This window comes from Cetorhinus maximus, chromosome 4 (assembly GCF_964194155.1).
Source record: "Cetorhinus maximus chromosome 4, sCetMax3.hap1.1, whole genome shotgun sequence".
In the NCBI taxonomy this organism is placed as follows: Eukaryota; Metazoa; Chordata; class Chondrichthyes; order Lamniformes; family Cetorhinidae; genus Cetorhinus; species Cetorhinus maximus.
In genome coordinates, this window is record NC_135882.1 from 135337211 (window position 1) to 135481389 (window position 144179).

The 144179-nt window shown below is 43.5% G+C and overlaps 1 protein-coding gene across 3 annotated transcripts; it reads right to left on the bottom strand.

Moving 5' to 3' along the window:
* Positions 1-14646: 14646 nt before the first annotated feature.
* Positions 14647-107353, bottom strand: wnt3a (wingless-type MMTV integration site family, member 3A). Of its 3 annotated transcripts, none has more exons than XM_078539732.1 (4): positions 107283-107353; positions 27993-28234; positions 17886-18151; positions 14647-16031 (listed from the first exon to the last, which is right to left on the bottom strand). In XM_078539732.1, exons 1-4 carry the CDS (start codon positions 107351-107353, stop codon positions 15552-15554), a joined length of 1059 nt encoding a protein of 352 aa, XP_078395858.1. In that variant the 3' UTR covers positions 14647-15551. The 3 variants fall into 3 exon arrangements, with proteins under 3 accessions (XP_078395858.1, XP_078395859.1, XP_078395860.1); XM_078539733.1 differs by lacking the exon at positions 107283-107353 and adding an exon at positions 106503-106744; XM_078539734.1 differs by lacking the exon at positions 107283-107353 and adding an exon at positions 60578-60736.
* Between the last annotated feature and the right edge of the window lie 36826 nt (positions 107354-144179).

Sequence of the window (144179 nt, forward strand, 5' to 3'; positions counted from 1 at the left end):
AGTTAACTGCCAAGCATTGTTTGAAATTTAAACCAGGCAGCTTGACCTTGATTAGTTGAGGCATGAGGAATGAATCAGCAAATAAGTGACAGCCATTCACTGACTCATTCCTTAGGCCTCGACCAATCAGGGTCAAACTGCCTGGATTAAATTTCAAACAATGCTTGGCAGTTAACAGTCAATCACCATCAATTGATGCATTCTCCATGGTAATACCTCTTCCAATCAGAATCTGCTTGCCAACCAATCAGCACTGTCTTCTCATTCAGTATAAATTGTTGTTTTCTCCTTGTATTAGTATTCTTGTGTCCTGTGTCCTGTGTCTAGTGTCTGTGTCTAGTGTCCTGATGAGTGCAAAATGAAAAGCTTTGACATGTCCCTTTTTTCAGCAATTCGCAAGATAAGACTACGACATAAATGGCAATGGGATGAATCTCCAGAACTAAATGTTGACAAAATTCCTATACAGGGCTGTTCAGCTGTGGACAACTCTCTCTGGTTTGCCAGTGACATACAAAGTTTCTCATTGGTGGGTTCAGTGGGACAAAAATATGAATTCTGCTTTTCGACAGCAAACACAGCTGACTCCTCAAAAAAACCCAGAGACTTTGCGTGCTTCAGCAGTAGATTCAAATAGCATACCAATCTCTAGGACCTCATCTCCGAATGGATGACTTGGTGCTACAATGACTTCCTTCTCATAACCTTCTTCAGGAAAGAACCAAACTAAGTTCAGAAGGTCCTCCTACGAGATGGTCACCATCTGCTGTAGTGCCCTCTGTTTCGGTATCTTCCAGCCTATTTTCAAAAGAGCTGAGAGATCTACAATCTCAATCTCCTCCCAGAGTCTCATGGATGGTGCCTCTGTGATGGAGAATGAACCACTGATCAATGAATAAACCTCACCAGCTGCTGTTGAATGAAAAGTTGTCTGTTCTACACCCGACTTTGGAACTTTTTCCATGAAAGGCATCTAGTCATCCTGCTGTAGTTTTTCACCTACTTTCTCCAGAATGCCTAGTTGTACACATATATTGCCACTCATTCAAGATATGCTTTGATTTTAGATGACATAGAGGATCTCAACAACCTGTCACACCTTATGGCGAAGGGTGGTGGCTATCTGACCTTTTACTAGAAGATTCGTACCACCTGGACCTTGCAATTTAATGTTTGATGGCAGGATGTGTGCAGTTTTGAGCCATTCCAGATGATCAGCTAGTATTATAATTCCAGCTCTGGTGTTAATTTTGAACTGCGTGTTAAAGCCTTTTAAAGCCACAGTGATTGACCAAAAGTCTTGTTCGGGACCTTTAACTTCTCTTTGGAACTTTATTTTAGTTCCTTTGTTATTTCCTGTTTTTTGGATTGTCTGCATTTCATAGGTGTTCTTTTGCCTTCTTCCTTTAATGAAATTGTTAGATTTACAGGACTACTTGAAGTGTCCTGTCTTTCTGCATTGGAAACGCTCTGCACCTCTGCGCTCTGCTAGGCAATCTTGCCTTCTGTGATGCTTCTTCACACTGTGCTAGGTCATCTTTTGTGTGTAAAAAATCTCACAACTTTGCATCGCTGACTCTGAGGACAATGCGGACGTGAATATGTTCATCTTTCAATGCACCATTCACACAATAACTGGCTAGCCTATACAGGTCAGTAAGAAACAATTCAGCAGATTCCCTTGCTCTTTGGGATCTCTGGTTGAATTGCACTTACTCAATTACTCACATTTCAGACTGAAATGTGCATTGAACACTTTTAGGATAGTTTCGAAGTCTGTGAAGGTCTTGTCTACCCCTGTCTCAAGAGAACATTGTCAGCGATAGGCCCTACCGCATAGAGGAGTGAACTAGCCTGTGCTTCTTCTCTTTTGGTGCAAACACAATGCTACTCGATACTTTAGGAAGTGTCGTTCCCACAACTGCCAATGTTGGCCTCTGTGTGGACCCTCGAGGTTTTCGAACGGCCGCGGAAGGAGCAGTGACTGCTCGACTGAAGTTGACATTGCTACTGATTCTCAGTGTGTCTCTCACCTGAGTCAAGCTGCGTCTTCAGATTCTTGCTACAAACAAGCCTACTTCCTCTTTCTCGCCGTGGGTGTTCGGCTGATGGTACCTAATCATTGTTAGATTGGTGTCACCACCACAGCTACCATGTTTTGTGGTTTGTATCTTGGCCAAATCTATGCTGGGAAGGTTTCTCTCTACTCATAAGTATCTCTGGTGTGATGCAGGTAGGTTGCTTTGAAACTTCTTTATTAATACTATATACAGGATAGTCTCAAAGTAAGTACATCTTTCTTGTGTGCAGACTGTCCCATCTTTCTTACAGAGTTTCTAGCACATGACTGCTGATGTTACTGTTACATTATTTTATACATCACAAACTCATTACCATAACTATTAGCCCATTACACTGTAATCATGGCTGATCTGATCCTGGCTGCAACTGCACTTTCCTTTTAAGTAAAGGAGTATTATACAAGTTATCTGTGAGAGCAGTTTCTGATTGGCCTCTCCTTGATTTATATTCTTTCAGCTGTAGCGATTTCCATATATGATGGTTTCTCATGTCTTGTATTGGTCGAAGTCTCATGCTGGCTTTTTGCAGTTCTTGTCTAACCCCCATAGATCATGTTTGACTCCCGGCCCCCCTTTTCTGTGATGCTGATCTCAGTTGGGATGAAGAGCCACTAAAGTTTACAGCAGCAAATGGAAGGCAGTTCCTGCTCCTGATCACTGATCCTTGCTGTGATTGTCAGGTGAGGACAAGATCAGCCTCTGATGTGATGCCTCTTTTTATCAGAAGGGATATTGTATATTGTATGCATGCCAATGCAGACAATGACATGTACCTTTAAGAAGCTGCATAGTGACATCATTATGACATCACCATGAGTAAGGCTGGAGGATTAAAGGCATAGCCTCTATGTTAGATGTTCACTATTGCCTATGATCTCTACTGCAGATGGTTACTGCTGTTTGTGACTGTATCAGCAAGACTTTATGTATAACCAATGAGTCAGGCATGTAGTCAACTGATCAGCTTACTCATCTGTTAGGACACAGACTGGATCAAGGCCTGTGCGGAACTGTAAATAGTTGTTGCTAGTAATAAAATTCATGTAATTGTGTTCAATCAGAACCCTCGTCAGTCTCAATATCTTGCTTAGCATAGATAGCATGGAGACAGATCCCTTGAGATCTGCATTGAGACTCTCAACATATATGGTGGCAGCAGAAAGTAAGAGACCATGACATTAGCTACTGAAGAATTTTAGATAGATTTTTTAAAATTGAAGAACATGAACGATGGGTAGAGATTGATATTGCAGAGGAGGGCTGAGGTATATGGTGCAGAGAAGGAACAAGATCTCTAAAACAAAAACAGAATTACCTGGAAAAACTCAGCAGCTCTGGCAGCATCGGCGGAGAAGAAAAGAGTTGATGTTTTGAGTCCTCATGATCCTTCAGCAGAACTGAGTAAAGTTAGGAGAGGGGTGAAATATAAGCTGGTTTCAGGTGTGGGGGGGGAGAGAAGTTGTGGGGGGGTGGGGTGGTTGTAGGGACAAGCAAGCAGTGATAGGAGCAGATAATCAAAAGATGTCACAGACAAAGGAACAAAGACGTGTAAAAGGTGGTGATAGTATCTAGGAGAATGTGCTAATTAAGAATGGATGGCAGAACACTCAAGGTACAGCTCTAGTGGGGGTGGGGTGGAAAGACTGACAGGGCATTACAGTTATAGATTTAAAAATAATGGAAATAGGTGGGAAAAGAAAAATCTATATAAATTATTGGAAAAAACAAAAGGGAGGGGGAAGAAACGGAAAGGGGGTGGGGATGGGGGAGGGAGTCCAAGATCTAAAGTTGTTGAATTCAATATTCAGTCCGGAAGGCTGTAAAGTGCCTAGTCAGAAGATGAGGTGCTGTTCCTCCAGTTTGCGTTGGGCTTCACTGGAACAATGCAGCAAGCCAAGGACAGACATGTGGGCAAGAGAGCAGGGTGGAGTGTTAAAATGGCAAGCGACAGGGAGGCTTGGGTCTTTCTTGCGGACAGACCGCAGGTGTTCTGCAAAGCGGTCGCCCAGTTTGCGTTTGGTCTCTCCAATGTCGAGGAGACCGCATTGGGAGCAATGAATGCAGTAGACTAAGTTAGGGGAAATGCAAGTGAAATGCTGCTTCAAGATCTCTAGTTCAGGCAAGGGACAAGATCTGCAGTGCAGAGAAAAGTTAGGGCCCATAGTGCAAGTTAGTGGTTAAGCCTCTAGTTCAAGCAAAGACTAAAGTTTAGAGTGTAGGAAGGACCAAGGCTTAAAGTTCAAGGAAGAATTAAGTGTTATAGTGAAGGGAATGGTCATATGGCATATATGAGCTAAGGCCCATAGTGTAGGGAAGGGCCAAGACCTACACTGCAGGAAAGGTCTATATGGAGGTAATAAATGCAGGAAAGGGGGCAAATGCCATAATGCAATGCAGCACTAATCCATTTTTAATGGACAAGGAACTGTGGTTTATAATGCAAAAGCAGGGCACCAACCAAAAGAGATTGGAAGAGAAGACAGGAAAGAATATTCTGGTTTTGCTTCAGAAAGTTTCTGATGATCTAGTTACTTCAGTGATTTGATTCTCAATGCTTTCAACACCATCATGACAAAATAGTCATTTGGACTAATTGTAGCTCAATCCTCCACTTACGAACATTTCAAAGTATCACAACTTTAAGTGCGCCTCTGGAAACAGGGCAGGAAAAGGCCCTAAAAATTAAATTACAGCTTAATTGAAGAGGGTACTATGCAGAGTAATGAGGCTGTAAAATGGATAAAGGACAGCTCAGATGGTCACTGTGGCAGCCTCCTGGGGCTGAAAGGAACTGGAATCTCAACATGCAAGCATTGTGTGGGAAAGGAATGTAAAGCCTCCTGTTGTGTAATAATTACTGTGTCTACCAAAGTAGCTCTATGTTCTGCTAATGATACCTGTTAGGAGCTGGCTGGGTGATAACCCTTCATTTATTTTCCTCAATTAACCCATTCCACTGTCCTGTTTCAAATTCCCATTCACAGGGACTTGTTAACCCCTTTTACTCCTCCTCCTAATCTCCCCTGCTTTACACCGTAGTCAATAATATGTCTGGAAGGGGAGAGCGATTTTAACTTCATGAACAGCATGACAGTTTGACCTAGCAAGCCTGCAATAATCCAAGATAAAAGACCTTAAGATGCAATTTATTTTTGCTTCTTTTTAAATATAGTTTCTCTTCTGAGGGCACTAACCTAGAATCCAAAACAATGAAAATTCAAACTGGTTGACAAAAAACTTTAAAAAGACAAATGAAATAACAACCAACAATTCAAAAACAGCAGGTCTGACAGCATCTGTGGGGAGAGGAAAGAGTCATAGTCATCTTGAAATGTTAACTCCATTTCACAGATGCTGCCACACCTGCTATTTCCGGCACTTTTTGTTTTTATTTCAGATTTCCAGCATCTGCAGTATTTTGCTTTTGTTTGAACTCAGAAATAGCCTTGAATGTAGCCCTATGGCTAGACTATTAGTGGTTACAGAATAAATTAAATTTGGTTTTATGTGATTCACAATTTGGACTCCTCTTCTGCTAAAAACAAAATTTCAAGATGTCAGTCTTGGCTCAGTGGTTGCACTTTTGCCCCATTTGCCTTCTCAGGTGGATGTAAGAGACCTCACGGCTCTACGTGAAGAGGGGCAGGGGAGTTCTCCTGGTGACCTGACCAAGATTAATCTCTCAGAAACATCTAGAACAGATGATTTAGCTTCTATCTCATTGCCATTTGTGAGACTTCACTGTGTGTAAATTGGCTGCCACATCTCCGATGTTACAGCAGTGACTTAGACTTCAAAATATCTGAATTGGCTGCAAAGCATTTTTGGGATCTCCTGAGGCTGTGAAACAACAACTTATTTTTATATAGCAATTTAATGTAGGAAAATATCCAAAGCGTATCACAGGAGGTGATTTCAGAGCAGATGGTTGAAGACACAACTGCTATTCATAGGGCAATAGAAGTAGAGGATGCATGAGAGGCCAGGATTAGAGGAATGCAGAGTTTTTGGAATGCTGTAGAACTGGAGCATTCTCCAAAGATAGGGAGAAGCAGACCATGGATGGATTTAAACACAAAGGTGAGAATTTCAAATTTGGAGTGTTGGTTGACTGGGAAACAAGAAAGGTCAGCAAGATGGGTGGACAGGACTTGGAAGCAGAGTTTAGAATGAATTCAGAATTCTGATGGTAGAGGATGGGAGATTGGCCAGGAGAAGGAAGAAAGCAACAATTCAATAATTTAATTGTGTCAGTACACTTGTGCTTGCACTTAATGTATGGGAGGAAATGCCTTTTCGTGAACTGTTATAACATTCAGATCACCGCGTTAAACACGTCAGTCCATCACACTGGCCTGAAGCTTATCTTGCCTATTTAGATGTGAATTCCCAAATGGTCCTTTATATTTTATCTTGGACTTTCGAAATGAGGCAAGATGAAAAGACCTCAAGTTTACTTCAAAGAATGAAGGTGGCCTGTCCAGCTGTGACTGATTACTAGGCTGCTCCATGTAATCACTGGCTAAGACCAGTGACAAATAGATGCATTTAGTTAAAAGTCAATACATAAGAGAGAGAAACAAAGAATGGGAGGTCAGACCTTTGACAACTAAAGTAAATTTTAGCCTTCTTCGAAGTTATTAGGCATGCTACAAGGTTTGGCAAGTTGTGTGAGAGTAAGAGGTGCTCTGTAATTGTGACTAAGTGTCTCAAAATTGGAGAGAAGAATGCTTTTGATGAGAGTCACAGATAAATTATATTGCAGTTGCTGGGGATATTTTGCTCAGGATTCCTTCACCTGCTGATAACCAGGTGTCGGAAATAATTTGAGTTTGCTGAATTAATTTAATTGCTTTCCCAAAGATGATGCCACTGGTTCATTGACCCTTTTATTTTTATTCAACATGCATTGTTACTTAAAAAAAACTTCATCTGGATACGAGATAATGGCCAGCAAACATACCACAGTGCATCAACACAGTCAACAACAACATCTTAAATTTATTTAGCACCTATAAATGTGGAGAAATGTCTCAAGGCACTTCACAAGAGCATTCTCAGACAAAATTTTATACCAAGCCTGCTATCAATGATAAATACTATTGTTTGGTTAGTTTTACCAGTCAAAAATATTATCAGTGGTTTGTATATCAGCCATGAATATACTATTGATAGCAAAAAACTAACAGTCAAATACTGTCAATGACTACTAGCAATGGTTAGTACTAATCAGTAATGAATAGTATCAATGGTGTGTGTTAACACTAATAAGTGTTGTCCAATACATTAGTCAGTAGCCACATGTGGTTACTTAGGAATCCAGATGTGGTCAGTTTCAGCACTGCTTAGAGATAAAAATGAGCAATGGAAGATGTGACCTTACAATGTATGAATGTGAACTTTAAACTTTTTGTTCTTTTGTTGGTAAAATAGTAAGATGAAAAGCAGAATATGTGAGTGTTTTCTGATCTTGTGAGCTCCCCTAGTTATTATTTACATACTTATTATATATATATATATATATATATATATATGTGAAATACATTAGTTCAATTACGGAAGATATTTTCTACCAAAATGGATGCATGTGTTGCTGTAGCCACACCAGTGACTTTTCTTAGACAACACTGGCCTAAGCTCAGTGGTACAACTCTCACTTCTGAGCTAGAAAGTCTTGAGTTGAAGCCCCACTCTAGAGACTGGAGTGCATAATCTTCTAGGCTGACACTTTAGTGCATTACTGAGGGAGTGCTGCACTGTGAGGGGGTCATTGGCTATTTGCCGACCTTCTGCAATGATTGCTGAGGAATATTATATGGTCTGCAGTGGTTGAAGAAGGTGACTCACCACAACTTTCTCAAGGGCAACTAGGGATGGGAAATTGTTGGAACTCATAATTCATTCACACGATAAAGAAACGAAAGCCTATTTTACCAGGCTTCAAACAGGAGTCACACCAAACATTTAGGAAGTATTTAGATGAGCACTTGAAATGCCATAGCATACAAGGCTACGGGCCAAGTGCTGGAAAATGGGATTAGAATAGGTAGGTGCTTGATAGCTGGCACGGACACGATGGGCCTAATGGCCTCTTTCTGTGCTGTATAATTCTGTGACTCTATGATGAATGAGGCTTTGCCATTTCCAGCCACCAGCATTACCTTCCTTTGATGTCTGAATGACTTGTCAAAATCTTTATCCTTTGAGAAATGTATTATTTTATGAGATACCCAAGTTCAGCCTACTAATTAGGTTGGAGTCTTGTTCAAACACTGCCTTGTCAATGACCAAAACAACACGGAGAGAAAAAAAATGGATCAGAGACAGCATCGAAGCAGTCACCCTTTCAGTCCAAAAGACCTATTTTGAAACACAAAAGGAACAGACAGGTTGGGAAGCTTTTCAAGAATTATAATGTCACAAGGATCAGTATTTGCTCAATCTGTGGCAATGAAAATGAAGGTCTTTTGACCATTTTTGCTGCATACGTTGCTTGTTTAAGGGTAACAGCACTGAGTGTAGGTATACAGTTTGACTATGGAACAATCACAGGAAAACTCAATGTTGTCTCCCTAGCAAGGCTGGATATTCTCCTCATGGATTGTGAATGATACTGGGGCTAAAAAGGTTGTTACGATGACAAATTACATTGACTGTAGGCATGTGCCATCTTGCGTTTAGAAGAATAAGGGGTGATCTAATGGAGGTGTTTAATACAATTCAAAAGGAATTGATAAGGTAGAAAGAGAAAAACTATTTCCTCTTGTAGGAGTGTTGAGAACAAGGGGACACAACCTTAAAATTAGAGCTAGGCTGTTCAGGAGCATTATCAGGATGCACAGTGGAAATCTGTAACTCTCCTCTAAAAATCTATTGAAGCTATGCAGTTGAAAATGTCACAACTGTTGGGCAAGGGTATTCAGGTATCTAGGACAAAGGTGGATAGATGAAGATTATATACAGATCAACCATGATTTATTTGAAAAGCTGAACAAGCTCAAAGGGCTGAATGGTCCTAAGTTCCTTCCTCTGAATGGATGAGAAATGCACCTCCTGCCCCAGAACGTTCACAGAGTTCAGGATCCAGGTTGATTATTTTCTCCAGCTCAAGAGTAATAAGACCACTGTGGAAGCTTTCCATCAGCTTGATGAGATCAGGTAACACAGCAAAAATAGGAACCAAATCTGTCTGACACATAGTGCCACACTGGCCAATCCAGTTACCCTTTGAGGGGAAAAGAAATCTCCCAAAGGAACCTGTTTGTGTTTAATTAAAGAATTTGAAAATAAAAAGAAACACTTGAAGGTAAGTTGCTCATTGGCTTAACTCAGAGGCAGTACTCTCGCCACTGAAGTTATGGATTGAAATCCCACCCTAGTCACTCGATCACATAATCTAGTGCTGTTCAGATGGTTTGTGTGAGGCCCTGTCTGTTTGTTCAGATTGATATAAAATATCTCATGGCACTAGAAAAAATGTTCTGCATAACATTTATCTCTCCTTATATATCACAAAAAAGATTATTTGGTCATTTATTTCATTACGATTTTTGGGACAAAGTGTCAGCTTATTTGTTAGCTTATTTCCAGGTAGCACTCTTACCTCTGAGTTAGAAGGCTGTGGGTTCCCACCCACTGCGGAGACCCAATCTATCTGGATCATGACCCAACAGATATTTCTCCTATTCCTTTTTGAGGACTCACCAATTAACTCCCTTCAAGGGTTAAAAATCCTTCCAGGTATCATGGAGCTTGCTGAAAGGACATCTCACATTCACTGACTTACAGGGGACACTGCAGGGCTGGGTGCAAGTTATTTGGGTACAGAGTAGTTGGAGTTATATCCCACATCTAACCATGTTAGAAAGATAGAAAGAACTGTTTTTATAACACCTTTCTGAAAATCAGCATGACCCAAAGCACGTCAAAGCCAAAAAAAGTTTTTAACTGCAGTCGCTGTTGAAATGTAGGAATCGCAGCAGCCAAGTTGCACACAGAAAAGCCCCAGAAACATTAATGAATTAAATGACTAGATCATCCATTTTGATTCCAAGACAAAAATTGGGAGGGACATTGATATTTTTTAAAATTACGGGATCATTTAGTATTACATAAGAAAGCAGATGTGGCTTCAGTTTGCCATCTCATGCAAAAGGCGACATATCCAACAGTGCAACACTCCTTCAGTACTGCAAGTGCCAGCTTTGACTGTGTGCTCAAGTCTCTCAAGTGGGGCCTACAACCTTCTGACTCAGAGGAAAGAGTTACTCATACCAATACACAGTGAGACATATAGGGCAGGATATTCATCAGAGGTGGGTAGTGGGAGTCAGGAAAATTCCTAGCTTGGCTAGTGCACCATGGGAGAAAGTGCCCACAAGGATGGGATTTTCATTGTGTGGGGGTGGGGGCTGCAGTCAGGCCAGCCTGGGAAAAACTCGGAGGTATCCACAGGGGCTGCCAGGTGCAGACGCAGCTGTTTAAAAGGACCATCTTTGTGTTGTGGGACCTTGACCCAGTTATAATAAATACAGGAAGGCCCTTGAACCCTCAACTCCCACACACTCCCAATGCTCCATCCATGCCAGCTCATGCCCCCCAGTGTCAAGGTGTGCCCCCATCTCCTATGGCCCCTTAATGCCCTCATGCCAAAGTGTGTGCCCAAACAACTCCTGTAGCCCCTCATGCCAAGTTATGGCACTTCTATGCCTTTTCACCCACTGAACACTATATAGAAACAATGAATGCTGTAGTGACATTAAGATTTGGTTAAAAAAAGCAATAACTTGCCACTTAAAAAAAATTCCATTTTACTACAGCCCAATAACAATGTCAGTCAAGTTGAGAGTCCAGAAATCCATTAGCATGTTGAAACACCCCAGTACCTAGCAAAACATTGGTTGATCGACAGCTCCAGCTGTTAATTTCACAATGTTTATTTACACAAGATAAAGAGTTTAAGTGCAACAAGTGTTAAAGTTTAAATGCATGCAGTTTCTGCTACTGCTACTTTAAAGTGTCTGGATGATTGACACTTTTCTTTGCCTTTGGTAAAAAGGAGTTTTGTTTAAATAAAGTGGAAATAAGTTCTGAATAGCTTTTAAAAAACACATCCTATTGTCACTATAGAGTTCATTGCTTCTACGTCGTGTATAGCATGTGAATGGGCATGGAAGTACCATTGCTTGGCATGGGCATCATAAGGAGCCAGAGGAGGTGGGCAGAGGGCTTATCTTGGCACAGGGGTCATGAAGGTCATGAGGAGGATCTTTTGAACTTACCTATTAACAGCTTCCCTCATGCAGACTATAGTTCACGACACCTTGGAGGTGCTGTGAACCACGACTCTTTGAGAAGCTGGCCTGACTCCAAGAAAATTGCATAGGACTAGGACATGTCTATTCCCACAATGGAGCTGGCCAGGTCAGGAGTGTAGGCTCACAACCTGAACCAGCCTACACCTTTAAAAGGCACTCTTGAAAATTGGAAACTCCAGGAATAGGGTCAGGAATCCTGGAATTGGTACCCAATCGCCAATTTTAAAGGGCTCCCGAGTCATCCCAACTCTGCGAAAATCCAGCCCTTACAGACAGATCCGCAAGTTAAAGCTCAGGAGTTAGACAAGAATGAACCAGCACTATTGGTTGAGAAATAAATGTTTTTATTTATTAATTGTGTTAACATTGAGCACTGTAACACTGCCTGTCACTGAGGGCACATCTAGAAGATGTCAGTGAAAAGTATTAACAGTCACGTCACGTCTACAGTCACAAGGCAAAAAACAATGTCCCAACAAAATATATATCCATAATTACTAATATATACATTTTCTGAAATAAATTATTTAAAAAAGATCTTTAAATGCAAAATTCAAAAAGTACTTTGTACAAAAATTGGGAATTAAAAGTCTGAAGCGCAGGCTGCTCCAATAAGATTCCCATTTTCTCCCCATGCTTTGCTGAAGATGCTGACTCTTTTGGTCTATGATTATATAGTGCTGGCTGCACTCCAACATCTCATCCAATAGCCATTCAACAATAATTTGCATTTATATAGCACAATAACACACTAATGTAGGAAAACATCCCAAGGCACTTCACAGGGGTGTTATCAAACAAAAATTGACACCAAACCAAAGACATTCGAAAAGGTAACTAAAAGCTTGATCAAAGATGTAGGTTTGAAGGAGGATCTTGAAGGAGGAAAGAGGGGTGGCGCTGTTCAGGAAGGGAATTTTAAAGCTTGGGGTCTAGCTGGCTGAAGGAAGTGGGAGTTGAACAAGAGATCAGTTATGGAGGAATACGGAGTTCTTGGAAGATTGTAACGCCCAAGGAGAGTACAGAGATAGGGAGGGGCAATGCAATTGGTTGTATTGGGCAAGTGTCATTTAGCTGGTTAATTCTAAAGAACGTCCCACTTATCAAAGTGAGAAGACCCTGGAGAAGCTGGAGGCTCATTTCAGTAGAATAAAGAGGGCAGTGGTTCAAAATAGTGAGAAGATTTTTAATGCAGTAAATTTGGAGAAAACATTTAACCGGACAGTGTGATTGTAACCAGAGAGGATAAATATGCAAATCATCAAAAGAATGATGAGAGGGATTTGGAGTTTTTTTTATTATTTACACACGGTTTTAAGGTGTGGAATCTCCAACCTGAAACAGTGGAGAAAGCAAGATCATAAGAACTTTGTTGCATGATAGAACAATAATGGAATTTGTACAATTTATAGCAATCAGTCCACAACAGACCCAAAAATGATACCAGGAAACCCCCCCAGTAGTGGGGAGATTTCAGATCATAGTTCAAAGTCACCTGTTCCTTTGAAGCATGCTACACTTAGCATATGTCTCAAATTATTTATATGCTTTATCACAAAACATTATTTTCTGAAAGAAATGTATCTGCTTTGCATCTAAACGAATAAACACTAACGGCTTCTAACATTCCCCTAGATTGATCACTGAAAAATTGAAAAGAGTTTTAACTGACCCGATCCGCAGGACTGGGTTGGTCAGGAAGTTGTGGGGAACCCCCACACACTGTAGAACTTTAGCTCCACAGTGCATCACTATTATGGCACCCCCAGCTTGCATTTGCTGAGCTTGCAGTCAGATGGGAAGCCAGCTAGTGAAGGTCGCAGCAGCAGATACAGATTGATTGCTATGATTAGCCAAGAACTTCCATATTATTTTATCATACGACTACCAAGATGGTAGAAGAACAACACTTAAGAAGCTCAACACCATCCCGGATAAAGCAGTTCTGCTTGATCAGCGGCCAATCCACTACTTAAAACATCTACTACCTCCACCAGAGGCACTATGGCTATAGTGTGTACTATTTACGGGAGCACTACAGCAGCTCAGCAAGGCTTCTTTGAAAACTTCAAATACATCCAAATTAAGGTTCACTTTTGTCCTTTTTTTCCCTAATCCTCTGGTTGTAGCTTGATATCAGCAATTAAAAATGCTGGCCTAGCCAGCAACGCCCATTTCCCATGAAAAAATATTTTTAAAAAATCCGAGGGGAAAAGAAGGTGGTCCATGGATCTCGGAGGGATTAATGCTGTGGGTACTTAAAATGGGGAGAGAAGGTCAGTCTTATTTCTGCACTCAAGCAGTCAGACCTAGGCTTATGATATAAGGAGTCCACCATGAATATTTCAATCTAATATTAGGCTGATGCTTAAGGATTTTACTGGCCCCTGGCAGGTGGGCACTGGTAAAGTCCCAGGGAGCTGACCGGACATGATCCCACCATCAGGGCATTTTACCAGCAGTGGGTTGGATTTGGAGAGGCTGCTCACTCCAAGGTGGGGGGGCAGCCAATTAGCATAATTGAAGGCCCTTACAGGGGTTATTTTACAGGGTTGACAGCGTTTTGCCAATGGAAGGTTGACCCTTGCTGTTTGGCGAGGCCACCAGCTAAATAGAAGTGGCCTCCCTGAGGCAGCTCGGGGACCACTGGTGCCAGAGGCTTGATGACCTAAAGAGGGGACCATGGAGAGGGAAGACAGCCATCATGGTCCCAATGATTTCCTCGGATGAGATTCCACCCCTCTGATTCTCCGCTTCTTGAATTTTTCTTACTTACCTCGCCCAGTTCCTAAAGTCTCCTGCATTCCTAAATAATGACCACCTCTCCCATTGATGCTGCTGATCGCTTCAGAGTTACTGGCCCTCTGATTGGACCGACAGCATTAGGAGGCTGCTTCCCCTCCTTAATTACCTGCAGGCAGCCAATTGGGAGGCCGCCTGTGGTAAAATTGCCGAAGCAATCCTGTTGCTGGCAACTGCAGGCTTGGAGCTTGCTTTTTACCTGACGTCACTGTCCCAAAGCCTGTGGTAAAAATCAGGCCATAGAGTCATAGAAGTGAATAAGACTTGCTGGTGTCCACCGTTCCTTGTAGACATTTTACATGTGATGTATTTAAATTTACATCTATTGATAAAAATATAAAGGACTGATGGTCTATCATACTGACAAGCTGCTCACTCAGTCCGCCTGGCTGCTTTCGAAATGATGTCGAGCATCTAAACCCCAACTTGTTCTCCATTTTGGGCATTTGTTTTATTATGGTAACTTTTCACCATTTTCCAAGACCTGAAAAACTTGCTGCTATGGACAATGGATGGTTAGAATGTCATAAAAATGGGAGACTTTTATTCGCAAATTTAAAATAAATGCCCTTGTATTACCAGGTAGTTGGACATCACACCGACTGTACAAAATCTTCATGGATGTTCTCACCGTAAATCGTCAGACTTAATAAATGAGGACCACCTATTGCCAAGCAACTTATTTGACTGAATAAATACTTTAGATAATGGGCAACATATGTAAATATTTTCATTTGGTTTGATGATGCTCTTGAAAAAGAACAAAGTGAACAATCACATCAGGAAACATGAGTAAATAGACACTGGTAGCAGCAGAAATTCCTAGATAACCTATTATGTTAGAATTTATTCAAAAGACTTTAATAGTTCCACAATAGTTACAACTACCACATCTGCCCATTGGGTCTTGTCATTCTGATCTACCTTTTCATTTTATAGAATGTGCATTGGAAAGCCTGTCTCCCTCTTCTAGAATTCCCTTTCAGATTTCAAGCAAAGGTTTGCTGTATTGCTTTGATTTAAATGTTAAATAGCAGAACTTAATATCCAACTTGTTCTTTCAGACACAGCTTATTTGTGTTAGATGCCCATCTCTTGAAGGTTTTCCAATGTTATATGGATTACGATCCTGTTTCTGTGCTTCTTGGCAATTGGTCTGAAGGTTAAACTGTGTGAAGGTTTGGTCAACACTGGTTCTTTTCTATATGAGTATTTAAAAGGCACTGTCTCCAGGTAAGATTAATCCATGGGCACAAAGATGAGCCTTGACTTAAGATCTTGATCTTCTACATGTAGCAAGATATTTCAGTTCAGGACCATCACCAATTTCCCAGAAATACTCTATCTCCCTCTATTTACAAGTATGAACACTGTAGATGCGTGTGCACTCTTGGCAGCTCACATGACAACACCAATGGAAGATACAGTGACACTTCTCCCTACGTTTTTCAGTCCTTGTATCATGTCCACGGCCACAGCATAGTAACTCACATCCATCAATTCCATGCGATGTGATGTTGCACTTTCGGTGTCGCGTGCCAAATGAGCCAGTTGCAGGGTTGGGGTTGCAGAAATTCGGCGAAGAATCATAGTAGACCAAATCTCTCTCTGTTGGAGCTTTGAATAAGGTGTACTTGGGAGTAAGGGTCTCCACCCAACCCCTGGACTCTCGATGTTTCTCCACAATCATCTCAGAGGCACTATCATACTTATCTTTTAAGTAATCTCCGATCACACGGAAATCAGGCTGTGACCACCAGCATGTCTTCACCTCACAGCTCCCTGATAGTCCATGGCACTTGCACTTCAGGTGCATGTGGTCCAAAATGGCCTGAGAAGGAAATGGAACAGTTCGATTAGGTCATCACACGCAACCTATCTTGGATCTAGGACTACAGCCCGCACTACATGATTGGCTCTTAATACACTGAGGGCAACTAGAAATGGACAACAAACAACAAAAACAACAACTTGACTTTAAGTAATGCTTCTAGTGTAATAAAACACCCCAAGGCACTTCACTGGAGCATTATAAAGCAAAATGTGACTTGACGCTATATTAGAGCAATGGCCAAAAGCATGGTCGAAGAAATAGATTTTAAGGAGTATCTTCAAGGAGGAAAGAGAGGTACAGAGGTTACAAGACGGAAGTCCGGAACCTTAGGGCTTAGACAGCTGAAGACAAATCCACTCGTGAAGCAATTTTCCCCTCCAAGTCACTCAGCATCCTGCCTTGGAACTATATCGCCGTTCCTTCACTGTCACTGGGTCAAAATCCTGGAGCTCCCTTCCTAACTGCACTGTGGGTCTACCTACACCACAGGGACCGCAGTGGTTCAAGATGACAGCTCACCATCACCTTCTCAAGGGCAATTAGGGATGGGCAATAAATGCTGGCCTAGCCAGCCCCAATATTAAATAGGGAATACTGAAGAGGCCAGAATTAGAGGAGAGCAGATGGCTCTGAGGGGTTGCAGGGTTTGAGGTATTGTTTACCCATGAGCCAATGTAAGTCAGTGAGCACAGGGTTAATTGTCAATGGGAGTTGGCATGAGATTTTGATGGCACCAAGTTAATGGGGAATAGAATGAGGGAGACAATGCACGAGTGCGCTCAAATAATCATCCCAAAGTAATAAAAGCATGGATGTGGGCTTCAGAAGCAGGGGAAGAGTTGAATGATGTAATGGAGAAGGAAATAGGTGGCCTTAGCGAAGGTACAGCCATGTGGTTGGAAGCTTATCTTCAGATCAAAATGATACCAAGGTTGCAAACATTCTCAGAGTTGTCAGGAAGTGAGATGGAGGGTTGGTAGCTAGGGGATGGAGTTTGTGGCAGGAACCGAGGGCAATGACTTTAGTCTTCCCAATGTTTAATAGGAGGAAATTTCTCCTCACCCAGTACTGTATGTCAGGCAAGCAATCAAATAATTTAGTACCAGTGGAGGAGTGGAGTGATGTGCTGGTGAGACAAAGCTGGGTACATATGAAAATTTGCACTGCTTTTTGAGGATGTCACCGAGGGGCAGCCTGTAAATGTGAAATAGGAAGATGCCAAGGATAAGTCCTTGGAGGACACAGAGCCAATGCTCTGGGAGTAGGAAGAGAAACCTTTGTAAGTAATAGTCTGGCTATGACTGGATAGATAAGAATGGAACCAAGTGAGAGTGGTCCCACCCAGCAGGATTACAGTGATGAAGCACTGGAGGAGGATCATGTGGTCAACCCAAGTAAAGCCTGCATAAAGGTCGAGAAGGGAAACTTTGCTTTTGTCACAGTCACATAGGTTGTCTTTTGTGACTTTGTTATGAGCAGTTTCAGTACTGTGGCAGGGGCAGAGACTTGATTGAAGGGATTCAACATGGGATCAGGTCTCATGCACAGGACGATCTTGGAGAGGGAATGGCGGGTGGGGGGAGATAGGAGAGAATCTAGAGAAAGATGCAACCTATCAAGTGTAACTCGGAAGGCCCCATACACTGCCCCTTTTGCCGGTTTTCATAGCTTAGTACCATACCTCAGGGTGGATTTGCTATATAAATGCAAGTTAATTCTTTCTTTGAAGGAGTGTGATTGTTTGGTATTCTTGATTTTATACACCCTTGTCTTTCCAATCACATCATGGGTTGTGCTCACTTATACTGAGCTTGCTGTTTTTCCCCATTCCCGAGCTTATCAAATACTGACCATGCGGCCGGCCTCATTGTTATGTCGATTCATGGCGGAGCGTGCGTCTGGTCTGTTCTCTCGGGCATCTGCAAACTCTCGGGACACCATGCTCCCAAACTCGACATCTTCACTGCAGCCTCCCCACTTCCAGCCTTCCCCCGGCTTGCCCTTGTGTCGGGTGTCACAGCCGCAGATGTTTGCTGTACCCTCAGCACATGACCGGGTAATGGCAAAGGCGACACCTGCCGAAGCGATGGCATGAACAAAAGCCGATTCCCTTGTGGCTGCAATGAGACACACAATTTTTTTAAAAAATCTGTAAACCAAGGCCTATAATTTATGGCCGCACCAAGAGTGGATAAAAAAGGGACAGGAAAACCATTTATTCTAAATTAAATTTAATATGTGGTGCATAGGTATCACTGAACACTCATTATAGGTGCCTGTAGTATTTATTGCTCCTATAGGTGGCACTATGATGAGGATTTTCAACATTAAAGGTGTCACACCATGTGACATTATCTCACTATAAATTGGCAGTTGTTATGTCATCTTGTAATTCTCTTCCTCATTCAAATCAAGTACTGTAAGGAACCTCAAAGGAATCCTAAGAAAGTGACTGCGAAGCTGTCAGATTAAACTGTAAAATCCATAAGACCATAAGACGTAGGAGCAGAAGTAGGCCATTCGGCCCATCAAGTCTGCACTGCCATTCAATGAGATCAAGACTGATCTGTTAATCCTCAACTCCACTTTCCTGCCTTTTCCCCATAACCCTTGATTCCCTTACTGATTGAAAATCTGTCTATCTCAGCCTTGAATATACTTAACAACCCAGCCTCTACAGCCCTCTGCAGTAAAGAATTCCTCAGATTCACTAACCTCAGAAGAAACTCCTCCTCATTTCAATCTTAAATGGGTGCCCCCTTACTCTGAGATTATGCCCTCTGGTTCCAGACTCTCCCACGAGGAGAAACAATCTCTCAGCGTTTATCCTGTCAAGCCTCCTAAGAATCTTATATGTTTCAATAAGGTCACCTCTCATTCTTCTAAACTCCAATGAGTACAGGACCAACCTACTCAACCTCTCCTCATAAGAAAATCCTTCCATACCCGGTATCAACCTAGTGAACCTTCTCAGGACTGCCTCCAATGCCAGTATATCTTTCCTTTGATCAGTAGATCAAAACTGTTCACAGTATTCTAGGTGTGGTCTAACTAGTGTCTTGCATAGTTTTAGCAAGACTTCCCTATTTTTATACTTCATTCCCTTTGAAATAAAGGCCAACATTCCACCTTCCTTCCCTATCACCTGTTGAACTTGTATGTTAGCTTTTTGTGATTCATGCACAAAGACTCCCAAGTCCCTCTGTGCTGCAACTTTCTGCAGTCTTTCTCTATGTAAATAATATTTAACTCCTCTATTCCACCATAAAATGATAGAATTGTTCATTAAAATGGAGAGTGAAGAAGCTGAATCTGAAACTAGGGTCCTGAATCTAAATGAAGGGAACTACGAGGGTATGAGGCGCGAGTTGGCAATGATGGATTGGGGAAACCTACTAAAAGGGTTGACGGTGGATAGGTAATGACTCATATTTAAGGAACGTATGCATGAATTACAATGATTATTCACTCCTGTCTAGTGCAAAAATAAAACAGGAAAGGTGGCTCAAACATGGATTGCAAAAGAAATTAGGGATAGTATTAGATCCAAGGAGGAGACATATAAAATTGCCAGAAAAAGCAGCAAGCCTGAGGATTGGACGCAGTTTAGAATTCAGCAAAAGTGGACAAAAAGCTTGATCAAGAAGGGGAAAATGGAGTAGGAGAGTAAACTTGCAGGGAACATTAAAACTGACTGCAAAAGCTTCTATAAATGTGTGAAGAGAAAAAAATTAGCAAAGACAAATGTAGGTCCTTTACATTCAGAAACGGGGGAAATTATAATGGGGAACAAAGAAATGGCAGAAGAATTGAACACATATTTCTTTGCAAAAGAGGGTACAAATAATTTCCCAGAATTGTTAGGGAACCAAGGGTCTAGTGAGAGGGAGGAATTGAAGAAAATCAGTATTAGTAACAAAATGGTGCTAGAGAAATTAATGGGGTATCCCAGAGTACTAAAGGAAGTGGCCCTGGAAATATTGGATGCATTGGTGGTCATCTTCCAAAATTCTATAGACTCTGGTGTTGTTCCTACAGATTGGTGGTTGGCAAATGTAACCCCACTATTTAAAAAAGGAGAGAGAGAAAAAACAAGAGAATTACAGACCAGTTAGCCTAACATCAATAGTGGGGAAAATACTAGAGTCTATTGTAAAAGACGCTGTGACAGAACACTCGGAAAGCATTAACGGGGTTAAACAAAGTCAGCAAGGGCTTATGAAAGGGAAATCATGCTTAACTAATCTGCTGGAGTTTTTTGAGGATGTAACTAGTAGAATAGATAAAGAAGAACCAGTGGATGTGTGGTGTAATTGGATTTCAAGAAGGCTTTTGATAAGGTACACATAAGAGGCTAGTGGGCAAAATTAAAGCATATGGGATCGGGGGTAATATACTGACATGGATTAACATACCAGAAACAGAAAGTGGGAATAAATGGGTCTTTTTCCAGATGGGACGCAGTGACTAGTGGTGTACCATAGGGATCAGTGCTTGGGCCCCAGCTATTCATGATATATATATATATATATATATATATATAAATGACTTGGATGAGGAAACCAAATGCAACATTTCCAAGTTTGCTGATGACACAAAACTGGGCGGGGTTGAGAGTTGTGGGCAGGATGCAAGGGGGCTTCAGGGTGATTTAGACAAGTTGTGTGTTTGGGCAAACACATGGCAGATGCAGTATAACGTGGATAAATCTGAATATATACGCTTAGGTGTGAAAAACAGAAAGGAAGAGTATTATTTAAATGATGATATGTTGGGAAATGTGGATGTACAAAGGGATCTGGGTGCCCTTGTACACCAGTTAATGAAAGTAAACAGGCAGATTCAGCAAGGAATTAGGAAGGCAAATGGTATGTTAGCCTTCATTGCAAGAGGATTTGAGTTCAGAAGTAGGTATGTCTTATTGCAGTTATACAGGGCCTTGGTAACACCACATCTGGAGTATTGTGTGCAGTTTTGGTCTCCCTACCTAAGAAAGGATATACTTGCCATAGAGGGAGTGCAGCAAAGATTCACTAGGCTGATACCGGGGATGACAGGATTGTTGTATGAGGGGAGATTGAGTCGACTGGGCCTCTATTCACTAGAGTTTAGAAGAATGAGAGGGGATCTGATTGAAATGTATAAAAATCTAACAGGGCTAGACAGACTGGATGCAGGGAGGATGTTTCCCCTGGTTGAGGAATCTAGAACCAGGGGCCACAGTCTCAGGATAGGGGGCAAGTCATTTAGGACTGAGATGAGGAAACACTTCTTCACTCAGAAGGTGGTCAACCTGTGGAATTCTCTACCACAGAAGGCTGTGGAGGCCTGGTCACTGAGTTTTTCAAGAAAGAAATTGATAATTTTTTGGATATTAGGGGCATCAAGGGATGTGGAGAGAAAGAGGGAATATGGCATTGAGATAGAGGATCAGCCATGATCATATTGAATGCCGGAGCAGGTTTGAAGGGCCAAATGACCTGCTCCTCGTTTCTATGTTTCTTCCTGCCAAAGTGCATAACCTCACATTTTCCCACATTATATTCCATCTGCCAAGTTTTTTCCCCACTCAGTTAACCTGTTAATATCCCTCTGTAGACTCTTTGTGTCCTCCTCACCACTTGCCTTCCCACCTATTTTTGTGTCATCCGCAAACTTGGTGATAGTACATTCACTTCCCTTATCCAAGTCATGAATATATATTGTATAAAACTCAATGTGTTTGCCAATGCTTTTTAATTGATTGTCATTACCCAATTTGGCTGAGGTCTAACTCCAGTCCCACATCAGCTGTGGCTCAGTTCATAGCACCCTCGCCTTTGAATCAGAGGGTTGTGGGTTCATGTCCCACTCCCGGAAACCAAGAACTGTGATTGTACTCAAAAGAGTTGCAATCTGTGACTGTTGATAACTCGAAAGAGTATCAATGTGGTTGACGCTTAACTGCCTTCTGAAGTGAAGTGGTCTAGTAAGGCACTGTTCCCAGCTATTCAAGAAGACAAACCACCACTTTCTCAGGATAACTAGGGATGGGCACTTGCTAACGACGCCAACATCATGGGAATAAATAATAATTACTTTAAATTCCCACACTGAATTATTTGCTACAAGTAAAATAACAGCTAACAGGAAGAATATTAATAGTCATTTGATAGCACAGAACTTGAGTATTGCTGAAAAAAAAGATTTCTTGTTGAAGCTTTTCGGCACCCAAGACAATTTGCAAGAAAATGTCGATGTCGGGGGAAACGACATATTTATACTGTAGAGTTAACGTTTCAGGTCTATAACCTTAAAAAAAACACTATTAAGAAGTTGGCACTTAAGGGCCTGACTGTCAGATTTCTAATGTCCCATTTTATAAGCATGAGCAATGCTGATAAAAAATTGCAAAATTATTTATGTGGCGTCAATTACCCTGTATTTACACAGAATTATGAGATACAATAAAGTTCTCTTAATGAGGCCTCTCAAAAGACACTTCTTGACTTTTGTGCAGTGAATTAGATGAGTTGGTGCCAGTACGGCTCCTTATTCTCACCCTGCATCGAATGCACTCCTTGATCCAACCAAAATTAACCCTTATATTCCTTTGGTCCTAGTTTATATCATCTGTACTCATCAAGGCAGCATTTGACAGAGTGTGGCATCAAAGAACGCTGGCAAAACTGGAGTCAATGGGATGGGGGGGGGGGGGGGGGGGGAACTCTCCATTGGTTGGAGAGTTTCCCCATACCTAAACAAAGGAAGATGGCTGTAGTTGTTGGAGGTCAATTATCTCAGCTCCAGGACATCACTGCAGGAGTTCCTCAGGGTAGTGTCCTCTGCCCAACTATCTTCAGCTGCTTCATCAATGACCTTCCTTCCATCATAAGGTCAGAAGTGGGGATGTTCGCTGATAACTGCACAATGTTCAGCATCATTCGCCACTCCTCAGATACTGAAGTAGTCCATATCCAAATGCAGCAAGACCTGGACAATATCCAGGCTTGGGCTGACAAGTGGCAAGTAACATTCACACCGCACAAGTGCCAGGCAATGGCCATCTCCAACAAGTGAGAATATAACCATCACCCCATGACATTCGATAGCATTACCATTGCTGAAACCCCAATTATCAACATCCTGGGGGTTACCATTGACCAGAAACTGAACTGGACTAGCCATATAAATACTGTGGCTACAAAGAGTAGGTCAGAGGCTAGAAATCCTGCAGCTAGTAACTCACCTCCTGACTCCCCAAAGCCTGTGTACTATCTACAAGGCACAAGTCAAGAGTGTGATGGAATACTCCCCACTTGCCTGGATGAGTGCAGTTCCCACAACACTCAAGAAGCTTGACACTATCCAGGAGAAAGCAGCCCACTTGATTGGCACTCCTTCCACAAACATTCACTCCCTCCACTACCAACAGACAGTAGCAGCAGTGTGTACCACCTACAAGATGCACTGCAGGAAATCACCAAGGCTCCTTAGGCAGCAGCTCCCAAACCTACGACTACTACCACCTAGAAGAACAAGGGCAGCAGGAACATGGGAACACCACCACCTGGAAAATCCCCTCCAAGCCACTTACCATCCTGACTTGGAAATATATTGCCGTTCCTTCACTGTCGCTGAGTATATATCCAGGAACTCCCTCCCTGACAGCACTGTGGGTGTACCTACACCATAGGGACTACAGCGGTTCAAGGCAGCAGCTCACCACTACCATCTTCTCAGGGGTAGTTAGGGATGGGCAATAAATGCTGGCCTAGCCAGCGATGCCCACATCCCGTCAAAGAATAAAAAATAAATAAAACAGTTCAAATGCCACTTAATACTCTCAGCAGACTTAACAAGCATGGTTGGGAAAAAAAGATGGCCATTCAGCTCATTCTATCCCTTCTCCCCATATTACCATAAGGAGCACATTGTCAGTACAAAATCATGCTCATAACTGACCCAGGACACCTGCCTCAACTACCTTTCTTGCCAATCCATTCCGACGATGGATCACACTGTGGTTAGGAAATATTTGCTAATGTCTGTTTTAAAACGCGCCTTTCGAACCCTGACTCTGCTCCCCTGTTCTATCTGGAAACCATTCCAGAGTTACTTTCTCTATTCCTTTCAAGGTCCTCATTGACGTATCTTTTTTTTTTAAGGACTGCAGAGTCCGAAAGGGGTTGGTGTCATTGTTGTCCTTGTGTGCTACAAAGCCCCCTTCTGCCATGCACTGTACCCTGTACTCCATGTACACGTTGAATAGAGCATCATCCAACTTTCAGGATGAGCTCATTGGTGTTTGAACTTAATTGATCTGGAAATATAACCCAGAATCCTTTTTACTTTGTTCATTACTGCTGGTTGAACATGGTGTGTACAAACCTACTCACTCCTGTTGCCCTTATAACTTACCCAGTGAAGAGGAGAATGCAGGCGCCTCTTCTTTCTGCTTCCAATCTGCTGCCATTTAAGGCTTGGCCTTAGTGGTGAAATTTTTGTGCTCTTGGGTCTCTTTTCATTTGGTCTCCAGCCAAGAGAACGTTTATACAACCGGTCCCCAATTTAACTTCCCAAGCCCCAGTATCATTCTGGAAATCTATGCTGCCCTACCCCACCCTTTTCAAGGTCACTATATCCTTCCTGAGGTATGGTGTCCAAAACAGAATACAGTATTCCAGTTAGGATCTGACCAAAGCCATGGAACTTCCGCCCTTTTGTATTCCAGCCCCTTTGAGATAAAGGCCAATATGCAGTAGCGTTTTTGATTGCTTTTCTATCTTTCTACAAGCTTTAAATGATTTCTGTACTTGAACTCACAAATCTCTTCTACAGTTCACAGTTTCTTACAATTTAGAAAATGCTCCAATTTATCTTTCTTGGGTCCAACGTAGATAGCCTCAAACTTGCCCATATTGAACAACACTTTCCATTGCTTTTCGAACTCACTTAATGGGCATAATTTTACACTTGGCCTTGCTCGCAGTAGGGGAGGGGGGGCAGCAGATTAGGAAGCCAAATGTCGTTGAAGCAGACTTTGTCATAGCTTTTTAAATTCATGATGCCTTAGATTTTTGCACTAAGGTGCACCTCCATGGAAAGAATGTCCACCTACATGAAGTATCAGAAATGGCAGGCAACCGACAGCATGCTTGCCCTCACCAACAACCTGCACATTCAATCTGCTGGTTTAAATAGGATGGAAGAAAGCCTTGCCTTGGCCATTCAGCAGCACACTCAAGTGCAAAGTGCTCTACAGCTCTTGGGTAGCAGGGGAGTATATTGGGTCATGAGGGGGAAGATGGAGAAATGACACATGGAAGTGGGGACTCTGCTCAAGGTGTTGCCACCCTTTACCCCCGTGCCCTCCAGACCTCAGTCAGAGCACTAAATGTTGCATAGTGCCCAATGGCTGAGTTTACCCCCAAACAGATACAGATGGGAAGTTCTCAGGGGCCTTAAAATCCAGCAGCAATCCTCCAAAGGCAGACCTGCTGTCAGAGCAGGGGAATGACTGCAGAAAACATAGTAGTAGCACAATGTAGAAGTAATATGAAAAAGAAAGAGAAAGATCAAGCAGTTTCAAAAGGGGAACCACTTGGGTGTTTACAAGTACGTCACTGCCAATTTTATTGTAAATGTTAATTTAAGTCTCCACTGTCCAGTCATCTCTGTTATTGCCCCTCGTCTGACAAATGACCATCAGCTTTAAGGAAAATGCTAAGTCTAGAGTAGAAGATGAGCAGAGGGTACAAATGAAATGGAAGGATTATTGGCCTTGGGGATGATTTGTGTTGCTGTGGTGATGGAAAGGTGGAGGCGGGGGGGGTGGCATTGGGGAAGGGCAAGGGCAGTGGGTTCAGCATTGATGTGCCATATGCCTTTACACACTAGCTGAACCAAATTTTTAGGAGTCTCTTTTGGGCTAGCTAGGTGAGTGACTGCAAAGAGCCTGGTGACATTAGGCTTCTCTTGATCCTGCTGCTCCTCCTCAGAGGGTGCACATTGGTCATCACCTTCCTACTGAAGCTCCACTCCCCTCTATAGCACAATGTTGTACACAGCACAGCAGACCGCTACCATACTGACACCCTCTTACTGGTGCATGCTGAGGGGCGCACCCAGGCCTATCCAGGCACCTGAATCACATTAAGCAAGCCATTAGGTTGTGGACAATGACCACCCTTGTCCTCCTTTGGCTGCAGGTATACCTTTCCTGTTCATCAGTTGTAGCATTTTTCATAAGTGTCATCAGCCATGTTCTTATACGGTCGCCCTTGTCTTTGAGGATCCAGCCATTGTTTCTGTTTGGAGGTGTAAAGATCTGCAGGAGATGTGATTAAACATCATGGTGACTTCCAGGACATCTTGTACAGACATGCATGAGAATCTCCCAATGGTCACATACCAGCTGAGCACTGGAGTGGAATTCCTTTCAATTGACAAAGACTGCTGGTTGAGCTCAGGGCAACCTGCTTGCCATGTGTGCAGTCAGTGACACCCTGTACTGGTGAGAATCTATCCACTGCAGCAAATCAGAGAACTTTCTCATTCTGACTGCGTTCATCAGTAGCAATGTGGATGTAATTGGCAGCCCTCTTAAACATAGTGTTGGTCAACTGGAGGGTACACATGTGCAGAAAATTGTGAAATCCTGCAAATATCACCATCAGATCCCTGGAAGGAGCTGCAGGTGAAGAAAGTCAGGGCAATGGTGACCTTGATAGCCACTGGAAATGCACAGTCACTGGACTTCTTGTTCCAAGAGGATGCAGATGCCAGCAATGACTTGCCAAGAAAGCCTGGGACTCCTCAGGCACTGTCACTTAATCATGACTACAAAGCTGATCCTCTGTCTGTACACCCTGGGTTAGGGGAATTGCCTCCTGTGAGCTGGATCTCTATATCCAACCCTTCTGTCCTGTGGAGCAGCATGTAGCTGCGTGGAAGGCAGCTGCTGCATAAGCTGCCCCCATTCTGCTGAGGAGGCTGACAGCTGCAAAGTGCAGAACAAAGTCAGAAAAAGTCCAAGATAACAGAAATGTATTGGAAAAAACACCCAAAGCAATGATCGCTCACCTTCAGATCAAATTCTAAGCAAAAGGCCTACACCTAAGTAACTGTCCTGTGTCAATATTTAAAGGCTTTCCAACCTGTCAATTTTACAGTCCCATCAATCCCCACTGTCCTTTTGCCTTGTTGACCCTGGTGAGTTTCAGCCAGCTCGGAAAACCTATGTGCTTGTCATTAAAGCTAGAATGTTGAGTTAAAGCTCATTTCAACTGCCACTTTACAGATTTTAATTGTAGAGTTGCCAGCCCCATGTTGGGTGTCTTACACACCTCCAAATGTGCACCAGACAATTGCAGAAGTTAGTAAGATCGTGCTCAGTTTCCAACACACTGGCATTTTTTGCTGTTCGAGTCCCCCTTACTCACCAGAACCCACCCCTTTCTTAGATCAAAATTCCACCCAATCTATTTATGCACCTCTTTTTGTAACACTGACTGTTCCTTCTAATGGTATGTCATCTGCAAACTTGGATATCCAGCTCTCTATTGCTTCATCCAAATCATTAATAAGTATCACGAAAGGTTGAGGCCCTAGAACAGATCCCAGAGGAAAACCTCTCGTCACTGCCCTAATAATCTGCTGTAGCATGAGGAGGAATCACTGTTAAGGAGGATCAGCCAAAATACACAGTCTGGCATTACAGAGATAACTTTCCAATTTTGTACTCCTGAAGAGGAATCTCCCCTTTCAGGAGCCTTATTGTGGAAAATCATTTGCAGAGTAGCCTTAAATTTCTGATCTTCTCTCCTGGGAGGTGATATTCTTGAACAGGAGTGCAGGGTCAGAGAGTGACTTCTTATAGTTTTCAACAATAAGATAGATCAGTAACACTGGTTTCTACTGTCCTGCTGTAATAGAGAGGAGATAACCTTTCCTGGGGTGTTGACATAATTTAATTACCTTTATCCAACACAGGTCCAAAGATTGCCAAGTTATCCTCAACAGTCGTGCAGTTCCATCTCCTTCCTCGAAACTGATGCTGGCATTCCTGAATCCCAATTTTCACACCCTCTGCCACACTTGGCATAATCTCCATGTAATTCCGGCAAAACCGAAGCTGCTTTGGTACAAGGCCAGGGATACTCCCACACAGTATGGGCTGAGTCGCCAATATGGAGTACTGATGACCAACCGCCAAAGACCTGCAATAAAAGGCAAGAAGAGCCTTATTAAATCAGAGATTGTCGGATGGGAGTAGATAACTTTTTCAAAATTTCTTTGGGTTAGATTGTTTTTAGCTTAAAAAAAAATCGATGATGAGAACATGTGAGCACTTGTCGACATCTGCCCAGAAAATCAGCGTTACCAACTTTGGTACCAATATTCTAAAGTAAAAGAAAGAACCCACATTTATATAGTGCCTTCCAGAGCCTCAGGATATATAATGTAGGAAACAGCAGCTAATTTGCACATAGCAAGTTCCCACAAACAGTAATGTGATAATAGCCTGATCATAATCTTTTTAAAGCAAAGTGATGATAATTGAGGGATCAATGCTGACCAGGATAGTACGTTGCTCATCCAGAAGGTGGTAACTACATGACATAGTGTGGAGACTATGGGAACATTGGTGTGATAGGTGACTGTTTCGTCCCAGCTCTGACCTCCTCCCCGTACAGAGTAAAAAGATCCCAACACACACACGGTTTATTGTCCATGCACTTTACTTCTTATTATCCCAGTTACTGCTCTCACATTTCTGTTAACTTTTGCCATTGGTAATATTGATGTGTCAACATTTCCCATTCAGTATTGCTATGCCAATTGTCACAATGTAGCTGTGGGATCTGGCCACTAGGTTCCACTTTAAAACAAAGTCTCTCTCAAACTTGTCAGCCACTCATCATCTGGTACATAAAATAAATACAAATGATCATGAAAAATGTACTAGTGCTGCCATTTTTAAAAAATGACTTAAGTTACAGATCCAATCCCCTCCCATCAATGTATTGCCCATACTATCCCACGACTAAAATGTTTGCACACAGTTGCGGCGGAGGAGGAGAGAGAGAGAGAGAAAGAAAAAGAGAGACAGAGAGGAAAAAAGAGAGTTGGGGATGAGGGCAGTATTTTATGCCCTCCCCAAGAGACGTTTGGAGGCAGTAAGGGTATTTAATCAGGTGGGAGGGTGGTGAGTAGGGACCTCACCACCTTCCTGCCTCCACCCAGATTAAGACCGTGGTGGGAACACCCATGCACAGCTTTGCATCCCATTGCCTACTGAGGCTTAAGTGAGCAATTAATAGCCACTGATGGGCCTCATTCTACTGCCACTGATATTCAACCAGCAGCAGGCAGGCTTGTTACCGTGTGAGGATCATGACAAGCAAACCTGTCCAGGTTGCCTGTAGTTTCTGGGGGTGGGGGAGGGCTTGTTCAAAGGCACTCAGTGTCTGATTGAGGAGCTCAGCATCGTGAAGGGGGAAGGGGGAAAGGGGGAAGGCGCATCAACTGCCATCTCCTACCCTTGCTGCAAAGCCTCCTCCATAGCCTCTCTTGTGATCCCCACCCCGCGAAACCCCTCCCGCCATCACTTACCTCCAGCCTGGGTCACTCTGTAATCCTGGGCCTCAGGTGGATGTTGTTCCGATAGCAGCCACTGCCTCCTCAGCGGCGCTACTGAGAAAAATAGCTGGCAGCCTCTGATGGGCTCATAGCTTTCGGTGGGCGGGACTTGCCATCCCCGATGGCAGTCGATGCGGGGCCCCCCTCCCATCCCCCTCTCCCCCTACTTCATGATGCTGAGCTCCTCAATCAGATACTGAGAGCCTGATCCTGTAAAAGGCCCACGGATGGCCTGTTAATTGCCTGATTGGCTTGGCAGACCTTCCTTAAGGGGGACAAAAAGAGTGTCTCTCGCTGGTTCTCCAACTGGTGGCTGAACCCCCATCGCCTCCATAGAACTCCCTGTGCTCCCACTAGGTGTGTAAAATGGAATGAGCATCATTTTGTACTCCCCCATCAATACCTTTCTCCAGCTCTCCAAATTACATTGCACTTGACATCTTGCCTTACACACCCATACTCTTTGATGCTTAAGTAGGATTCTTTAGCATTGCTTTACATACCTCTATTCTTTACCTGTGACACTGACAGCTGTATCATCTTTGCCTAGTCACCTGAAGTGAATACTGTCCATTGTTACCATGTGAGTATCTCATTCTTTTCTCCGATCCTTTGTTCAGATTTAATTCAATGTATTTGGGACTGACTCCAAGAGCTTAAAAACTCAACAAAAATGATCTACAATGAACAATCATTTTACTCTTTTTTTCTGCCCTCCTTCAACCTTCTCCAGTTAATTCCTCATCCCCTAAAGTTGGTGTATGGTCTGCCTGTTGGTGGCATTTAGACAAACAGGCCAGGACAGTTCTATGTCCTACAATTTGCCTCAGCACCTCTGGTAGCTAGAGTAAGAAAAAGAGGGAAACAATGATCACTAGCCAATGTTCCAATGCCTTCAATTTGTATGTGCACAGATAGAGAGGCTATAGAAGTATGGTGGTGTGATACCTCTCTTCAGTTGAACAGACTGCCAACAGTCAAGACTAGGTTATTTTCAGGGTGTGGGCCACCCTGGCAAGGCAACATTTATTGACTAAGAATTTCAAAAGTCCATCACGCACTGTGGGATCAGGTGGAGGCATTGCTGATGGAATTTCTCTAATGCTCTTGCATCACTGAGACACATTACAGGTCTCACTGCAGTACAACAGAACAGCACCAGGAAATCTTCATTGTATTCATCGACCTGACTAAAGCTTTTGACTCAGTACATCACAAGGCTCTGTGGATTGTGCTCCAAAAATTTGGATGTCCAAGAGACCTCATCACAATCTTGTAATTGTTTCATGATGATATGACTGTAATTGTCTTGAGTGGGAGATCTGAAACAGATGCCTTCAAAATCTGGACCGAGGTCAAGTAAAGCTGTGTGATAGACCCCATGTTATTTATAATCTACCTGACAGCAGCTATTTGCTTCATCAAGGATCTGGTGTCAGTATTAAAACTCTTTAACCTCAGTCACCTCTATGCAAAACTCTATTGAACTCTGTACACTAGGACTTATGTCAACATGTTCAGGTCTTTGTTGTCAAACACTCACTGCCGTAGTCTGTAGAAGGCTGAGCTGGTGCACCTGATCCTATGTTGAATCTCCTTGTCAATAGTAGCCTTTTGAGAGAGGTGGCTGCCAAATTATGGGAACTGCTTAACATATTCCAGAGTCTCTCCTTCAATATTTATGAGATGGAATATTTTGCTGACATTCATGGGTTGATATGTGACATTTTTTTGGGCAATATTCAAGGACAGGCCTAGTTTCTGAAGAACCATAGAAAAGTTACAGCACAGAAGGAGGCCATTCGGCCCATCTTGTCCATGCCAACCGGAGGACACCCAGGTGCCCTTTCTAATCCCACCTTCCTGCACACGGCCCATAGTCCTGCAGCTTACAGCACTTTAGGTGCAGATCCAGGTACTTTTTAAAAAGAGTTTAAAGTTTCTGCCTCTACCACCAACTTGGGCAGCGAATTCCAGACACCCATCATCCTCGAGAGTGGCTTGCAAATCTGGTGCAGAGTGGGCAATGACACTGTAGTCAACCTCAAACTGTAGATCATTTATATCTATGGTGGTCAGTTTAGTTTTGCATGGAGGTGACTGAGGTTAAAGAGTTTTAACACTGACACCAGATCCTTGATGAAGCAAATAGCTGCTGTCAGGTAGATTATAAATAATATGGGGGCTATCATGCAGCTTTACTTGACCTCGGTCCAGATTTTGAAGGCATCTGTTTCAGATCTCCCACTCAAGACAGTTAAAGTCATATCATCATGAAACAATTACAAGATTGTGATGAGGTCTCTTGGACATCCAAATTTTTGGAGCACAATCCACAGAGCCTTGTGATGTACTGAGTCAAAAGCTTTAGTCAGGTCGATGAATACAATGAAGATTTCCTGGTGCTATTGCCAACATTTTTCTTGGATTTGTCTGGCAAAAAAGATCATGTCGGAAGTTCCTCTGGAAGTTCTTAAGTCACACTGTGCTTCTGGAAGGATTTCCTCAGATACAGGAAGTAGACTATTCAGGAGGAGGTGTGTCAGAATTCTTCCTACTATGAACAAGAGGGAAATACCTCTGTGAGACACTAAACAGGAAAAACATAACTGGGTGCAGGGAGAAGTTCATAATCATGGGTACGGCCCAGATCAATACAGTTGCCCCACCTAAAAAATAATCCTAAAAACTTACCTTTCTTGTGCCGTTTCAGCTCCATCACTCACGGAACTGGTTGAGTGTCCCCAGTTCACGTTTCGTTCAGTTCTGATCAACAATGGCAATCAGGGTTCTAGGACCCTAAATTTCTTATTAAAAAGGGGCCTACATCTGAGGTAGGCGGAGCTGTAGGCAGCCAGTGATAAAATCCTTTCAAAATGTCAGCAACCTTTTTGTCTGTGTTACGGCTGTGAGGGTACTGAGCTCACTAATGGTAGATGCCAGAAATAATTTAATGATACTTCATCTCTTCTGCCTTTCCCATTCCCCCTTCCCACTGCTTTCCACTCTCCATCACGCCCTCCCACTGCCCTCCATTGTTATGATGTGGCAGGTGATATGTACCAGGTAGACCAAATCTGCCAAAGAAACTTGGCCATGCTATCACAACAGTTTTGCAATTTGTACTTATTATGAAAAGATTTGTGCACTGAATTCAGAAGTAATGAGTCCACTAACACCTTTAGAGATTTAAAAAATTAAACTAAAACATTTATTAACAAAAGAAAATAATTCAAACACATATATAAGATTACAGCTACTTGATTTTATAGCAAATGCCAAAATTCATAATTAACCTGACCCCCAAATACACACCCCCTTTAAGGCAACAGTCCAAAATAGATTTTAAATTTAAATAAGAAATCCAGCAAGGTTACAACAGCACCCACTCGACAGTGGGATTACAAAGGCTTTTAACACAACTTTAGTTATTGGAGCAGAACTTCTTCAGAGTGGCTCGGGCTTCCTCCAGTCCATGTCACATGGTTTACCTTTCAAGATTTTATATGCCCCCCCCCCGCCCCCCCCAACATTCACCCCCCCTTCCATCCTTCTTTATATATGTTTTTCTCTCTTTAATGTATAAAATCCCATTGTGCTACATTTCTTTGGAAATTTACTTTTCCCACAATATAAAAATTTTTCATGTTGTCAATATGGCCCTTTTTCCTTTTGAGAAAAATAAACATAATAACCTTGCCCTATTTATCTTGTTAGTTGTAAACATCTTACCATCCCTTTCAAAATTAAACAACTCCAGACTTATCTTAAAATGCAGATTTAATTCACACCTTATCTGCTGACCCTTATACTCTAGCTCACTCATTAGCATTTCAAATTCCCTTTTTACATCTAACCCTTTTGATAATTTGCACCTTGCAGTCTACCTGACTTTAATCCAATTAAACCAGTCATACAGACAGAACCATCCACACTCACACTCATAAACCTACACTAATATTGAGAAATTAAAATTTTGTGCCACCATTCTCCTCCTCTATTTTTTTCACTGCCAATAGTACTAGCTGAAGGGCCAGTGTTCTGGCCATGATTCTTCCTCAGCATCCACCACCAAAAACAACCAGATTAATTGGGCATTTATTAGTTTTTTTTGAAGTCATACTCTGTAAAAAGATGGCTGTCATGTTGCTTGCAACAGAGTCAGAGTCAATGCGCTTCAAAATAATTCATTGTAGAAAACGCTTTTTCTAAGAGATGTGGATGGTGGTAAATGCAGCTCATCCTTGTTTTGAACAACAGCTGTTCCATTTTGTACAAATGGTAAGAAATTAATCTTTATGTACATATTATTGGAAGTAAACTGTTGAACTATAGGCTGCTTGCTGACCAGCCCTGTAACATACTCCACATTTTGCAACACGCAATGCACAGGAAGCTCTCAGTTATCCTCGATTTAGCATTCCAGTGACCTGTTATTCAATACCTTTACACGCCAACCTAGAAAACTAGCAAAAGCTGACTGAGAGCTTCAAACAAGCTGGCAACTCAAGAATGGCCAGGACAATTATGCACAACATTAATGGAGTTTAATTAAAGGAAAACAACATACAAATACGAGAGGCTGAAAGTGAAAACCTAAATGTTGAAGGGGCAAATTTGGCGATACAGCTGGCCATGTTTCTCTGGACAATTTAGACATTTTAGAAGCAAAGGAGAAGAAAGAACTTGCACTTGAAAAACAGCTTTCATGAACTCAAGATATTCCAAACTGCTTACAGCCAATAAAGTACTTTTGAACTGTGTAGTTACAATGATAATATAAGAAACACAACAGCCAATTTGCCCACATGGCCCCAAAACACCATTGTGATAATGACCTGATCAATTATTTATCCATTAACTAACAGCACTAAAATATTGGCCAGTGTACCAGGTAGAATTCCCCTAGCTGCTCCTCTTTGAACAGGTCTGAAAGATTTTTACACCCACATGAGAGGGCAGATGAATTATGGGCTCATGTCTTGAGTGGAACTCAAACCAATAAGTCTTCTAACTCGGAGGACAGAGTGCTACCACTGCGCAGAGGCTGACACATGGTGGATGCCCTTCTGATGCATTTTAAGCCATTTTATACTTCATAATTAATAAATGTTTGACATGAAAAAAGGAAAAAAAGTGGCATTGGAACTTTCAAAAGACCAACCAGACTACGAGTTATCTAATACATCAGTCAAATGTCACTCTCCAATCTTCAATCACTCTAGGCCAGAGACAATAAGTCTTGATTTTTAACTCCATGCAAATGGATGGGTTTTGAATAAGTTAAAATCTTGCCTGGTGAATTCCATCCAGCTCTCTAGCCTTGACTCAATAGTAACTTCATGGACCTTGCTGTGTGTAAATTGCCTGTCATGGTTCTTATACAGTTGCACTTCAAAAGTTAATTCATTAGCCATGAAGCACTTTAGGACATCCTGAGGATTTAAAAGACAATATATAAACATAAAAACACTTATAAAACAAAGTTCTTTCCTTCTTGCACAGATGTGATAGGTACAATGACCCCATAATTATGGATTAGCAACCCAGATGTCACCATCACGAGTTGTGAAATTTAATTTCATAAAAACCAAGTAACTTCTAGACTGGCACCAGATGAAGTGCAAAACCAGCTGATGCTTAAGGTAGAAGCTTAACAACCAAAAAAATGGATAGGTCAATATCCAGAGGTTAAAATTCAAATATCTGAAACAGGATTCCAAATCTACCTTGAATTCCCTACTTCTGGCTTTAACAGAGGCAGGACAAGAAGTGGACGAACCAATTCATTTTCAGGGGGTGAGCTGGTCATTTAAATATTATAATGAGGTTCCCTGCTTTAACATGCATTCTATTTTAAACTCAGCTAGGCTTCCTTGCCTAACAGACCCCCAACCTGTTAATTAGGTTGGTTGTGGGCAAGCGTGTAACACAAATATTAAAGGGAAGTCCTGATATTTGGAAAGTCCATTCCTCTACGTTTCCTGAGCTCAAAACATTACCCAACCTCCTGCATGGATGAAAATCCAAGCCTTAATGCTCAAATTGGCCATTACCAAGAAACTTTTGCAGGGCAACAGGAGGATGGACAATGCATATGGATTTACCAATGTTGCCCTCATTTTGAGAATACTGGCAGCCCTCCCTCATCAATTCACCCAAGCCTTCTCTTCCTGCCCATGCCCCCTCTTTCTGATCCTCCCTCTCATAGTACTATCCATGTTCCCTCTGCCCTAACTCTTCCCTGCGCTATATCCATTCCACGAGGATTAGGAGGCAAGATATCCTGGATATCTGGAGGTGGTGGCATAGTCATTGGACTAGTAATCCAGAGACCCGAGCAATACTGTGGGGACCTGGGTTCGAGAAGATGGTGGGATTTGAATTGAACCAATAAAAATTTGCAATTGAAAGTCTAATAGAGTCAAAGTTATACAGCACAGAAACAGGCCCTTCAGCCTATCGTGTCCGTACCGGCCATCAAGCACCTATATATTCCAATTTCCAGCGCTTGGCCCGTAGCCCTGTATGTTATGGCGTTTCAAGCACTCATCTGAATACTTCTTAAATGTTGAGGGTTCCTGCTTCTACCACCCCTCAGGGCAGTGTGTTCCAGATTCCAACCACCCTCAGGGTGAAAAATGTTTTCCTCAAATCCCCTCTAAACCTCCAGCCCCTTACCTTAAATCTATGCCCCCTGGTTATTGACACCTCCGCTAAGGGGAAAAGTTTCTTCCTATCTACCCTATCTATGCCCCATATAATTTGTATGCCTCTATCAGGTCCCCCCTCAGCCTTCTCTATTCTAAGGAAAACAACTCTAGCCTATCCAGTCTCTCTTCATAGCTGAAATGCTCCAGCCCAGGAAACATCCTGGCGAATATCCTCTGCACCCTCTCCAGAGCAATCACATCCTTCCTATAGTGTGGCGACCAGAACTGCACACAGTACTCCAGCTGTGGCCTAACCATGGTTTAATACAGCTCCAACATAACCTCCCTGATGACCATGAAATGATTGTTGACTGACGTAAAAACCCATCTGGTTCATTAATGCCCATTAGGGAAGGAAATCTGCCGTCCTTACCTGACCTGACCTGGCCTACTTGTGACTCCAGATCCACAGTAATGTGCTTAATTCTTAAATGCCCCCTGAAATAGCCTAGCAAACCACTCAGTTGTATCAAACCACTACAAAGTCAATAAGGAATGAAACTGGACAGACCACCCAGCATCGACCTAGGCACCGGAAAGGACAATGGCAAACTCAGCCCTGTCAACCCTGCAAAGTCCTCCTTACTAACATCTGGGGGCTTGTGCCAAAATTGGGAGAGCTGTCTCACAGACTAGTAAAGCATCAGCCTGATATGATCATCCTCAAGGAACCATCCTTACAGAAAATGTCCCAGACATCACCATCACCATCCCTGCTTATGTCCTGTCCCACCAACAAATCAGATCCACCAGAGATGGTGGCACAGTGCTTTACAGTCAGGAGAGAGTTGCCATAGGAGTCCTCAACATCGACTCAGGAACCCTAAGAAGTCTCATGGTATCAGGTCAAACATGGGCAAAGAAACCTCCTGCAGATTACCACGTATCACCCCTCATCTGCTGATGAATCAGTACCCCGTGTTGAATACCACTTGGAGGAAGCACTGAGGGTGGCAAGGGCACAGAATGTACTCTGGGTGGGGGACTTCTATGTCCATCGACAAGAGTGGCTTGGTAGCACCACGACAGACCAGTTGGGTCTGCGGCAGGTGGTGAGGGAACCAACAAGAGGGAAAAATATTTTTGACCTCATCCTCACCAATGTGCCTGCCACAAGTGCATCTGTCCATGACAGTATCGGTAGGAGTGACGACCGCATAGTCCTTGTGGAGATGAAGGCCTGTCTTTACATTGAGGTTACCCTCAATCGTGTTGTGTGGCACTACCACCATGCTAAATGGGATAGATTTCAAACAGATCTAGCAACTCAAGACTACGCATCTATGAGGCGCTGTGGACCGTTAGCAGCAGCAGAATTGAACTCTCCCCAATCTGTAACCTCATAGCCTGGCATATTCCCCCACTCTTCCATTAGCACCAAGCCAGGGGATCAATCTGGTTCAATGAAGAGTGCAGGAGGGCATGCCAGAAGCAGCACCAAGCATACCTAAAAATGGGAGGTGTCAGCCTTGAGAAGCTACAATACAGGACTACTTGCATGTCAAACAGCATAAGCAACAAACGATAGACAGAGCTAAGCAATGCCAGAATCAATGGATCAGATCTAATTCTGCAGTCCTATCACATCCAGTCACGAATGGTGGTGGACAGTTAAACAACTCACTGGAGGAGGCGGCTCCACACATATCCCCATCTTCAATGATGGGGGAGCCCCACACATCAGTGCAAAAGATAATGCTGAAGCATTTGCTACAATCTTCAGCCAGATGTGTCGAGTGGATGTCCATCTCTGCCTCCTTCAGAGGTCCCCAGCATCACAAATGCCAGTCTTCGGCCAATTCGATTCACTCCACGTGATATCAAGAAACAGTTGAAGGCACTGGATACTGCAAAGACTCTGGGCCCTGACAATATTCCGGTAATAGTACTGAAGATTTGTGCTCCAGAACTTGCCATGCACCGAGCCAAGCTGTTCCAGTACAGCTACAACACTGGCATCTACCTGGCTATGTGGAAAATTTCCCAGGTATGTCCTGTATACAAAAAGCAGAACAAATCCAATCCGGCCAATTGCCGCTGCATCAGTCTACTTTCATCAGAAAAGAGATGGAAGGGGTCATTAACAGTGCTATCAAGTAGCACTTGCTGAGCAATAACCTGCTCACTGACGCCCAGTTTGGGTTCTGCCAGGGCCACTCAGCTTCTGACCTCATTACAGCTTTGGTTCAAACATGGACAAAAAAGCTGAACTTGAGATCAAGGCAGCATTTGACCAAGTGTGGCATCAAGGAGCCCAATCAAAACTGGGGTCAATGGGAATCAGGGGGAAAGCTCGCTGCTGGTTGGAGTCATACCTAGCACAAAGGAAAATGGTTCTGGTTGTTGGAGGTCAATCATTTCAGTTCCAGGACATCACAGCAGGAGTTCCTCAGGGTAGTGACCGAGGCCCAACCATCTCCAGCTGCTTCATCAATGACCTTCCTTCCATCATAAGGTTAGAAATGGGGATGTTGGTGATGATTGCACAATGTTCAGCACCATTCGCCATTCCTCAGATAGTGAAGCAGTCCATGATCAAATGCAGCAAGACCTGGACAATATCCAGGTTTGAGCTGACAAGTGGCAAGTAACATTCATGCCACACAAGTGCCGGGCAATTACCATCTCCAACAAGAGATAATCCAACCATCGCCCCTTGATGTTCAATGGTATTACCATCACTGAATCCCCTACTATCAACATCCTGGGGGTTATTATTGACCAGAAACTGAAATGGACTAGCCATATAAATACTGTGGTTATAAGAGCAGATTAGAGGCTAGGAATTTTGCTATGAGTAACTCACCTCCTGACCACCAAAGCCTGTCCACCATCTACAAGGCACAAGTCAAGATTGTGATGGAATACTCTCCACTTGCCTGGATGAATGCAGCTCCAACAACACTCAAGCAGCATGACACCATCGAGGACAAAGCAGCCTACTTGATTGGCAGCCTTCCACAAACATTCAATTCATCCACCACTGACACACAGTAGCAGCAGTGTGTACCATCTTCAAGATGCACTGCAGGAACTCACCAAGACTCCTTAGGCAGCACCTTCCAAACCCACGACTGCTACCATTTAGAAGGATAAGAGCAGCAGACACATGGGCACAACACAAACTGGAAGTTCCCGTCCAAGCCAATCACCATCCTGACTTGGAAAAATATCGCCATTCCTTCACTGTCGCTGGGTCAAAATCCTGGAACTCCCTCCCCAACAGCACTGTGGGTGTACCTACACCACATGGACTGCAGCGGTTCAACAGAGCAGATCACCACCACCTTCTCAAGGGCAATTAGGACTGGCAATAAATGCTGGCCTAGCCAGTGACGCCCACATCCAATGAATGAATAAAAAGAAAATCTCAAACACAGTCCATTGAGTAGGTTTGGCACTCACTGCATTCCTGCTGTGAGTCAAAGTTGTGCCAGGGTGGAGAGATGTTTACTTTGTATCTAACCAGTGCTGTACTTGATCAGGTGGTGTTCGATAGGCCAATGCATGTTTCACTCTTTATTTATCCTGGCCTGTAATTGTCTTGCAAGCCTTCAATGTCAAACATGGTGAAATGTCCATGACATTTCACTCAAAATGTTTAAAAAAAAATTAGAAATCAGAAATCCATGAGACTTCACACATCAGCACCGACAGACAGTCTCACTCTTTTTCCTGCTGCATATTATATTGCTGATTTCTTTGATCTAAGTTCCTGTGTAGGTGAAGGTTCCCACAAATGGGTCGGGTTACACACTTCCAGCCCACATTACACACGCTCACCTGCTACACCGGGTTCTCAGTACTCATTTGTGGTTAGGATAATGGTACACCATCATTTAATGATCTGTGGATTGGCCAATACTTAGGCTGAGAAAAATGTCACTAGTGGTTTCGGAGTTAGAAGAGAAGAATCAGCAATCAGGGAGTGTCCGTGCTTTTCCTAGTTAGGAGATATTCAGTTTCTGCATCTCTCTTCCCCCTCACTCTGTCTCTGTAATTTTCATTTATCATTTGTTGTCACTGCATTTAAGGATCACTCTCATTCTCACAGACTTAAATCAGTCTCCTTATCACTTATACTCAAATTTTCCCTCACCAAATCTTCTATTCACTCTTTATCACCTCCTTGTTCTTTGTTTCAATCTGCATCCCAAACTCTCAGTCCCTGCACACCTGCACAATTTGTCTTTCCTCTTGCTCGCTATCCACCTACCCAATTGGCCTCCTTCCCCACACCCACCACCACCCCCAGCCCAGCAAGTCATTCTCTCCAGTTTGGCCCAACATGATATGTATAACTAGTCTGCCACAATAGCATATATTGCTCCCTGTGTATAGTTTAATCAGTGGTGAATTTAATCAACTGACACATCATTATTGTTATGGTGCTTTCCCCAACATATTGGAACTGTCTGGCCTGCATTAACTAGCTTTTCTGATCAACAAGCTAATGTTTTTTCCCTTGAAAAATGCCATACTTGACCTGACATTTTAGCTCCTCACATTTAGGTTATAAATTTTAAAACTTTGGACAATTGTGTAAAATGTGCAATAACAAATGGCCACCCATTGTACACCACCCAATTTTCCTTTCTAAAAAGTCAATGGAAGGTAAAATTGGACAGAATATATAATGGGCGCCCAGTTTGATATCAGTTTTACACCATCACCTTAAGTTAAGAAGCCACTACCCCATGCCTCAGTTTCTCGTAATATCAAAGTTAAAAATTCACCACATACTCAATTTTCTTTGTGCAATAAACAGTATCTCAGTATTAAATAACATGGACATTTTAATATGAAAGTAGTCCAGCGAAAGAGCAATAATAATGTTTACCATTGCATAATAAAATATTGGAACACATGAATATTGAATATAAAAAAAAGCTAAAAGCTACTACTGTTTTGAATATTGAATATACCAGTAAAGCCAGTATTAAAATATACTAGCAACAGACTGATATTAAAATATACAAACCAGATACCAACAATAAAGTACAGCAGAAATATATCAACACTTAAAACACAACAGCAACAGACCAATAATAAAATGCATGAACAAAATACCAAAAATTAAATACACCAGCGTATCAGTGCTAATACTCACTAGTATCACGTCAATATTAAAACATTCTAGCCACAATCAACAAATTACCATGGTTCCAAATTTTGGGTCTGCTCTAGATCTGTGTTGCCCAACACATTAGGCCACATGTGAATAATTAGGATGCAGATGTGGCTAACCAGCATTGCTTTTTTCATGTGATTTCAATATTCATATTCACACGGTGCATGCATGAGATATTTCACCTATTTGTTGGTAAAAAGCTAACACTAAATACAGAGTATGCAAGTGTTTTTCTGATCATTGTGATTGCTTTACTTCCTTGATTACTGAATGGTGGTTGATGTTTGTTAAGTAATTGTCACTCAATGGTAGCACTTTCACTTCGAAGTCAGAAGGTTTTGATGAACACAAAAATTTAGGTTGACACTTCACTGCATGGCTGAGGGAATGCTGCACAAGGTCAGAGTTGCTGTCTTCCAGATGAGAAGTTGAACCAAGACCTGGTTTAACCTCTCAAGGTGCTGTTAAAGGTCCCATAGGACTATTTTGAAGGGCAGAGGAGATATACCCAATGTCCTCACTAATATTTATCTCTCAAGCATCATCACTAAAAATCAGATCATCTCATTAGCTCATTGCTACTTGTGCGACTAACCTATTTGCAAAATTGATTGGCTGCCACATTTCCTACATTACAATGGTGACTATATTTCAAAAGTACTCTAAAGTTTGTAAATTGTGTGGGATGCTCTGAGATCCTGAAAGACATTATATAAATGCAAGCCCTTCCTTTTTAAAAAAAAATATACTGGCCTGTATTTTGAGAGTGCATGCAAAATGTTTTAAATAAAATTAGTGTACATGGCTAAAAGGGTGACACTGTAGCCACATCTGTGGCTTGCCAGTGGTTTTGTTTAGACAGCATTGCTCTAGATATTTTAGGGTTCACTATCACTGGCTTCACTCATAAGTGGATTCACCAGCCCTTAAAATCAGGAGTTTATTGTGTAAGATCTAATCATATGATAGCATAACCCAAAATCACAATGAAAATCCTTTATTTTATGAACAAATAGTGTTAATTTGACAAACAACTCCACATTAGATATAGAAACCTTCTAAAATATGCACTGATTAAAGAGATAACATGGAAATAAATAAACCACAATTTCTCTGTGCAGTCCCTCCAAGTTGGGGTCCTAGAAATTACCCCTTGAAAACAGACAAGATCATCCTGACATAGTGGGATTCATTTTCAATTTCATTGCAATGAAAATCGGCTAGATTCTATAAAGTGCAGGTGATCTGTTTGCCAGATTGTTGCCAGGTGGGAAGTTATAGAACTTCCCTGAGCTTGGATGGCTCACAAAAAGATTTATGGAGGAATTTTGGAAAGTTATCTCAGGTGGGAGATTAAAAAGCCAAATTGCTAACAAAGATCAGCGTTAATCTCAACTATTCACGGTATTTATTAAATGATTTAGATGATGCGATCGGATGCCACATATCCAAGTTTGCCAATGACACAGAATAGTATCTTAAACTGTGTAGATGGAAACATAAAATTTCAAAGAGGTATAAATAGATCAAGTGAATGTGCAAATTGATTTCAATGTAGGCAAATGCGAAGTCACCTACTTTGAACCTAAAAAGTATCGAACAGGATATTTTATAAATGATGAAAAGCTAGAACCAATTCGAGACTTGAGGGCCCAAGTACATAGATCATTAAAAGGTCATGAATAGGTGCAGAAAATAATCAAAATAGCTACCGAAATGCTGGCCTTATATCTAGAGGATTACAGTACAACGGCTTAGAATTCATGTTTCATCTATACAAAGCCTGGTTGGACCACACCTGGAGTTATGAGATCACTTCTGGATGCTATACCTTCAGGAGGAGGGAGTGCACTAAAATTTACCAGAATGATACCTGGACACCAAAAGTGAATTACAAGGAGTGATTACACAAACTAGAGTTGTATTCTCTGGAATTTTAGAAGGTTAAGGAGTGATTTGTTCAAAACTTTCAAGATATTAAGGGGTTGGGGAGTCTAGGACTAGGGGGCATAGTCTAAAAATTAGAGCCAGAAATTTCAGGAGTGAAATTAAGAAACATGCAAAAGATGGTCAAAGTTTGGAACTTTCTTCCACCGATGGCAATTAATGCTAGATCAATTGTTAATCTTAAATCTGGTGTTGACAGATTTTTGTTAACCAAAGATATTAAAGAATATGGGGATAAAGGTGGGTTTATGGAAGTGGGTTGGCTTTCATTATCTCACGCTGGAGACAGAAACACCGTACACAATCTGGTTTGTCTAGATTTAATGACATCATCCCCTAACTGCTTCCTTTAGTAGCTGTGGAGATTTGAACATCATGGCAACTAAAGTTGACTTGATATTAGTAATTGTATGTCAATTGTGTTTAATTATATGCAGGTGGAGGGCAGTTGTTGGGTTTCTTGGGGCTAAATTTTACAGCGCGCCATATTCCTCGTGCCACCGCCTCCAGCAACCAATAGGAAGTCAGGAGGGAGCCCGCCAACCAGAAGCCGGCTGCCCTGCAAACATTTCACACTGGGAGCAGTGTTAATTGTCTCAGGGTGAGACTGGGGAGGAAGTCTGATTGGCTGGTAGCTCTGTAGTCCCAGCAGCACCAGGTTCAGGGGTAGGCTACTGCTGGATTACAGGCAGACCCGAACAAGGAGGTAATGGAGCCAGAGTTCAAGTTAAGTCCGGGGTATCGGCTGGGAGGGGGTTAAAGGTATGACCTTGGGCGGAATAACTCCAATGGACTCAGGGGCCCCCTCAAAAGAAGGTTCCCAGTATCCCCCTCACCTTGTCCAATACCAACCCACAAAGTAAAACCTGCCAGGCTACCCCTGCCATGGGTAAAATAGCAACGGAGGAGGAATGAGGCACTTAAATGGCCAACTAGGATTGGCAGGCTTTCCCTGCCCACCGTAAAATAGTTGATAGGTCGGGGGTGGGCAGGAAGGCCGTGAGAAGGCCACACACTGCAAACACAGTATCTTTCATCAATTGTCTTTCTTGAACATAACATATCACATAACATATCACCATTTTATTATAAAGTACAGTAAACTTCATAATCAAAGATCCCTATAGCATGGCAATAAGCCACACACCAACATCAAAGCACATGAGCAAAAATATAAACATATGGTCAAGAACATACTAATCATAAAATATATTTGCAATTAAATATATTGGGCAGCTAAAAATATTATAGCATACTGGTATATTTCAGTATTGACACATTGCAAGGAATACACCATATTAATATATATTAGAAACAATTGTGTGGCTGGGGGAAGACTCCCTGATTAACCAGAGGCCATGTGTTTTCTGGCCTGCTTTTCAACACTGAGAGGGGGATCTAGTATCTTGGTGAGGGGTCATTTTGATGCGGTGGGTACTTAACTTTGGGAGATTTAATGCAGTGGTGACAGCTTTTTGGAGGGATTTATTGCTGTGGTGAGGGGTTTATTTGGTAGGATTTAATACTGTGGTGTGGTGGGGGCCTTTTGGGAGGTTTTAGCATTGTGACAGGGGCTTACTGAGGTGGTTTAGTATTAAGATGTGAGTTTTACTGAGGAGTTTAGATTGGTGAGGTGGTGGTCCAGTGAAAGGGTTTAATTTAATTTAATTTGCCAGGGTGGGGACCCTATTGCGTATTGAGGGGGATTAGTGGCTAGGCTGTGTTTCACTGGTGGGCATCAGAGGTAGGGGGCTGACTACCGTGAGCAGGGCCAGGGAATGGCCTGCCTGGAGGACAATATTGTACCTAGGTCTGTGGTGATCTGGGTGCTGCCAGTTGGTACCTTTCAACATTAACAACAAGAGCATCAAGAGTTAATTGCTAAAACTCATGTCCAGGCTATGCAGCAAACAGTAATCTTTCCCTTTTTTGTTTTATTCGTTGATGGGAAGTGGGCATCACTGGCAAGGCCTTGCTGCCCATCCCTAATTGCCTAAAGGACATTAAAAAATGGCAATGATAGTTTCATGGGAGTTTAATTTAATCCCATCATTGACTAGCTGTCAATTCCAGATTTTATTAATTGAATTTAAATTCCACCAGCTGCGATGGTGTGATTTGAACCCATGTCCCCAGAGCATTAGCCTGGGTCTTTGCATTACTAGACCAGTGACATTACAATTATGCCACCGTCACCCCTGCTTGGAAGCTGGAATGTGAGGACTGTGCGCCCTGGCATGAACAACAACCCACATTCCACAGTATGCGTAAGCCAGATGGTCCTGATTGACTGTGATCTATACAAGCTTGGTGTTGACATTGCCGGTCTGCAAGAAACCAGGTTAGAAAACACAGGTTCTGTTTGTGAGGCTAAATACATCTTCTACTGGTGTGGAAAGAATGAAGATCACCATGAGCATGTTGTAGGTTTTGCAGCCAGCTGACACAGTCAATTGAGTTGCCAGTAGCAATCTTGGAGCGCCTCATCTCCCTGAGGCTGTGATCTGCTGGAGACAGTCATAATATTGTATGTGTCTGCACACCAATTCTGTGTAGCAGCATCTCAGGCACAGAGCCTTCTACAACTCTGAGGTGACACCTTGATGAGCATTCCAAACAGCAAGAGGCTGGTGATTTCAATGCACATGTTGAGGCAGAGTGAGATTCATGGCCAACGTGCCTCGGTCGTCATGGGGTGGGGGCAAGATCAATGATAACAGACAATGCCTTCTTGAGCTTGTGCCCTGAATGAACTCTCCATCACCAACACCTTCCAGAACATTTAAGAAATAAAGAATACACAAAAAAAAGAAAGGAGCTGGAGAAGACTATTTGGCCCTTTGAGCTTGCTCCGTCATTCAATATGATTATGGCTGATCTTCTACAATTCCATGAGACTGTGACCCCATGTTCTGGATTGCTCAACCAGGGGAAATTTTGATCAGCATCTACCCGGCAAAGCCCCTTAAGCATTTTTATGTTATGATTAGGTTACCTCTCATTAGCTAATAAGAGTATAGGTATAATGGTAATAATAGAACAATAAGGTATTAAGGTATCACCCAAGTTCTGGATATTGGCACCATCTAGACCTGGTCATCACAAGATCTGTCCGGTGTTCTCCATACCTGCAACTACCACAGCGTAGATTGAGACACTGACCACTCTCTCGTCAGCAACAGAGTGAAGGTGCATCCCCGAAGCTATCACAGTTCCTAACATGACGGCCCGCAATGCATCGACATTCCTTGCACAAGTAATGATGCCAAATAACAGCACTACGCACTGTCACTAGAAAGACTGCTCCCTGAAGGTTCACTAGGAAGTGCCGATGCTGGTATTGATGAAGCTCAATCGTTTATGACAAAGGCACACTCCGCAACAAGGACTGGTTTGAGACTTACTCAGCTGAAGTGACAGCTGTCACTGATGCAAAAAACAAAGCCTACAAGGTGCACAACACAAACCCAGCAACCAAAATAACTGCGCAACCTGAAAATAGCCAAGACAGCCATGGAAGAGAGGGGGAGATACTGTGCAAACGGATCAACTTACGTCAAGAAATCCAAACTGCCTGTGACAATGTTATGTATGAAGGGATAAAGAGGGCGCTTGGTCCTACCATCATGAAAGTTGCCCCCCTGAAGTCAGCAGATGATGAAGTACTCACCAACAGAAGTAAACAGATGTCCTGCTGGACTGAACACTACTGTGAGCTGTGTTCCTATGAGACAGACATCTCCCAGTCCGCGCTTTGTGCTCTCCCACAACTCCTTGTCATTGACGAGTTAAATGAAGAGCCCTCATCATGTAAGTTTGAGAAGGCCATCCTAGCTGAAATGCTCTGGCATGGGAAGCCTCACCTATTGCCACACCTTTATAACCTTCTGCTTCTCTGCTGGAAAGCAGGCTTTGTTCCACAGGAGATGCATGATGCAAAAATCATGATACAATGCAAAAACAGAGGTGACAGAGGGGCCTAGAACAACTACAGGAGCGTCTCACTGCTTAGCGTAACAGGGAAGGCCTTTGCTAGGGTCATACTTAAAAAAGACTCCATCTACTTGCAGACCAAGTGTACCTGGAAGCACGGTGCAGTTTTCGTGCTGACAGATCTACAGTGGAAATGATCTTCTCCATATGCCAGCTGTAAGAGTAAGTGTCGGGAACAGGGTATACCTTTAGCTTACTTTTGTAGACCTTACCAAGTTGTGCATCAAGGGACAGATTGTCTGTCACGGTGGACCTGCTGTAGCAGAATTTACTAACCATTTCCCAAGGCCTTCAAAAGCCTCAGCAGAGCAGGACTCTGCAAGAGATTTTGGGGAAGATTGGCTGTCTGCCAAAGTTCCTCAGTTTTATCCGCTCCTTTGCGGATGTACAGTCCATGTTGTCAACATGCACTGTACATCCACAGATGGGTCCACATCCAACAGTTCCAGAGTGAAGAATGTGTGAAACAGGGCTGTGTCCTTGGCTCCACTCTGGCATCTTCTTCTCCACGTTCCTGACTTTTGCCTTTCTTGCAGATATGGAAGGAGTCTACTTGCACATTGGTGAGACAGCAAGCTCTACAATCTGATAAGACTGAAAGTGAATTCAAAAACACATTTTGTCCTGATCAGAGAGTTCCTTTTACTCTGATGCTGCTGCACTATCGCCCGCATGGAAACTGAGCTACAAAGACCCATGGGCTGTCTCTCCTATGCCTGTAACTTGTTCATTGACTATAAGCATCAAGAAAACTGGGGTCATGGGACAGGGATGTTGCATCTCCACCCCTGATCACGTTAAACAACACCCACGGGAAATGGTTAGTAAATTCTGCTACAGCAGGTCCACCGTGACAGACAATCTGTCCCTTGATGCACAACTTGATCTACGCATAGGGAAAGCAGCTACTGGCTCACAAAACACACATCAAATAACATTAGGCTGACCCTTAAGACCAAGCTGATGGTATAAAATGCCAATGTTCTCAACACCATGCCGCATGGCTGTGAAACACGATGCACAATTTACAGAAAAAGCAGCTAAATAGTTACAATCTTCCCTGTCTGCAGTGCAATATAGGTATATCCTGGTAGGCCAAATCATGAATGTGGCAGAGCCCCTCAGTTTTTTCAGCTGCTCAAACAAACAGAGGCGGCTTCATAGATTCAGGCACGTCAACAGGATGGGAGATGGTTGCATACCCAAGGACTTTCTGTACGGTGAAGTAGCTGTAGCCAGATAACCAGTAGATGTCCAAAACTCCGCTTCAAGGGTGCTGCAAGCATGACATGAAGGCTCTCGACATTGATTATTGAACCTGGGAGTCATTAGCTGACAGAGGAAAAAGGCGACACTTCCTGTAGGCTGGCATGCACCACTATGACCACCAGTGGCTAGGCAACAGATGCCAACGTTAAAAACAACAACCCACAATAACACTTGGTAGCTTCATGTATGGCAGTTGTGGTAAAACCTGCCACTCAAGGATTGGTCTCTCCAACCATCAGCACATGAAGACACCCCATTTGAAATGGATGTGTTTGCTGTGTGCCCACCATCTCTCATAACCATCCACATGCTGCACCCATTCCTGGATAGCCAGTTTCAAACATTGACTTCTCTGACTGAACATTACCTGTGGGCTGCTGATCGAAATCTGCAAGAGCACGTCTCGAACCACAAGATGTCAGCTGCACAAGGCTCCGGCCAAACAAGGACTCTAGTCCTCCTCTCAAAAGTCTTCTAAACATCTGCCAATTCAAATCCACTACCCCAGGCAGGGATCTAACCATTGAATTGTGATCAGAAACCGTTCATTGTCTGACTGGCTACTGTCACAAGAAGTGAGTTAAAGATGTTCCAATGAGCAACATGGGTCATGCTTGTCAATCAAATAGGATGTTTGGGATTGCAAGTACCAGGAACAAACCAACACTAAAATTTATCTGCAGGACAAACATTAACAGACACCAACAATTCATGATTAATATACATGGTAAAACATTAAACTGGAAAACATGTTGTAACACAGCAATATCAACATCCGCTGTTGTTATTATGCAGTTTGATATACCAGCTGCACACAGCTGCTAATATATTAAACTATACTAGCAATATTCCAGTTTAAAATATACCAGCAGCATCAACAGCCAAATAAAGCAGTTACTCTATTAAGATAGATCAATAAAGACAGTAAAATATAGTACATTTAATTTTTTGTATGTTTCCAAGAAAATGTGAACATTATATATACCAGTCACACATCAACATGACATATATTGCAATATCATTATTAACTTTATGAACAAAATGGTTGCATGTAGATTTGCATTTACACAGCACCTTTCATGCCTCAGGATATCCCAAAGCACTACATTTTTATGAAGTGCAATTACTGTTGTTTTGTAGGTACATGTAGCTACAAAGACACACACAACAACATCCAACAAACAATAAAGAGACAAATGACCAGTTAATCTGATTTTTGTGGCTGAGAGATGATCATTGGCCCAGAACCACAGAGAAACTTGGTCTCCTCTTCTTTCAATAGTGCCATCTACTATTTCTACCTGAGAAGTGTGAGTAGCAACAAGAGAAGAACATCATCATCTCCACGTTCCTCTCCAATTTTGAATAATGTAACTGTTGGGCCAAAAATAGAAAGATATGGCTGAATTGTCCCGGCCCATTGGTGATGGGTTGGGAGGCAGGAGCATACAGAATCTCAGAATCACACAGTGCAGAAGAGGCCCTTCGGCCCATCGAGTCTGCACGGACACGTGTGAAACACCTGACCTACGTACCTAATCCCATTTACCAGCACTTGGCCCATAGCCTTGATTGTTATGACGTGCCAAGTGCTCATCCAGGTACTTTTTAAAGGATGTGAGGCCACCCGCCTCCACCACCCTCCCAGACAGCGCATTCCAGACTGTCACCACCCTCTGGATAAAGAAGTTTTCCCTCACATCCCCCCTAAACCTCTGGCCCCTGACCTTGAACTTGTGTCCCCTCGTGACTGACCCATCAATTAAGGGGAACAGCTAGTCCCTATCCATCCTGTCCATGCCTCTCATAACCTTGTACACCTTGATCAGGTCACCCCTCAGTCTCCTCTGCTCCAACGAAAACAACCCAAGTCTATCCAACCTCTCTTCATAAATTAAATGTTTCATCACAGGCAACATCTTGGTGAATCTCCTCTGCACCCCCTCCAGTGCAATCACATCCTTCCTACAATGTGGCAACCAGAACTGCACACAGTACTCCAGCTGTGGCCTCACCAAGGTTCTATACAACTCCAACGTGACCTCCCTACTTTTCTAATCTATGCCTCGATTGATAAAGGCATGTGTCCCATATGCCTTTTTCACTACCCCACTAACATGCCCTTCCGCCTTCAGAGATCTATGGACACACATGCCAAGGTCCCTTTATTCCTCAGAACTTCCTAGTGTCATGCCGTTCATTGAATACTTTCTTGTCAAATTACTCCTTCCAAAGTGTATCACCTCACATTTTTCAGGGTTAAATTTCATCTGCCACTTATCTGCCCATTTGACCATCCTGTCTATATCTTCCTGTAGCCCGAGTCACTCAACCTCACTGTTAACCACCCGGCCAATCTTTGTGTCATCCACAAACTTACTAATCCTACCCCCAACATGGTCATCTATGTTGTTTATATAAATGACAAATAATAGGGGACCCAGCACAGATCCCTGTGGTACGCCACTGGACACTGGCTTCCAGTCACTAAAGCAGCCTTCTGTCATCGCCCTCTGTCTCCTACAACTAAGCCAATTTTGAATCCACCTTATCAAATTACCCTGTATCCCATGTGCATTTGCCTTCTTTATAAGTCTCCCATGTGGGACCTTGTCAAAGGCTTTGCTGAAATCCATATAAACCACATCAACTACACTACCCTCATCTACACACCTGGTCACCTCCTCAAAAAATTCAATCAAATTTGTTAGGCATGACCTCCCTCTGACAAAGCCATACTGACTATCCCTGATCAAACCTTGCCTCTCCAAGTGGAGATAGATTCTCTCCTTCAGAAATTTCTCCAACAGTTTCCCTCCCACTGACGTGAGACTCACTGGCCTGTAGTTCCCTGGCTTATCTCTACAACCCTTCTTAAATAGCGGAAGCACATTAGCTGTTCTCCAGCCCTCTGGCACCTCCCCCATGGCCAGAGAGGAATTAAAAATTTGGGTCAGAGCCCCTGCGATCTCCTCCCTTACCTCCCTCAGCAGTCTGGGAGGCAAATTATCTGGACCTGGAGATTTGTCCACTTTTAAGCCTGCCAACACCTCCAATACCTTGTCACTCCATATATCAATTTGCTCAAGAACCTCGCACTCTCTCTCCCCGAGTTCCATACCTTCATCCTCATTCTCTTGGGTGAAGATGGATGTGAAGTATTCATTTAACACTCTAGTGATGTCCTCTGGCTCCACCCATAGATTGCCCCCTTGGTCCCTTATGGGCCCTACTCTTCGCCTGGTTATCCTCTTCACTGATATACTTATAGAATATAAGCCTAAAAGCCTCTCTTTTCCTTCTCATCGTATCCTGAATATCTCTGGCCATCCATGGTTCTCTGGGCTTGTTACTCCTTTCTATCACCCTGGCGGGAACATGTTGAGCCCATTTCCTTTTTGAATGCCCTGCTCTTTTGTAGATTTCCCCACAAGTAGCTGTTCCCAGCCTACCTTGGCCAGATCCTGCCTTATTTTACTAAAATCCATTCTCCCCTAATCCAAAACATTTTTTTGCAACTTTCTCCCCACCGCCTGGTAAACCCCAGTAGCCACCCAGCAGGTTCCAGGGTGGGGGGCTTCCTTTATTGGCACTCGATTGCTCACGGAATGGCAATGACCACTCTCGGTGCTCCACGACCCTCCCGACTGCCAGAACCTGCTTGCCTGCCCCAGCTTCCCTCAACCATGTTTGCCTCTCCACAAAACACCCTGCCATTGAGGCGCCCTCTCCCTGGTGTTGTACCCTCAGCGATGGCCGCTGCTAGCGGTGGCATCGCTGAGGCAGCTGAGCTGCCGGGGCTCTGATTGGGACAACAGCTCATGGAGATGGGCCGCCATCCTTAATTAGATGGTGGCCCTGGCAAAAGCCTCTGAATTTGCCAATGCCGCGACATGTTGTCCCTGGTCCCACTGTTGGCCAAAGATGCATTTAGTGCTATTGGCCCTGGCAACGGGACTTCACTGTTAATGACAAATTCAGCCCATAGGGACAGGAATAGTTCTGCCACTCAAATAGATCATGGTTTGATCGATACCTCAGCTCAGTTTACCCACCTTTGATTATTATCACTTTACATCATCCCCTGACAAGAATTTACCAACCCCAAGTCTCGAAGATATCAATCGAGTCACCATCCTTTTGAGGAAGTGAGTGCCAGACTTTCACACATACTCATTTCTTTCTCTCTCTCACTTCATGTAACACATTAAGTTGTCCAAGAACTGCTAATCACGGCTCAACATCTCTAGCAGTCTTTCCATGATGCCACGGGGCAGGTAGAAAAGGCGTTATTAAGCACATTCTAACCAACTCAGCTACCGGCCCTTCCAGATTTCTACTATCCTTATAAAAAATACTTCCTGATTTCAGTCTTAAAGGCCTTGCTCTAATTTTAACATTATGCCATTTTGCTCCAGATTCCCATCCTGGAAGATAAAGGGCTGAATTTCCCAAACCCCAAATAGTCAGCTGTGAGGCAGGGGGCAAGCAAAATGCAATCGACTCATGTTGGGCCGGCTCTTCACCATGTTCCCATCTCCCAACATCAATGGCTAACCCCCTTGTAGCAGCGGTAGCCAATTATGGCACTTACTGTGCAATTCGCTCTTACCATGGGAATATATTACAATTTTCCTGATGGCGCACAGAGCTGTCACTAGGTCAGGAGCCTGGAAATTAAGGGTTGGTGACTTCACAGCGAGGCTTTAGCTACAAACCAAATGAGGCACTTCATTAAGTTGCTGGCATTAAATAATAGTGTTCAGGCCTCCCCAATTAGAAGGCATGTCATTGCAGCCACTTCATGGAGACTGATGTCTCTGCTATAATGTAGCTCTTGCTACAATGGCAGTCGCTGTCCTCCTACTGGAGGCATCTCGATGGCACCACTGACCCCTCAGCAGCACCCACACTGTGAAGTGGTGCTCACCCTATCTTGGGACGCGCTGAACAAACATTGCAACGCTGGAATCTGACCGCAATCCCTAATTGGACAGGGTTCCTGGAAGCAGCTTCTTTCTTGGTTGCCTCCTGGAAGATCATAACCCAGAATTGAGGCTGACATCAGGATCACGACCAACCTCAGAAAACTCAGCCCATAGCTCCTGTGTGCCTATTTTAATTAAACTTCTTCTAACTAAGAAATAGGAGCTGGAGTCTGCGAAATAGGTTCCCCTTAAATAGATCTATGATAGTCCTCTCAGCTACTTCATGTGATAGCAAGCTTACTTTTTAAACTGCTCCCTGAAGTAGTTTCTCCTGAATTCCTTAATTAGATTTATTAGTGACCATCTTATATAAATAATCCCTTTTTTTGGACTCCTCTAGAAGTGGAAATATATTCTCTATGTTTACCCTATAAAACCCCTTCATTACCTTTATAAAGTGACACTTCAGCCTTCCCTTTTCTAGACCAGTGGGTCTCAAACTGGGGGTTTGAGAACCATTGGCGATCCATGATGCAGGATCAGCTCAAGTTTGGGCAATTTGGATGACAGTCTAGGGTGCCTTGCTCAGATCGCAGAGCTCTGAGATGCAGAGGGTTCTTTGTGTCCTGGTGCATGAATCGCAAAAGGTTAGTATGCAAGTACAGCATTTAATTAGGGAAGCTAATTTATTATTGTTTATTGTGAGGGGAATTGAATACAAAAGTAGGGAGGTTATGCTTAGTTATACAGGGCATTGGTGAGACCACATCTGGAGTACTGTGTACAATATTGGTCTCCTTATTTAAGGAAGGATGTAAATGTGTTGGAAGCAGTTCAGGAAAGGTTTACTAGACTAGTACCTGGAATGGGAGGGTTGTCTTAAGAGGAAAGGTTGGACAAGCTAGGCTTGTACCCACTAGAGTTTAAAAGAGTAAATGGCGATTTGATTGAAAATATAAGCTCCTGAGGGGTCTTGACAGGGTGGATGTGGAGAGGATGTTTCCTCTTGTGGGAGAATCTAGAACCAGCACTCACTGTTTAAAAATAAGGGGTCACTCATGAGGTGAGGAGGCAGAGGTGAGGAGAAATTTTTTCTCTCAAGAGGGTTGTGAGCCTTTGGAACTCTCTTCCTCAAAAGAGGGTGAAAGCAGGTTCTTTGAATATTTTTAAGGCAGAGGTAAATAGATTCTTGATAAGCAAGGAGGTGAAAGGTTATCGGGGGTAGGTGGGAATGTGGAGTTGAGGTTAAAATCAGATCAGCCATGATCTTACTGAATGGTGGAGCAGGCTCGAGGGGCCGAGTGGCCTACTCCTGCTCCTAATTCATATGTTCGTAAGAGTAAGCGAATCAGCAGTGACGTTCTGTTGCTCCTGTGCTCCTACACTCCTCCCTGCTCCTCTGCCTTCATGCTCCTGGTTCTCAGGGCTCCTACTCTCAAAATGGTGTGCTTCCCCATTGCTCCTGATCTCCCCCTTCTCCCTTTGTGCTTATTCTTCATGTTCCTGCCAAGGATAGACAGACTACAATGAGAAGCAGGCAGACTTATCTCTCTGATATGTGTAAGTAAATCTCTTTTCATATTTTTAATGCAGCACTTTCATATTATGGAGCATTATAATTTAGATGGGAGGGCACGTGATTATTAATCCATTTGAAAAAGAGTCCTTCAACTAAAAAGTTCTAGACAACATCCCCAGCATGTTCAGTCTTTCTAGATGGTTAGAATAACTTACGTCTGATACAATATCCAACTACAAGTCAAGCTTATCCAACCCTTTAAACCCAAGAATCACTCTAGTGAATCTACACTGAACCCTTTCCAAGTTCAAAGCAACCACTAAGTTTCAGTGCCCCAGATGGAACGTAATTCTCCATAAAACTGAAAAATCGCTTCCTCCCCTTTGCATTCTGATTCCCTTGAAATCAAGGCCAATATTCCATTAACACTTTTGGTTACTGGTTTCCCCACCCAACACCATCGCTGAAATAACCGTGGTTCAAGGACAAGGGCTGTTATCACCTCCTCAGGGTAGTTAGGGATGGGCAACAAACATGATCTTTCTGATTTTGCCGATATTCTGAGAGCAAATAAAAAACAGGCAAATATTGGTTTAACACCCAACAAAAAAACAGCATCTCTGACAGCACAATGTTTTGCCAGTATTGCATTGTAATGTTAGCATATGCGCTCAATCTGAGCTATAACCATTGCTTCAGAGGTGAGTGTACAACGACTTATAACCAACCTCACAATAACTTACTCAAAATACATCAGTATTAAAATATACCAGAATACCAAAATATACCAACAACATACCAATATGTCATCTATGCACCATCTTCATTGGCCTTGCCGTCCTTTCTAAAATAACAAGCCCAAACCAGATACAGCGTTAACTGCAGTCTAAATCATTACCCAATATAGATTTAGCATGTCCTCTTTTCTTTTGTACTCAATATCCTATTTATAAAGTGTAGAATTATGTTCTACGGTGGGGGTCACTTTGCTTGCGAACCAGTTGCACGCTTATCTGTTGGCGGGCGAGTTGATAATATACTGCAGATGCAGAGACCAATATGTGGTGAAGCACATGCTATTTATTTACACAGACAATGGAGCACTAACATGATGTGTGCTTCTCCAATCAGACCCTACTCCAGACTAACATTAACATGGTAGCCCGCGCTACACAGTAATTGGGTCGTACAGCAAGTGGTCAATCTGCTCACATTCTCTTAAAGGTATATTGCATCTCAGATTACCACAAAAATCCATAGCTTTATTTACAACTTTGTCCACATGTCCTCTCACTTCTAAAGAGTTTCTGAACACCTAAGCCTCTTATTCTCTCTCAAACTTTACTATTTTGCATTTTTCTGAATAATTTCCATAAAGGCGATTTATCTGCCCAATCGACTAACTTGTGTTGCCTTGAAACTGTTTCGAGTCCACTTCATGATTTTCATTCTTCATAATTTTGTGGTGTTTTCAAATGTTTATATCATCGTGTACATTCTAGTTTCAATTCTTTATTTGTATCAAGATGAATAACACTGTAGTCCCAACAATTGTTCCTGGGGCTTACAATCCTCCAGCAAATCACAGAGTGAGACAGCCCAGGAGGAGGCCATTTGGTCCATTATACCTTTGCTGGTTCTTTGAAACAGTTATTCAATTAGTACTATTTAGCCTGCAATTTTATCCCTTTCAAATATTTATTCAATTTTCTTTGGACATTACTGAATCTATTTCCATTATCCTTTCAGGCAATGCATTCCAGATCACAACAACTCACTAGGCAGAATTTAATGCCCTCCCCCATAGTGAGTTTAGTGGTGTTGGGGCTTTTAATCGGGCGGTGGTGTGGCACATGGGAACTCCGCTGCCTTCCCACCACTGCCCCAATTAAGTCCGTATTAGGAAGGCTCATGGGTTTCCTTCCCACTCTGCTGCCAAATGAGGCCCTTAAGGGAGCAATTAATGCCCACTTAAGCTCTCAACGTATAACCACTGGTATTGACCCAGAGTGGGCAGGGGACTCGCCATGCGGGGAGCCCTAAAAGCAAACCCCATTAGGGTTGCTTGCAGGCTTCTGGCAAGGTTCTCTTGTTCAAAGGTACTCAGTGCCTGATCGAGGGACCTGTCATCAGCTGAGAGCCACCCCAGGCCTTTCTGCTGATCCTCTTCCCCAGTGACCCCCACTCTGTGATCGCCTCCTGCCATCACCTGCCTGTGGCTGTGTCCATGGCAATCTTAGGCTTCAGGTGGGCATAGTACCTGCTGCAGCCACTGCCTCCCTGGTGGCACAGTCGAGCAGAAGAGCTGCCGGCCTCTGATAGACCAGCAACTCCCAGCAGGCAGGATGTCTGCCCCCGGGGTCCTTGATCCTGAGGAAGGTCCGCCGCTGCCCAGATAGTGTCTGATTGGCACTTAATTCAGCAGGCCATCCTGAAAAGAGGTAACATGGGGCTCTGGCCAGCTCTCCAGCCAGTGGGCGAGACCCGTCGCCTGCATTAAATACCACCCACTGTGTAAATAGTCGAGGAGGATCAATTAGCCACTACTCTGCTTTGTTTCTTATTCAACTCTCTTTTTTTATTATATGCCTTAACTTGATCAAGAAGTCTCCCAAATGGCATCAAAGGCCTTTTGAAAATTTAAGTAGCCAACGTGTTATTTCAAAGAACCCTATTAAAATTGCCAGGTATAACTTGCCTTTTAAAAGTCAATGCTCACTGCCCTAATAGACTCATATCTTCCTAAGTGCACATTAATTTTGTTCTATATTATGGATACTAAACATTGACCCACAATTTACGTTAAGCTGATTGATCTATAGTATCTATTACTGTTGATTTTTAGAAGGGCAGTAATTGCCCAAGTTATCCAGTTTTTGTGAACAGGATATAACCTGAGCACTTTCCACATTGTCATCAGGTACATTCCTGTGCCATGGTTACAATGGAAGAACCTGGCTGAATGCATGATTAGTTCTAATGTGCAGATCTTCAACACTATAGCCTAGACATTGTCAGGATCCATAACCTTGTCTAGTGTAATCAGCTGTTTCCTATCATGAAGAGTGAACCAATTTGACTAACCACTGTCATCCATAATTGAGGGGACCTCAAGAGGAGGTCAAGTAGGATAATTAGCTTGGTATTTATAAAAGATGCTTGCAAGTACATTAGTCTTATCTCTTACCACAGCATAACACCAATGCATGAGTATAAATGCAAAAGACAAGGTTAAATATTTGCAAGTGTCAACTAAAATTATCAATTAGATAGCGACTGAGAATAGAGGTGTTTATGGAGCCTCCTCCTCCTTCCTATTGGTTGCCAGATTATCCATCACCATTGTGGACTGGATGGGGTAAGGGTACAGAGCTTTACTATGATCTGTTGGTTGGAAGAAATTCCTCCTCAACTCCATCTTAAATGGGAGACCCTTTATTTTGAAACTGTGTCCCCTAGTTCTAGATTGGGATTGTGGGATAACTTAGCTGTCTATTGCATAGTCTTTTTGGTATTTATCATGTATGCAGTCCTCTGTTGGACCTTCACTAGATTGCTACCTCAGTGAAAGGTTCCTGCTCTTCTTGGTATATCATTGTATGATCCAGTTGAACCAGGACTTGTCTCCAGCCTTGTTGGCAATGAAGGAATAGGGAAGGACAGGCTGCTGATTGCCCACGGTGTCTCATGATGTCTATCGCTGCACTGCCAGGTTTGTTCTTAGCTTGTCACATTCAATGATGGAGGACACCCTTATCAATGAGATAAAACTTTGCACGGATTATGTGGCAGTTATAATTATCAATGTTATTTCAGGCAGGTGTGATGGTGGAATGCACATTAGAGAGGATAATTCAAGTGAGTTACTCTCCTATGTTGGTTCTCACAGGGCACAACATAGGCCTGGTCTGGTTGCTATGTCTTCAAGACTCAGTAGCTTGGTCAGTGGTCATACCATCAAGTCAATAAAACTATACCTAAGAGAATGAGGAGACGAATTAGGAGAATTGTCATTATACAGAAGGTTGTTGGTGAATGGAGTTTGCGACAGGAAGTATTTGGGGCAGAGACCATTATACCTTGTATGGGAAAATCATTTTTGTAGGAGCAAAAAATGATGAGCAGGATAGTGGGATTAATTTTGGATTACTTCAACAAAGAACCACTGATCCAATGGCCCGATTGGCCAACTCCTGTGCTATAATCTTCTCTACCAGCTACATACAAGATATAAGAACATAAGATATAGCAGAAGTAAGCCATTCAGCCCCTCAAGTCTTTTCCATAATTCCTAAGATCGTGGCTGATCTGATTGTGGCCTTAACTCCACTTTCCTACCTACCCCACAGTAACCTTTAACACTTTTGTCAGTCAAAAATCTGCCTAATTCTGCCTTGAATATATTCAATGACCCAGCCTCCACTGCTCTCTGTGGAAGAGAATTCCAAAATCTAATGATGTTCTGAGAGAAGAAATTCCTCCTCATCCCCATCTTAAATGGGAGATCCTTATTTTGAAACTGTGCCCCCTCGTTCTAGATTCCCCCACAAGGGGAAACACCTGATCAGCATCTACCCCGTCAAGCACCCGCCTCAAACTTATCCCTCATCTAAACTCTAATGAGTAGCGGCCCAACCTGCTCAACCTTTCCTCATTAGACAAACCCCTTATCCCATGAATCAGCCTAGTGAACCTTTTCTAAACTACATTCAGTGCAAGTATGTCCCTCCTTAAGTTGGGTGACCAAAACTGTACACGGTAGTCTATATTTAAAAAACTATCAACATTAAAATATACCAATGATAAAGTGTACAGAGAACAAAGCAATGTAAAAATATACCAATATTCAAATATACCAGTTGTACATGAACACTGAACTATAGCAACACACCAAAACCTAATTATACCAGCAAAGCACCAATAGTAAAGTGTACCAGCAACATACTAGTTTCAAAATATGCCATCAATGCTCCAATTTAATCTCATCTTTAAATGGACACCAACATTGAAAGCTACTGAGACACAAGCTTAGATTAAAATGTACTAGCAACATGCTCATTTTAAAATACACCAGCAGCTCACCAACATTGAAATACACTTGAAACGCATGTTCAGAATGTGTGAATTAGGCATACAACATTAACCTGGATTGGTACACTAAAACAAAGATTCAAGGGGCACAATAATATGGAAAACTTTACCATAATGATTCTTTGATGTAAAGATCCCATACCAAGCCAACACATAAAAAACCAGTTAAGCATTAGAAATCACTTTATTCAATTTGTCTTGTCAGGATGCTCCTATTGCTACTTAGGATTGCTGACTCAGCTGAATATTGTTGTATAAATTAACATTTGCAACATAATGATTACTTCAAAATAAGATTGAATAATTCACACTAAAATAATTAAACTTACCAATAAAATTAATCACTTAATGTTAGAAATCCCTGTTAGATGGTTCCTCCACAGAGGCCTGCCCCTTTTTCTGTGGCTTAGGGCTGGAGTTCTGCTTCAGTGCCAGAGTTGGAAATTTCACCTGAGGCTTGGCTGCTGGGGAATTCAAGCTTCTGTGGATAAATTCGGTATGTGAGAGAGAGATGCATCATGGGAGTTGTTTTTTACCCTGCTCATGTGGAACTACAATACCCAGAGTACACCAGAGAAATGGTGTAACATGAGAGAAATTCACAAATAATGGAAGAATGTGAAAGGGTGGGTGGCGGTTTTTAACTTTTATAGAGTTTAAATAGCAGTCCTTAACTGAAGTGTTGCTTATCGTGAGGTTTTTTTTGTGCTGTTGAGAGAGATTGATGACTGAATAGGATCATGAGGAACAGAAGTAAGCCATTCAGCCTATTGAGCCTGCTCCGCTATTCAATAAGATCACTGGTGATATTGTTGTGGCCTTAACTCCATTTTCCTGCCTGTCCCCCATAACCCTTGACTCTCTTGTCAATCAAAAATTTGTCCAGCGCATCCTTGAATATATTCAATGACCCAGCCTCCAGTTCCAGTGTGGAAGATAATTCCAAAGACTAACTGCCCTTAGAGAGAAGAAATTCCTCCCAATTTTTGTGTTAAATAGGAGACCCTTTATTTTTAAACTGTGCCCCCTAGTGCTAGATTCCCCCACAAGAGGAAACATCCTTTCAGAATTTACACTGTCAAGTCCCCTCAGAATCTTAGATGTTTCAATAAGACCACCTCTCATTCTTCTAAACTCCAATGAGTACAGGTTCAACCTGCTCAACCTTTCCTCATAAGACAACCGGTTCATCTCAGGGATCAGCCGAATGAACCTTCTCTGAACCTTCTCTGAACTGCTTCCATTGCAAGTGTATTTCTCCTTAAGTATAAGGAGACCAAAACTACACAGTACTCTAGGTGCGATCTCACCAATGCCCTGGAGAATCTGAAGAGCATGTTTATGAGGTACTTTGATTTTGTATTTGACACTGGCTGATCTGAATCAATCGTCCAAGTCTTCAGCACAAGTTCAAGAACCTGATCATTGCAGAGATAAATATCTTCCCTGTTTAATGGTACACCAAGAACAGTTTTAGCAAGAACTGCCAAATACAATATGGGAAGTAAAGGACAGCAAAATATACTCTTTATCACCGTGTACATAACTGGGAAGAAAATATTCTAGTGAAGGAGAAAGGATGAATAAAATAAATAAAACAGTTTCATCTTTAGCCAGTCCTATAAACCAATAGGTAAAGCAAAAATATAAGTGCAATAAACATTATTGAGACAGAGGTTTTGGAGTGGGATTTGTAAATTATGTGATAAATGTTACTTATTGAGGCTTGTATCTTTTAGCTATTGTAACATGTTTAATATAGTGACATTTCACTGGAATAAATTTAGTTTATTTATGGCATGGACAGATTATGATTAACCTGTCATGCAACAATGCTAAACATAAGAAAGAACAATCCAGGTTCTGGATTGCTGCAAGCAATACTTTGAGAGATCCACCAGTTAAATACTACAATATATTATCAAAACACCAGTATAACAATATGCCAGCAACATGTCAAGAGATATAAAAGCAAAACACACTGACATAAAAATATCCCAATGTCTCCAATATAAAAATATATCAGCAGTATTGAAATGTACTAATGTGACAAGGGAAAGTCTGCATTTAAGTTTTGCATTCCTTGGTTATTTTGTAACCTGTTCTGCAAGGTTGGGGACAATTGAATTTTGGTTCTGAATGAGATTGTAAAAACAACAATAGCGTAGAATACATTATGTTAAAAGAGAGAAATCATGGAAGGACTGAACCATCATTCCTATAAGGAGGGGAGGTGTGGACTTAAGCATGAAATATAAGGAGGAACTCTATGGCAATAATAAAGAAATAAATAACTTGCATTTAGATAGTACCTTTCCTGATCACAGGACTTCCCAAAGCGCTTTACAGCTAATGAAGCATTTTTGTAAAAGTATAGCCACTGTTGTAACACAGGGGGCAGAATTTCACCCTTGTCCGGCGGGCGGGGGCGATCGGGAAGCTGACCGCTGCCCGCGATTGGAGCCGGAAGGCAATTTTACGCTGGCGGGCCAATTAAGGCCCGTCAAGTGTGAAACGCAAACTTCAGCGCTCAGCGCTGCCTGTGTGAGCAGAGGGAGGAGGGCAAGAGGGGTGAGCTGCCTCAGGGGGATGAACAGGTTTTAAAAAAAAACAAATTTATAAATGTTATAAAACATGTCCCCTCATGTGACTCTGTCACATGAGTAGGGACATGTTATTAATTAAATTTTAAAATTTTTCTTCTATTTTTAATTGCTTTTGGAAACCTCATCCCGCCCATGGATGAGGCTTCCAAAAAAGTGCAAAGGCTGCTTCGCCTTTTTGCCTGCCCGTCAACCATAAGGTTGGCTGGGCAGTGAAAAGTTTATTTAAATTAACTCTTTAATGGCCTTAATAGGCCTTTTAATTGTCGGCGGGTGGGTTGCCGACTCCAGCGTGCGCCCGCTGACCGAAATATCATGCGAATGCGCAATGATGTCAGGACATTCACCCGAGGCCGTTGGGGCACTCGCCCGACGTCATTGCACGTCATTTTACACTCGAGCGGGTCGGGCGTATGCCCGCCCACCCAGCTAAAAAATGTTCTCAGGGAGTTGCAACAGTCAGTATGCATACAAGCAAGGTTCCACAAACAGCAATGTGCTAATAACCAAATCATCTGTTTAGTGATATTGGTTGAGGGATAAATATTGGCCAGCACACCATTGCTCTTCTTCAACATAGTGCCATGGGATCTTTTAGGTCCACTTGAAAGAATGGATGGAGTTTAAAGTCTCATCTGAAAAATGAAAGCGCAGCACTCCCTCAATACTCCTGTACTGAAGTGTTGGCTTTGATGTTGTGGATAAGGTCTTGGATCTAGATTCTTATGTCTCAGAGATGAGAGTGCTAGCATAGAGCCAGGGCTCAGATGTTTGCAAAGATTTTTAGGAAGGTGGAAACTATGCAAGCCAGGCTAAAACAACCTTAAATTTGGAGTTTCAATCACAGAATCGTTATGGCGCTGGCCCATTTTGTCTGCACCGGCTCTCCAAATGAGCAACTCATCTAGTACCATTCCCCCACCTTCTTCCCATAACCCTGCACATTCTTTCTTCTCAGATAACAGTCTAATTCCCTTTTGAATGCTTGAATACACCCAAGAAGCAGGCCATTCAACCCAACATGTTCCACATTCTCCCCACTCTTCTTCCTCATCTAACCCCATCAACATATTCTTATATTAAACATAACAAGAAATAGTAGCAGGAATAGGCCATTCAGCCCTTCGTGCCTGCTCTACATTTCAATGAGATCATGGCTGATATTCTAGTTAACACTGTTTTCCAGCACTAACCTTTGATGTTTTTAATATGTTGAAATCTATCGATCTCAGTCTTGAACATACTCAACAACTAAGCCTCCAGAGCTCTGTGGAGTAGAGAATTCCAAAGATTCACCACCCTTGGAGTGAGGAAACTCTTCCTCATCTCAGTCCTAATTCACCTATCCCTTATTCTGAGACTCTGTCTCCTTGTTCTAGAGCCCTCAGACAGGGGAAACATCCTTCCTACATCTATCCTGTCGAGCCCTGTAAGAATTTTGTATATTTGAATGAGATCACCTCTCATTCTTCTAAACTCCAGAGAGTAAAGGCCCAGTCTATTTAATCTTTCCTCTCAGGGCAATCATTCCATCCCAGGAATTAATTTAGTGAACCTTCGTTGCACTCCCTCTATGGCAAGTATATTTTTCCTCAGGGAAGGAGACAAAAACTCCACACAATACTCCAGGGGGAGAAATTTCTCCCCATCAGGCAGGCTGGGTGGGAGTGGATGCAGGCGAGTGCGCAGCCGATCGCCGCCCGCGGACGGCTGCACACCGCCATTTTACAAGGGCGGGTCTTAATTGGCGTGACGCGTACCCGTGCGTGAAAGAGCGCAGAAATTTTCCTGAGGCACGGAGCTGCCTCAGAGAGATTAGGAAAAGTCATTAAAAATGTGATAAATAAAAAAATTAAATTATTCAGACATGTCCCCTCATGCGACATTGTTACATGAGGTGGGACATGTTTATCAATATATATGAAACATTTTATTAAATTAATAAACTCTTCATGAAACCTCATCTCGCCCGTGGATGAGGTTCCATGAAAAATGCGAAGGCCGCTTGGGCTCTTCACCTGCCTGACAACCTTAAGGTTGGACAGGCAGCCCTGACAAGTGCCTCAATTCATTGATTAATGGCCTTAAAGGCCTTCGACAGTTTGACGGGCGTGCAGCCAACTCCGGTGTGCGCCCGCCTAACTGAAGATCAGAATGACACGCGGTGCCGTCAGGACACACGCCCGGCGTCACCGCGCATCATTTTATGCATCGGCGGGCCCTGCACGCTGAACGGAAGATTCAGGCCCAGGTTTGGTCCCACCAAAGCTCTATATAATTGCAGTAAGACACCTTTACTCCTATATTCAAATCCTCTTATAATAAAGGCCAACATACCATTTGCCTTCTTAATTGCTCGCTCTACCTGCATGTTAGCTTTCAGTAACTCATGAACAAGGACACCCAAGTCCGTTTAAAGTTCAACATTTCCCAGCCTCTCACCATTTAAGAAATACTCTGTGGGCAGGATTTTTCGCTGAGCAGGCGGGCATGCGCCCAACCTGCTCAAGCATAAAATGACGCACGATGACGTCGGGTGAGCGCCCCGACGTCATCGTGCACTCACACAATATTTCAGTCGGCGGGCACACGTGGGAGTTGGCATCACGCCCGCCAACAACTAAAAGGCCCGTTAAGGCTATTAAAAATGTAATTGAAATAAATTTTTCACTGCCTGTCTAACCTTATGGTTGACAGGCAGGCAAAAAGGCCAAGCGGCCTTTGCATTTCTTCGGAAACCTCATCCGTGGGCGGTATGAGGTTTCCCACAGCTATTAAAAATAAAATAAAACTTTGATTTTTCATGAATGACACGTCCCTGCTCATGTGACAGAGTCACATGAGGTGACATGTTTTTTAACACCTTAAAATTCTTTATTTTTTATATAGCTTCAGTTCCCTGAGGCAGCTCCATGCCCCAGGGAGCTTTTCCAGCATGCACCTGCACACACGCGTGAACCTGCACTCTCGCCCTCCTCCCCCCCCTCCCTCCCCCACACGCTGAAGCACGGGTTTCACGCTGGGCGGGCCTTAATTGGCCCGGCAGCGTGAAATTGCAGTTCAGCCCCAATCGTGGGCTGCGGTCAGCTTCCCGCCCGCCCCCGCCAAGCCCACCCCACGAGAGGAACATCCTGGCCTGTATTTCTGTTTTTCCTACCAAAGCGGATAACTTCACATATCTCCACATTGTATTCCATCTGCCAAATTTTTCCCACTCACTTAGCCTCCCCAAATCCCTTTGAAATGCCTTTGGATCCTCCTCCCAACTCACACTTTCACGTGTTTTTGTGTCATCTGCAAACCTGGAAGTATTACATATAATCCACACATCCAAATTATTGATATAAATTGTGAATAGCTGGGGCCCAAGTACTGATCCTTTCAGTACCCCAATACTCACAGCCTGCTAACCTGAAAATTACTCATTTTATTCCTACTCTCTGGGTAGGGTTTTACCGCCAGTGAGCGGGGGCGGGGCCCGCTCGCCGACGCGTAAAATGACGTGGGATGATCTTGGGCGGAACTCCCGATGTCACTGCGCCCCATTTACATTTTCAGGAAGGCGGGGGCGCAGCAAAATCAGCTGCATGCCTGCCGACCTGTCAATGGCCAATTGAGGCCATTGACAGGTTCAATTAAACAATTAAAGGACCTGCCCGTCCAACCTTAATGTTGGCGGGCAGGCCAGGAGCCCCGGCGGCAACTAGAAAAAACATGAAACCTCATCCACTGGCGGGATGAAGTTTCATGTAGGGTTTTAAAAATGTTAATAAAGTTTTTATGGAAATTATGAACATCTCCCAACTCATGTGGGGTGAAACTCTTCACTAGTTGGAGTCATACCTAGCATAAATCTAGACAGCTATTTTACTTAGGGACCAAACATCTCAGTCTCAGGACATGACTACAGGAGTTCCTCAGGGTAGTGTCTTAGGCTTAACCATCTTCAGCTGCTTCATCAATAACCTTCACTGCATCATTGAGTCAGATGCAGGGATGTTCGCTGATTATTGCACAATATCTAGTACTATTCACAATTCCTCAGATACTGAAGCAGTCAGTTTCTAGCTGCAGCATGACCTGGATAACTTTCAGACTTGGGTTTATAAGTGGCAACTTGCATTTATGCCGCACAAATGCCAGGCAATGACCATCTCCAACAAGAGAAAATCCAACTATCTCCCCTTGACAGTCAAAAGGATTACCATCACTGAATCTCCCATCATCAACACCCTGGGGTTTATTATTGATCAGAAACTTACCTGGGCCAGCCATCTAAATACAGTGGCGGGTCAGAGTCCAGGAATTCTGTAACAAGTAACTTGACTCCCAAATCCTGGACATCATTTACAAGGCAAAAATCAGGAGTCTCCACATACCTGGATGTCTTCAACAGCATTCAAGAAGCTCAACACCACCCAGGACAAAGCAGCCCGCTTGATCGGCACCCCATCCATCACCCTAAACATTCGTTCCCTCCACCACCAGCACAGAATGGCAGCATCATGTACCATCTACAAGATGCGCTGCAGCCACTCATTAAGCTTCCTTCAAAAGCTTATTCCAAACACCCAACCTCTAACACCTAGCTGAACAATGACAACAGATGCATGTGAACACCACCACTTGCAAGTTCCCTTCCAAGCCACACTCCAACCTACCTTTGGAACCAAATTGTAGTCCTTCATTGTCGCTGGGTGAAAAACCTGAAACTCTCTTCCTGACAGCGCTTTGGTGTACCTACACCAGATTGGTTCAAAAAGATAGTTCACCACCACCTTCTCAAAGGTAATTAGGGCTGGGCAACAAATGCTGGCCTTGCCAGTGGCATTCATATCCCATGAATGAATAAAGAAAAATACCACCAAAATATCAATACTAACATATTAGCAACACATCCACATAAAATTTACCTATAACACATTATTAGCAAATATAAAATATGCCTGCACTATAGCAACACTAAAACATACCAGTAACATGGCAAAGCTAAAATATATCTACAACATAGCAATACTGAAAATGCATCAGTCATATACTATTAAAGCACCCCAGCAATATAAATATTAAAATATAGCAATCTCAAAGCATACCAGCAGACTTACAGAATACATTGTGCACATTCCCATATTAAAATAGGCTGACATTATTAAAATGACAACTAAAAACTGATATCTAAATGTAGCAGTAATAACTTCAATATTAAATTAAATATTCAAATATGCCATTCAAATATTAAAATATAACAAGCACTGATTTAAAACAGATGAGCAACTCACTGATATGACATGTACAGTATCACACAGATATTAAAGTACACCAGCAATCTGCCAGTAATAAAATCTATCAGCAATATAATGAAATAAGATACCAGCAACATAAATTTAGAATAAACCCAGAACATATCAATTTTAAAATAAACCATGAAATACAGCAATATTAAAATATGCCAACAACACTCCAATATGGAAATTTACTACCAGCACGCCAAAAATAAAATATCAAATAAAAATTGAAAATGCTCCAAATACAGAAAAAAGGTCAGTCATCCTTTTAAGCTGTCTTTTCTCTTCAGAGCTGGTGTTTTTATTTCAAATTTCCAGCATATTCAGATTTTATTTTACATTTTAAAAAATTTTACTCACAAAAATACTAATATTAAAATATGTCAGCATTGCATCATAGAACCATGGAAAATTACAGCACAATAGGAGGCCATTTTGCCCATCAAGCCTTTGCTAGCTTTTTGTTAGCACAAACCAAAGCTAATATCACTGTTCTCTGATTTCTCCACAGTCCTGTATCTGCCTCTGTTTCAAATATTTATTCAATTTTCCCCAACAAAACTCTTCACAGAATCACAGAATTCTCTTCCTCAGCTATTCTGTGGTCAAGTATTCCGTGTTCCAACAATGTTGTATAAAGAAATTTTTTCCTCATCACCTAGCTTTTAAATTATTAAGTTTTAAATTAATGACCCCTCATCACTGCAATCCCTAATTGGAGGACATGGAATTGTTCCATTCAAATTGTTCTATTCACTCCCTAAAAAGCTTCCATAATTTTAAGCACCTTTATTCAATCACCTTTTAATCTTCTCTGCTCCAGTGGAAATAGTCCCTGTATCCTAAGATTCAAAACATATCTAAGTGTAAAATCATCAATGTACAAGAACAAGAATGGACCCAGCACGGAACCTTGTGGCACACCATTTCCAACGCTTCTCTAATCCGGAAAATACTCATATAGGCTAACTTTTGTTTTCTGTTTGTAAAACAACTTTTTATCCATTCTGCAACATTTCCTTTTATACCACACTTGAAATTTTCTAGCAGTTTCTAGTGAGATGCCTTGTTGAAAGCCTTCTGATAATCTATGTATCAACATCACCATGGGCTGGATTTTACATGCACCCCCAACCTGTCTCTCACATTCCAGTGGGTGGGGAAAGCGTCAGGCTGTCCATGCACCCTTGGACTTATTGAGACCCTTAAATGGCCAATTAATGGCCACTTAAGGGCCTCATCCACTTCTGCTGCAAATTAACTTTCACAGCACAGGCTGCTGTGGGGCAGGAAGGATGGGGGCGAGGGAGTAGTACCTCATTTGCCGCCAGGGAGGAGAGGGGAAGAGGGGAGAGAGAAAGTCCCCTGTGCCCATTGTAATCAATATCACTATTCTACTTCTAGCTCAATCATTTCAGGTTTTTCATTTTTTTGCATTCTTCATTATGCTTCTCTTCTATCTTTTTCAGGGTTTGTTAATAAAAAGCCTTCCTATCCTACTGTCTATTTCTGTTGTTTTCAGTCCTTTATGATGAGTGACACTAATGTCCTTTGCTCTTGCATGCATGACGCCTACCCTTCCCAGGTGATCCAATTCTATGTAGCCCATACCTAAAATCTAAGTTGTAACTTCTTTCAAAAAAGTTTTAAATTTGCCTTTAAAAATTCCCTGCTGCCTATTCTGGATTGACCCACGCATTTCAAAATGCTGATTTATTTTATCATGAGTTGTGATGAAATCTGCTGTTTGTGAGACCACGGGAGAAGCAGCTGTTGTCTGCACTAACGTTGGTTTCAGAGCCTGTATATTTTTTGGGGCAGTCCCTAACTTAAAGAGAAACCAAAACTTCAAGTTTCTGGGAAAGGGGATTTGTAACTTTGGATTCCAGGCTGTGACATCAGACTTTAAAAAACAGACTTTGATCTGAGATTGCTAAGGAAATGGAAGTTGAGTGGGAAAAGAAACACGAAGGTCTCAGAGATCAGACTTCAGCAGGAGGTCAAAGCAGGCAGGCTAAATGTGTGGGACAGCTAAAAATATTGAAATCTCAAGACTGCTGTGATCTGAGCTAGGGAGGTTCTGGAGAAGTGTGCCCTTTTGGTGATGAATCTATCCATGAACTCAGATGGAGTAAAGCTGCTATTGGAGGTGAATCAATGACTAAGTCATGGATGAATTAAAGGACTTGAACTCCACATGAGTAAAACACAGTTGTGAAGTACTTTGTGGCTGCACGTGGTGCCAAGTGTGCTAAGGGAAATCCCAGTAAGTCTGTGAGAACTAATCTTTGTTATATTGGCTAGTTAAAGTGTAATTTATGGTTTCGATTGAATACAATTTGCTTGTTAATTGATGTTTAATTTATGTTGATTTTGATTTGCTTGTTAAAGTATAAGTTATAAAAAGTGAAATCTTGTCCATCGGTTTCTTCCATTGGCATTGTTTGTGAAGTTTGTATATTTTAGCTTATTGGTCTCCAGGGGGATCATAACAGGATCCTAAGGGCAGAATTTTCCCCCCATTGCGGGGGGAAGTTGATGGGCTAGCACATGCGGGTGCGCTTCTGATCAGCACCCCCGATCGGAGGTGCGGCGCCATTTTACCTGGGTGGGCCAATTAAGGCCCGCCCAGCGTGACGTCCGCAGGGAAGTGCTATGTACTCCCTGTGTGGGCGGGGGGGAATCCCTAAAATCGAGAGTGCACTCTTTCGCGCATGCACGCAAAAGAGCAAACTCATCTCCCTGAGGCTAAGTGCAACCTCAGGGAGATCAGCTCTACTTTCAATAATATTAAAAATAGAAGAAAAAAAATCCCCTTACATGTCCCCTCATATAGGTTTCATGTTTTTTCTAGTTGCCGCTGGGGCTCCTGGCCTGCCCGCCAACCTTAAGACCATTGACAGGTTGGCAGGCGCGCAACTGATTTTGCGGAGTTCCACCCGACGTCATCCTGCGTCATTTTATGTGTCAGTGAGCGGGCCTCGCCCCCACTCGCCGACGGTAAAACCTGTCCTAAGAATTTAGCCACAATTTCACTGTATATCCCTCTATTCTATTGAACCAAGGTATTGCCTTGCTGCTGTCCAATCTCAATTACATTATATGCATATTTAAAGAAAATTAGAAGATTGTGACCAAAGCCGATGACCAGTCTAGCAGGTTCATGCCATTAGTGTCCAGAGACTTATCCATTTTGAGCTCTGCTATTTTTCCAATTATCACTCACATAAACTTATTTTCCTCCTCCAGTGCACCAACAGTTGCACTTCCACCATTATTTATAAAGACCAATGCAACATATTTATTTAGTAATTTTACTAAATTCTCCACAATTAGACTCCCTCCAACATCCCCCAAGTGTCTCTAACCTCTCTTTGACTATTCTTTCACATTATACATTCTTATAAAAGCCCTTACAATTATTTTTTATATTATCATCCAACCTTCTTTCATGGTGAGGTGAGAATGACTGCCCTTGACATCAAAGCAGCATTTGACTGAGTGGCATAAAGTAGCTCTAGCAAAGCTGAAATCAGTAGGAATCATGGGGAAAACTCTCCGAGGACAAAGGATGTTGGTGGTGGTTGTTGGAGGCCAAACAGGACATTGCTGCAGGGGTTCCTCAGGGTAGTGTTCCAGTCCCAACCATCTTTAGCTGCTTCATCAATAACCTTCCCTCCATCATAAGGTCAGAAGTGGGGATGCTCGTGAATGATTGCACAATGTTCAGCATTATTCACGACTCTTCAGATACTGAAGCATATGCAGCAAGACCTGGACAAAATTAAGGGTTGGGCTGATAAATGGCAAGTAACATTCTCACCACACAGGTGCCAGACAATGACCTTCCCCAACAAGAGAAAATCTAATCATCTCCCCATGACATTCAATGGCATTACAAGTGCTGAATCCCCACATATCAACATCTTGCGGGTTACCATTGACCAGAAGCTGAATTGGATCAGCCATATAAATACAATGGATACAAGAAGCTAGGAATTGTGCAGAGAGTGACCCCCTGACTCCCCAAAGATTGTTGATCATCTACAAGGTACAAGTCAGGAGTGTGATGGAATACTGCCCCTGTGCCTGGATGAATGCAGCTCCAACAACACTCAAGAAGCTTGACACCATCCAGGACAAAGCAGCCTGCTTGTCTGGCACCCCATCCACCACCTTAAACATTCACTCCCTCCACCATCAACTCACAGTGGCAGCAGTGTTTACCATCTACAAGATGCACTACAAAAACTCACCAAGGCTCTGTTGACAGCAGCTTCCAAACCCATGACCTCCACCACCTAAAAGGACAAGAGCAGTAGATGCCCAAGAACACAGAAACACCACCACCTGGAAGTTCCCCTCCAAGCCACACACCATCCTGACTTGAAACTATGTCACCATTCCTACACTGTTGCTGGCACTGTGGGTATTCCTACAACGCATGGACTGCAGCAGTTTAAGAAGGCACCTTCTCGAGGGCAATAAATGCTGGCCTAACCAGCGGTGCCCATATTCAGTGAACAAATAAAGAAAATAAAAATCCCTTGTAGCCTTTCCAACCTCCCTTTTGACCTCCCTATTACACTTTCTATAATTATTCCTCTAATTACCTTTTGTATCATTGACCTTTTATTTTATCATGTGTCATTCTTCTGATTTTCAGTTTAGTTTTAACTTTTCCATTTATCTTCACATTTGCTTTTTACGCAAATATTTATTTTGTACTGAATCAATCCTATATTGGAAGACTTCTCATTGCTGTTCTGTCAACCTTCTTTTAGGTTTTATACCTGGTTAATTTGGACCAGAACCTTTCTTATCTCACTTTATTATCTCAATGAAAGTTGCCTTTTTCTAGGCTCTTAAATTGAACCTAATTATGTCTGGTCACTGTTTTCCAATTGTTCTCCTATCCTGACATCAGTTATTTTTCCCACTTAATTTCCCAGAATGATATTAAAGTAATGCTTCTCAGACACATTGATTCACAAAGAAGTGGTGAGTGCATTATAAGACCATCAATCGGATTGATCCCATGTTTTACCTTCATTCCAGTCCATCTTGGTACAGTTAAAATAACCCAATATTATCACCCTGCTGACATTGTGTTTCTCTTGAATTTCCTGCAGTTGTTTCCTTCTATCTCATCTCCACTGCTTGGTGCACTGTAATGTACAACAAGGATTTGTATTTGTATTTCTTAACTTTCGCACAAATTCCATCCTAACATGTCTCACAGGGACATCCTTAACTATGGTGTTTTGATCGAATCCTTTACCAACACTGCCACCGCATGACTCTATTCTTTCCCCCAACCCCATCTCTTAAAAATATTGTAACTAGGGCTAATAAATTTCTAGTCCTATCCAAATTCCCGGCATGGGATAGATTTTATGCTACCCCGCCAGCGTGTTTGATGCGGGGGACAGCAGGTAAAATCCAGCACATGACCCTCCCGCTGCCTATCCCCCTGCCCACGACCTGTCTGAAATGTTACGGGAGGTGGAAGAGGCATCAGATGGCCTGCCTGCCTTTGGTAATATTGAGGCCCTTCTAATAGCCACTTAAGGGCCTCATTCGGCCCCGGCTAGAGGGCCCAATGGAGGCAACATTTCCAAGTTCATTCTCTCCTTTAACTGTCCCCCTGGCACCTTGAACCAGACTTCTATTCCCTTCACCCTGCGCACTGAGAGTCCCCTCACCACCCCCCCACCCTCTTGCTGGGACTCCCCTTGACCTCGGACTTACCTAGCCTCCTTAGCATGATGGGACTGCCTGTAGTCCCAACATTGGCCACCACACTCAACTGGTGCTGCTGGGGCTACAGAGCTGCCAGCCATCTGATTAAGACAGGGCAGACGTCATGCCTTAAAGCAATTAGCGCTACACCCAGTGTTAAATTGCTATGGGGCAATCATCAGGATCATGGGCAGGCTCCCCTGTGGTGGGTACTGTGGTGCCCCATAAAATCCAGACCCACGACTATGATACAAATATTATATTAATACCTCTACCATATGGGAGCAACAGGAGCATAGCAACAGGAGGAGTCCATTCAATCCTTTGAATCTGTCCCATCATTCAATTAAATCATGGCTGAAATGTACCTCAACTCCAGTTACCCACCTTTGTTTCATATCCCTTGATACCAATACTTAACAAAATCTATCAGCCTCAGCCTTGAACATTTCAATTTTCCCAATGCCTACAGCCTTTTGAGGAAAGAGTTCCAGAATTCCTCTATCCTTTGTATGAAAAAGTGTTTCACTCCTGAAGGGCTTAGCTCTAATCTTAAAATCTGTTTTCTGGATTTCCCCACCGTTCAAAATATCTTTTTTATATCAAATCTATTGAATCTTGTTATTTAAAAAGCTCAGTTAGATCACCCCCTAACCTTCTAAACTCAAGGGATTACAAACCCCAATCATGCAACCTGTCCTCATAAATTAACCCTGATACTATTCGGGTGAATCTGTACTGGCCCCTCCAAAGCTGAAAAATCATTCCACAAGGTTTGATGCCAAAATAGCATTCCGAAGCTTTATTCAACTGACGCTTTACTTCCTCACTTCTGTATTCTAAGCCCTTTGAGAAAAAGGTCAGCAATCCTATCACCTTTTTGGAGCTTAGAAATTGCTGGGTGAAAATGAACCAAGTCACATCTATTTCACCTTCCAGTAGTTCCATGACAAAATGATACTGGAATTGTTGACTAATCATAGCAGGCAATCACTTTTCAATTTGTCTGCAACAGATCCAGGTATAACATGAGGAAAACCTAAGTGGTAGAGGGCTTCCAGAGCCTGTACTTTCCAAGGAGTCTGTGTACCTTTCACATGTCATGTTTCAAATTACTCATATTTGAATCCCACAATGCTATTAACTACCTGTGAACAAGCACAAGCTTTTAGTGATTTGGTATCTAAACTTTGTTTACCTTTGTGTACCTTTGCTTGTCCACAGCTAAACTTCTCACCATTAAGAAGATATTCCTAATTGTGTTTTTTAGATCCAAAATAACCTCACACTTCTCCACATTGAACTCCATCTGCCATAGTTTTTCCCACTCACTTAGTCTATGTACTTTTACGCTCCTAACTTTAGTTTCGATCTCGAATACGCAACTTTCTACTCCATCATCCAAGTCATTAACATGAATGGTGAAGAGTAAGGCAGATCCCTGTGCAACATTTAAAAAATGTATTTGTTCATGGGATGTGGGCTTCGCTGGCTGGGCCAGCATTATTATCCATCCCTAATTACTCTTGAGAAGGTGGTGGTGAGCTGCCTTCTTGAACTGCTGCAGTCCATATGGTGTAAGGACACCAACAGTGCTGTTAGGAAGGAAGTTCCAGGATTTTGACCCAGCAACAGTAAATAAATGGCAATATAGTTCCAAGCCAGGATGCTGTGTGACTTGGAGGGGAATTTGCAAGTGGTGTTGCATCTTTTTTTCATTCATTCATGGGGTGTGGGCTTTGCTGGCTGGGCCAGCATTTATTGCCCATCCTTGGTGCCCTTGAGAAGGTGGTGGTGGTGAGCTGCCTTCTTGAACTGCTGCAGTCCATGTGTGTAGGTACACCCACAGTGCTCTTAAGGAAAGAGTTCCAGGATTTTAACCTAGTGACAGTGAAGGAATGGCGATATATTTCCAAGTCAGGATGGTGAGTGACTTCGATGGGAACTTCCTGGTGGCGGTGTTCCCATGTATCTGCTGCCCTTGTCCTTCTAGATGGTAGTGGTTGTGGGTTTTGAAGGTACTGTCTAAGGAGCATTGGTGAATTTCTGTAGTGCATCTTGTAGGTGGTACACACTGCTGCTACTCTGTGTCGGTGGTGGAGGGAGTCAATGTTTGTGGATGTGGTGCCAATCAAGCAGGCTGCTTTGTCCTGGACGGTGTCAAGCTTCTTGAGTATTGTGGGAGCTGCATTAATCCAGGCAAGTGGGGAGTATTCCATCACACTCCTGGCTTGTGCCTTGTAGATGGTGGACAGACTTTGGGGGGTCAGGAGGTGAGTTACTCACCACAGGATTCCTAGCCTCTGACCTGGTCTTGTAGCCACAGTATTTATATGGCTAGCCCAGTTCAGTTTCTGGCTAATGCTAACCCCCAGGATGTTGATAGTGTGGGATTCTGCTGCCCTTGTCCTTCTATGTGCTAGAGGTGGGGCTTGGAAGGTGCTGTTGATGGAACATTGGTGAGTTGCCACAGTGGAACTTGTAGATGGTACACACTGCTGCCACTGTGCATTGATGGTGAAGGGAGTGAATGTTTAAGGTAGTGGATGGGGTGCCAATCAAATGGGTTGATTTGGCATGGACAGTGTTGAGCTTATTGAGTGTTATTAGAGGTGCACTCATCCAGATAAGTGGAGAGTATTTCATCACATTGTTATCGCCAGGATGGGAGGAGTGTGCAAATTATCAAGCCCCACTACTCCGCAGACTGTTTTAATTTAAATGTTTAATTTTCTCACCAAGTTGCCCAATTGTGTACCTATACCTCTAGTACCCAGAAGAAAAGAGACTCTGGCAAGGCTTCTTTCAAAAACTCAGAATGATTAATTTATTTTAAAACAAACCTTCTTTAACAAGCTATAAGTACTGGTTAACACACAATTATAATTGGGAAGTATAACTATCTATCTCTTCCTAAAGAATTCCCCCAGTGCCCACGCGTACACACATACAGACACATACATAGACAAACAAAGGGCAAACAGATAGAGTCTGTCTGCAGAGATGGGCTTTAGAGGATGGGTGTTATAATATAAAGGATAAAGTCTGCAGGGTCTCAATGCTGTCGACCTAGAGTTCCCTTGTGTGATGATGCCACTGGTCCTGGTGGATGTCTGGAAGTTCTCACCAACTGGTCTCAGCTTTGCAGGTCCAAGTGCAGACTGGTTACACTCATATGAGGGTTCTCTTGCTACAGATTGATAGCTGCACACAATTTTAGGCAAGGTAGAGAGAGGGGGCCAGTTAGGCAGCCTTCCTTTCTCAGCTTCTGCCCCAACTTGACTGGCTTCAAAACAAGCAGGTTCACAACTTAAGGTTTTTTTTCCCCTCTCACCCATGTGATTTCCAGCAAATTACCAACCTTCCTTTTCAGCTTTTTTCACCATCAGTTAAAGTGATTGCAGTTCAAAACAAACAACTAGATCTTTCTCAAGTACCATAAAGGACAGGTGATTTCTTGGAAGAGGCCTGCTTGCTGATAGTTCCAAGGTGAATTTTTTAAAAATCCCAGGTTAACATCCAAATGTCCAGATCATGCCATGTCCTTCCATTTTGTGAAAGAAAAAATCAGTCTTGAGAGATATGATTCTAATAACATTCCTAACTTGCCCCTTGTAGATGGTGGACAGACTTTGGAGAGTCAGGAGCTGAGTTACTCTCCATAGAATTACCAATCTCTGACCCGCCCTTGTAGTATTTATATGGCTGGTCCAGTTCAGTTTCTGCTTGATGGTAACCCCCCAGGATATTGATGGTGGAGGATTCAGCGATGGTAATGCCATCGGATGTCAAGGAATGTCACTTATTACATCCTGCCAATCAGAGAATGTTCCCTTTATCCCTACTCTCAGTCTCCAATCTTCCAACTAATCTCCAAACCATGTCAGAAAGTTACTTACAATTCTGTGAGCTTTTACTTTTGCTAATAAACTCTTGTGCAGAATGTTATCAAATACTTTCTGGACATTCATAGCATCCATATATGCTCCCCAATCAACCATGTTAGTGCACTCAAAACATTCAGTGATGTTAGTTAGACATGAGCTACCCATCACAAGTCCATGCCAACTCTCTTTTATGAGCTCATGCTTGACCAAGCTCTCTCTGATGATAAATTCCCGAGACATTTCCATAACTGAAATTAAATTTACAGGTCTTTAATTGCCTGGCTCCTCTATCCCTTTCTTCTTAAATAATGGAGTGACATTTGAAATTTTAAAATTCAAAGGCACAATTCCTGAATCTTGAGAGCTTTGGACAAATGTGACTAAGGCATCTGCAATTTTCATAAGATCACAAGAAATAGGAACAGGAGTGGGCCATTCAACCTGTCGAGCCTACACTGCCATTCGGCAAAATCATGACTGATATCATTGAGGCCTTAACTTCACTTTACTGCCTGCCCCCATAACCCTTGACTCCCTCGTCAATCAAAAATATGTCTAATTCAGCCTTGAACATATTCAGTGACCCAGTCTCCACTGCTCGCTGGGGAAGGAAACTCCAAAGACTAACGATCCTCTGAGAGAAGAAGTCCTTCCTTTTTTCACCTTTTCACATATTTCTCAACTTTTTTCATATTCTGGGATGGAAACTTTCAAGTCATAAAGATTTGTTTATCTTAAGTCTTATTATTTTCCCCATTATCATTTTTAACTTACATTAAGTTCACTAATTTCATCCACTTGACCTATTTTTAGGTTCCCCATTACCAATGGTATTTTTTTCTTGTTCTTCACTGTTATGCTTCCAACTCTCCAATTTTGTTTTGCATGCTTCATGCATTCATATTCATGCCATTCAATTCTGACCCTATTTTTGAAAGATTGATCCTAAATTTTTTTTTTAGTTTTTTCATTTAATTTTTTTGATGCCCATTCTTTCTTTTACAATAATGTGTACACCTCTCACTATGTTATAGCCTCTTTCTGTGCTTTTCCCCATGATGATGTTTAATTGCTATTTATTTCAACTAAGTCTTCTGTTGATATTCCAATGATTGAATTAATCCTACTCTCCCTCTGAAATCTTGAAACTCAACTTTATTCACCTCCAATTAGCTTAAATGCCCCCTGTTCAATTTATCTGCTCCACAGAGATATTTTGGTGCTGTTTTGGATCAGGTGATTTGCATGATAGTCTTTTTTGTAAATCACTCGAATGCCACGAGAGAGTGAACCATTCTCTCCTTAACTTCTACAGTATATAGCAGGAAGCAATCAGGAGATTATTGTCCTTGAGAGTTTTTAGTGCCGAGCTCTTTAAATTCCCTCTATAAGACCTCAAACATTCTTCTATCTATGTGATTGTTTCCAACATGTACACAACTTTTGCCAGCTCACCCTTCCTGCTTAGGAGATCTCCATCTACTGGGTGACCTCCTTTCCCTTAGCACCAGTAAGGCAACGTGCCATTTGGTCAGTACTCCTTGTCATGGCTGCAAAAGGAAGCTTTTCTCTGATTATAAAATGTCCATCTTGCTCCATAGAGTTACCACGTTGCTCAAAAGCATCCTCCTCTGATTCATTGTCACTGTCTACCCCAGATTGGCTTAACATTAGGTATCTACATACAGTTCTAGTAACTTAATAATTCTCTGTCTCTGAGTCCTGTTTCCCTATGTGGCATTTCTGGAAGGTTACCCATTCCTCTCTACACTATTCCAAAGAGAGGAAGAAAGGATTGAAGGAAGGATAGAAATAAGAGAGATGGATTGATGGATAGATGGACAGCTGAAGACATGGCTGGACTGACTGACCAACTGACCACATACCCTCAGTTAATGCCACATCTGAAATCCAGAACCTCTGGCAGTGTAACATTCTCACAGTATCAGCATAGATTAGGACTCAGGTGTGCTTAATGCAAATATGTTGCCCTCAATTCACGAAGGATCCACATTTTCCAAAAGGGCTTGCTGCATTTCCATTAGCATAAAAATATAAATAGATTCATCTGAATTTCCAACAGCACCAAACTTTTGCAAAAATTTAACCCTGCTTACTTACATCACACTAAAATTAATTTTAGAAATAAATTGTTATCCAACAGCAGCTCAAGGTTGAACTCCCTCTGAGGCTAAACTGTGCTGACCTTTCAGGCACAACTGACCCCCCCCAAGAATATGCCAACAAATGAATTACTGATTGGGAAAAGAGTGAGAGAGACAGTCCTCCCACAGACTGGGCATACAAAGAAAAGGAACAAAGAGACATATAGGCACTTAATCAGGCAACTAATTGTGGCAGTAAAGCCTCAATGAGGCAAATCCTATTCATATCAAATCTCTCAGAATTTGAAGGGTGAGCAGGAAGGCTATGTGAGCTCACCAATAGGAACGGTGTATTCCTTTATGATGTCTCTTCTTCTCAAGGAGATTTCTGAAGTTGCTTGACGCATGGTGAGTTTTGATTATACCTATTACTCTGTATGTGTCCTTGCCATGAAATAAAACAACTTAACAATTCGCACTTGGCTTTGTCTATTAAGTGTTTTTTTAACCTTTGGAAAGCTTGAATAAGTACATGAGGGAGAAACATAAGACAGACATGACACCCGTCTCATACATAGGGTGGGACAGGGTGGGGGTCCTATGTTACACTTCTGGATTACAACACTGTATGATTAGATATTGAGCAGTATGGAACACTCCCAGACTTGAGATATACAGGTTACTTATAGTAGTGACTATGATCCAAAAAATAAATCTAAAGTAGAGCTGAAACTTTCAACTACTGACTTCTAAAATATACCAGTTGCACAACCATAATGAAATATACCAAAAAGCACAACAGTAATACATCAGCAATACTTGGTATCTATCATGTACTATAAACCTTACATTCATGCACTCTTCCAGTCAACTGGCTCAGTGGTGATGATGGAGCTGTAATTTTGAGCTGACTTTACATTGGACTAGTGATCTACCATATACTAGGGACCTAATATTAAAATATATCTGCAACAATGCCCACATCAAAATATATCATTGACACACGAATACTTACATATCTCAGCAAGATACCAATATTAAAGTATAATAGCAATTCACTTAGCAGCAGCTCAAAAGTATTAAAATACATTATCCATATGCCAACGATAAAAATATGTTGGCAACATGCAAATAATAAAGTAATAGCACACCAACATTAAAGTTTACCAACCACACGTCGAGAAAATACAACAGAAATACATGAAGATTGGAACATTAATAGATGAATCCTAATTACATCAGCTATGCAGCAATATTAAAATGTACCAACAACATACTAGTAATGAACTAGACAACAAATGCATACATATAATATATAACATTTCTTGGGTTCATCATCACTGTAACATCATCATTGGTTAAGCAATGCTTCAATACATTGGGTGTTACACGTAATGCCAGCAAAGTATTCTTTACCCACTGATGGTGCAGTGGCACTACTCTCCTTGAGTTTTGACCAAAGGCAGGTCCGACCCACAGTGTCACGACCTCCACCAAAGGTAGGGCAAAGAGGTAGGTCCCCACAGTCCACCAGAGCTAGAACAGGGATTGAAACCCATCTTCCACCAAACACATCTTTCCTTCACCCACCCCGGCGGCATTCCGTAGGGACCATTCCCTCCGGGACACCCTGGTCCACTCCTCCATCACCCCCTGCACCTCAACCCCCTCCCACGGCACCTTCCCATGCAACCACGGAAGGTTCAACAACTGCCCCTTTACTTCCCCCCTCCTCACCATCCAAGGGCCCAAACACTCCTTTCAAGTGAATCAGCACTTCACTTGCCCTTCCCTCAATTTGGTCTACTGTATTCACTGCTCCCAATGCGTTGGAGACACCAAACTCAAACTGGGTGACCGCTTTGCGGAACACCTTCGGTCTGTCCGCAAGCATGACCCAGACCTCCCTGTCGCTTGCCATTTCAACACACCACCCTGCTCTCATGCCCACATGTCTGTCTTTGGCCAGCTACAATGTCCCAGTGAAGCTCAACGCAAACTGGAGGAACAGCACCTCATCTTCCGATTAGGCACTTTACAGCCTTCCGGACTTAACATTGAGTTCAACAACTTCAGATCATGAACTCTCTCCTCCATCTTCACCCACTTTCCGATCCCCCTTTTTTCTAATTATTTATATATATATATTTAATATATATATATTTTTCCCACCAATTTCTATTATTATTTTTAAATTTATTTCCATCCACTGTTTATCTCCACCTTTTAGCCTATTTCGATCCCTTCCCCTTACCCCATCCCCACTAGGGCCATCTGTCACTTGCTCATCCTGCTTTCTACCCTTAATGTCACCATTAGCACATCCTTTAGCTAATATCACCACTGTCAACACCCCTTTGTCCTTTTGTCTATGACATATTTGGCAATCTCTTCTTTGCCTCCACCTATCACTGGCCCTCTTTCCAGCTCCACCTGTCCCACCCCCCTCAAACAGTTTATATTTCACCTCATTTCTATTTTTCTTTAGTTCTGATGAAGAGTCATACGGACTCGAAACGTTAACTCTGTCTTCCTCTCCACTGATGCTGTCAGACCTGCTGAGTTTTTCCAGCTATTTTTGTTTTTGTTTCAGAGTTCCAGCATCCGCAGTATTTTGCTTGAATCCCATCTTGTTGGCACCAATCTAATACACACTGGCCAGCCAGCCAACTGAGCCAATTGCCTCTCCGCAACATACACTTTTACATTCATGTTGTAGCCTGGAGCTATGGATAGTGATGGTAGATGCTCCAATTTCTTTCCATCACATAGCTGACCAGGAATCTCTCCCACTCTTATCAGCTGCCAATGGCGTACGTTGAAAGAATTGACAAGTTGATACTCAACCTGTTTGGCCATGTTATGGACGCACCTTCCTTGGCCATCAAATGCAGGAGTGGGACTTGAATCAAGAGCTTCTGGCTCAGATAGGGATGCTATACCCACTGCCACAAGACCTCCAGTGGCACTACTAGAACCTCTGAAACTTGTCTCAGCATACCTGCTTATTGTAACAACCACTAGTCACAATGTCAAATTCATATAATTTCAAAACTTGTAAAAGTTTATTTTCCCTGTGCTAACCTTTCCTGGTAGTCCTTTCCTGATAAAGATACAAATTGTCACTTGGGCCACAGCTTCACCTACATTATTTTTCATTTTGTTAATCTGAGTTTTCATTTGTAGCCCTATTCCTGCTCATAACTGGTTTCATTTCATCTCAAATGTTAGAAGTGAAAAACTTTATTTTCTTCTGTGCTTCCCTTTTCCACAGGTTCTTTACCTAATGATTACATATCTTGATATTGTCCTGTATTCAGTTTCTGCTTCATTCTGAATCCCACCTCTTTTTGCTATTAATTTGATTCGCTTTAGTGCAATCTATCAATTATATATAAGAATACTGAGTGGCAGCTACATTCCATTGGTTTTGCATCTATAGATTGCACTCTGGGGTTTAAATTAAATGACTCATTAAGTATGGTAGACCTCAATGATGGATTCAACTCCACAAGTTACTATGTTGGAATTCAAACTCAAGACCTTGTGGTTGTTAGTTCACACCACAACTCAGAGGTTACCATTAGTTTGATTGGCACCCCATCCACCACCTTAAACATTCACTTCCTCCAGCACCAATGCACAATGGCAGCAGTGTGTACCATCTACAAGATTCACTGCAGCAACTCACCAATGCTCCTTCGACAGCACCTTTCAAAATTGTGCCATCTACAACCTAGAAGGACAAGGGCAGTAGATGCACCATCACTTGCAAGTTCCCCTCCAAGTCACACACCATCCTGTCTTGGAACTATATTGCCATTCTTTCACTGGATCAAAATCCTGGAATTCCCTTCCTAACAGCACTGTGGGTGTTCCTACATTACATGGATTGCAGGGGTTCAAGAAGACTGCTCACCACCACCTTCTTAAGGGCAATTAGGGATGGGCAATAAATGCTGGCCTAGCCCACATCCCATGAACAAATAAATAAAAGTACCCATAGCATATGCGAACAACATACAAATAATAAAATGTACTATCAACACACTAAAAATAAAATACCTTAGCAAGATAACAATAAAATATATCAGCAGTACAAGTTTCAGTATTGCCTTAGATATTATTGCCGTAGATATTCTCACAGTACACCATATAGGAGGGAGATCTTGTGGTGCAGTGGGTAGCATCCCTGCCTCTGAGCCGGAAGCTCCAGGTTGAGATCCCAACCCATGACATGATGTTCAAGGAAGATGCATTCATAATGCGGCCAAACAGGCTGGGTGTTAACCTACAAATCCTTCCAATACATGCCAATGGTGGGTGATAGAAATGTGGGAGATTCCTGGTTAACCATGTGATGGAAAGAAATTTCGAGCCTCTTCCATCACTATCCATAGCTCCAGAGTGCCATGTGCATGTAAAAGTGCATGTTGACACAGCAACTTGGAATCCCTGAGTGAACTGTAACACACCACCACCACACCATTTAGAAACTATGGTACAGAAGGAGGCCATTTGGTCCATCAGGTCCGAGCCATCCAATTTATTCCATATTCCTGCAAATTTTTCCTTACAAAGTTTACATCCAATTTCCATATGAAAGTTGGCATTGAATTTGCTTCCAGCCCCTTTTCAGGCAGCGCATTCCGGAACAACTTGCTGCCTAGAACAGTGTCCTTCATTGAAAGGCCCTCGAGCCAGTGGCGGCTCCCACCAACACTAAGTTCAGCTTCCCGGTTCCATTCATCCATTTTTAGTAACTGCTTTATCCACAGGGGGTTGTGGAGAGCTGGAGCCCAACCCAGCATTATACTTGTTTATTTTATTTTTAACATTAAAAAATGTGTACTGAGTCGATCAAAAGTCAGCCTCTTTTATATGTCACATTGACCGCATGGTACAATGTGCATCAATAAGTATATCTAGGCATGTGCATTGTATAGTAACAGTTATATTACCATAGCAACCACCATAGAACTAGCAGAGTATTCAAGCATTGGTGAGTATTTTTTTGGCCCAAGTGAGTTACTGGAGTCGTAAGCAATGATAACTTAGTGGTGAATGTGGCTCTCACACTGCAGGCTTTTTGCTAAAGTGGCCCTTGCTTGAAAAATAGTGAAGACAACTAGCCTAGAATAAAATCCCCTCATCTCCCTTCTGGTTCTGTTGTCAATTATCTGCGTCCTCTGGTTACCATGCCATGTGCCTATGGAAACAGATTATCTTTATTTACTCAAAATCCTTCTATTAAATCTTCCCTTAACTTTCATCTCTGTTCTAAGGAGGACAATCCCAGCTTTTCTAATCTCCCCACATAACTGAAGTCTCTCCATCGTATCATTCTGGTAGATCTTCTGTACAACCTCTTCAAGAGTAATAAAAGCGTTAGTCACTCTCATACGTGGTATTAGTAACTTAGGGCAGAATCGTCCCAGATTTGCACTCAGTGCAGTAGCAGGGCAGGAGAAAGAATGTTTTACCCACTGGCCGCAATGGAGGCCTTTCACAGCGTATCATCTCAATCCCACCTCATTAATCATGAATTCCCAGGAAACACGCTGGGTCGCTAGCAGGGTGTCCTCTCATTCACCTGCCTCACTGTCACATCAGGCCTTCAGTAAACTCGGTGCCATATTTAAAGGTGCCCCTGCAAAGAGTGAGCACTCTTCGAGGGATAGGAAGCTGTTGCGAACTGATTACTGCCAAAGTGACGAAACATGCTGCCCCCAGATTTAGTGAAGCCTCCCTCGAGCACCCACTGGACGCAGTGGAGGTTCGCCATGATGGCCTCTAACCCCGCTCTGGGCAAAGGCCAGCAAGCAAAGTCACCAATCTTGCATGGGAGGCAGTGGCTTTGGTCAGCGCCAATGCTCTGCAAAAGAGGACAGCCACCCAGTGTAGAAAGAGAATGAATGATCTCCTCCATTCCGTCAGGATAAGTGACCTTCTCATCACTCTCAACTCACACACTCACAAACCCATCACACATCCACAGGGATCTCACTCACTGCCATTCGCTCTCTCAAATACAACTTAATTATTCTCATCACGTCCATGGCACCTCTCAACACCCACACATGCCAGGCATACTTATCATCTGGCCTGACAGGCGTCCTGCTTACATTCTCTCCATTTCTATTCATGCAGCACAAGCTGACACACAACAAAAGGAAGAGGTCACAGACTGGTGGTGGAATGCCTGAGATCTAGGTTCTCACAAACTTTGAAAATAGAGCCATCCAGCTGGCTGGTGAGGATCTGGACCATTCCTGTGCTGAACCAAGTGAGGATCCAGCAGTGCAACATCCATCAGACAACCATGCTGTGAGTGGTGTCCTGTTTCACAGGCCACTGCCATGCACTAATTATCTCTCCTTGCTTTCGCAGGCACATCTGGGAAACAGCCGAGGGAGTCCACGACCCAGGTCCTTGACTCAAGCCCTGAAGTCACCTCAGAAGACGAATCTGCTGAAACTCTCATTGAAACCCCATCACAGCACTCACACACATGCACCACCAATGCAGAGACACACACCTTGGTGGAACCAATCTTTAGAGTAGCCTCGGGGTCACAATCTGGTGAGCTCATCACACTCTCTGATCTACTGCAGGTGGCAGCAGGGACTTCCCAGTTTTCCAGCACTTGGAGGACTGCTAGAGGTCAGAAATCTGCTGAGCCTGAATTAGATGCTGAGCCTCTGGGCTCGGTCATACCTCAGATGCTGGAGCTGCAAAGACAAGCTTGGGAACATCAGGAAGGGATGAACATCAGGAAATGGTGTCCACTGTAATCCTTAGATTGCAAGGCATGATGGAGTAGTCCATCTGCCTTCAGTTTGTGGTGGTAGTGCTGGCCTGCCAACGCACCGAGGTAAACACTGGTAGGATGGCGGAAACCATGGAGACGTTGGTCCAGGACATCACTCCTGCGCTGCTGCGTGGGCTGAACTCCATCACTGATGCCATAGTTGGTATCCAACAGTTTCAAAGCGAGAGGGGCGTGGGGCATCTCGATCTCACTCCAGCTTCCCCTTCTCCTCAAGGATTCAGCCTGAGGCTCTCAGGCACCCATAGAGAGGAGGATCAACAGGTGTACACCCTCTGGCCATCCACCCAGGTGACTCCATGAGTGTCTGGCCCATCTGAATCCCCTCTTCCTGTGACCCCAGAAAATCCAGCTCCACAAGCCGTGGAGGGAGCCACTGTCACACAGCAGGACCCCGAAAACAGGCTGGAGCCTTCCAGGTCTTGGCCCTCCAGAGGACGCCTGTCAAGGTCATCACAGACAGGGTGTAGCAGTCAGTAGGCTGCCTCCACCTCCACTGTGGACGTCAGGGGAGCACCAAGATGTAGCAGCAGGGTTAGGAAGGTTAAGAAGATGTAGTTGCACAGCATGGGCATGGGTGTTAATCACTTGCACATAATGTTTACTATTGTAAATTAACTCTGAAGGAAGTCCCCTTGCCTATGGCTCCTTGTCCTGATGAGCAGTGTTTGTGTCACTCAGATGTGAAACCTTGGTACCTGCACAAGATAAAGGCAGGTGTCTCAGTCCAGGGCTTCTTCCCTGTCCTTTGTGCAACCTCCCCAGCACTTTGATGATGCGCCTGCACAGTCACTGGTCACATCAGTCATGCCTGCACCTCGATGGGGCTTATCATTGCTGCTAGAATGTCCTGGGCTGGCGACACAGGGTTCCATCATTCCCGCTGTGTGCTCCCAGCACCTTTTGAGGTGTGGCCGGCCTCCCCCATCTCATCAGCGTCTGGTTTTGGTGACAGTGTGGTCCTGAAGGGTTCAGCTCACGAAGGATGCCTTAGGATCAGGAGAAGTTAAAGTTTCCCCACTGCATCTCTATGATATGATCCTGTTCACAGGGCGCTAGCAAGGTACTATCTGCCAGGCAGGAGTTAGACATTCACATAAGCTATGTGAGGATCTGTGGAGTTGTTGCCACTGCATGTGGTCATCATCCTCCTGGGATGTAGGAACTATGGTCATCCACAGTGTCTCCATGACAGGAGCATTATCACAGAGGGTATGTGTGCTGCCATCAGCCAGACTGGAGTCAAACATCCACAGATGCAATGTGAGGATCTATGGTGTCTCCTCACTGCATGTCATCATCATTTTCCATGAATCTTACAGCTATGAGGGCCTCCCAAGCACGCCTGCCTCATCTGGCCAATATGATTGCCTCGTTGTCATCATCCTCGCCTTCAAGGACCTCCTCACCCTCATCCCTGTCAACATCCTCCTCATCGGAGGAGACCTCCAGTTCCTCCTCAGCCAGGTCCTCTCATCCTTGCAGCACCAGGTTGCAAAGGGCACAGCAGGTGACGGCGATGTGTGACAACCTCTGTGGACTATATTGCAGGGCTCCACCAGACAGGTCCAGGCACCAGAACCTCATTTTCAACATCCCGACGGTTTAATCCACCAAGGTACGAGTTGCAGCGTGAGCCTTCTTGTACCTTATCTCTGCTGCAGTCTGAGGCCACCACACAGGTACCATCAGCCACATTCTCTGCTGTAGCCCTTACCCCTGAGGAGCCAACCATGCAGCCTCCGTGGATCCTGGAAGACGCAAGGGATCTGAGACCTACTGAGAATGTAGGAGTCATGGACACTTACTGGGAACCATGCGCAGACCTGCAGGATGCGTTTATGGTGGTCGCACACAGGCTGAACATTCTTATGGTTGATGTAGTTGACCACTTGTTGCCACAGAGATCTGAGCATCACATGAGTGCAGTCAATGACACCCTGCACCTGTGAGAAACCTGAGATCTGGGCAAATCCCAGCGCTCTTGCATATGGCTTTCCTGATCCCAGGTGAAATGCACAAAGTTGTGTGCCTTTGTGAATATGGCGTCTGTGACCTCACGTTTGCATTTGTACATGGGGGCTTGCGATATCCCACAGAGGTCACCTGTGGAGCCCTGAAAGGAGCCACTGGTGTAAAAATTGTGCACTGCAGTCACTTTCACAACCACTGGCAGTGGAAGTGGATGCCCTCCATATCCCCCTGGCACCAAATCCTGCAGCAACTGGCGGATGTGACTGGCCTGTTCCCTGGACATGCGTTTCTTTGATGACACTGGTTATTGGTCACCTGCAGAAACGATAAGCACTGTCTATAGACCCTCGGCTGAAGAGCTAACCCGTGACAGTTTGCTGTGGCTCTTCAGCGGCATGTGTGGGAGCCTGGGGTGCCCCTTCTTCTTGGGGTTGCTGCTCCTCCCTCTGCCCAGCCAGGTGCCTCCATCGCTCTCTTCTCCTTTGTCTTCACTCTCTGTAAGCCACAAGGCATACAGTTAGGTCACCAGGCTCCATGCTCCTGATGTACCCCTCCTGCAGGATGAAAGAGAGAGGTGCATGGATTAGCTTGGGTGTTCTAAGACCCTCTCTTGGTTAAGTTTGAAGGCCCCTTAAGGCATCCCAGAGAGTGTTGGCAACCACTTAGATGGCCAGAGTTTAGTGCCAGCTGAATGGCTGCCCAAAACCCCACCCACCTCCACCCCACTCCACCTGACCGATTGGCAGCAGCTTCGCCCACTGGACTGTATGCTGTGCTCTCAGCTCAGGTGCAGAGATTCTCCTAACCCACACTGCAAGGCTGTGCTGTTAGCTTGAACCATGGGGGAGACTGGTCCAAACTGGGATGATGACATTACAAGGGGCTGTGAGCGCCTCCATCAGTGAATGCTCCATTGCCAGCTTTAGCAAGGAGATTGTACAACAAGTGCAGTCATCCAACTGCTCTGCAGTCCACTAAAACATTCATTATTTTGCAGTCTGTGCCCAAGGGGTGAAAAGCTCTGGAGCTTTTGGTGGCACTTTCAGGCCTCTGTGTTGCTTGGGTGGACAGATAAGCTCAAGTCCAAGCATGTCAATGCGGCTATGCCTGAACTATCTCAGCTGCTGAAGAATGGTCACTTTATACAAAGCTTACCTAATGTGTGGCTGCTTCCCTCCCTCCAACCCCACACGTGAATGTGCACTACCTTCAACCACAGGGCAACCCTTGCACCTCTAAACTCACCACAACTGCAGTTCAGCCCTTGCCCCGGCACCGCACTGTCAGCCAGTCCTCGCCTGAATGTGCGGCACCTCAAACTTGAAGTCCAACAGGCGACCCTGGCGAGCGCTGCACAACGTTACTGTGAACTCACCTCCGAATTCTCCTTGAAGTGCAGCTCGCCAGGTGCATGCCTTATGAATGCTGTTGTGAAACACATCAGAATCACGCCAAAGTGCCTGGATAATCCAGTGTGGGGGATAATTCCAGCGAGCAGGGCTTAGAATGACACACAGGTGTATGAAAATAAAATTCCCGATGTCCAGCGGTGGGAAATGCAGCCTGCCATTGAAGGGCAGAGTGGACAATTGCAAACTGGTTTCATGATGGCATGAAACTGATTTTTGACCTACCCGCCATATTATCCACTTATGCCCGCCACCAACGGCCACAGACAATTCCGCCCTTAGGGTGGGATTTTCCAACCCTACCTGCTGCCGGGATCGTCTGGTCCCACTGAAGGTCAATGGACTCTTGTCTGGGCCGCCGAATCTCCTGCGATGGGTCCCGCCACAACGGGACCAGAAAATCCTGGCCTTCATTTCAAAGGTGTGCCTGTACTGCCGAATATCTAAATGTACAGGGTTTGGGTGAGGGGGTGGCGGGGGTGTAAATGGGTAGTGACTCTTTTGATCTAATCTGGATATTCATAACTTTTGCATTATCTCTACTCTTTGCCTTTTTGAAGGCAAGCCAAGATAACACTTAATTAAATGAGGCCAGATACAAATCATTAATCAGTTTTATTTAAAGCAAGTGGACGTATAGTGCAACAGTTTATTTTTGGACTCATTTAATTGAATCAATGCAACTTCTCTTTGAATAATAATAATACTAAACAATAAATTGGCCATGTCACATCAATGCTTCATCTTACTTAAACAAAGTAGCCCCTAACTGCTTTCCTGCATTCTACTCTTCTATATCCTGAAAACCTTGCCCTTGCAAATTTTAAAACTCTTGACTCAGTGTATGTTTCATCTTCTAGTGTTCCCGAACTGAGGGGGAGTCTTACTGGCATTCCCAGTTGAATGTCTGGTTCCAGGGACCTCACAACACAATAGGTGTGATGTGTTTATCAATTACTTGTGCATCTCCCACTTCCTTTGCCATACTATTAGTGGTCTTCAGCTGTCTGAGCACTAACCTCTGGAAATCTGTCCCTAAACCTCTCCACCTGACCCCCTTCTCTTGTAAGATGCTTCTTAAAGCCTCACTAATTGACATATGTTTTGGTCACCTGACCTAATGGGCAGAACTTTTTGTCCCGCGGAGGGGCGCATGCCCAACCCAAGCAGGAGTGAAATAGTGCGCGATGATACCGGGCAAGTGTCCCAGCGTCATCACGCACTCTCACAATCTTTTGTTCAGCAGGCATGAGCAAGAGGCGGCAGCGCGCCCGCCGACAATTAAGAGGTCTATTAAAGCCCTTAAACAACTAATTAATTTGTATTTTTCACTGCCCGCTCAACCGTTCAATTGGCAGGCAGGCGAATAGGCCAGGCGGCCTTTACATTTTTTATGAAGCCTCATCCATAGGCGGGATGAGGTTTCCAATGGTTACAAAAAAAAAAAATTTTGACACCTTTTTTAACATGTTCCTCTTCATGTGATTAAGTCACATTTGGGAACATGTTTATATCATTTGTAAAATGTTTATTTTTCATTTTAAAATTCTTCAGCTCCCTGAGGCAGCTCTGTGCCTTCAGTGAGCTTTCAGTGCGTGCTCCCCGTGCATGAGCAGACTTCAGCGCTCGTGCTCCTCCCACTCCCATCCCAGCAGCACTGAGGCTCTTGGCGCGCGTTTCACACTAGCTGGCCATTAATTGGCCAGCCAGCGGGAAATCGCAGTCGGAGCCTGATCCCGGGCGGTGGCTGTCTTGTGGCCTTTCCCAGGCCCGTCTGTCGCACCCGCCTGATGAGAGGAAAATCCTGTCCAATATCTCCTTCTTTGACTCAGTGTCAATTTTGGTCTGATTATGCTCCTGTGAAGTATCATTCTTTACTCTGTTATTAGTGTACATGAATGACAGGTTTTCTTGTTGTCGTGATCATCAGTGGGAATGCTAGTGTTTGTCCCCTACATTTTTATTCATAGATGCTAGGGTCAATTGTAACTAGATTCAACAAACTCACCATACACCAGAGGTCGAATTTGGGATCTTCGTGGTTTGTATGACTCAGCTACTGACTGTATTAATCACCTGAACAATGAAGCCTCAAGTAATTTTGAAGTAATTCGATTGAAGGAAACTTTCTTATTTTGCGGGAGTGTTTAAGCTTTTTGCCATCAAACAGACTTCTTAATGCTTTGGCAGGAATCCAATATTTTGCAACATTAATCCCCAAAGATTGAGAAGATCATTTACAGTGCAGAAAAAATAATTCCAGCGACTACCTTGCACTGTGTTCTATTGTAATATGGATTGAAGCGTGTTTTTTGACCCACCTACATTATTAACCACTTCACTATTGTAAAGTTTGAACATGATCAACTGAATTTACATGGGTGGTTGAAGTTATATCGAATTATGTTTAGTTGGTAGCACTCCAGGCTCAGATTTGGGAGATTCTTGGTTAAAATCTGCATCAAATATAATTTAATAGACATTCCCTATTATCAATAGACACTCTATTCAATGCAATTAATATTCAGAAATGGCAGAAATGGCCCTTTCCAGCTTGACTCCAAGATGAACTTGACTGAACTTCTGGAAGTAAGGGTGAATTAACATGTAATGATGATGAGAAAGGTATTTAAGGGGATTGAACATGTGTGGAATAATAATGTGGAGTGCCTATTAATGGGTGTTATCATCATCAACTCTACACACTAGAGCTCAGAATTTCATTGGACCTTCTGCTCAAACTTTATTGGGGATGTTGTGGAAACTCCATTTCCATGCATAAACAGAGTTTCCATTGCCCTTCTGACAATATTAGGCAGTGCAGCAACATTAAGTCTGAGGCAGCGTTTTAGTCACTTTTCCTACACATTACCCATTGTCATTACAGTAACGTCGAGACTCGATAATGCAATCTAGACTGATTCTTTAGTGTACTACTAAAAGAGTGCTGCAATGGTACAGGTGCTGTCTATTCAGATGAGACATTACACCTAAGCTCTTTCTGCCCTATCCAGTGAACATAAAAGATCCCACAGCATAATTCAGAGAAGTGTATGCTCTTGATGTTCTGTCCAGTGTTTATCCCTCAAATAAGACCATGAATAAATTTGATATTGCCAAATTATCTCGTTGCTGTTTCTGGGATCTTGCTGTGCACAAATTGGCTGTGACATTTTTCTGAATTATAGAATAATTGGTTGTGAACCATTTGGGATGTCTTGAGTTCTTCCCTTTTATATTTAATCTCCTTTAATAGACATTCACAATTGCATACTATATTTAATCCTGATTAATCTAACCTTCCCATTATCATATCATTAAGTTGGGAAGGGGAAATTCACATGTTTCAGTCTCAACACGTATATTATTCCTTTGAATTTTTATCTTCTTTTTTCATTCCGTTGACCTGATGCAGTGTAATGCTGAACAGAAAACTTTTAGGTTTTCCTGGTCTTTCACTCCAATGCTTCCTACACACTTCTGGAAAAATGCTGCAACCTCTGATTACCATGTCCACCACTCTCATGTTACTCAGACCTGTTCAGAGGCACTGAAATTAAATTGAGTGAAATTAAAGCTTTATGATTCATCACCACTGCCTTGGTGTAAGACATGTTTAACATGCATAGTGCTCAAGCCAGATTGCTAATCCAAGGGCCATGAGGGGAGGACAAAGAGACACAGGTTCAGGCAAAATTTAGGACTGATGTAGGATGGGTGTCAGGAAGCTTTATCTCAAAGAGTGATCAGCATCTGTTATGGTATTAGAGCCAAAAACCTTGGAACCACTTAAATAAAACTGCTAGATGAGCTGATAGGCAGGATTTTATGTTCTTCTTTGGACTACTAGTTCCCTGTCCCCAAATGACATTTAAAATCCTTGGACTCACCCTCAAGTCTCCCCATCAATGATTAAGGGGATGTTTACAATGCAGATATGCTATACACATACTCAGCACATATGTGATTGACCCCCAATATGCAGATGCACACAGCATTATTTTAGATGATTCCTTCAAACAGACCAACAGCACCTGAGCCGTATTACTTTGTTTATTTAGGGTGGATGCCTGATGAGATAACTGCTTAATTCTCTTTAACACTCATACACCTGATTTACAGGAATGTAAACCCAATGCTGTGACTCAACTGAGAAAATATAGGTTACAGCAGCACTGTAACACAGTACCATTTAATTAACTGCTACTAAAAAGTCACTGAACAATGGAAAACCAGTTACAGGCTTAAATTCAATCAAAATGCCCAGATGGTTTATACATAGAAATACAAAAACTTGCAAGTGAGGTATAGGCTAGAATTTTTGAGGGGTTTGCAGGGTTTATAGATAGAATAAAGTGGACTTGACTGTAATCTATAGGCAGATTGGACAGTACAGTATATTAAGTACTGACCTTTCAAATCAGGAACCTGGCTGGGTTCACATCCAGCTCAGACTAATGAATGAAAGTTTCTCCTTGTTCTGAGGATCCTGTGTGAAGTGGGTTTGAGCAGGGTTGGCCATGTGGATCCTAATCCTTCATTGACCAAATTGACATTTGACAATCTCATTGAGAGAGAGAGAGGTGGAGGTGGGGGTGGGGTGGGGGTGGGGGGCGGTGGGGTGGGGGTGGGAGGGTGGTGCGGTGGTGGAGGGAGAGTGAGAGCACATGGCCAGCATATGGCCAGCATAGAAGATGGTGTCACACTGGTGCAGCAATAGGTTCTCTTTGGAGGTTATTCCTCATGCATGTTAGTGTAGAGGGAATTTACTCTGCACCTGATGCTACTATCCCTGAACTGGAAGAGATCAATAAAACAGATAATGCTATACCTGACCTGGATGTGCTTGGTGCTGATTCTGGATGTTTGGAAGGGAAAGTGTTTCAATCCCCAGCGCTAAAATCCCATAAATTGAAAACTGCAAAATGCATACAAAAGCAGAGTGTGATATTGGTCTTTGGTGAAAACATGAAATGGGCAATAACAAATTGGCAACCCAATTTACAGTACAGTCACTGACTTTGACGGAGAAGAAAATTGGGCATTTCACAATGTTTCACACTCTCACTGAATACCAATTTCACCCACAGGTTTAATAAATAAACCTAGTTGATTGATTTTGTAGAGGTTAGTGAGTCAGAAGGTGTGACTATGAGTCCCACCCCAGAGACTTGAAGGAAAATCAAGGCTGACACTACAGTGCAGTATTGAGGAAATTCAGATGTGATGTTAAACTGAGGGCATGTCTGCCCTCTCAGGTGGATATAAAATGTCCCATGGCACTATTCAAAGAAGAGGAAGGGAGTTCACCTGAGTGTCCTGGTGAATATCTATCTTGCAGATAACACCACTAAAAGTAGGATTAGCTGGTCATTATCCCATTGCTGTTGTGGGACGTTGCTATGTGCAACTTGGCTGCCCCATTTCCTACATTACAAAAATGACTTCACTTCAAGAATACTTAATTGGCTGTAAAATGCTTTGGAAAGTCCTGAGGTAATGAAATATGCTATGAAAATGTCCTTTATTTAGTCTTAACACCATTATAGCTATGCATTCACTGCAGTACAAATATAATCATTCACTCACCTTAATCCATTCACTTTATCCAAATGATGACAAAGGAGTTGCATACAAACACATTAAGATTTCAAACAGCCAGATTTCAAGATACAGAACCCTATTCTAAATCATTCTTTCTCAGGATCTCAGCACCATGGAACTGCTTATTTCCCTCAAACATCCTTTCTCCTAGAGATTTTAAAACACAGCTCTACCTAACAACTTATTTTTCCTTTTTTCTCCACTCCTCTCAGATTTGCTATTGTACTACACCATAGGGCTTGACCTTGATATCTCAGTAGTAAAATAAAAGGCAATCGATTCTTGTTGTGTATATAATTGCCTTTTCTTCTTTTACAGCAAAGAAGGAAATGGCCTTTGCTTGCACCATTGCCTCAGCAAGAATCAATTCTCTGACCACTCCTGTGCTGATTTCTCTCACCTTTTCTTCTATTTTGATGGTACCATGCATCAAGCTTTCTCAATTTAAAAACAAACTCCTGTCTCCAAGGTGTTGAAAGTGAAAAGGGAATACAAGGCTTGTTTGTAGAGATCTGTACATTACAGACCATGACATTCATAATATTATATTACATTACGTTTGGTCTACTGAAGATAGGCCTTTCTGGTTAGTTTCAATGCAATGCAGAAATGCCTAGGAATCAGCCTTGGTTTACTAATGTCCCCTCTGAGTTTGAAGGATATGGGTTCAAGTCTCACTCCAGAGGCTTGAGCACATAATCTAGGCTGATACAACAACTTGCATTTGCATAGAATAAGAATGGTAAGTGCTGGAAAAACTCAGCAGGTATGGCAACATCTGTGGAAATGTGAGAAGAGGTGGTAGTCGTCAAGGACAGAGTGGTCAAAGGCAGATTTTTTGAGGGGCAATGTGATGATGGCAAATTTGAAAGTGAGATGGACTTTATCTGAGAATAAGAACATAAGAAGTAGGAACAGGAGTAGACCATTTGGCCCCTCGAGCCTGCTCTGCCATTCAATGAGATCATGGCTGATCTTTTTGTGTTTCAACTTCCACGTTCCCATCTAACCCCGATAACCTTTGATTCCCTTGCCTAACAAGAATCTATCTACTTCTGCCTTAAAAATATTCAATGACCCCGCCTCCACCACCTTCTGAGGCAGAGAGTTCCAAAGTCACAAAACCCTCAGAGAAAAACTTTCCCTCATCTCTGTCCTAAAACGGCTAATTTTAAAACAGTGCCCCCTAGTTCTAGACTCGCCCACAAGAGGAAACATCCTTTCAACATCCACCTTGTCAAGGCCGTTCAGGATCTTGTATACTTCAATCAAATCTCCCCTCACTCTTCTAAACTCCAGTGGAAACAAGCCCAGTCTGTCCAACTTTTCCTCATAAGACAACCCATTCATTCCAGGTATTGATCTAGTAAACATCCTTTGAACTGCCTCCAATGCATTTACATCCTTTCTTAAATAGGCTGCACACAGTATTCGAGGTGCAGTATCACCAATGCCCTGTATAACTGAAGCATAATATCCTTGAGGGAAGGGAAGTGTTGTAATTATAGTTCTGATAAACATAAGACTTTAAGAATAATCCTGTGTTGTAAAATCACATGATCTGTGTAAACCAATGGGTTAACAGTGCAGGGAACCTCTACGAGATTCTTTAGTTATAGAACAAAAACAGAATTACCTGGAAAAACTCAGCAGGTCTGGCAGCATCGGTGGAGAAGAAATCAGTTAACGTTTCGAGTCTTCACGACCCTTCGGCAGAACTTTTAGCTTTTTGTTTTTATCTTTAGTTATAGAGTTTGATGCACATGTGTAGTTGCTGCTGCTATCTTGTAAATAAAATTAACTGTGTCCACCAAGTAAAGTTGCCTGGAAAATCAACTCTGTAATAAACTGGTGTCGAGGATAAATCAGATCCGGTGCTGTACCTCACCCAGCGATTGTGAGTATCTAATTTCATTTAAAAGAAAAGAAGATATACTCATCCGAGATCCACAGTTTGGCGGAATCGATCTCTTTGAACCAGTCACAGATGACTCATCTCAATATATAGACTGTCTTGCAATCTTCTTTCAAGCCAACAAAATCATGGGGGAGGGAAAGAGAGTGATTCTCCTGAGTATTTGTGGAAGCAAGACCAACAATTTAATTCGGCCCCAGTATCCCAGATTCAAAGACTTTCAGTGAATTAGTAGAATTCGTTATGGGACATTTTCAACCCAAGCCCTCGGTCACAATGCAGAGGTTCAGGTTCAATTTACAGAATATAGCCCCAGGAGAGACCATTGCTACCGATGTGGTGAAATTAAAACAACTAACGTAATATTGTGATTTCAGTGAACCCTGAATGAAATGCTCAAAAGTCTTTGAATCTAGGATACTGGGGCCATCAAGTTTTGAATTAAATTGTAGGTCTTGCTCCCACAAATACACAGGAGAATTGCTCTCCTTTTTTCCTCCCCCATGATTTTGTTGGGATCGTTTGGTATGTGGTGTGCAGGAGGATGCTATTCAGCAAAGATCGCTGGCTGAAGCGGATCTGGATTTTAAGAAAGCGTTAGAAATAGCGCTTGCGATGGAAAGCGCTGTAAGGGACTCACAAGTGATTCAAGGGGCACAAAATGGCACTGTTCTCCTAGTTGGGTGGGAACAGTCAGCCAAAAGTGGCTCAAAAAGCCGGGACTCCGCCAAAGTGGGAAACAGCCCCTGCTAACCAAAAAATGAGAGGAAACAGGTTAGCAGCAAAATCGAAAACTAATTTTTATCAACATGGAAACAATCATTCTCCAAACAACTGGCAATTTAAAAAGGTAGAGTGTTATTTTTGTCACAGAAGTGGACACATACTGAAACATTGCAAAGCGAGATTTAAACATGCTTCCAGGCAACAAACAAAGTCCAATGAAGTATATGGTGTGGAAAAGCCAGAAACAACCTGTTCTGACATTTATCCATTATTCAACATGAAAGTTGGGAAGACAGAGCCAAGTATTGTCACATTGCAAGTGAATGGTAAACCCTTAAAAATGGAAGTGGACACGGGGGCTTCTACCATTGTAAAAGGAGAACACACTTTCAGATATTTAAATAAAGGTGATCAACAATTAAATTTGAAACAAACATCTGCCAAGTTGAAAATGTACACAGGTGAAGAAATCCAGATAAAAGGTATCACCAGAGTAACTGTTCATTATAGACACCAATCGACACAACTACCCATGATGGTATCAGAAGGTAGAGGGCCAAGCCTTCTAGGCGAAGTTGGTTGAGGGAAATTAACCTTGCTTGGCCAGTGAGATTTCAAAAGAAGCTGGAAGAGTTCCTGAGCTGAAAAAGGAACAAGGCAAAGTACTTCCGAAAGTGCCTGGAAATTCCAAGGACTGCAACAGGATCAAAAAGGAATGTGTAAACATTCAGCAACCTGAAGAAATGGAGACTGTCTTAAACAACAGCATGGGAAAACAGCAGGATAAAACTAAAGAAACTCTGCTGAATGACAGAGTTCAAGATGAAGCAAGTGAGCTTTGCAAAGAAAAGGAAAACCTGTTGAAAGACCTTCACACACTACAAGGATCTCTCAGGGCAAATTTTGTACCTCTGGAAAATTACAAAGAGAAACAGGAAGAATTTAACATCACCCTGAATAAACTGAAGAACCAGTTGGCAGAGAAGATGCAGCGATATTCAAGTTTACAGGGGGAAGCCAACAGATATAAGAAGACAGGAGAGCTGAAGAAACAGCTAAATGAAGATAAAGAGGCTTTGAAAGAAAAAGTCGAAGAACTTTCCAAGGTGCGAGTAGATAATGCAGTCATGGATAGCTCAACTACTGAAATAAGACAAGTTGATTTTGCATCTGACAGAAGTCTGGCTGGCAGTGAAGTCAAAAAGGAGGCCGAGACTAAACTCTGTGATAGAAAGAAGACACATAGGGCAGAATTTTCCCGTTGGTGTGCAGGGGTGGGCCCCACATGTCCGCGCGTAAAATGATGCATGGTGATATCGGGCAAGCGTCCCAACATCACTGCGCGCCATCGCGATATTTCGTTGGGTGGGCACGCAATGATGTCCGATCTGCGCCCGCCATTAATTATCGAGCCACTTAAGGCCCTTGACTCACCAATTGACACTGATTTTTCGGCGCCCATGCAAGCTTCAGGTCGGCGCACAGGCAGGTGGGTAGGACACATTTGTATAAACCTCATCCATGGGTGGATAAGAGGCCTCAATGGGGTCACGAGTGTGCATTGTCAAGTATTCATTTTTCAGAGTTACTGATATTGCCTGTGTGATCTGCATTACTTCAAAACACATACCAGCTGCTTTTTATGGACTCTTAACATTCAGGTCAGCACACTGCAGTGGGAAATCTTTTTTGGGCTTGCAGATTTCAGGAAACCTTCCCTTAGCCTGGGGATGGAAGTTGAACTGTGCACTGGAGGCAGCTCCTCTCAGCAGGAAGGGAGGGCTAGAAGGGAGAGGAGGCCAGGAGTGCACATTCAACCTCCAGGGGAGGCACCTTTGGGAGGACAGGCGCAGGTGCAAGGGACACAGGGCCAAGAGGTGAACCAAAGCGGAAGGGGCCGCAGAAGATGCCAGTATCCTGCCGCCAGGGTATACAGGTGGCGAAGCAGCTACCTCAATAGGTCTGAGGTGCAGTGTCGAAGGAGGCTCCATCTCTCAAGGGAGACAGTCAACTATATTTGTCAGATGATTGGGCCTGAGATCTCTCAGAAGGTGGCTCAAGATGCCTCTCTGCCATCCAAGAACAGAAGCTAAGCAGCGGTAGGAGCCACTCCTCCACAAGGGCTGTGGTGGAGAGAGCCATCGGTCTTCTCAAGATGTGCTTCCGATGCCTGGACCGCTCAGGGGGCGCACTCCAGTACTCCCCAGATCATGTCTCAGTGATAGTGGTAGCATGCTGCACTCTGCACAATCTTGTGCTGGAAAGAGGGGGCGCAGTGGATGATGAAGACATCAACGCAATGGCTGCGGCAGCACACGATGAGTCCAGCAGCGAGTCCAAGGATGAGCATGTACAGGGAAATGCTGAAGGGGTAGATGCTGACTTGGGCATACTGCAGGGAGGCAGGGACACCTGGGAGGCTTTAGTCCAATGAACCTTCAGCTAGCACACCACAGATGGATCTCCAGGACAAGCCTGGGCTGTAGGCTCCATACTCGACACCTAAGTGCAAAATCTGCCAGGTTAGGAACACTAAATAAGGGCCTTGTTAATAAAGCTAAATGTCCAACAAAGCACTCACTACATTTTTGGAAACCATCCACATGCAGAAGAAAAGAGGTACCCTTGGTCATGGTGACATATCTGAATTTAATATGTCAAGCAAACAAACTTATGCAAAAAAACAAAGACAATTGTGTTACAAATCAGAACAAATCATGAGGACCTCATCTCCGGCCAACACAAAAGCACCAGTGAAAAACCCGTGGTGTGTCTAAGGTGCCTTCTGTTTTTGTTTCCAGATGCTATGTCTGGGTGCTGCCCCATCACTTGGAGTGTCATCTGAGACAGCCTGCTGACCTTGCTGTCCTGTTGGCCTCGATGATCTTGGCAGGTGTCCTCTGGCCCGTGGAGCCTGTGCCGGCCCCGCCTGGGAGGGAGCTGCCAGTTCCACAGCTGGCAGCTCCCCAGTATTCGCAGCCTCATCAGATGCAACGGTCACTGGGAGAGGGGCGGAGGAGCTGTTGCCCTCATCCAGAGAGCCCTGAGAGGTGCTCGCAGAGACAACAGGCAGCTGCTGCGCGGACATGAGGTCGCTTCAGACCTCCCTGCTCACCATCGATGGATGGGCATCGAGCTGGGAAACTTGATGCCCAGACCATTTCCCACATTGGCAATGACCAGCTGTGGTCAATGCCGATGTGAGGGCTTGCTGGTCAGAGCGCATCCCCAGGAAGCCCTGACGGGTCTCCTGGAGTAGCCTCTCCACGAGAGTCACCACTTTCTCCATGGAGGACACATGGCGCTCGGACATGTGGCTCATTGCTTTGGCGATCGTCCGCGTAGACTCCTCCACCACAGACACCAAGCCAAGTATAGCCTCATGTAGCTCCCTGAGATGCTCCCGCACACCCGGCCGCATTTCCTGCCCCTGCTGCGTCACGGATGACTCCAGAGGCACATCATCAGACACCGACTGAGCATGTGCCAGGTCCCCTGCAGTCCTCCGACTGCTGGTGCCATGGGCACTCTCTGTCTCTGCCAGCTATTCCAATGACTGTGAAGTGCCCTCACCACTGTGCCCCAGGACACTAGCTGATGTTCGAATTCCCATCGTGAAACTACACGATGACATTGGGATGCTCGCCCAACGTCATCACGCGTCATTTTACGCTCGGCTGATTCGGGCGTGCCCGTCTGCCGAGCTCAATATTCTGACACTAGAGTTAGGTTTGTATTTCATTGAAGTTTGTTTCTTCTGGGAGAAGTTGAATGCAGTCACAAGAACACAAGAATTAGGAGCAGTAATAAGCCATTTGGCTCTTCAAGCCTGCTCAGCCATTTGATAAGATCATGACTGATCTGATTGTGGCCTCAACTCCACTTTCCTGTCTGCACCCCCCCAGACTCCCCATAACATTTGACTCCCTTGTTGATCGAAACTCCTTCCAACTCGGTCTTGAATATATTCAATGACCCAGCCTGCACAGTTCTCTGGGGAAGTGAATTCCACAGACCAACGACCCTCTGAGAGAAAAAAAATTCTCCTCACTTCAGTCTTAAATGGGAGACCTCCCAATTTTAAACTATGTCCCCTAGGTAAAGACTCCCCCACAAGGTGAAATATCCTCTCAGAATCCACCCTGTCACGTCCCCTCAGAATCTTTTATGTTTCAATAAAATCGCCTTTCATTCTTCTAAATGCCAGTGGATACAGGCCCAATCTGTCCAACTTTTCCTCATAAGATAACCCCTTCATCCCAGGAATCAGTCAAGTGAACCTTCCCTGAACTGCTTTGAATATAATTATATCCTTTCTTAATTAAGGAGACCTTGCCCTACTATTTTGCTTTCTTTCCGAATGAAACAGGAGGGTATGAGGGGGTTGAGCAGAAATGGGGGTTAATGGCCTCTTGTGGGGAGAATGACTGTCATTGAATGGTATAAGGGCACAATGGTTTAAGAGGTAGGGGAGCATACAAGTGGAGCGCAGGTCTTTCAAAGGGAAAGATGTAGAGGTAGTAATAGGAGTAAAGGAAGTGCCAGGTTGGGGAATTAGTAATAGGAAGGTGAAAAGGTACAGTGCTGTCCAATGGAGGTGAGGGCTGTGGGAACAAAATAGTGATTGGGGGAATGGAAAGAAAGTGAAATGCTGTGAGCCACATTTTCCTCATAATCTTTGCCACAAATGCAGCACCAACAGTAGTCTGGTGGTTTCTTTTCTTGCCACACCACATCTCTATCAGAAAAGAAAGAAAGACAGCAAGAAGCAAACAGAAGAGTTGAGAGGAGAAGAGCAGAAGAGTGAGAAAGCGTAAGAGGAGAGAAAGAGGGAGATGAGAAACCATGTGCAAAGCCTCAAGTGATTGACAAGGAGCTTTTAAAAAAGAAGTGGACAGGTATCTGTAAAATAATTACTTATAGGGTATGAGCAGTGAGCAGAGGAAAACAACCATATGTCCATCAGAGAGCTAGCAAAGGCACAATGGGCCAAATGGGCCCAGTGTGCTGCAAAATTCTAGGAATAAGTGATTCTACAGTGCAGTGTTTATTTACTGTTTTGGAGGGGCAGAAACAGACTGCAATCTGTATGTTTATTTATGCAGCCTGAACATTTATTTTTTGGAGGAAAACAGTAATTACTTATTTTCCAGAAACCAAAACATTTCAGTCAGTGTCCGCAGAAATCTCTTTGAATCTTGCAAAGCCATGTTGTCAGATCCACACCCTGCTCCTCCCAACTGTTGACAAAAGCTAAGAATCCACCAGTCAATCAAACCCAAATTCCTACCCTTGGTTCTGCCAAACCCTAGGTTGTCCCTACACTTGTGTCAACCTGCAGGATTACTCTCCATTCTGCCAAACCAGACAACCTCAACCCCAGTAATACAAAATTCAACGACCCCACCTTTGTTGTACCAAATTACAAAGTTGCTAATCCCTCACTGCCCCTGTGCTGTTTTCCGGTATTCATCTCCAATCTTGTACACTTTGCAAATCATCTTGCCACAAAACTAGGATAAACATTAAACACATATAAGTAAAAGATTGTATGTGGAAAAAAAAGGTTACTCATATATAGTTTTCACAGAATACTGGCCTGAGCAATGGAATTTGATTCCTAAAGTAACAGGAAGTATCACACATACTGGGATATTTTGTATTTTGCCATTCAGTCACTGTGAATCAATGGTCCAGGTTGCACATCATATGTGACATGTCACAGCTTCCTATTGTTGTAAGACAGTATATCCCCTGACATAGCATGAGGAGCTGCTAGTATATATGTGTAAATATATTAAAATGCCTAATTATATAGATTTCAAATTTTTTCATTTATATCCTATTCCACATTCCTAAATTTGTATAATAATAGAGAACATTTAATGCATGATTTCATCTCAATTTTCAATTATATTTATTTAATTTCAATTTCTCTTTACCATTTACTGTATGGTATATTCATTTCCCCTTTTTTAAAATCATCATTTGAATTGAAATAATTAACAATAATACATTCTCCATTCGGATTGGATAATCTCACTCTGCCTGTTACAAAACTTGCCCCCAGCTTTCCAGAAACAATACCACAGGAAGCCAACTAGTACTATTATAACATTAACCTTATACACATCTTCCCTCCATCATACTTCTCTCCTATGATTCAAGTTTCCTCCTTAAACCTTAAAGGTGATTAAAGAGAAATTTTCCAGAAACATGGAATGTCAAAGCCAGAATATCCCTATGATTACTTACTGTGCACCCTGTAAACCCTCTAGCAATAATATCAGCAGCTGAGAACAGACATTTCTTTGCACTGTCATTTACATGGCAAAGTTATGTTGGGATAGGAGTGATAAGCCAGAGAATTACAGGGTCATTGTGTTTCAGTGTTCCTGGTTTTGTAAGGCAGCACACCATTGCACTTAAAGTGAGCTGCACTATGGAAGGTTAATTAAATTATGCTCACTTTGCATTTTCCATTGCAATATGTTGCAGAGGAATAAGACTAGACCATTCAGCTTCTTGTACCTGGTCCTCTATTCCATTAGATTATGACTGATCTGTACCTCAACTCAATTTAAACACCTTTATTCCATATCTCTTGATACCATTGCCCAACAAAAATCTACTGATCTCAGTCTTCAAAGCTGGCCCCCAGCATCCACAGCCTTTTGGAAGTGGGAGTTCCAAATTTTCACTACCCTTTGTGAGAAAAGGGTGACCTAATTCTGTGCCTAAACGGCATAGCTCCAACGTTAAAAGTCTGTCTACTTTATTCTGGATTCCCCCCACCAGAGAAAATAGCTTCTATCTACCCTATTGAATCCTTGTATCATTTCAAACATCCCGGTTAAATCGCCCCTCAATCATCTAAACTCAAGAGAATACACTAATGTGACTTTATGAAATTTAAGCTTTTTAAAAATATTTTTTATGAACCTGCATTGTACTCGCTCCAAGGCTTCTTGTGTTATATCCTTCCTGGGGTCAAGTGCCCAAAAGTGAAAGCAGTACTCTTTATGAGTCTGATCCTCATCTGTAAAATTGAAACATCACTCATATGTTTCTGTGTGTTTGTGGATGTGTGCACGTTCTGTACATCTGAGTTTAGACACATGGTTCAGAGTTCAGTTCTCCGGAGTGTGGCTGTGCATGTCTGGGTACAAATAAAATTGTCTGTACCTGCAAAGATATGTGGGTTTAGGCAGATGTATTAGATGTGTTTCTGACTGTCTTCCTGTACACCTGATGTTTATCTACCTGTGTGACTGTGTCTGGGTTTCGGTAGGTGTGTTAGCATGTGCGTGCGATACTCACATCTCTCCCCTCTCTCTTCTCATGTCTTTCGGTATCTCTGTGTACCCCACCCTCACTGTCTCTCGATATCTCTGTGCGTGTCTCTTTCTGTATCTCCATATCTGTGATTCATCCTTTCGCCTTGTGACTCTCCAATCTCTGTGCATGTCTCTCTCTCTCTCTCATTCTCTCTATATCTCAGTCTCACTCTTACTCTTTCTTTCATTCTTTCGCTGTCTTCCCTTCTCTCCAGTTGAGAGGAGTTAGCTCGTTTCTCACTGCGTTGAAGGTCAGCTTTTCGCTATGCCCGTTACAATGACAATTCAATACCTCTGTCCGGGCAGGATCAGGTGGCAACCTAAATAGACAGGGTGCACCGCAAATTGTAAAAGGAGGAACCAACACAGATCCGGGAAAACAGACAGCGTGAAACTAGAGAGAGCGCGTGAAATCAATGTAGAAAAAAGATAACAAGCATATAGATCAACGAAAAGTCAGCGATTGAGCGACGAGGAGGAATGAAAAAATAGCCATACAGAGGGTAAATAGAAAATAGGGTTGGGGGAGATCAAATAAAATCCCAGACAACTGAGGGAGAGATGGATATAGAGAAAGTGAGAAGGACGGAGAGAAATTGTCGGATGTGATGGAAAACTTGGTGCTAAACTCTATTCTCCTCTCGCTTTATATCTCGGAGAAATGGACAAAACACACACGTAGACAGAACTACACAGATCTAGCGAGAAAATATCGATAGTATGAAAGAAAAATTAAATGTAGCAGGAAAACCGAGAGAATTAAACACGGAAATGTACCTGCATTGAGAATATGTGACCATCTAGGCAGTGAGTGTGTGTGTAAGAGGGAGATACATACACTGCGCGTTTGGCTCCAAACCCCGTCTTTAAACACCTGCTCACACTCACGACCGTCTTCAAACCCAATGTTCAAGCCCAGGTCAAAACAGTCTCAGCCCCGAATTCCCTTCTTTATAACGGGCGCATTTTTTCTATGCTCTGGGGGGGATCTTTCGACACGGAACGATCCCAGCATCACTCCACATTGTCTTTCCAGCCAAGTGTAATCGATATATTTATCAATCTATGATATCTGCAGAGAGCCAAGCCGGCGTCACAGCACCGCTCAATGTATTTGAAGTCACTGCGGGGTTTGCTGCCCAGCCCTGCCCAGCTCTCTTCCGTTTCCTTAGCGTTCAGTTCAGCTCGGCGTCAGGTCTGAACTTACCTGACTTTCTTTTGGCTCCAAGCAAATAGTTCTAACAACTGACAAACCAACACACACACACACACACATATACAGATACATACACACACAAGAAATAGTAACTCCTTAAGCATCAAGTGTCAGAGTCTACCGCCTCCTCCGCTCCTCTTCCCTCTCTTACTTCGCATTTAAGAGTGGGCTGTGCGGTTCAAACACCTGATACTGTTCCTGTAAGCAAAATAACTGGAGGATGCTGAGAATTAAAGAACGAGCGCGCGCTCCCCTTCTGTGTATATATATATTATAAATATATATAAAACATTAGCACTGCCCAGCAAAAAAAATCTACAAGGAAGGAAATTAGTGAGTTATACACCCCAAAGTAAAAGCTTTGTTTTAAACAAAACTGTTGAGAAACTTTTCTCAACTTACCACCAAACTGGGTAACTTGCCATGACTTGCTTCACGTTCAGCAGAACCAGGTAATATCCAAACAGACTCATTTCCATAACTAGTCAGCTTTTTAAATCTTCTTTAAATAAAAGATCTTTGAACCGGAGCTAATGATTTTTTTTCCCTCTGTCTCCTTTTCGTGATCGCTCAATAAATCCCATTCAACATGAAAATAAATTCTAGATAGGCAGTGATTCGCAAAGCACGGAATACAACAATAGGGACAAAATTATGCCAGAGCAAAATATTAACTCAAAAAAAGGAGAGTTGACGAAGGGTGTCCAATCAGGATTCATTGCCACAGGGAGCAGGATGATTGTACAGTCAGCAACTGTCAATCAAGAGAAAGCTCGTTATCCCAGACAACTAGCTGGGAAGAAATACCTTAAGACTCATTACAGCCTGTCCTGGGCTACTACCAGCTTGAACTGTATTAGGGTAAATTTGATGGATTTTGCCGAGTGGGAAAGGGGAGTGAACATAGGCGAATGTATTTGTGCTTGGAAAAACGGGAGTGTTTTATGACCCTGTAACCTTGTATATTTTACTCCTCTGGGTAGCAGTCCTTAAGTTGATTTAATACACTGCTCTTTTACCAGCTCTTTTAAAATTCCAAAATGTAGGAAACATGAATTTTCGTCTTAAGGTATTAATAGCATGTATATATGCACCTCACCAGGAAATATGTCAAATATTAGTTGACCTCCCATGGTACAACACACTGCCTCAAAGCAAAGCAGTCTTCAGATTAAGTGGAGTCAAATTGAAGGGATAATGAAACCAGGACATGCAGATGTAATCCAGTCCCCATTTTATAGCCATTTTGATGTTCTATCATCAAATTTATATTTCTATTATTAATAGTCGTTTGGTAGTACAGAACATGAGTATTGCTGAAAAAAGAGACATGCTGTTGAAGCGTTTCATCTTGCACTCATCAGGACAGATTTGCAAGAATACCAAATCTCAGAGGGAACAACAATTTATACTGCCTGCTAAAAGGGGTGCTGATTGGTTGGCAAATCAGCTCTGATTAGTTGAGACATTGAAATGGTGAATGCACCAGGGAGTTATTGCCCCCCATGTTTTTGTATATTCAAAAAATATATTAATTATTAGCTATTATTAATTCCTTTATCCACATTAATAATAGGCACTGTCTATTAAGCCTCTCATGCTGTAATTGTACCCACTTGTTAGTGATGGCACCGCAGTGTTTGCACTGGCAGGATGAAGCAATTACAGTGTCACAGGTTTATATGGGCATTTGCCGTTATAAATGTGGATGTAGGAATTCCTAAAGTTCTCACAAAATATTTAATAACAATGTATAAGAGAGTGGATTTTCTCAGGGAACCTACTGCTCATACATTGTAACTTCAGAAAAAGAGCAGCAAATGCCCTACGAAAAAAAACTAGCATGAAAAAGCATTTACATCACTTCTCTGAGGGCTGTGCAGCTCATGCCTGGAATTGCAAAGAACAATTAACAGGGGCAATGGGAGTATTTATCCCATAAATTGCATCTTCTTCATTTTAAGACAATTGGTAAAAGATCTGGAGAAATTGTTTTACACAGCGAGTTGTGATCTGGAATGCATTGCTGGTAGAAGCAGATTCAATACAGCAGTAACTTTGAAAAGGGAATTGGATATGTACTTGACGACAAGAAATTTGCAGGGCTATGGAAAAAGTGCAAGGCCAGAACCATGTGCACTTAGAAAATTTTGAACATTGGTACCATTTCCAGGTCTGGACCCCACTTGTTGTAGCAGAGCACCCACAGGAGAAATCTTATGGGAGACAGCCAATTAACAGAGATAGGGCTGCCTCTGCCATCCAATTAGAGACAATGAGCGGGTTCAGGAGGCAGGTGTATGGCATATCACAGACCATTGTTAGGATGGCTGGCAGCCTTCACTGTCTGTGAGCATAATCTTAAGGGGAGATGGTGGCATAGTAGTAATATCACCGGACTAGGAATCCAGAGGCCCAAGATAGTGCTCTGGAGACATGGGTTCAAATCCCACCATGGCAGTTGGTGGAAGTTAAATTCAACTAATTAATCTGGTGACCATGAAACTGTCATTATTAACCCATCTGGTTTACTAATCTCCTCCTGGGAAGGAAATCTCCCTTGTCCAACCTACATGTGATTCCATATCCACAGTAATGTAGTTGACTCTTAACAGCCCTCTTAACAGCCTTGCCAGTGACACCCACATCCCATGAAAGAATAAAGAAAGAAAAAACTGAAGAGGCCCAAGCAGCTGGGGCTCAAGAGAGATTCAATCCCCACCAGGTAAGCAGCTGCCACTGCATCAGCCTCCAGGAGACCCTGGTGCTATAACAAGCCTCTGAGTTAGGAAGACAATGTGTTTTGCAGGTGCACATTTAAAATCCTTCAAATCGATCGTACCTCTAACTTGCCACTGTGCAGCTGCCTGCTCCAAGTTGCTGGTGTGTTGACCCAGCAGAGGGTAGGGTTGGGTTGGTTGGGGGGGGGGGGGGGTGCATGGGCATGCATGCTTGGAAGATTGCATAGCTATGGTTAAAATCAGCATTAATTGGCCCATTCAATGCCTTAATTGGATTCTTGCTGCTGCCGGCAAGATTATGGATGTGGTCCAACGCATTTTTTACTAATTTCATCCCCCCCCCCAACCCACCCCCCACCTGCCCCCAACCCAACTCTAATGCCACTTCCACTGGGCTGGGAAAATTCTACCCAAGAATGGGATTAATTGGATAACCCTTTCAAAGAGCCAGCACAGGTGTGTTGGTCTGAATGACCTACTTCTGTGCTATAAAATTCTGTGATTCCATCATTTAAATTTTCTCAATTAAAATTATCTGATGACCTGATTGCTATATTGTACAGACTACAGTAGTTTAGTGGTCCAGAGATCTGCAGTCATAATCCAGGGAGCATGAGTTCAAATCTTACCATGGCAGTTTGAGAATTTGACTTCTCTTTTTATCCCCTTTTCGGATCTTCCAGAAAATATTCAAAAATTTAAAAAAAACCTTTTGAGGAAGTCAAGCTTGGCTCATGATTAAAACTCTTAGCATTTTTACAGGTTTGCATACTCTGCTATTATCTGCTTAATGCTAACAGCCTTTCACCATTCAAACAAAGCTCCTTTGATCCCTGTGCATTTTAATGAATGAAAGAACTTGCATTTATATAGCACCTTTCATGTCCTTAGGACATTCCAAAGTGCTTCATAGCTAATTAAGTTTTGAAGTCTAGACACTTGTGATGAAGGAAACATGGCAGCAAATTTGCACACAATAAGATCCCACAAAGAGCAATGAGGTAAATCATAAATAATCATTTTGTTTTGTGGTGTAATTGAGGGAAAATAATAGCCATGAGACTGGGGATAATTATCCTTCTCCTCTTCAAACAATATCATGGGATATTTTACATCCAGCTGACAGATTGGACGGAGCCTCAGTTTCACATCTTATCCAAAAGATGACAACTCCACCACTGTAGCACTCTCTCAGCACCACACTGGAATGTCGCCCTGGGTGCTGACTCAGGAACAATATTACTGTGTTCTTCCTATTTTCTCTCTTACTTTCTGCCTGACCCACGCCCTTGACATGACATCATGTTATAAAGCCCCCAAACTGAGATTGTAATCAGAAAATTGGAGATTACAAACAGGATTATCAACTCCATAACAAAACCCAGCCTGTGTTTTCTGTCCTTTGTCATCTTAATCGTGGTCTGTAAAACACGAAACAGTCAGTGCCTCAGGGTAGGGAGTTCAAATCCCACCATGGTTAATTGTGAAGGTGAGTTCAATATAATTGGTAAATTGGCACCAAAGGAAAAACCCCGACCATGAAGTGGAAGCATTTAGTGTTGGTACATTCAAATGCAAATTGGATAGATTTCTTTCAGAAAATAACATTTTGGGATACACAGTGTGAGTAATTTGAGACATGACATGTGGTCAGTGCAATGTGCTTGGGAAGACCAGATGATTTTGGACCTATAGTTCCCAAAAACCTTTCACTACTGGGGTTTTCCTCACATTATGTTTGGATCTGTACACTAATTAATAGAGATTGATTGATGTGATTAGTCAACAACTCCAATATCATTGTGTCATGTGATCACTGAGTTGATAGAAGGTGAACCAGATGGACTTTGGTCTTGTTTACTCTAGTGACTCCTATGAGACCTGCTGGATTGCCCTTCAACAGTTTAGGCCAGACCACAGGCCCATTCTATGGGGTTGATTCTTAATTGTCTGAACGGGCCTAGCAAACCACTTACATAAAGCAACAATTGTTCAGCAAGGCCGATCACCATGGCAACTTTGCTAGTGTTGTTCACATCCTGCGAAAAGATAGACGGCTTCAGGTGCAGCCAGAGTCTCCCATTTGTATCTACATAAATAGCTGGCTGATAGGTCACACATTGGCACCAGCTCCTATTCTGGCATGCTGTAAATTCCAGGCAAATATATATGGTCTAGAAATTTGATTGTGTCTAAGAATGCATGTGCAAGGGGAAAGCAGGCCACGTGCTTCATGTGCCTGAATACATTGTCGCGGGCATCATGTTAAATTTGCGCTGGGACCTCAATAAAATGATTTACATGTGCAGCCAATGTAACACCCCTCTGAGTTAGGGGAAGGGCAGTCTGTTGGAAATCGGGGATCTCTGGTGCTACATGAATACAGACACATCTCTTAAATGGGAGGTGCATTCTGGTTGCTGGACAGTAGGAAATCAACCCTAATTTAAGAAGATGACTGAAAGAGGTGTGGAGAGGGCAAAAAGGATATGGAATGTACATTTTACATACCAAATGATTGAAATTGTAGTTTTTGTTGAGGTTCATCCTAAGGAGCTCTATGATGCACTATGGGCTGTTCCCAGGGATGCACACCGAGATAAACATCAACTGTGGCTGGAGGACATTCAACTCGGTGAAAGACCCCCAGCCGAAGTTGATGTTTGTAGAGTGCATGATTAGGCGAAGGCATATTTGGGAAAGATGATGCAGTACAAATGCTGCACAAACAGAAATGGATGGTCAAGTTCTATTTTTTTGGTTTGCAATCAGGGGAGAGCGCGAACGCAGTCCCCACTATCACAATTTTTACAGTCGAGTATCCTGCATTTGGGGCCATCGCAGACGTCAGCACACCCAAAGTGCAAAGAGCTAGCCTTGTCCTGGGAGAACTTTTTTTTTGCCTGGGGAGAACAACCATTTTTCCCCACAAAATATACTTTATTCATGAAATTTGTAAAAGTACCTTCCAAAATATTTCAAATTGAATATTACAGAAAGTGCAATAGAATTCAAGTTTTCTCCATATTGCATGTCCCAATCTGAGGTGCCTTGATACGATTTCAACACTTTTGATTTTTTTCCAAAAAAGCACACAACAAACCATTTTGTTTGAAATAGAGAGTGCAATAAAATTTGACTTTTCTTCATACTCCGAGTTGCACTCTGAATTGCACTCTGAGGTGCCTCAATACACTTTCAATACTCTTGATATTCACAAGGTACATTCCATATCAGCCATACAGTGTGAGGGATTCTACAAAGTTTCCAGCTTCTCAGCGTACTATGACTGAAAGACCTTAGACAGCAATCTTTCCCAATTGCACCTCAGCTGCCCCAAGCTTTAGTGCATCCCTCAGCATGTGGTCCTGGACATTGGAACGTGCCAGTCTGCATACTCGGTCAAGGACAACTCTTTGCACTGGAAAACCAGCACGTTTCAGGCAGACCAAAGAGGGAACCAGGAACTCAGTGAAAGATGCTTTTTGGCTGCCGGAACTTGCTGGTCTTCCAGTGCAAAAAGGTATCCATGACCCAGTGTTGCAGATTAGCACAGGTCCAAGTCTTGCGTGCTGAGGGATGTACTAAAGCTTGGGGCAGCCACCACAGAGGCGCAGTGGGGAAAGGCCACTATCTAAGGCCCTTCAGCCATATTCCCCCAGGGGCTTGAAATTTTGAAAAAACCCTCTGGCTGTACGTTTGACATGTAATGAGTATGGTAAATATTAACTGTAATTGTAAAAGTAGTGAGTAACATAGAACATTAGATGAAACTTATTTGGTTTGCACTTTATGTAACGTCAACTTTGAATGGGCATATAATGTACTTTGATAAAATTTAAGAATAAAATATATATTTTTTGGAAAATAAAGGTTCTCCAATGCCGTGTAGAAGACAGTAGTCTAGAAAGTGTTTAAGTGGAGGGTGAACTTGTTCTCTCGCAGAGAGCCTTCCAGACAACATGCTTGTCACCAATAGGAAGTGATTGCAGAGGAGTTCAATGCCAGGAGCTTATCTCCCAGGATATGGTTACAATTATGGAAAGAGTTCAATGACCTCATCAGAGCTGTAAAGTAAGAATCTTGTTCGCCTCACAAAATTCTCTTCCCCCGCTCTTCCTTTCACATATTTACAATCATTGTATCATACTTCACTACACCTCCTCCTCTTCAAAGTTACATACTCTGACTAGTGCAACCTTCACTTCACCATAGCTCACATGTTACATATTACATACCAACTATTCTACCATGACATGCACATTTTCCAAACACTTCATGACTGTCATTAACATGCTCACCTTCTTTCTTACAGGAGAGGGTTGATCACAACTTGAGACAGGAAGCTGCCACCAGAAAAGGCTGAGACCTGCACATCCTCTCCCTTATAGAGGAAAACATATGGACCATTATGGGCATGGGGGTAGCAATAACCATGAAAAGTGACAATGCAGAAGGAGACATAATGTAGAATTACCTCACACAGTATCTTTATTTTTCTTTTTTAATTCTATCTCACCCTACACATTCGGTATGACAACATGCAGCTGTTTTCAACAGCCACATCTCCCATTGCTCCCTTCACGCTAAAAGCTAACACTTCTCTGTCTCTTTCCTTTCAGGTGTTAAAAATGTTGAAGGCCCTTTGGTATTTCATATAATGGAGACCAGCCTTCCTGAAGATGCAACATAACCTATTCCAATCCTATAAAGCATCAGCTCAGAGACTGATTCCGCACATACTTTAGACTAGAGGCTAGAGGATAGGTCCTTATATGATGACTCACTGGATAGAATTGCACAGAGCCAGGGCATCATGATAGGGTGCCATAAGTGCCAGTTCGCCAAGGCTGAGATTGCATACCAGCTCTGCTGCAGTGGACTCATATGTTGACAATGAGGTCTCAGGTTACCAAAGAAAGTTAATGGGCATACACTAGGTACACTAGGCAGCCTGCCAGCCAACTGGTACACAACATGGCAGAGCATGGAACAGTCCATTTCCAACTTGTGCTGGAGCTTCACACAGAGCATGCAGACTATTCTGTCCACAACATGCTCAAGTCCATGAACATGGCAGTGGTATCCCCCAAGATCTGCATGGCAGCAGCTACCATAAAATCTTTGCTGACAGATTTTATGGTAGCTGCTGCCATGCAAACTCAGGCAGTTGCCACCTTGGTTCTAGGGTCCAGTGTTAATAGGAACATCCAAACAGTCACATTAGCACTATCGTCTTGCTAAATGGTATAGATTTCAAACAGATCTAGCAACTCAAGACTGGGCATCCATGAGGCGCTGTGGGCCATCAGCAGCAGCAGAATTGTACTCAAACACAATCTGTAACCTCATGGCCCGGCATATCCCCCACTCTACCATTACTATCAAACCAGGGGATCAACCCTGATTCAATGAAAAGTGCAGGAGGGCATGCCAGGAGCAGCACCAGGCATACCTAAAAATGAGGTGTCAACCTGGTGAAGTTATAAAAAAACAGGACTGCTTGCGTGCCAAACAGCAAAAGCAGATCAGAGGCTAGGAATTGCGCAACGAGTAACTCACCTCCTGACTCCCCAAAGCCTGTCCACCATCTACAAGGCACAAGTCAGGAGTGTGATGGAATACTACCCACTTGCCTAGATGAGTGCCGCTCCCACAACACTCAAGAAGCTGGACAACACCCAGGACAAAGCAGCCCGCTTGATTGGCACCACATCCACAAACATTCACTCCCTCCACCACTGGCACACAGTAGCAGCAGTGTGTACTATCTATAAGATGCACTGCAGGAATTCACCAAGGCTCCTTAGACAGCACCTTCCAAACCCACGACCACTACCACCTAGAAGTACAAGGGCAGCAGATACATGGGAACACCATCACCTGGAAGATCCCCTCCAAGCCACTCACCATCCTGACTTGGAAATATATCGTCGTTCCTTCACTGTCGCTGGGTCAAAATCCTGGAACTCCCTTCCTAACAGCATTGTGGTTGTACCTACACCACATGGACTGCAGCGGTTCAAGAACGCAGCTCATCACCACCTTCTCAAGGGCAACTAGGGATGGGCAGTAAATGCTGGCCCAGCCAGCGAAGCCCACATCCTGTGAATGAATTTAAAAAAACTTCCACACTCTGTTTCAAGCCAGAAGGAATGTAAGGTGCAGTCTCAGGAGATCATACAATCATAAGAAATAGGAGAATGAATAGGCCATTCAGCCCATTGAACATGCTCTTCCATTCAGCAACATGGCTGATCTGATTGTGGCCTTAACCCCACTTTCCTACCTGCCCCCCATCACCCTTGAATCTCCTGTAGAAGAAAAATCTGTCTAACTCATCCTTGAATATATTTAATGATCCAGCCTCCACTGCTCACTTGGAAGAGAATTCTGATGGCTAACAACCCTCTGAGAGAAGAAATTCCTTCCAATCTCTCTAAAATGGGAGGCCCCTTATTTTGAAACTGTGACCCCTAGTTCTAGATTCCTCCATAAGAGGAAACGTTCTCTCAAAGTCTACCCTATCAAGCCCCCTCAGAATCCTATAGATTTCAATAAGATCACTTTTCATTCTTCTAAACTCCAATGAGTATAGGCCCAACCTGCTTAACCTTTCCTCATAAGGCAGCTTCTCAGGAATCAATACTGAACTTTCTCTGAACTGTTTCTAATGCAAGTCAGGAGTAAGTAAGAAGCCCAAAACTGTACACAGTACTCTTGAGTGCGGTCTCACCAATGCCCTGTACAGGTGGAGCAGGACTACTTTTATATTCCATTCTCCTTGCAATAAAGGCCAGAAGAGCCGGTTCCCCTGCCACCAATTCTGTCAGTGCCTTTGTGTTATCACATAACCAGCCACTCCAAACTGCTGCAGCCCATGCTGACATCATGAAATCTGCACAAGAACACAAGAGGCAGGAGCAGGAGTAGACCATACAGCCCATCGAACCTGTTCTGCCATTCAGTACAATCTTGGCTCATCTTGGACTTCAACTCCACTTTCCTGCCCACTCCCCCTATCCCTTGATTCCCTGTAAGACCAAACATTTGTCTATCCTAGCCTTAAATACAGTCAATGATGGAGCACCCACAACCTCTGGATTAGGGAATTCCAAAGATTCACAAATCTTTGAGTGAAGAAATTTGTCCTAATCTCAGTCCTAAAAGATCAATCCCTTATTCTGGGACTGTGCCCCTGTGTTTTGATTTCCCAGCCAGTGGAAACAACCTCTTAGTGTCTACCCTATCAAGACTCTTCAAAATTTCAAATGTTTCAAAGGGATCAGCTCTCATTCTTTTAAACTCCAGAGGATATAGGCCCAATTTACTCAACCTCTCATCATAGGACAATCCTCTCAACCCAGGGACCAACCTAATGAGCCTTTGCTGGATTGCCTCAAATGCAAGTTTCTCCTTTCTTAAATATGGAGACCAAAACTGTACACAGTACTCCAGGTGTGATCTCACCAAAGCCCTGCACAATTGTAGCAAGACTTCCTTAATCTTGTACATCAACATTCACAAGTTTTATGCCTTTAAAAAATTCTGTTTTTCTGTTCTTGTGACCAAAGTGAATAACCTCACACTTCCCCACATTATACTCCATCTGTCATCTTGTTGCCCACTCACTTAACCTGTCTGTATTTCTCTGTGTCCTCCTCACAACTTACATTTCCATTTAGTTTTGTATCACCAGCAAACTTAGATACACTACTCTCTGTCTCTTTGTCTAAGTCATTCCCCAGCACTGATCTTTGCAGTACTCCACTAGTCACACCCTTGTCAACTTGAGAATGCCCAATTTATCCTACTCTGCTTCCTGTCTGTTAGCCAACCCTCTATCCTTGCTAATATATTATCCCCAACTCCATGAGCCCTTCTCTTGTGCATTAACCTTTTGTGTGGCACAATATTGAATACCTTTTGTAAATCCAGGTATATATCATTTACAGGTTCCCCTTTATCTACCCAATTAGTTACATCCAAAAAAAACTTGAATAAATTTATCAAATATGATTTCCCTTTGGTAAAACCATGTTGACTTTGTCTGATCATACTATGATTTTATATCTGGTCTTACTCTGATTTTCTAGGTGCATTGTTAAGACTTCCTGTGGGATAAATTCCAATACTTTCGTGATGATTGATGTCAGCCTATTGACCCGCAGTTTCCTTTTTTTTCTCACCCTCCTTTCTTGAATAGTGTTACATTTGCTAAATTGCAATCTTCTGGGATTGTTCCAGACTCAAGGGAATTTTAGAAAATCATTGCCAGAGCAACCACTATCTCTGCAGCTATCCCTTTTAGAATCCTAGGATGTTGGCCATTGGGTCTTGGGGATTTGTCAGATTTTAGTCCCTTAAGTTTCTCCAGTACTTTTTCTCTGCTGATTTTTACACATACGAAATTTATAAGGTTGTTATAGTTTGGGATTGTCCCTTTAAGGTAAAATAAAGGAATGAAGATGGTCATGTGACCTGCTCTGAATTCTGCTTGACAACAAGATTGGGTAGCTTGGTTGCCATTGGACAAGAGGGGCCCAAGTCAAGAGACTTGCAGAGAAGTTGCAAGATGTTCACACCTGTGGGCAATGGCAAGAACCTCTGTGCTGACTGTGGGTTGACTGTTAGTCTCAAAGGCTGGGATTTTCCCATCCTGCCCACGGTTATGCCCGGGGGTGTCGGGTCTGGAAAATCCCGCCCTTAGTCTCATGGGGAGATGTTAGGAATTTCAGGTTTTATAAACAGATATACTTTATATTCTCTATTAATTCCAAGATAGAATGGAGTTGGGCATCTAGAGGATAGTTAATTAGCATTTCTACCTGTATATAAAGCCCATGTGATTCACATTGCTGTGGAGATAAGTTTGGGGAGGGAAAATACCCATAGAAAGCCATTGTAGCATTGGGTTGCAGGGTTCCTAAGATATCACTGAACCTCACAGACACAAGTAAGTAAGCAAGAATCTGAGAAAGAAAGAGACAGAGGAGATAGAAGCAGCTAGTCTTGCACCTGAAGCAGAGAAAATGCTGAACCTATGATTCACCACGCAGAACGTGGTTGGATGCTTGTGTTCACATTGAAGGGATCATATTTGTGAGGAGTTAAAGGAAGCTGGAAGATTCGCCTTGCTTGGGCTAAATGGAAGGAATTCCAGTGTAATCTTCACAGTGCAAGTCAGTCCTGGGATTAGAAGTTACGTGCCTGGGAAAGGAAAAATTGAGCAAGCCATCAGGAATAGAGAATAGCTTTGGACTGGTTTTGGGCCATGTCCCTTGCACTGGGAAGGCAACACAGCCTTTGGAGCTCCTAGTCAAAGTTACAGAGAACAGTGCCTATCCCCTAGGGGATACACTATCCCCTATCACTACCACTGCAGCTAGGCCCTCAAGGTCCAAAACTGCTTGCAGTCACCCAACACAGCCATCTGAAGTGTCATTATCAGCCTTCTGCCGCGTAAACTGTACCTATTGAGGAAACATTTCCTATGAGTAGTAGGATGTAAATAATCACAGAAAATAGGCGTTAGGGACTTGCACAATTGTTCAAAATTATTTGTCAACAATAAACAAGGATGAAATTCAATTGTTTGAAAAAAATTGCTCTGGATTTGATGTTAATGTTAATTTTTATAGTGAAGTTAGGTCAAGACCCATAAGGTTACACTGAAGGAAGGCAATTGGATGGTGGGAGTAAAGGTAGTGGTTATAAGGATTGTGGAAGTGCTGCGATATTGAGGAAGGGAGGGATGGTTCAGCTGAAGTGTCCTTGTGAAGCTTCTCTGAGCTGTCCTGTAAGAGCGTTGATGGATTGGGACACCGGTGTTCAGTGTTGCTTTTGTTCCTTCTTGTCCTCCATTGGTTGCTACCTAGGTAAGGGCTCATCCCTTATGTTGGTAAAGATATGCAGCATGCTGCAGACAACTGCTTGAATAATATGCTACCAGATCAGGACCGTTTGCCACTTTGTGGAGTGTATTATGGGATGTGATGACATCAGACACCATTTACGATGTCATCATGCTGGTTTCCGATAATACAGTATGCAGGCAGGCCAAAAAGCCGTGTTATCTAAATTTCAATTGACAAGCCAATTGAGGTCATTAACGACATGACTCACTGCTATAATATGTTCAGAAGGCAATAATACTCCTTCAGGGTGAGAATCACCACAGGTAGGGGATCTGTTTTATCGTATTGGGCAAGCTTGTTTGGGCGGGTTTGAAAACTGCAGCTGAGACTGCTCATGTGAATGGGCAGAGAAACCCTGTGGATAATTTTTCTTGATTCAGAGGGCTCTTTCGATTGAATATTTTCCTGTCCGTTACTCAGGCATGAGGAGTGAAAAGTCTCTGAGATAGAAGGGCATGGTGGTTTCAGTTGGAGACACAACCTCCAGTGAGGAGGAAAGAAGGATTAGGAGGAGGAGGAAAATGCTCAGAGGAAGAAGGGAGCACAGGGAGGCTCAGGATGTGGTGGTTCATCAGGAAGAGGACAGAGCAGCCCCAGACCATAAGACCATAAGAAGTAGGAGCAGAAGTAGGCCATTCAGTCCATCGAGTCTGCTCTGCCATTCAATGAGATCATGACTGATCTGATAATCCTCAACTCCACTTACCTGCCTTTTCTCCATAACCCTTGATTTCCTTACTGATTAAAAATCTGACTATCTCAGCCTTGAATATACTTAATGACTCAGCTTCTACAGCCCTCTGCGGTAAAGAATTCCACGGATTAACTACCCTCTGAGAGAAGAAATTCCTCCTCATCCCTGTCTTAAATGGGCAACCCCCTCTGAGATTATGTCCTCTGGTCCTAGACTCTCCCACAAGGGGAAATAACCTCTCAGCATCTACCCTGTCAAGCCCCCTAAGAATCTTATATGTTTCAATAAAGTTGCCTCTCATTCTTCTGAACACCAATGAGTACAGGCCCAACCTACTCAACCTCTCCTCATAAGAGAATCCCTCCATACCCGGGATCAACCTAGGGGACCTTCTCTGGGCTGCCTCCAATGCCGGTATATCTTTCCTTCGATAAGGGGACCAAAATTGTTCACAGTATTCTGGGTATTAGCTATACTAATGCCTTGTACAGCTTTAACAATACTTCCCTATTTTTATATTCCACTCCTTTGAAATAAAGGCCAACATTCCATTTGCCTTCCCTATTACCTGTTGAACGTATATGTTAGTTTTTCGGGATTAATGTACCAGGACTCCCAAATCCCTCGGTGCTGTAGCCTTCTGCAATCTTTCTCCATTTAAATAATATTCAGCTCCTCTATTCTTCCTGCCAAAGTGCATAACCTCACATTTTCCCACATTATATTCCATCTGCCACTTTTTGCCCACTCACTTAACCTCTTTATATCCCTCTGTAGACTCCTTGTGTCATCCTCACCACTTGCCTTCCCACTTACTTATGTATCATCTGCAAATTTGGCGATAGTACATTCACTTCCCTCATCTAAACCATTAATATATATTGTAAATAATTGTGGCCCCAGCACTGATCTCTGTGGCACTCCACTAGTTACAGGTTGCCATCCTGAAAATGGCCCCCTTATCCCAACTCTGTTTTTTGTTAGTTAGCCAATCCTCTATCCATGCTAGTTACCTCCTCAAAGAATTCTAATAAATTTGTCAGGCATGATTTCCCCTTCATGAAGCCATGCTGACTCTCCTTGATTAGACTATGTAATTCTAAATGCTCTGCTATTACATCCTTTATAATAGGCTCTAACATTTTCCTAATGACAGATGTTAAGCTAACTGGCCTATAGTTACCTTTTTTTGTCTCCTCCCTTTTTGAATAAGGGTGTTACACTGGCAGTTTTCCAATCCTCTGGGGCCTTTCCAGAATCTAAGGATTCTTGGAAGATTACTACCAGTACCCCAATGGTCAGGAGGAACCCAGGAATCCAAAGAAGACCTTATGCCGCCCCAAGGGCATACAGGCAGCGATTTAGCTACCTGTAACTGTGCGAGACTTAGTACAGAAGAAAACTCAGGCTTTCAATAGCTACTGTGACATCACTTTGTGAGATACTCATAGGGGAGATTGCCTTGCGGCCACCAATGCCTTTTGCATTGAAGGTGACAGTGGCGCTGAACTTCTTTGCAACAGGCTCATTCCAGACAGCCTGTGGAGACATCAGGGGGATAACACAACCCACTGCACACCATTGCATCAAGGTGTTCACAGATACAATGTTCTGAAGGACTGGGAATTACATTTCCTTCACACACAGGATGTCCAAAACCAGATGGATAGAGCCCGATGATTTGCAGAGATTGCAGGTTTCTCCAGGGTGCAAAAATTGACTGCACACACATAGCCATTAAGGTTCCTGCAGGACAGCCACGCACCTTCATAAACAGAAAGGGCTTTCACTCGATCAATATGCAGCTGGTGTGTGACCAGGTACCTAGGTAGCAGTCATGACGCATGTATTCTTAAGAGCTCACAGATTCCAGGCCTTTTCATCGGCCCAGATTCCTTGGAGGGGTGGCTACTGGATGATAAGAGCTATCCTCTCAAAGGATGGCTAATGACGCCTGTGAGGGTGCCAAGATCTGATGCAGAGAGGAGGTACAATGAGAGCCACGCCAGCAGCAGGGCCATAGTGGAGCAGACCATTGGTCTCTAAAATATGCACTCCCAATGCTTGGACAGATCTGGAGGTGCTTCACAGTACTCCCAATCACATGTGTCCCTGATGGTCGTAGTTTGCTGTGTACTCCATGACATTGCTGTCCAAAGAAGAGATGTCCTGGAGGATGATGACAGGCCAGATGGGAGCTGGGAAGATGAGGATGGTGGCGAGGATACGTCGAGGAACCACGGCAATGTTTCTGCTGATGGCCCTAGCCATGATCAAGGGGATGGTGTGACACCAGAGACGCTTTAATACGGCAAAGATTTCTATAGCACATTTTGCCAGTGTCACAGAAGAGGTTTGATGAAATCTTGGCCCTTCTTTTCCCAGTTGCAATGAAAGAGTTCTGTAACTCTTAAATTCAAACATTCTCCTTTACCCCACACAAGAACATGATTCCCCCTGCCCTCCCTCATCCTTTGATTTCTTCCCTCAACATTCAGACAAGTCACACAGTCACAACAATCAATAAGAACATCAGCATGAGGGAATGTGAGTTTTGTGTTTATCCACAAGCTTTAATAACATCAATAAATAATAACCTCACCTTTGTTCCCCTATTCGTGACTAATGTGGATATTTACTAATATGTTTACAAGTGCTCTGGCACAGTGATACCAACTTGCTTTCAGTTGCACTGGAGAGAGGCATCTAATCTACCACATCCCTTGTCCTGAGTGACTTTGGCGGGCGAATTCTGTATGGCTGTGGCCTTGAGTGGCCGGCTACTCCAGGAGACTCTTGCTGAGACATGTGAGTCTTCGGTCTCCGTGGCAATGGTCATCTGTGTGGGTGGCTGATGGACGGAGGAGATGCTACCTCCATCAGAACTGCCATGAGAGGAACTTCCAGATGGAGGCAGCTGCTGCTCATCCCCCGCCACTAGGGCTGGTTGGTCCACCCAGTCAACCACTGAGCTGGGTGGGCAACCAAGCTCCCAGTTCAACAACTTCAGACCATGAACTGTCCTCCATCTTTAACCTTTTTTAATCCAATTATTAAAATTTACTTTATTTATTTATTTTTATTTACTTATCCATTAAAAAAATTATTTTTAAATCCTTTCTTTATCTCTTTTCCCCTCCCACACCTCCCCACAGAGCCATCTGTCACTTGTTTCTATATTGTGCTTTCACAGAGTGCTGACCCTTGTTAACCATTCTGCTCTTACCTTTATGCCACTATCAGCACCTTCTTTAGTCTTTACCGCTGCCATTAACACTCTCTTTGTCTTGTGTCCATGGCATCTTTGTCAATCACTCTTGAGTTCCCATCTATCCCTGACCTATTTTGCCCCACCTGCTCCACCCAACCTTAAACAGTATAAAATCCATCACATTTCTACTTCCCTATAGCTCTGAAGAAGTCATACGGATTCGAAATGTTAACTCTGTTTCTCTCTTCACAGATGCTGCCAGACCTGTTGCGTTTTTCCAGCATTTTCTGTTTTTATTTCAGATTTCCAGCATCCGCAATATTTTGCTTATAGCCCAGTTCCCCTGTCGCTTTGGCTCTTACCCTGAGATCAGAGCCAGTGCGATGGTGCCCAGGTCAGAGCGCATCCCGACAATTGCATCTGCCCCTCCAGGACAGTCACCAGTCTGTCCATGAGGAAGCTTGGTGCTTCGAAGAGTGGGTTATTACAGCACTCGTGGCCTGGATGGACACCTTCACAGTCTGGGCCAGAGAACACAAACACTCTGGTATACCTGCCAAATCTTCATGGACCTCACGCTGAACATCCAGCACCTGCCACCTTATGTACGACTCCAGAGGTTCATCATCCGACTTAGAATCAGCTTCTGGATCAACCCGGAAGCTCCTCTAACTGCCCGAGGCCTGCCATCACACTCCCTGGCAGGTGCATGTGCGACTTTGAAGTGCCCTCACCAGACTGTGCACTACCCCTGTACGAAGTGCCAACAGCTGCAATGGTGCTGGGTGCAGGGAGAGATGATGTGTCCCTCCGAGGGTTCTTCCTCCACAGAGGAGGAGGAAGTTGCTGGATGGCTTCTGGTGCAGCTTGCGATTAAGAGGCTCCTCCTATAACAAAGAGAAATCAGTAAGGGGGTAGTCTTGTATCTAATCACTTGACACATCAGCCCTACCACATGACACACATAAACCGTTTCACGGTCCGACATGAGTGAAGGAACTCCACAGGTACAATGAATGATGATCTGTAGCTTCAGATCATGAAGCTTGTCAAGGTTCCAATGTGTGAACCCTATTCACCAAACATTCTATAATTTCTAACCTCCTTTAAACCACCACTAGCCATCTCCTCTTATCAACCAGTCTGAAACTTTTGCCATGTCATGAGAACCAGGCCGGCCTCCAATTTTGCCATTGCCTACTCCTGGATGAGTCAGGCTCCAGCAGATCCAGCATTTGCTCCTCATAAGGAGTCAAGACTTCCAGATTGTGCAGACCCTCGACTGTACGGGCTCTCCCGCGGCATTGTGGGCTCGCTTCTCCTCCAAAATTTGATACAGAGATGTCATCAAAAATTTGAAACTATCATATGTGGTGCCTCCAACCCATTATCAGGTCAGTGCGTGCAAGCCTGAAGCCTATGCTCATGCGTCATAATGTGATCCTGCCAACCACCCACCGTTGAATTAGACCATTGCTTGAAATGCACCATGGCATGGTCTAGGCATGAATCCTTGTGGAATCATGCAGGATGTACTGCAAATTTCCTTATAACAAGCAGCGGAAGTAACTGTCTGCTCGATGCTGTTTCTGGTGGCAGCCTGGCATTGTTGTGGGCAGCTTAGCAGCCGGGCCCAGGTTCCTAGCAGGAGGAGATGTCTCCCCTTAGGGGCAGACATTGGCTGGAATCGTCTGCTCCTGTTGGTGGTGGACATGAGCGGACAACATGGTGAGAAGGCCAGAAATCAGTTTTACTCCGGTGTGAAACCAGTATGGGATCATCCGCTCTGCCCATCAATGGTGAGTGGCGTTACCCACTGTCCAACATCGAGAACTTAATTTTAATACATTTGCATCTCATCACTGGAGCCGCGCACCAGAATCATCCCCACACATCAAATTTACCTCCTATGTCGATGTGACTGCAGAACAGCGTGATTCATGACTGCCTTTAAAAGGCGTGCACCTGGCAAGCTGAACTTCGAGGGGAACTCGGAGGTGAGCGCACACAACCTTGCGCAGTGCTCGCCAGGGTCACCCATATTCGGGGGTATGGTGGCGGGGGGGAGCAGGGGGCGGGCACAGGCAAGCCGCTTTTTCCTGGCTGGCTTTCAGCGCAGTGCTGGGGCAAGGGCCCTAGTGCAGGTGGGGCCAGGGAGGTGGGGAGGCCACGCAACACAGGCTGAAGGACATAAGCACTTGCTGGGGGTGGGGCTGGAGGGGGGTGACGGAAGTGGCCACACACTTGGAAAAGCTTGTCAAAAGTGAGCATTCTTCCACAACTGAGACCGTTCAGCTGCAGCTCCATTGACAGGCTTGGAGTCGACCCTCTGAAGCATTTCTGCCCATTCAAGCAACTCAAAATCCTGAAATTGCCACCAAATGCTCCAGAACGTTTCAGCCCTTGGGTGCAGACTGCAAATTAATGTGCGTTTTAGGGGGCAGCGGAACAATTGGACGACTGGACAAGCTGTAGAATCCCTTTGCGAAAGGTGTCCATGGAGCAGTCACTTGTGGAGGGGCTCACAGCTCCTTGCAATGTCTTTATTAAGGTTTGGGCCAGTATCCACTATAGGTCAAGCTAACAATGCAGCCTTGCAGTGCAGGTTAGGAGAATGCCTGTGCCTGAGCTGAGAGCACAGCATGCAGTCCAGTGGCTGAAGCTGCTGCCAATCATTCAAGTGGAGTGAGGTGGGTGGGTGGGGTTTTGGACAGCCACGAAGCACACTACACACTGGCCATCCAAGTGGTGGCCAGCGCTCTCCGGCATGCATGAAGGGGCCTTGACACTTAACCAAGAGATTTCCTTACGACACCTATTGCGTCTCTCTCTTTGATCCTACCGGAGGAGAACATCAGGGCCTTGGAGCCTGATGATCTAGCGGTATGCCTCACAGCTTACAGGGAGCAAAGAAGTAGGAGAAGAGTGCGGCGGAGACGCCTGGCTTACCAATGGGAAGAACACCACCATCATGTGGCAGGGCCTCCTGCACGCGCAACTCAAGATCCACAGCGAGCGGTCACTCCTAGACTCCTCGCTAGACCCAGGGACTATAGACGACGCTTGTTATTCCTGCAGATGACTGAGAACCAGTGTCACTGAAGACTGCGTATGTCTAGGGAACTGATTGGTCACATATGCCACCTGCTGCAGGATTTGGCACCACTTGGACATGGAGGGCATCCACTGCCAGTGGCCGTGAAAGTGACGCTTAATTTTTATGCCAGTGGCTCCTTCCAGAGCACCGTAGGTGACCTTTGCGGGATCTCATAAGCTTCTATCCACAAGTGTATCCAGGAGGTCATGGATGCCATCTTTGCAAAGGCATAGAACTTTGTGCATTTTGACTGGAATCAGGTAAACCAGGAAGCAAGAGTACTGGGATTTGTGGCGATCTCTGGTTTTCTACAGGTGGAGGGGGCCATCGACTGCACTCACATGGCGCTTAGATCTCCATGGCAACAAGCAGTCAACTACTTCAACCGCAAGGGCCTCCATTCGCTGAATGTTCAGCTGGTCTGCGGCCATCACAAATGCATCCTACAGGTCATCCGAGGGAGCATCCATGACTCCTACATCCTCAGCAGGTCCTAGATCCCTGACATCTTTCAGTGTTCACACAGGCTGCAAGGTTGGGTTCTCAGGGACAAAAGCTACCCACAGAGGATATGGCTGATGACACCCGTGTGGTGGCCTCAGACTGAAGCAGAGAGACAGTACAACGAGGCTCATGCCGCAACCCAGACCTTGGTGGAGCAAATGATAGGCATATTGAAAATGAGGTTCCGGTGCCTTGACAGGGCTGGTGAAGCACTGCAACACAGTCTCCAGAGGGTGTCACGCATCATCAGAGCTTGCTGCACACTCCACAATCCAGCGCTGCTATGGGGAGAGGAGCTGGCTGAGGAGGAGATGGAGGAGCTGCAGGTCTACTCCAATGAGGAGGACATCGATGGGGATGACGGTGATGAGGTCCTTGAAGGCGAGGATGCCAGCAATGAGGCCATCATACTGGCCAGATGAGGCAGGTGTGCTCCTGAGGCCCTCATAGCCACAAGATTTGTGGAGGATGATGATGAGATACAGTGAGGACAATCATGACATCCTCACCTTACACCTGTGAACGTTCAGCTCCTGTGTGGCTGATGGCCACACACATACCCTCAGTGCTCAGGCTTATGTCATGGAGACACAGTGGAGACCCCAACAGTCGCTAGCTTCCAGGAGAACGATGATGACATGCAGTGAGGACACTCCATAGATCTTCACATTGCCTCTGTGAATATCTGACTCCTGTCTGGCTGAGGGTAACTCGCTTGCACTCTGTGATCAGAGCTATATCATTGAGACGGAGCCATGAAACTTTAAGTGCACCTGATCCTTTGGCAGCCTTCAGCATCAGTCTCCTTCAGGACCACACCGTCACCCATCACTGACTCTGAAGAGATGGGGGGCAGCCCCACCTCCAAAGTGCTGAGAGCACAGAGAGAAAGATGGAACTCTGTGACCCTACCCACGACATTGGCAAGAGCCATCGAGGTGCAGGCATCACCAATGTGAGTGTGAAACCGCATCATCACTTCGCTCTAAAGGTTACACACTGCACAGGGAAGGTGGTCCTGCTGTGACACAAACACTGCTCATCATAACAAGGAGCCACAGACAAGGGGACATTCTTGGGAGTTTATTTACAATAGTAAACATTATGTACAAGTGATTTAACACCTGTGCCCACGCGGTGCGACTACATCGTCATAACCTTCCTAACCCTGCCACTACATCCTGGTGCTCCCCCGACATCCACAGTGGAGGTGGAGACAGCCTGCTAACTGCTACGCCCTGTTTCTCTGATGACTTTGGCGGGTGTCCTCTGGAGGGCTGAGACATGGAGGGCCCGACCTGCTTTGGGTATCCTGCTGTGAGCCAGGTTTACCCTCCTCGGCCTGTAGAGCTGGAGATGATGGGGGTCACAGGAAGAGGGGATTTGGATCAGCCGGACATTCGCAGAGTCACCTGGATGGATGGCTCCGGGGTGTCGAGCTGTTGGTCCTCCTCCCTACGGCCCACTGGCTGACTCCTTGAGGGGAAGGGGAAGCTGGTATGAGATCGATCTGCCCTGCACCCCTCTCGCATTGACGGTTGGAGGCCAACCTGGCGTGATCACTCCAGGCTGAGGGCGGATAGACTCCTCCATCGTCCCTTGCAATCTGAGGATTGCACCACGCATCCCTTCCTGATGTTCCCGTGATTGTCTCTCCAGCTCCAACAACTGAATGAGGACCGAGTCCAGAGGATCATCATCTGACTCGGACCACCCAGATTCCTTGCCCCCAGCAGTCATCCGAGTGCTGCTACCTCGGATATTCCTGCCTCCGCCTGCTGTGAAACAGATTGTCTTCTGTGCTCACCAGATTGTGATCCTGAGGCTGCTCTACAGCGAGGTCCCACCAAGGCATGTATCACTGCGCTGGTGGAGGGAGTGGGTGAGCGCCACGACGGGTCTTAAATGGTACTGTGCTCAGGGTCCTCATCCGAGGTGGTCTCAACTCTGGGGTCCGGGTCAAGGTTGCCTGAGGGCAACATGGCAGATGTGCCTAGGACAGAAAGTGGAGATTATTAGTGCTTGGCAGCTGTATTACACACACAAGAGTAGACTCAGAGTAGCGCTGACAAAAGAATAATGTGGTGCAGGATCCTCATGTGGATGCTTGCTGCCAGTCTCACTGTTGCTGCAGGAACAATCCACATCCTCTCCGGTCAGTTCCAAGATGTGACCTTCGAACAGAGGGAGGACCTTGATGTCCGGCACTCCACCCCTGGTCTGGTACCTCTCCCATTGATTAAGCAGGACAAGATTGTGCGCAAAGACAGATGGAGAGAGTGTGAGCTAGGCACATGCCAAGCCAAACGAGAAGGATGCCAGGTGTGCTTGTGTGTATGTGTGTGCTGAGTGGAGCCATGGACGGGATGAGGAGGCGATCTCCAGAGGAGATGAGGCCAGATGGAGTTGTGAGTGTGTGTGCAAGCGAGAGTGAGTTTTATATCCCTTTAGCTGGCAGTGAGTGAGATGCCAGTGAATGTGTGATGGGCTTGTAAGTGTGTGAGTTGAGATTGATGAGATGGCTGACTTATCCTGGTGGCATGGATAAAACCATTCACCCTTTCTCTGCACTGGATGGCTGACCTCTTGTGTGCAGCATTGGCACTGACCACCTCTGCCCCCACCTCCCAAGCTGGAGTGGTGAGACTGATGGGCCTCCTGTGGCCAGAGCAGGGGTAGAGGACATCATGGCGGGCCTCCACGGCATCCAGAAGGTGTCTCAGGGATACGTCACTGAATCGGGGGGCTGCACTCTTCTTGGCTTTTGGGGCCATGTCTTCACTGGAGCAGTCCTGGGCTGCAAGCATTGAGAACTGTGCGCATGGCTACAGTTTAAATATGGCACCCGGAGTGGTAACGGTGTGGTGGGCAAATCGGAGGCTGGCCGCCAGTGATCCGGCGTGTGTTCCATGACTGCATAATTAATGAGGCGAGAAGGGGCACGAAAATCCACCTTTGTGGCCGCCATTTAAAATGTCTTTTTTCACGCCCGCTACCACACTTAGTGAAAATCTGGGACAATTCTACCTGGTGGTGTTGTGGTAATGTCACCGGACGAGTATTCCAGAGGCCCAGGTGAATTCTCTGGGGACATGGGTTCAAATCCCTCCATGGCAATTGGTGGAATTTGAATTCAATTAATAAATCTGGAATTGAAAGCTAGTCTCAGTAATGGCGACCATGAAACCAACATCGATTGCCCACTAGGGAAAGAAATCTGCCTTCCTTACCTGGTCTTGTCTACATGTGAGTCCAGACCAACAACAATGTGGTTGACTCTTAACTGCCCTTTGAAATGGCCTAGCATGTCACTCAGTTCAAGGGCAATAAGGGATGGGCAACAAGTGCTGGCTTTACCAGCAATGTCCACATCCAATGGAAGAATAAAGAAAAAAAAAATCATGAGCCAAGGCTGAAAGGCAGAGCCCTGGACACCCAGTCGACAGCCTGGAACCTAATAATCAAAGACAGCATAAAAAATAGGCACAGAATAAATGACCATTGACTGCAGCCAGGGTAGCAGGCACAGATTTGCATTATGTGCTACCTGTGGTTATAAACTAGTTAGATGTTGATGCCACAGAATCCCTTTCTATTAATATAGTTGCCCGACAGGTGAAAGGGAGCATCGAGTCAACGTGTTACCTATGGCACGTTTGTCATTGGGGATGTCTACAATGCTGGTGAAACTGAGTGCTCTCTCGCTGTGCTTTGCTCTATCAATAGGGAAAGAGATTTTGGCATTCCTCCTGCCGTAAGGATTTTGAGGCATTGGCATCCTCGACATAGCTTGGCAGGACAAGGACAACAGCTCAGAGCATGCTAATTCTATCAGCATACAATCATTGCTAAGCCAACAACAGCTGCGCTGGTTCAGCCAACTTCATCCAAAGGATGATGGCCGTATACCTAAACACCTTCTATACAGTGACCTAGCCACTGGGTCACAACCTTCTGGGTGTCCATACCTCCTTTATGAGGATACCTGCAAGCGAGATATGAAGATGGCAGACATTTACACAGACAACTGGGAGACAGTTGCTGATGGCTGTGACCTCTGGAGGCTGACTGTTTGGAAAGGCGTTGGAAGAGGCAAGCAGAAACAAAAAGCTCAGCTGGCTGAGAAGAGGGCCCAGAGGAAAGAAAGGCCAACAAAACATTCACCTTCTCAGCCCTTTTCTTCCACTGTAGCAAATGCAGCATAGATTGCCATGCCAGACTGGAGATTCTGAGCCACACCTGGCAGTGCTTAACTCAGATCTGACCACTTTGGCTATGATTTTGTGAGATGGAAGGCTGTCATAGAGAGGCATTGGAGAGGGTGCAAAAAATATTTACAAGGATTATACCAGAACTTAAAGGTTATACCTATCAGAAAAGAATGAACAGGCTGGGTCTCTTTTCTCTTGTAAAGAGAACACAAATAGATGTTTCTAAAATGGCGCAACATTGCATCCAACCCTCGGCAACAGGAAGGAACTTGAATAAAAAATTATGAAAGGTTTGGACAGAGAAACTTTTTCCACTTGTGGGGAAGAACAAAACTCGAGGCCATCAATATATAATCGTCAATAAGAAATCAAACAGAGAATTCAGAAGAAACTGTTTTACCCAGAGATTGGTGAGAATGTGGAACTTGCTACCATAGAGAGTAGTTGAGGCAAATAGTTGCATTTAAGTGAAGGCTAGTTAAGCATATGAGGGAGAAGGGAATAGGGGATTATACTGATAGAGTTCGATGAAGAAAGATTGGGGAAGGCTTTAGCGGAGCATAAACACGATATGAACTGGTTGGCATACCATTAACCCTATCTGCTTTAGGGCTTCTGTGCTGTATAATCTATATAATCCTATGTAATACAATGTAAGTATTCTATGTAATGTTGCTGATGTCACCTACTGCAGCCTGAATTGATAGGGGCCACAGGCAGTGTTATCAATACCTTGATTTGAGGCTCAAGTTGTGGCTGCAGCAGGTGACATTGCTCAGAGACAGCCGCACAGTTATTGCCTCAAATATTGCTCCACTGAAAAGTTAATGTAGGAGGAGCGCTTTCTTCAGAACTGTTTTGCGTATGGCCACCTACCAACATACGGACATAGGAGTTAGGAGCAGAAGTAGGCCACTCGGCCCCTCGAGCCTGCTCCGCCATTCAATAAGATCATGGCTGGTGTGATTATAACCTAAATTCTACATTCCTGCCTGCCCCCGAAAACCTTCTGCCCGCTTTCTTATCAAGAATCTATCTACCTCTGCCTTAAAAATATTCAAAGACTGCTTCCACCGCCTTTTGAGGAAGAGTTCCAAAGACTCACGACCCTTTGAGTGAAAACATTTCTCCTCATTTCTGTCTTAAATGGGTGACCCCTTATTTTTAAACTGTGAACCAAAGTTCTAGATTCTCCCACAAGAGAAAACATCCTTTCCACATCCACCTTGTCAAGACATCTCGGGATCTTTTATGTTTCAATCAAGTCATGCCTTACTCTTTACGAGACTAATACCTGGAATAGGCAGGGTATCTTATGAGGAAAGGCCAGACAGGCTAGGCTTGTATCCATTGGAGTTTAGAAGAGTTAGAAATTAACAAATAATATCACAAGGACAAAGTGACTCCTATATGTGATGACTGTATTTAATGTTTATGCTTCTTTGTAATAGGGCATTTTAGCTAAAAAGAATTGTTATATAAAACCTGCCAGTAGGGTGTGCTAAGTCCCAGATGTATTGCCCTCTCGTGGAGAATGGAGAATAAAGAATAAAGGAACCTTCTGTTTTTCATGCAGGAAGTTGGAGTTCAGAAGCAGATAGCTGTGTGTGTATTCCTAATTGTTAAGAAGTGACAAAACACTTCACTATAGTATCTTTAACATGATGAAATGTCTCGACTTTTCAGAATGGTGGGCGAAGGACAGAGTGCAGGTGTTGACAGATGAGATAGAGAAAGCAACTAAACACTGAGTTGAAGAAGTAGATTTGGAAGAATCTTTCATAGCTGGAGAAAATCAATGGTTGTGGTGCTGAAAGGATGTTTCCCCTTGGGGGAGAGACCAGAACTATGGGACACAGTTTAAAAATAAGGTGCTTCCCATTTAAGGTGCAGATGAGGAGAAGTTTTCTTCTCTCAGAGGGTCATGAATCTTTAGAACTCTCTTTCCCAGGGAGGGGTGGAGGTAGGGCATTTCATATTTTTAAGCTAGAAGTAGACAGACTCTTGACTAACAAGGGAGTCAAAGGATATAGGGGATAGGCAGGAAAGTGACATTGAGACCACAGTCAGATCAGCCATGGTGGGGCAGGCTAAAAGGACACTCCTGCTCCTACTTCTTATGTTGGTTTGTTCATGATGGCTGAATGCCAAAGTGATGAGGGTGAAAGTTGAGGTCTGGTTTGGATGTTATTGTAGGAATGAGGAGGGGAATAATCCGGTTTGTAGGGTCGGAGAATGCTGCACGTGTGGGGTTATGAGCTGAGTTATAGGGCTAGAGTTAGCTTCAAGCTAGGGAGGAAGAAATATTAAACCTGTATAAAGGAGATTAGTTTCCTCAAGAATAACAAGGATTGGAAATATGGTCCATAGTTGTAATTGATGTCCAATTAATTTTACAATTTCCTGGAGAATCTACTGTCATTGATGAGGTCACACAAACTGTTGGATCCAGCGCCCTTGGTTTGTTGGGACTAAAGGATCCGGGTTGCACGCTTGTTTTGGGGTGACCGAGTTGCTACAGAGACAGAGAACATCAGTAGGTGGTTGTTAGAATAAACACATGGGGCAGAATTTTGCCCTTGATGGGCGGGCGGGCCCCATCTGCTCGGTGGTGGGCGGGCAGCCGATCGCCGCCACCGAAATGGGCCCCGCCGCCATTTTAAGTGGGCGGGCCAATTAAGGCCCACCCAGCGGGCTGCCCAACGGGAAGCGCTATGCGCTTCCTGTGTGGGCGGGGGGGGGGGGATTCCCCAACTGTCAGAGTGCGCTCTTTCACGCATGTCTCCCTGAGGCAAAGTGCTGCCTCAGGGAGATCGCTGAAAGGCTGGCAAATGTAAAAAATAGAGCAATAAAAAATTCATTAACATGTCCCCCTCATGTGAAAATATCACACGAGATGGGACATTTTAATGAATTAAACAAAAACTATATTAAACGTTTTTAAACCCGATATCAAACCTCATCCCGCCACTGGATGAAGTTTGTAAAAAAATCTCCTACCTGCCTGCCCGTTGGGCCCATGTGCTGAGCCGAAGTTCGCACAGGCTCCTCAAAATCGTTGACAATTGGCAAGTTAAGGACCTTAATGAGGCCTTTAATTAATGGCGGGCACACGTCCCGCTGCTGTGTGCGCCCAATGACCGAAATATCGCGATGCCGCGCACTGTCATCAGGACGCTCGCACGACGTCAGCGCGCAGCATTTTCAGCGCTGACGTGCGGGCTCCGCCACCCGCATTTCAGCCAGAAAATTCTGCCCATGCTGTTTATTTACAAACTAAACTCAGCAGCTGCACTTGTGCGCTCACAATTCAAAACTCTGCCTTCACTCATCCGTGTCTAACTCAAGGCACTCCCACATAGGTAGCCCACGCTACTCTGCTATGGGGTATTAAGATCATGTGATCTTACATTACAACACTTGTCTTAAAGGTATATTACACATCAGATTACTACATCCCTTCCCCTTTACTGAAAAATACATTTTACAATTTTTTTCAATATATCAAGTTATTTACACAGATCAATTATTTATAAATCAGACTCTCTTGGGGTTTCCTTACGTGTGTAGAACATCTCAGCTCCACAGCTTCTGAAGTTTGATTTGGAACCTCCTTTACTGGAGTCGTCTGAGCATCTAGTTCTTCAGTAGATACCTGTAAATCTGTTTCTTCGACTCTTTCAGGTACAGTCATTTTTGTACTCGGTTGAGTTCTTTCAATAGGAGATGTTGATTCAGTCTTGAACACTTGTGGGTATTTTGTTTCTCCTCTTCTTACGTGATCCACATGTCTCCTTTATTACTCGGTCTTCGACTTTCACGTGGTAGGATAGAGGTCTAATTACTTATTTCACCAAACAACCATGTTGGTCCTTCTCTAAAATTTTTCACAAATACTTTCTCTCCTACATTAACCATTCTGTCCCGACTGTGACAGTCATGTCCAATTTTCTGACTTCCCTGCCTTCATTCTACTGCACACCACCCCACCCCCCACCACCACCCCCTGCACGTTTGGCATAATTAGGCTCAGCATCTATTGGAGATGGCACTTCATCAACAATTATGCAGATGTACACATGTTGTCATATGAGGGGTTGTTCTAAAATGGAAAAGAAATTGTGCTAATTTAGTCACTATAGAATCTCCAGGCAATTTCTTCATGCCAGATTTGAAAGCCTGAACTGCACTCTCGGTGAGTCCATTTGAAGAAGTGTGGTATGGAGATGTTTTCACATGAATAATACCATTGAGGCTTGTAAATCAGTTAAATTCAGCACTCGTGAATGATATTCCATTGTCTGATACCAGCACTTCAGGTAGTCCATTGATTGCAAAACTTTGTCGTAGTTTGTCTTTTGTAGCAGAAGATGTGGGTGACCTCACTTCGTATATGTCCATCCATTTTGAATGAGTGTCTACGATAAGTAGAAACATTGTTCCCATAAAAGGTCCCACATAGCCGATATGTACTTGTACCCATGGCCTACCTGGCCTCTCCCAGATGTGTAACGGAGCTGTTGCAGGTAATTTTTGTACTTGTTGACACTGCACACAACTTAAATCTAAGCTTTCTGTTTCTCCATCCATTTCCGGCCACCACATATAGCTACGTGCTATTGCCTTTGTTTTGGAAATTCTGGGATATGCACTGTGAAGTTAAGATAACGATGGCTTTCGTCCTTTTGAAGGAGCAACCACTCGGACGCCCCACAATAAAATATTTTCTTGGCTGGTTATCTCACAGTTTCTCTGGAAATATGGTTTCATTTCATCAGATCATTGTTTTTGTGACCAACCTTGAAGACCTTGATTTCGCACTTTGGATAAGACCGGGCCTCGACTTGTCCAATCTTTAATTTGTCTTGCACATTTTGGTGATGAGTCCAGGAATTGGAACATCTTCATCTTTTACTTGCAAGGGTAAATGACTGAATGCATCTGCTTTTGCAATTTGACTTCTGGGTCTATGAGTAAAAGTATACTCATACGCTGCCAAGATCAAAGCCCATCTTTCTACTCTTGCTGAGGTTATCAGGGGTGTAGCATTGTCTTCACCGAATAATCCTAGTAATGGCTTGTGGTCTGTTATGATGCTAAAATGATGACCCTGTACATATTGATGAAACTTCTTAACACTGATAATGATTGCCAGGCCTTCTTTTTCAATTTGAGAGTTTTTTTTCTCTGCAGCACTGTGTGTTCTTGACATATATCCTATAGGTCATTCTGATCCATCATCCATTCAATGGGAAAGCACTGCTCCCACTCCATAGGGTGATACATCGCACGTTAATATCAACTCTTTTTTGGGGTCAAAATGTACTAGAAGTGTAGATGATTGTAACAACTGTTTCACTTTTGTGAAAGTTTCTTCTTGTGGTGTTTGCCATGGCCACCTCTTGTTTATCTTGAGCAAGTAATACAGGTGGTGCCAGTTCCATTGACAAATTAGGCAGGAAGCGTCAACAGTAATTGATCATCCCGAAGAATGATTTCAGTTCAGGCGTATTCTTTGGCTCTGTGGCTTCTTTACTGGTTTTCACTTTTTCTTCGACTGGACGTAGGCCTTATGAATCTACCTTGTGGCCTAGGTAAGTTACCTCTTTGGCCTGGAATGTGCACTTTTCCTTTTTCAATCTCACTCCAACCTGCAAAAAACATTTTAAAACTTCTTCCAAGTTCATCAAATGTTCCTTTTCAGTGAGTCCAGTCACGAGAACATCATCCAAATAAACTACAATGTGGGGCAGTCCCTGTATTAAACTTTCCATGGGTTCTTTGGAATATGGCGCAAGCAGAAGATACACCCAAAGGTAAATGGGTGTATAGGTACAATCCCTTTGTGTATTTATGGTGACAAATTCCCTTCTCTAATTCTAATTGTTGTTAGGCATGACTCATATCTAACTGCATGTGGACCGTTCCGCTTGCCAGTTTAGCGTCTAACTCTTCAATTTTAGGTATGGGATGTCTATCCAATTTTGCCACTTTATTGACTGTTAATTTGTAGTCCCCACATGTTCCAATGCTTTGGTCAGGTTTGAGAACAGGTACAATTGGAGCTGCCCACTCTGAAAATTGTACTGGTTGTATCACTCTCGGTTTTTCTAATCTGTCCAGTTCGGTGTCTAACTTATCCCATATTGCCTTCAAGTGTCCTGGTGTTGCCTCTGGATCTACATGAATATTTGCTTGTAGCCCCTCAATTTTTCCAAGTTCTTCCTTGAAAACTGAGGCATATTTTTGTAGTATCTCTGAAAGCCCATTTGTCCTCAGTTACAAGATTTCAGTCCATTCCAATTTAATTTCTTTCAGCCAGTTTCGTCTGGGGAGACTAGGTCCCTTGCCTGCTACTGCCATAAAGGATAATTTCACTGTTTGACCTCCGTAATGTACTGTGACTTTACATATGCCCGTGACCTGTATATCTTCTCCCGTGTAAGTTTTTAATGTGGCATCCGTTTCTTCTAATCTCAGTTTACGTTCCCCATGATTCATGTATATAAAAGTATGCTCACCAATCACTGTAGTGGCTGCTCTGGTATCCACCTCCACTTTGATGGGCTTCTCATTCACTCTCATGGTTACATAGATAGGTTTTGTTCTTCCTACATTTAAATTATACAACAAATAAATATCAGAATCTATTACTTCTGGCTTTTCAATTCTGTTAATCTCATTGAGTTTTTGCTTCTATCTGAAAATCTGCCTGATTCTATCTTTACAATATCTCATGCGATGTCCATTTCGATGGCAGAAGAAACATTTGATCTTTTTAAACTGTAGTTCATTACAAGGTTGTCTGCTTCCACCTCTGTTACCATTATGCCATGTTTTTGCTGCTAAATTATCCCTTTTAATTTGTCTGCTAGCAGTGCCTACTTCCAGCTTCTGAGTAAAGCTCTGCACTTTTGCGCTCTTTTTGGCTGAGGCTTCCATCCAACATGAAGGATGGCGCCATTTTGCGCTCCCTGTATGGCTTTCGAGTCTCACCCTGCACCTTCCATTGCCAGAGCGATTTCCAATGCCTTGTGAAAATCTAAATTTGTTTCAGCCAGTAATCTCTTCTGAACTGCATTTCCGTTTATACCGCACACCAAACGATCTCTAAGCATATCATTGATAGATGTACCAAGCTCACAATATTCAGTTAATTGCTTCAGACTCATCACATAACAAGCAATTGTCTACCCCTTGCAGCTCTATTTACTGAGTTAAATTTAAACCGTTGCATTGTCACCGATGACTTGGGCTGGTAATGATTCTTTACAAGGTTGACTAAGTCATCAAAACTTTTCGAGTCTGGGGCAGTGGGCACCAGCAGATTTCGAATTAATCCGTATATTTCACTCACGCACATGGACAAAAGGATCGCGCACCTCTTCTCCCCTGCAATGTCATCTGCCTGGAAGAAGAACATGAGGCTTTCAACATAGTGAGACCAGTCATGCGAGGTAGCAACGAAAGGCTCCACTCTTCCAAATTGTGGCATGCTCTGAGGGGATTACCTCGACGATCAAGAAGGAAATTTTCTTTTACTTACAACTACTGTGCGGGGTATGGCCCGATTTCGGTTCTTCTGATTTCCTTCGTTCTTCCTCGCTTTTTACCTCTTTTTTTTGTGCTTTTACTCTCATCGCCAGTTTGTTGGATCCAGTGCCCTTGGTTTGTTGGGTCTAAAGGATCCGGGTTGTGCGCTTGGTTTGGGGTGACCGAGTTGGTACAGAGACAGAGAACATCAGTAGATCGTTGTTAGAATAAACACTTGCTGTTTATTTACAAACAAAACTCAGCAGCTACACTTGTGTGCTCATAACTCAAAACTCTGTCTTCACTCTTCAGTGTCTAAAACAAGACTCTCCCACAGAGGTAGCCCATGCTACTCTGCTATTGGGTATTAAGATCTTACATTGCAACACCTGTCTTAAAGGTACATTACACATCATATTACTACACAAAAATTTAATGTAATTACATCAAATTTGAATTTGAAATAAATTTATTTAAAATAACAAAGTGAGGAGCTTGGCACAGGCATGTTAAATGATTGTGCACTCACATCATTAACAGCTTCACCTCTAACTGTGAGGTGGAACCATAACATTTGAATCCTTTATTCATCAATATCGCATTCAAATCACAAAAAGCAACCCTTTGTTTTAATGGAAACATATCTCCTCCCTCCTCCCAGAATGAATTCTACCTCCATCTTCTTTCTCTCTCTGCTCTCATCAAAGCTCTTTCTCAGCCTCTTTTGAGCAGTCTCCTCTGGGCTGAGTTGATCAGTGGAACTGCAACACCCCCTCATGGACAAGGTGAGAAACCTTGCCGGGGCCCCTGAAATTTTCCTTTGTTCCTCTTCATATTTGCCAAAGAGTTCACCAGTTTTAAGACAGTCACAGATGTGGAAAGCAATTTGATTCATTTAAATTCATCCATCCAGAGAGAACACTTAAACTTTAGCAAATGATTCCAGGATTTTGACCTGCACTGCTCTAACCGGAGGTTCATTGCTCACCTTGATCCCTCTGCGTGTGAAGAAGAATTTCCTGATACTTGTGCCAAAATTACTTTTTACTACTTTGAACTTCTGTCTCTTTGCTTTACTCCTGCAGTTTAACTTAAAGTAAATTTCCAGGTTAACTTTCTCTGTAATTTAAAAAAACTTACAGACCTCTACAAGACCATCTTGCAGATGCATTCAGGTTTAAATGCCCAAGTCTCTCCAGCCGTTCCTCAGACTCTTGTCACTGGGGGTCAGTCTGCAACTTCCCCTTGCTCTGTCTCTAGCGCTCCAATATCTCCCTTATTTCTTAGTGACCAGGACCAGACTAAGGCACAAATTTCCATAAAATTAGAAGGGCTGCATGCCTTAGCCAAAATGGTGCTGGAGGCCAGAATCTAGGAGTCCCACCCTCAACCTGGCATACACTATTTTCGGTGGGGACGGAGTGATTGGAGGTGGGAGGTATTTCACACATTCACAATTCACGGAGACAGCAGCACATTTAAAAGTGCAGCTAGCTTCAAACAGAAGCAACTTTGGACATTAAAGTTTCAGAAACACACCTTACGGGCTTTAGACATTTGGAGAAAATGTCTGAACCTACCACAGATCTTTGGAGAGGTCAGGCACTACTTTGGGATTGTTAAGAGTAGATATGAATGTGCGTTAAAAAAAAGGGATAAGCTCTGTGCAACTGTCAAGCTGTCAAGGCATTCATCTCCTGCCCTTCAAATTTTGGAGAAAATAACAGCCAGCCTGCAGTTGAAAAAAAAACGGTGTTTGCAATTTTGCTGGATGTTTTCTGACACAAGCCTGCGGATTATCATTATAGTTTTGTGTTGCCTGACTGCTCTGACCTAACCTGACCTAACATTATCACAGTGAGGGGTTTTGAGCTCACAGCTCAATTGACAGCTCCAAGTGATTATAAAGAGACTAGCTGTCTTTGACGTGGAGCTATGAATACAAATGTTTGTTTATATAAGGGATTAAGTATATGAAGCAAAAGTCTACAATAGATACTTGGAACATCATTTTATTTCATCTTACTATGGGCTCCTGAGGTCTGCCTATGGTGGATACTGAATGAGTTGGTATGGAGAGTGTAAGGGCAAAGAATGGTGGTTGGGGGGTGGGTTGGCATGAATTGAAACCAAGTTGGCACAGGGGCTATTATGGGCTATGGAGATGAGTGGGGGGTCATGGGCTGGTTTGAGTTGGCATTAAGTTGGCATGGGAATATGAGGAGTCATGGGGGTGGGTAGAGGGGCAGACTATATGCGGGGCCATCAGGAGTGGGGGGCATGAGGCAATATGAGTTGGCATGAATGGCGCATAGGAAGGGCATGGGCAGAGAGCAGGTGTGAAGGGTGAGGGCTGTTTTTGGTTTACTGCTGTTTTTACAACTGGGACACAGCCTTTAACCAGCCCGCCTCAGCATCTGGCAGCTCCTGTGGCTACCACTGAACTCATCCCAGCAGCAGTGGGCCTGACCCCAATTAGCACCCATACAGCCCTGTACAGTTTGATTATTACCTCCTCCGTTTAGTACTCTACTGTTGTGCTATATAGTTCAATATCCTGCTGGCTTCATTGATAACTGCTCTTCATTGAGTTTACTAAGATTTCTAGGTGTCTGTCTCTTTTGACACTTTTCAGAGAGAATAGAAAAGAAAATTGGATGGGGTAGAAAAGGGGCTGTTGATTTGCTATTTTCCATTTTGCGGTGCCACTGATATGAGATTTCGCCCTCATTGAACATGTCATCTCTTTTTCCTTCCTTTACACCTATCATTGCATTGAATTTTATCTCGCTCTTGTGACCACTTACTAACCTTGTCCAACTCACTCAGTAATTTCAGAGCTGCCCCTAACAAATCCTTCACCCCATCTCATTTGATATCATCCGTAAATTTGACCATGTTACATTGGAACCTATAAGCAGGGAACAAAGGTATCATCTGTTCTGAGGTACTCATCAATGCCAATAATACAGAGGATGAAGGGATTTCTAGCAGTCTATTAATGGCACCTGGTGCTTCCTTATGCAAGGTTTAGCAGGAAGCAGGAAGCACCTATTAATTCCCAACAAACATGAATCACGGCTTTGCTGTCAGAGGAGCATCCAGTTCCTCATTACAATGTAAAAATAACAAAATTATCCTGTATGCCCATATACAGCAACAACAATTTGCATTTATATAGTGTTCTTAATGTAGAAAAATGCGCACCTTTCAAACATATTTTGCTTAAAATCGATAGTTTTGTGCCTTCAAACTTTATTTTCATGGTATTATTAGATAAAGAGGGGCTGAAGGAGAAAAATGGCATATGTTAAAAAAGAGATTGCATTTATACTGCACATTTCATAGTAGCCATTGAATGAAGCCATTCAGCCCATCAAGCCTGCGCCTACTCTTTTGAAGAGTAATACAGTTTGTCCCCCTCCCACACCCTTTCCCAATTTCCCTTCAACTTTTTTTTTCTCCATCAAGTACTTATCTAATTCCCTTTTGAAAACTACTATTGAATGTGTATCCTCCGCCCTATCATGTAGTGCATTCCAAATCCCAACCACTTGTTGCGTAAGAAGGTTTCATCGCCTCAGGATGTCTCAAAGTGCTTTACTGTCATTAAATACTACTGAAGTGTAGAGGCAGTTGTGGATAGGGAACACAGCAGCCAATTTGTATGCAGTAAGTTCCTACAAACAGAATAAAAAAATGTCAAATCATCTATTTCAGGTGATATTTGAGGGCCAAATATTGGCTGGGACACATCCTGGGAGAACCGCTCTGCTCCTCTTTGAACGGTGCTGTGGGATCCTTGACACCTTACTTGAGCAGAGACAATGTCTCACCCGCAAAGTAGCAACTACCTACATCATAGCACTCCCTCAGTACTGCACTGATTTATCAGCCTGGATTATTTGCTCAGCTCTCTGGGGTGGGTGGTGACCTTCTGATTCAGAGGATGATTGCTGCCTATTGAGCCACAGCTAGCCTCAGGCAGCGTTTTTTAAAAAAAGCATTCCCACTTGTTCGATGCCAGATTTTGCACTCTGGCATTTGACGATGCAATTCCCAACACATTTGGGTGTAAGCTCCTGTCAGCAAGATCAGTGTAAAAACCAATGTAGATTTTGGCATCACTTCGGCATGAGTCAGATTCAAGAAATGATCTTTTGATAATTGTGGTGGGGGTGGAGAGGTTGGGTAGATTGGAAAATTTGAAATCAAAGCGACAATGGAGTGAAGAAACTTAAACCTCAGTGAATGCATGGAACTGGGAGATAGATGTCATCCCCACCCCCCCGTAACGTGGCCTGATTTTTCAGCTCGGCGTGTGAGCACAACCGACAGGCCCAGGATCGGCTGGGAAATGGACCCCCGACCGCGATCAGCCCCCGACAACGATTTCACGCTGGCTGGCCAATTAACAGGGCAGCCAGCGTGAAACGCGCGCTGAAAAGCTCGGCGTTGCCGGGGTGGGGGCGGGAAGAGGGCGGGCGATGATGTCAATGCAGATGCAGGCCAGCGCTAACAGAAAGCTCCCTGAATGTTTCAAAAGCTAAAGAAAAGTGTCTTTACATCATAACCAATCACCTGAAAATTTAGCTTATGAAAATGCTGTCCGCAGAAATGTATTTATGTTTTATTTCATCAGAGAAATCTCATCCCGCCTGTGGATAAGATTTGTTGAAAAATGCAAAGGCCGCCTGTCCGATTCGTCCGTCCGCCAACCGTAAGGTTGGACCAGCTATGTAAAAATGACAGACAATTGCTCCATTAAAGGGCTTAATTACCCTCTTAATTGTCGGCGGGTGCGCGCAAAAGTCGGAAGCGCGCCCACCGGCCGAAATGTCGCGTGAGCACGGGATGACATAGGGACACTCGCTGACGTAATCTCATGCGATTTCACACTCCATCGGGTCAGGCATGCCCACTCGATCAGCGTAAAATTCTGCCCCTAGTGTGTGATTTCACTGATATCTTGGGGATTCAGATGCCCCCTACTGGTGATCCCCAGTCATACCAATTTTCCTGAAACTTTAAATTGAATGAAGCTGTATATGGCAACTTAGAAACATTTTAAAATGCTTCACAAAGAATTAATTATTTTTAAGTTTTTATGATCTGGAATGTGCCATCTGAATGAGTGATGGAAGCAGATTTAATAGTAACTTTCAAAAGGGAATTAGATATATACTTGAAAAGGAAAAGAAATTACAGGGCAATGGGGGAAGCGTGGAGGAGAGGGACAACTGGACTGCTCTTTCCAAGAGCCAGCACAGGCACAATGAGCTAAATAGTCTGCTCCTGCGCTGTGCATTTCTATACTTCTACGCACAGAGGTTGTAGATACGTAGGAAAATCATGGCAGCCATTTTGCACACAGCTATGTCCCTTGGAATA

Coding starts and splice junctions, on each gene's coding strand:
- wnt3a (XM_078539732.1), bottom strand. CDS start 107,353: ATGAGTCTGTTTGGATATTACCTGGTTCTGCTGAACGTGAAGCAAGTC. Junction 28,235..107,282: donor GCAAGTTACCCAGTTTGGTG/GTAAGTTGAGAA, acceptor CTTTTATTGCAG/GTCTTTGGCGGTTGGTCATC. Junction 18,152..27,992: donor TGGACCTGTGTTGGATAAAG/GTAATTAAATTA, acceptor GTCTCATTGCAG/CCACAAGGGAATCGGCTTTT.